We start from the raw sequence: 139,581 nt of genomic DNA, 5'->3' as shown, positions 1-139,581 counted from the left end.
TTGTGCTGATAAAGGTTCTAGAAACTTTGAAGATTTGAGGTTTATCCATCCAAGCATAGTTTGAATGTACTTGAGATCAAACACAAAGTGTCAAAAGCTGGCATAATCAATCTAGTTCTGACTACGGACATGCTGATTGGAGCCTGCATAAAGGGGAGAGAAAAACACAGGCATGATATTTGCAAATGATTGTTGAGAAGGCAGCAGTCAGCCAAAGGACAGGAGTCACAGTTCTCGCAACTCATCAATGACATTGCAAAGGAGACGCCAAAAGATATGGAAACTGTACTGTTGAATGCAGGCAAGTGCTTTCCACACAATCCTAATATCTCCCAGCTTCTTGTCAGATACCACGCAAGCTCATATATATATATATATATATATATTTAAACATACTTCTTATCTCCTTGTTCAAAGGGAGTTTGAGGCACATTTTCTGAAAATCAGAAAAACCCAAGAACTCCGAAAAGTCAGACTTTTTTTTTTGAAGATGAGCAAAACTATTACGTCATTAAGTGTCTATAGACAAACAGCTACTGAAGTTATAAAATATATTGTTTAGACACCTTTGGGGTTGAAGTTCACAAAGCCAATATTCCTTATTACCCCCCAGGGAATCTTGCGTTGGCTATTTAAAAAACAATTAAAATGTTTTTCTTTCATGTTTATAGTCAATGAAAGAAAGCAAACTAAGTAAGACTCATTACACATTAATTACAGGTTTCAAAAGATAAAGGAAACAAAATACATTTACATTTCCTCTCACTCAGAGGGACTGAGCGAGCCACGCAGAGGCAGAGAGCAGCACTTAACAACAACAGATAGGCTAGCAACTGAACAAGTTAGCCTGGAAAAAGTTAAAGATGGCAGACTCACTGTTTTCAATCAGCCCACCGGAAAAAATTAACTTCACAGACTTTGGTATCTGGCCCAATTGGATCCAGAGGTTTGAAAGATATCGTATTGCAGCAAGCTTAAATTAAAGATCTGAAGAATACCAAGTCAACTCAGTAGTGTACACAATGGGGGATAAAGCTGATGTTCTCTCCATTTTAGCCTTAACTAGTGAAGACAAAGAGAGCTACATGAAAGTCAGAGATGCTTTTGAGAAGAATTTTGTGTGCAAACACAATGTCATCTATAGGTAGGTCTTTTCCAACTGGCTACATATTTTCATGTGAATATTCTAAAATCCACAAGGAAAATATGTGCATTTTCCCATCAGTTGTGTTTCCATCAAACTGACGTGATGACGTAGTGCACACAAAATGTCAGTTTGGTGAGAATGACCCGGTCAAAGACGGACTGGTAGTAGGCATTATGGATCACGGGCTGTAAGAGAGACTACAACGAGATTTAGAGTTGACTCTCACAAAAGCCATTACAAAATAAGGAGGAGATCAAGAAACAGCAGACAATACTACGTAGCACTGGTAGCTCAGACATGAAAGAGGCAAACATGGATGCAATGAGATTCCAAAGAATGGGCAAACAGCATCCAGGGAAGATTGCATAGATATGGAATGGAACTGTCAATCAAACCACAGGAGGTGGAAGATGTGGTAAGCCACAGCCACACTCACTGTACAGTTGCCCTGCACGACAGGAAGAGTGTAGAAAACACCACAAGAAAGGACATTTCGCAGCTGAGCTGTGTGTAAGCCATGGATTAGATGAAATCCATCATGTCACCGAGAGAATTGAAGATATTATTTTTGGACAAATAGACTCTATGGATTCAGTTGACGTTTGGTGACAGAATGTGAACGTGAAAGGTCAACAGATGACATTCAAGCTAGACTGGAGCAGCGGTGACAGCAATTCCAGCCAGTCTCTTCTCCAAACAGAGAGATGTAGCCCTCAGCAGAGCGACAAAGAACCTGTGTGGACCAAGAAACTCACCGATACAGGTGTGGACAATTCAATGGCACTTTAGAGCACATGGGCAAAACAGTGAAACACCCAGTGTTTGTCATACCAGGCCTGGTTATCCCACTTCTAGATTTGCCTACTATACAAGACCTGCAGCTACTCAAACCAGTGAATGCCATACACCTAACAACAGAGAACTGTATCCCAGAGTGTTCACAGGAGAAGGGAAACTGCAGGGGGAGTACAAGACAAAGTTGAAAGAGTCAGCCACACCCTTTGCCTTGTCGGTGCCACGCCATGTCCCGCTACCCCTGTTGAAAAAAGTGCAGATATGACACATCTGAATGAGAATGTGTGTAGGGAAAACACATACTACCCGCAGTGGATGAGATGATGGCCAAACTTTCAGGAGCAACAGTTTTCTCCAAGCTAGACGCTAGCAGGGTTCTGGCAGATCTCCCTACACAAAGACCCACACGCTACCTTCATGACACCTTTAGAAAGGCAAAATCAAAGCCATCACTGAGATGCCAGTGACCAAAGACATTGCAGATATTCAACACTTCATGGTGAACTATGTCGGCAAGTTCTCTCCAAACATTGCAGAGCTGACAAAACCCACCAGGGACCTCCTGAAAGCTGACAATGACTGGATATGTGACAGCACACAGCGTTTGAGAAGCCTGAAAACAGAACTACGTTCTCTCACTGTCCTGACAAGCGTCTGCAGATGCATCCTCACATGGACTGGGTGGTCTTTTTCCAAATGCAACAGTCAGGTGAATGGAGGCCCATGGCCTTCATATCACACATCATGACAGAGACAGAGCATAGATACGCTCAGATTGAGGAGGCACTTGCTGCTACATGGGCCTGTGAGCATTTCCAGACTTACCTGCTAGGGTTGGACTTTGTGATCAGAACAGACCACACGCCTTTGATTTCACTCCTGGGCACAAGCGCTGGATGACCTACCGGTACCTCCTCGCATACTGAGATTCAGACTCCTATCGGATCATGTAATTCCCAGGCAAGAATCTGGTGAATGCTGATGCTCTCTCAAGAGCTCAGCTCCCAGGGGAGCCTACAGAGGATGACATTACATGGGGTCCCCGAGACCCTAGTGACAGAAAATGGGCCCCAGTTCTCAGCCTCTGAATTTGTTGTTTTTGCAAAAGAGTACAACTTTGTGCATGTGACAAGTAGTCCATCTCAACTCAAATCCGAGTGGCCAGATCTCAAGTCCTTTGAGGGGAAGAATAGGGAAATGAAGGGCAAACAAGTTGCCTGGTACAACAGACGAGAACATCCTCAGCAACACTTAATGCAACACTTACGCCTTTTAAACCACAACTACAATTATGCATGAAAATAAAATATGCAAACACAATTTTTTATATGTTTTGGTAAATGTTCTGTTTATTTTACATTGAAAAAAAAATGTCTTAAGTGTAATTTATCGCACTGTTGAGGTGGGTGGGGTACTTCCGTAAACAAATGTGTCATGAGAATTATTGTTGCATATGGGATGTAAAACAAAATAAAATTGGTGTGATTGGAGATCATGGTCTCTACGGATGTCAATGTCTGAATAATTATTGTCAGAACAAGCATATCAGAAGGTGCAGTATGTCCAGTCAGTCATGTGGTTCTTTATTCTTTACGCCAGGCAGCGTTACATCTGATGCACACATATATTATCATAAGGTATTGTAGTCAAGTCCCAGTTACACCGCAGCAGCTAGAACCAAACTCAGTCCTCACTATACATCTATCTTCCCTTTTATAAACAACTTTCAAATGGGATGGTGGGAGAAAACAGAGACTTTTTACAAGATTCATAGTACCAGGTAATTTCTTCAGTTAATAGCATATTGATTGCCTTGTAAACAGAATGGACAGATACAACTGAGACTGGGCTTGTTAAGAGGCAGGTTGGTACATATAAATATTTATCCTGGCAAGAAACACATATAGCAGTCTTCTACAAGCTAGTCATTAGAAGCATTTGTAAGACAGTGTTTCCGAAAGATGTATTCTTTGGCGAGGCGCAACGCCCCCCAAAAGCAACATCAGAAGGTTGAAGACACTGAACATTTCAAATCAGCCTTTTTAGATGTGGGGGGCAACAGTGCTGACCAGGCGGGCCACCTTGCCTAAGAAATGGTAGGAGGAAACACTGGAGGAGAACACGGTCCTAAAGAGTAATGGATTTATGTACAGTAGACACAGGAGGGTACAGTTAGATCAATGGAGGTTTATAGTACAATCAAAGCTGGTTTGTGCATGCATGCATCTGGTTGGCTCCCAGACAAACACCTGATCACTTCCTTAACCCATATAGGCTACATGATCAGAAGAGGTGGTCAGAAAGGTATTTCTTACTAAATCAGTGTTCGTTGCTCTTGGCCCTGGAGAGATGAATGCAGTGTGTGCAGGCTTACACTAACACATCTTATTCAGCTGGTCACGGTCTTGGGGTTTAGTTGATTTGTTGAATCAGGTGTGTTAGTGATGGACTGGAAAGAAAGCCTGCACATACTACAACTCTCCAGGAGCAAGATCTAATGAAGTACTTCATAGTTACTAAATAAGTGGTTTTAATTCTTCTTAAAAAAAAAAAAAACGATCATATCTCACATTTTAATCTTATAAAAAGGTGCTTAAAATAAATCCTTCCGTCTTTTCTTTGTTTAAATGAGAAGCGGTCGATAGTCGTTACACCACACAGATACATTACCCATGTACATACAGTCTACAGGGGGATGGAAAGGAGAGGGAATCTGCCCTCGCTTTTACAGATGGATGGATGGATGATATTAACAAGCAGCAATGGGAGGAGCCTGTACATAGAAAATGGTGCAACACCTCATAATCCTTAAATCATAACTTACACCATAGCACTTTGTTCAGGTCTAAACAAGGGTGTAAATCAGTTGCTTGTCAACAGTGGTTTCCAGATGTTTTGTGCTGTGACCCCAATTATCTTAAAGCCGTTCACTATACATTTACATTTAAGTCATTTAGCAGACGCTCTTATCCAGAGCGACTTACAAATTGGTGCATTCACCTTATACCCCTCTGGACAAGTCAAACAATGCCTTAGGCCACCACCCACATTTAGAAATATACGACCATCGATTAGGGACAATTAACTTATGACATCAGTTATCCTTTACGCCAGAGGGTTCCAGTTAAGTGTTAAGATCAGTGTGTGTTTGTGTGTACGCGTGTGTGTGTACATGTGTAGGTGTGTGTGACATGTCTAAAGAGCACGAGGCCTCTTGGGGTTGATCTGTTTGCTCGCCTGCTCCTCTTCCTGGAGTGTAGAACGGAAACCCTTCACTTTGTCTGAGAGAGGGGAGGAGAGAAGGGGTGCTAAGATAAAAATCTGAAAAATATACTTGCTAATTACTTGCAAATAATGTGACTTATTCTGATCTAGAATCAGTTATAGAATACCCCATTACCTCTGAGCTCAGTGAGGATGTCTATCTTTTGATCCAGGATCTGTTCTAGCTGCGTGGCGTAAGAGTCCACATCATAATCCACCTCTTCTGTCATCTCCAACAACACCTTCTCATCCTCCAGCCAACGGATAGACTCCTGCACCGGACACACACAGAGAATAAAAGACACACTCTGACTAATATGTGTGTATGTACTTGTGTGTGTCTGTATGTGTGTGTGTACTTGTGTGTGTCTGTATGTGTGTGTGTACCTGGAACACAGCTCGGTGGTCCTCCAGGACCTGTTCCTCCATCTCCACCAGCTGAGACACAGCTTCATGGAAGGTAAAGAGCTGAGGAGACACCTCCTCTTCCTGGGGAGAGAGAGGGGAGATAGATAGAGGAGAAGGAGAGAGAGAGAGAAAAAGGGATGAGAGGGAGGGGAAGGAGAAAGACAGGAGATAGAGGGAGGGGAGAGAGGAGAGTGAGAGGGCACAGGAGAGGGGAGAGATTAAGAGTCAGAGGGAGTGGAGGGAGGGAGGGAGGTGATATGCTGAATTATAAAATCATTCCTATATTGAAGAACCACACACATTTTATCTGACAGTAAAATAAACTGATATTCTTTCGTGAGTTGAGAGAGGCAGATGAGAGTACTAGTCAGTACATAGAGAGGTGACTGTACGGAAGGAGTGTGCGTATGTTCTTACGTTCTGTTCACAGAGCAGTTTGAGGTCATCCCTCTGAGGTGAGCTGCCGACCCCCCACTGAGCCTCCAGGACCTCCAGCTGGGTGACGCTGTGACCCCCTCCTCCCCCCCGCCCCTCCATCATCACCCCTGGGTCCACCGTTAGCTCCTTCGCCCTATCAACACACACATATTTTTGTAATTTAGCAGACGCTCTTATCCAGAGCGACTTAAAGGAGCAATGAGGATTAAGTGCCTTGCTCTAGGTCACATTGACAGATTTTTCACCTAGCAGGCTAGGGGATTTGAGCACAAACCACACTCATATTAGCAGGATTCAGTTTTCCTTGACCATGTGATCTGACTGATCTGATTGGTTAAAACAGTCATTGAACCAATGGCAATGAATGGACATCTTATTGGCAGACTCAACAGCCTTGGTTTCTCAAATGACTGCCTCGCCTGGTTCACCAACTACTTCTCTGATAGAGTTCAGTGTGTCAAATCGGAGGGCCTGTTGTCCGGACCTCTGGCAGTCTCTATGGGAGTGTCACAGGGTTCAGTTCTCGGACCAACTCTTGTCTCTGTATAAACCAACGACGTCGCTCTTGCTGCTGGTGAGTCTCTGATCCACCTCTACGCAGACGACACCATTCTGTATACTTCTGGCCCTTCTTTGGACACTGTGTTAACAAACCTCCAGATGAGCTGCAATGCCATACAACACTCCTTCCGTGGCTTCCAACTGCTCTTAAATGCAAGTCAAACTAAATGCATGCTCTTCAACCGATTGCTGCACGCACCTGTCCGCCCATCTAGCATCACTACTCTGGACGGTTCTGACTAAGAATATGTGGACAACTACAAATACCTAGGTGTCTGGTTAGACTGTAAACTCTCCTTCCAGACTCACATTACGTATCTTCAATCCAAAATTAAATCTAGAATCGGCTTCTTATTTCGCAACAAGTCGTAAAACTGACCATCCTACCGATCCTTGACTTCGGCGATGCCATTTACAAAATAGCCTCCAACACTCTACTCAGCAAATTGGATGCAGTCTATCACAGTATCATCTGTTTTGTCACCAAAGCCCCATATACTACCCACCACTGCAACCTGTATGCTCTCGTTGGCTGGCCCTCGCTTCATATTCGTCACCAAACCCACTGGCTCCAGGTCATCTATAAATCTTTTCTAGGTAAAGCCCCGCCTTATCTCAGCTCACTGGTCAACATAGCAGCAACCACCCGTAGCACGCGCTCCAGCAGGTATATTTCACTGGTCATCCCCAAAGCCAACTCCTTGTTTGGCCGCCTTTCCTTCCAGTTCTCTGCTGCCAATGACCGGAATGAATTGCAAAAATCACTGAAGCTAGAGTCTTATATCTCCCTTACGAACTTTAAGTGTCAGCTGTCAGAGCAGCTTACAGATCATTGCACCTGTACATAGCCCATCTGTAAATAGCCCAAACAAATACCTTATTCCCATATTGTTATTTATTTTTTACTCGTTTGCACCCCAGTATCCCTACTTGCACATCTATCACTCCAGTGTTTACTTGCTAAATTGTAATTATTTCGCCACTATGGCCTATTTATTGCCATTCCTCCCTAATCTTACTACATTTGCACACTGTATATAGACTTTTCTATTGTGTTATTGAGTGTACGTTTGTTTATCCCATGTGTAACTCTGTGTTGTTTGTGTCGCACTGCTTTGCTTTATCTTGGCCAGGTCACAGTTGTAAATGAGAACTTGTAGCTCAACTGGCCTACCTGGTTCAATAAAGGTGAAATATATTTTTTTAATATTCTCAGGCACAAGAGTGAAGGACAAGCTGGGAATGAAAAACATGAAAAACAAAACACCGCTTCTGAAATGAATGAAAGAAAGAGTTAAACATAGATGAAATGCAATAAATGATGGAAGGGTAAAAGATATAATCATGCCACAACTCAGCGCTGACAAACTGAAACTGAAGGACCAATGCTGGTTAAATAAATGATATAAAACAAGCTGTAAAACGTGAGGCCGTGCAAGTTTGTAGCCATCCCTTACTAATATGGACACTAGACATTAGCAACCCTTAAGATGATGGTTAATAGAAAAGAAAGGGGTTAAAAAGGAAACAAAAGGAGTAGGTAAAAGTTACCCCTGGTCCAGGATCAGATTGATATCATTTTTAATCGCCTGATTGGCCTTATAGTTATTATATGGTTACAGTTAATTTGATCCTAAGTCTGTGTTTAGGGGTAACCTCTCCCTGGAGTGAAATGAGAGGCAGAACAGAGAACAGGTACAGGATGGTAGCTAGTAGAAGTCGTAGAGAGGAGAGACCTGGTGGGAGAGGTGGGAAAGTCATCGTACTCGTAGGTGTTAGTGGGGGAGAGTTCAGCACGACCCCCCCCTCCACCACCCTGCTGCTGGGAGAAGGGGATGTCTGACGGGCTGATCCCAAACTCCTTCACTCTGTTTGGAGAGCGGGACAGAGACACACACAGATAGATGCACACACACACACACACACACACACAGAAGGTAGAGGATCTGGTCAGGATAAGGGTAAATGTTTTGGCTCGTATCAAGAAGGGGGAGTGAGAGGAGGAAGAATATTCTGCAATGACAACTTGAATTAATTAAACTTCTCCCCATTGACTAACAGTCTTAGTAATTCGTAGTAGGTGAGATGTAGACAGTCTGTTAGGTTGAGGTTAGGCAGGTGAATGTCTCACCTGTTGGCGTATCTCAGAGTGTTTAGAGTGTTTTCACAGGAAGCCATTCCAGGAGATATAGTGGCAATCTGTGGGGGGATTAACAGTTGGTACATCATTAGAAAATCATTACCGTAGGTGATTTGTGGATAAACAGCAAACCAGGCCAGTATGTGTTAAAGGAGGTATATATTATGTCACCATGCAGGTCCTGGAGTTCTCCCCGATGAAGGAGTCTCTGAGGACCTGGGTCAGCTTGCTGGCTCTGAACGGGGTGTGGGGCTTGTTCCGACCCAGAGCCCTGATACACTCCTTGAGTGCCAGCAGACTCTTGTTGATCTCAGCCCCCTCCAGGCGTGTCTGGCGGTCAGCGCTGGATGTGTCGGCACCCCTCTCGTTCCCCGCCAAGTCAATCAGCGAGAACTTGCCGTGCATCTTCCCTCGCCGCCGCAGAATGATCTGGAACACGGCGTGGCTACGGGACGAGTGGGCATTGGCCGAGGTCTGACCTGACGTCCTGGGAGAGAGATGTTGGAGAGAGAGATCGAGAGTAAACAGCAGGAAAAGAGACAAAACTAGGAGAAAGACGATTTTTAAACATCTTTTAGAACATAAAATGGCAATCTATTAAACAATCCCTCTCTTCCTCCGTGGTTTTACCTGCAGCTGTTTCCGACCTCTATGAGTTTGAGGACGTCTTCAGTACATTTGACATCTCTCTCCTGCAATCCCACCACCTGCACCTGCTGCTTCCCATCCTCCAGAACCCTCAGCTTGGCTTTCCGGTTCAGCAGGTCAAACACCTAGACAACCACAAGACAACGACAACACAACGCGGCCAGGTTAACACAACCACAACCATCCTCCAGCACACACAGCTTGGCTTTACGTTCATACAAACACTGAAATAACTACAACCACAAGATAACCATACATGGTCATATAAACACGGTCAACACATCCTCCAGGGGGTTTGAAGATATATTGGTCACTTCACTTGCCTTCCCGCTGTAGATCTCAAAGAAGGTGGCGAAGACATTGAGGTCTAACTTCTTGTAGTTTGGCTTCTTCAGCATGAGAAACACGTCTCTCGCTGCACAGAGAGAAAAGGGTTTCACTGAAGAGACAACTTTACACAGAAGGAACACGTTTTAACTCAAGAAAAGCAACTTTATCTGGAGAAAGAGATATGGTGTAGTGTTCGTACCAGCCAGCGCGTAGATCCCTTTAGAACAGTCCTGGTTCTTCCCCGAAAAATCTCCTCCCATTGTCTGAAAGGGAAAGGGGTTGAGTCTCCTCTCAAACAAAGGCAATGTGCCAAAAAAGAAAGACAAGAAAGTGTGTGATAACAAACATACAGTATATGCTTTATCAAGTTAGGCCAGACAAAATTGATATATGTTTAAAACCTTTTACTGCCGTGGGCAAAATCAGGGTCACACAGTGTGTTTCTTGGTAGTCTTAAACACTTTTTAGGCTTGATAAAATGCAATAATGTTTATTAATTATGAAATTATGAAAAATATAAATAATATTCCACCCATTAATTTTTATTATTTTTTATTTCACCTTTATTTAACCAGGTAGGCAATTTGAGAACAAGTTCTCATTTACAATTGCGACCTGGCCAAGATAAAGCAAAGCAGTTCGACATATACAACAACACAGAGTTACACATGGAGTAAAACAAACACACAGTCAATAATACAGTAGAAAAATAAGTCTATATACAATGTGAACAAATGAGGTGAGATAAGGGAGGTAAAGGCAAAAAAAGGCCATGGTGGCGAAGTAAATACAATATAGCAAGTAAAACACTGGAATGGTAGATTTGCAGTGGAAGAATGTACAAAGTAGAGATATAAATAATGGGGTGCAAAGGAGCAAAATAAATAAATAAATACAGTAGGGGGAGAGGTAGTTGTTTGGGCTAAATTATAGATGGGCTATGTACAGGTGCAGTAATCTGTGAGCTGCTCTGACAGCTGGTGCTTAAAGCTAGTGAGGGAGATAAGTGTTTCCAGTTTCAGAGATTTTTGTAGTTCGTTCCAGTCATTGGCAGCAGAGAACTGGAAGGAGAGGCGGCCAAAGGGAGAATTGGTTTTGGGGGTGACCAGTGAGATATACCTGCTGGAGTGTGTGCTACAGGTGGGTGCTGCTATGTTGACCAGCGAGCTGAGATAAGGGGGGACTTTACCTAGCAGGGTCTTGTAGATGACCTGGAGCCAGTGGATTTGGCGACCAGTATGAAGCGAGGGCCAGCCAACGAGAGCGTACAGGTCGCAGTGGTGGGTTGTATATGGGGCTTTGGTGACAAAACGGATGGCACTGTGATAGACTGCATTCAATTTATTGAGTAGGGTATTGGAGGCTATTTTGTAAATGACATCGCCGAAGTCAAGGATCAGTAGGATGGTCAGTTTTTAAAGGGTATGTTTGGCAGCATGAGTGAAGGATGCTTTGTTGCGAAATAGGAAGCCAATTCTAGATTTAATTTTGGATTGAAGATGCGTAATGTGAGTCTGGAAGGAGAGTTTACAGTCTAACCAGACACCTAGGTATTTGTAGTTGTCCACATATTCTAAGTCAGAACCGTCCAGAGTAGTGATGTTGGAAGGGCGGGCAGGTGCGGGCAGCAATCGGTTGAAGAGCATGCATTTAGTTTTACTTGTATTTAAGAGCAATTGGAGGCCACGGAAGGAGAGTTGTATGGCATTGAAGCTCGTCTGGAGGGTTGTTAACACAGTGTCCAAAGAAGGGCCAGAAGTATACAGGATGGTGTCGTCTGCGTAGAGGTGGATCAGAGACTCACCAGCAGCAAGAGCGACATCATTGATGTATACAGAGAAGAGAGTCGGTCCAAGAATTGAACCCTGTGGCACCCCCATAGAGACTGCCAGAGGCCCGGACAACAGGCCCTCCGATTTGACACACTGAACTCTATCAGAGAAGTAGTTGGTGAACCAGGCGAGGCAATCATTTGAGAAACCAAGGCTATCGTGTCTGCCGATGAGGATGTGGTGATTGACAGAGTCGAAAGCCTTGGCCAGGTCAATGAATACGGCTGCACAGTATTGCTGCTTATCGATGGCGGTTAAGATATCGTTTAGGACCTTGAGCGTAGCTGAGGTGCACCCATGACCAGCTCTGAAACCAGATTGCATAGCGGAGAAGGTATGGTGGGATTCGAAATGGTCGGTAATCTGTTTGTTGACTTGGCTTTCGAAGACCGTAGAAAGGCAGGGTAAGATAGATATAGGTCTGTAGCAGTTTGGGTCAAGAGTGTCCCCGCCTTTGAAGAGGGGGATGACCGCAGCTGCTTTCCAATCTCTGTGAATCTCAGATGACACGAAAGAGAGGTTGAACAGGCTAGTAATAGGGGTTGCAACAATTTCGGCAGATAATTTTAGAAAGAAAGGGTCCAGATTGTCTAGCCCGGCTGATTTGTAGGGGTCCAGATTTTGCAGCTGGGAGAAGGAGAAATGGGGAAGGCTTGGGCGAGTTACTGTGGGGGGTGCAGTGCTGTTGACCGGGGTAGGGGTAGCCAGGTGGAAAGCATGGCCAGCCGTAGAAAAATGCTTAGGTGACCAGCCGTAGAAAAATGTATAGGTGGTGACAGTGTTTCCTATCCTCAGTGCAGTGGGCAGCTGGGAGGAGGTGTTCTTATTCTCCATCGACTTTCAGGCCATGAGGCCACTAGACTGCGATTTGGTCATCTGACTGCAGGTAAGCCCAGCTTCACATAAAAACAAAAATGAAGAAGTGTTGAATAAAGACTTCAAGATGAATTGAAGCTGAAGCAGATGCCTTTAGTAGACTGCTATATATTTCAGCTAGCACATCCGTTATAGAAAACTATGTCTCAAGAAAATGTCTAAAACTCAGCCGGGACATATCCAAATCCTGACAGCAATTCTTTACCATTCGGCCATCAGATTTGCCACCAATGCTCCTTATAGGACACATCACTGCACTCTATACTCTTCTGTAAACTGGTCATCTCTGTATACCTGTTGCAAGACCCACTGGTTGATGCTTATTTATAAAACCCTCTTAGGCCTCCCTCCCCCTATCTGAGATATCTAATGCAGCCGTCATCCTCCACATACAACACCCGTTCTGACTGTCACATTCTGTTAAAGGTCCCCAAAGCACACACATCCCTGGGTCGCTCGTCTTTTCAGTTCGCTGCAGCCCCTGGAACAAGCTGCAGCAAACACTCTAACTGGACAGTTTTATCTCAATCTCTTCATTCAAAGACTCAATCATGAACACTCTTACTGACAGTTGTGGCTGATTTGCGTGATGTATTGTTGTCTCTACCTTCTTGCCCTCTGTGCTTTTGTCTGTGCCAAATAATGTTTGTACCCTGTTTAGTGCTGCTACCATATTGTGCTGCTACCATATTGTGCTGCTGCCATGTTGTGTTGTCATGTGTTGCTGCCTTGTTATGTTGTTGTCTTAGGTCTCTCTTTATGTAGCGTTTATTTTTAATCCCAGCCTTTTGGTAGGCCGTCATTGTAAATAAGAATTTGTTCTTAACTGACTTGCCTAGTTAAATAAAGGTTAAATAAAATAAATAAATACATGTACTTAAGGGGTATAAAAGGGGTAACATGACCAGGACCCAAACTTTAGTCCCTGTGACTGTCATTCCAAAACTATTAAACCAAAAGTGGCAAATCTTTTGTTGTACTAAAGGTTGTTTAGTATTTTTGTAAGTGGTTCAAATAGTATTTCATTTTAATTTGTTATTATCTTTTATTAGCTCGCCTCACTTCTCAAAAAATTGAAATCCGTTAAACAGTAAATAAACTTTGTAAGGCCTTAGCATTAAAAAGCTAACACACACTGAAAGTGTTCAACTCACATGTGTTTTCCCACTTCCTGTCTGTCCATAGGCGAAGCAGGTGGCCATGCCCCTCTCAAAGATGGTCTCAACCAGTGGCCGGGCGGTGAACCTTGGGAACGAGGGAAGAAATGCTTTAAATAGGTCAACCAAATCACAGTAAAGATCATTTAAAATTACAATATTATACACTACCAGTCAAAAGTTTTAGAACACCTACTCATTCAACGGTTTTTCTTTATTTTTCCTATTTTCTACATTGTAGAATAATAGTGAAGACATCAAAACTATGAAATAACACATATGGAATCATGAAGTAACCAAAAAAGTGTTAAACAAATCAAAATATATTTTATATTTGAGATTCTTCAAATAGCCACCCTTTGCCTTGATGACACATTTGCACACTCTTGGCATTCTCTCAGCCAGATTCATGAGGTAGTCCCCTGGAAGGCATTTCAATTTGTGGAATTTCTTTCCTTCTTAATGCGTTTGAGCCAATCAGTTGTGTTGTGACAAGGTAGGGGGGGTATACAGAAAATAGCCCTATTTGGTAAAAGACCAAGTCCATATTATGGTAAGAACAGCTCAAATAATCAAAGAGAAACAGCAGTCCATCATTACCTTCTTCAAGTGCAGTTGCAAAAACCATCAAGCACTATGATGAAACTGTCTCTCACAATGTAGAAAATTGTAAAAAAAAATATGAAAAAAAAACCCTTGAATGAGGTGTTGTAAAACTTTTGACCGATAGTGTACTTTGGAATAAAGGATGCGTTTATCTCAATGGAAGATTTGACTCATACACACAAGAATTTGGCCCAGTTCACACGATTCTTTTTGTTCTTGAAACGTACCTGTAGACCATGTCGTTGTCGGTGCTGTCGTCAAAGGCGTAGTCGAAGCGGAAGGTCTGGTTCTCCAGGTACCTGGTCAGGTCAACCTTCTGCTTGGGTTCATGGACCATCACCACGTCCTTACTGGGGATGGTGATCACATCCAGGTCCTTCATAGTCAACTCTGAGGGGTGAGGTGAAAAGGAGTTCTGAATAACCCACTTTTGAAATAGAAAGAATGTTTTCAAGTGAAAGAGAGAGGAGTGTGATGCTTACGATGCTGTTAAATCTCTGCATGTAAAAGACCATCTGATCATGAAACAGTTGGTGTGCCTGTGTTCGATTTATGAAATTCTGATACTCACCTTTTTTATTGAGGGGCCGTGCTCGTACACACACACATATCCTGTGCTCCTCATCGATCTGAAAGGTGAAACAATATCATACGTACAAGATGTGATTCAGTTAGAGGCGAATGAAGATATGTCACCACTCTATCTATGAAAGTAGACCAGGAGACAGATCAGATTGAGATATATACATACCAGATCAGCAGTGGTTAGAGGCCTGTAGTCAAGACTGGCTCTGAAGTCTCTGATCATACACATGATCTCATAGTTTGGTACAGTCACATCTACCTCCTGGGAGAGAATGGCACACGGTTAAAGGTGTATGTGTGTGTGTGTGTGTGTGTGTGTGTGTGTGTGTGTGTGTGTGTGTGTGTGTGTGTGTGTGTGTGTGTGTGTGTGTGTGTGTGTGTGTGTGTGTGTGTGTGACAGTGTGTGTGTGTGTGTGTGTGTGTGTGTGTGTGTGTGTGTGTGTGTGTGTGTGTGTGTGTGTGTTGGTGTGTGTGTGACAGTGTGTGTGTGTGTGTGTGTGTGTGTGTGTGTGTGTGTGTGTGTGTGTGTGTGTGTGTGTGTGTGTGTGTGACAGTGTGTGTGTGTGTGTGTGTGTGTGTGTGTGTGTGTGTGTGTGTGTGTGTGTGTGTGTGTTGGTGTGTGTGTGTGTGACAGTGTGTGTGTGTGTGTGTGTGACCCTGCCTGTGCTTTCTTCTCTCTCAGCTCCTGTTGTTGTAGTCGCCTCCTCTCTCTCTTCTCCTGTAGTTTCTCCACCTCCTTCACACAGTTGGATTTCCGCCGCGCTGAAACAGTTCAGGGAAGACAATAATCAAAAATAATCTAGTACAAATGTATAATAGTGATCCACGGTACGTCTGTCCTTTTTCAATACACTTCAACGCTCTTTAGAGGCAAATGCACAAGACAAGCAAAATATCAAAGCATGAGCGCTAAGCAACACATTCAATAACATTGCAATAAAACTGAAGCCCACCCCTCCAGGATAGTGGATATATAGAGAGAAATTACAATAGCTCAGTGAGAGAGCTATTCTCTGGCTGCCTCTCTGTTCTTTCAGCAGTACAGCTGGGCTAATAGGCCTATCTGTGTCTTTCTGCCTGGGAACATTATATCACTGGTCATGTGTCCCATCGTAACCCACCAGGGGGAACAACACATCTCAACACACAGCAGAGTTTACATTAATAGGAAATGAAAACGACTGGCCGTTAGCATGGCAATGTATTTAGCAATAACCAGGACTATTTAGCAATACCCAGCTGGAGTGTGTGTATGTGTATGTGTGTGTGTGTGTGTGTGTGTGTGTGTATTACCGTTCTGCTGTTGTTGTAGTGTCATCTGCTGTGTCTGTAGGGCTGTGAGTGCTACGGGTGGGGGTGGTTCTGGTTGGCTTTGCTGGTGCTGTATTTGACTGGGTCTGGCTCGCGTAGTCCCCACTGCTGCAGCTGAAGACACATAACATCATTCACAATACAGTTTAGTCATTGTTAGTACATTGTTTAGTAAATGCACATTGAGTACATCCCATATAATCTTTGGACACAACGCTTTCATCTCGTTTAATTGTATTTATTTTAAATTCAGAATATGAGTAATGACTGTCACATATCTGCAGTGTCATCAACAGGTTATTATCTCCATTCCATTACTAAGCTAGCTAACTCTCCCCAGACCCTCTCTCTCCATTCCATTACTAAGCTAGCTATCTCTCCCCAGACCCTCTCTCTCCATTCCATTACTAAGCTAGCTATCTCTCCCCAGACCCTCTCTCTCCATTCCATTACTAAGCTAGCTATATCTCCCCAGACCCTCGCTCTCCATTCCATTACTAAGCTAGCTATTTCTCCCCAGACCCTCTCTCTCATTTCCATTACTAAGCTAGCTATCACTCCCCAGACCCTCTCTCTCTCCTTTCCATTACTAAGCTAGCTATATCTCCCCAGACCCTCTCTCTCATTTCCATTACTAAGCTAGCTATCACTCCCCAGACCCTCTCTCTCTCCTTTCCATTACTAAGCTAGCTATCACTCCCCAGACCCTCTCTCTCCTTTCCATTACCAAGCTAGCTATCTTTCCCCAGACCCTCTCTCTCTCCTTTCCATTACTAAGCTAGCTATCTCTCCCCAGACCCTCTCTCTCATTTCCATTACTAAGCTAGCTATCACTCCCCAGACCCTCTCTCTCCTTTCCATTACTAAGCTAGCTATCTCTCCTCCCGACCATATCTATCCTTTCCATTACTAAGCTAGCTATCTGTCCCCAGACCCTCTCTCTCTCCTTTCCATTACTAAGCTAGCTATCTCTCCCCAGACCCTCTCTCTCATTTCCATTACTAAGCTAGCTATCACTCCCCAGACCCTCTCTCTCTCATTTCCATTACTAAGCTAGCTATCTCTCCCCAGACCCTCTCTCTCATTTCCATTACTAAGCTAGTTATCACTCCCCAGACCCTCTCTCTCCATTCCATTACCAAGCTAGCTATCTCTCCCCAGACCCTCTCTCTCTCCTTTCCATTACTAAGCTAGCTATCTCTCCCCAGACCCTCTCTCTCATTTCCATTACTAAGCTAGCTATCACTCCCCAGACCCTCTCTCTCATTTCCATTACTAAGCTAGCTATCTCTCCCCAGACCCTCTCTCATTTCTCTCATTTCCATTACTAAGCTAGCTATCTCTCCTCCCGACCATATCTCTCCATATCTCTCCTAAGCTAGCTATCTGTCCCCAGACCCTCTCTCTCTCCTTTCCATTACTAAGCTAGCTATCTCTCCCCAGACCCTCTCTCTCCTTTCCATTACTAAGCTAGCTATCACTCCCCAGACCCTCTCTCTCTCCTTTCCATTACCAAGCTAGCTATCACTCCCCAGACCCTCTCTCTCATTTCCATTACCAAGCTAGCTATCTCTCCCCAGACCCTCTCTCTCATTTCCATTACTAAGCTAGCTATCTCTCCTCCAGACCATATCTCTCCTTTCCATTACTAAGATAGCTATCTGTCCCCAGACCCTCTCTCTCTCCTTTCCATTACCAAGCTAGCTATCTCTCCCCAGACCCTCTCTCTCTCCTTTCCATTACCAAGCTAGCTATCTCTCCCCAGACCCTCTCTCTCTCCTTTCCATTACCAAGCTAGCTATCGCTCCCCAGACCCTCTCTCTCTCCTTTCCATTACCAAGCTAGCTATCTCTCCCCAGACTCTCTCCCCTTTCCATTACAAAGCTAGCTATCACTCCCCAGACCCTCTCTCTCCTTTCCCTTACTAAGCTAGCTCTCTCCCCACTCTCTCTCATTTCCATTAGTAAGTTAGCTATCTCTCCCCAGACCCTCTCTCTCTTTTCCATCTGTTTATTTGTATATTTAGACTGTTGCTAAAGATATCATGGTCTTTCTCGCTCTCTGTCTTGCTCTCTACAGATATCATGACCTCTCTCTCCAGATATCACGGTGCCTGAGGGCTATTTTCCCCATGTATTCACAGATGGGCTTTTTATTTCCCCCATGTATTCACAGTTTCAGCTTCTTTTGAAACAGAAACTAAGAGTTTCAGAAATATTTGCAAAGTGATATAACACTTACTCATTCAAGGGTTTTTCTTTATTTTTACTATTTTCTACATTGTAGAACAATAGTGAAGACATCAAAACTATGAAATAACACATTTGGAATCATGTAGTAACCAAAAGAAGTGTTAAACAAATCAAAATATATTCTTCAAATAGCCACCCTTTTCCTTGATAACAGCTTTGCACACTCTTGGCATTCTCTGAACCAGCTTCATGAGGTAGTCACATGGAATGCATTTCAATTAACAGGTGTGCTTTGTTAAAAGTTAATTTGGTGAAATTTCTTTCCTTCTTAATGCGTTTGAGCCAATCAGTTGTGAAGGTAGGGGGGGTATACCGAAGATAGCCCTATTTGATAAAAGACCAAGTCCATATTATGACAAGAACAGCTCAAATAAGCAAAGAAAAACAACAGTCCATCATTACTTAAAGACATGGAGGTCAGTCAATACAGATAATTTCAAGAACTTTGAAAGTTTCTTCAAGTGCAGTCGCGAAAACCATCAAATCAAATTTTATTGGTCACATACACATGGTTAGCAGATGTTGATGTGAGTGTAGCGAAATGATTGTGCTTCTAGTTCCGACCATGCAGTAATATCTAACAAGTAATCTAACAATTTCACAACAACTACCTTATACACACAAGTGTAAAGGAATGAATAAGAATATGTACATAAAGATATATGAATGAACGATGGCCGAACGGCATAGGCAAGATGCAGTGGATGGTATAGAGTACAGTATATACATATGAGATGAGTAATGTAGGGTATGTGAACATTATATAAAGTGGCATTGTTTAAAGTGGCTAGTGATACATTTATTACATACATTTTTCATTGTTAAAGTGGCTAGAGATGAGTCAGTATGTTGGCAGCAGCCACTCAGTTAGTGATGGCTGTTTAACCTCTCTTGGGTAGGGGGCAGTATTTTCACGTCCGGATGAAAAGCGGGCCCAGAGTAAACTGCCTGCTACTCAGGCCCCGATCCTAGGATATGCATATTATTAGTAGATTTGGATAGAAAACACTCTGAAGTTTCTAAAACGGTTTGAATGATGTCTATGAGTATAACAGAACTCATATGACAGGCAAAAACCTGAGAAAAAATCCAACCAGGAAGTGGGAAATCTGAGGTTTGTAGTTTTTCAACTCTTTGCTTATCCAAGATACAGTGGAAATGGGGTCATGTTGCACTTCCTAAGGCTTCCACTAGATGTCAACAGTCTTTAGAACCTTGTTTGAGGCTTCCACTGTGAAGTGGGGGGTGAATGAGAGGGGATTGAGTAAGGTCTCTCCCAGAGTGCCACGAGCTGACCATGCGCGTTCATGTGAGAGAGTTAGTTTGCGTTCCATTGCATTTCTGAAGACAAAGGAATTCTCCGGTTGGAACATTATTGAAGATTTATGTTAAAAACATCCTAAAGATTGATTCTATACATCGTCTGACATGTTTCTACAGACTGTAATGGAACTTTTTGACTTTTCGTCTGCACCTAGTGATTGCGCGTCATGAATTTTGATTACTCGGCTAAACAAGCTAACAAAAATGTGTTATTTGGACATAAATTATGGACTTCATCAAACAAAACAAACATTTATTGTGGAACTGGGAGTCCTGGGAGTGCATTCTGATGAAGATCATCAAAGGTAAGTGAATATTTATAATGCTATTCTGACATCTGTTGACTACACAACACGGCGGATATCTCTTTGGGTTGTGTTGGTCTCTGAGTACGGCTGTGTTGGTCTCTGAGCGCCGTACTCAGATTATTGCATGGTGTGCTTTTTCCGTAAAGTTTTTTTGAAATCTGACACAGCGGTTGCATTAAGGAGAAGTGGATCTAAAATTCCATGCATAACAGTTGTATCTTTTAGCAATGTTTATTATGAGTATTTCTGTAAATTGATGTGGCTCTCTGCAAAATCACCGGATGTTTTGGAACTACTGAACATAACGCACCAATGTAAACTCAGATTTTTGGATATAAATATGAACTTTACCGGAAAAAAACATACATGTATTGTCCTATGAGTGTCATCTGATGAAGATCATCAAAGGTTAGTGATTCATTTTATCTCTATTTCTGCTTTTTGTGACTCCTCACTTTGGCTGGAAAATGGCTGTTTTTCTGTGACTTGGCTCTGACCTAACATAATCGTTTGGTGTGCTTTCGTCGTAAAGCCTTTTTGAAATCGGACACTGTGGCTGGATTTACAAGTGTATCTTTAAAATTGTGTAAAATACTTGTATGTTTGAGGAATTTTAATTATGGGATTTCTGTTGTTTTGAATTTGGTGCCCTGCAGTTTCACTGGCTGTTGACGAGGTGAGACGCTACCGTCCCACATACCCTAGAGAGGTTAACAGTCTGATGACCTTGAGATAGAAGCTGTTTTTCAGTCTCTCGGTCCCTGCTTTTATGCACCTGTACTGACCTCGCCTTCTGGATGATAGCGGGGTGAACAGGCAGTGGCTCAGGTGGTTGATGTCCTTGATGATCGTTTTGGCCTTCCTGTGACATCGGGTGGTGTAGGTGTCCTGGAGGGCAGGTAGTTTGCCCCCGGTGATGCGTTGTGCAGACCTCACTACCCTCTGGAGAGTCTTACGGTTGTGTGCGGAGCAGTTGCCGTACCAGGCGGTGATACAGCCCGACAGGATGCTCTCGATTGTGCATCTGTAAAAGTTTGTGAGTGTCTTTGGTGACAAGCCAAATTTCTTCTGCCTCCTGAGGTTGAAGAGGCGCTGCTGCGCCTTCTTCACCACGCTGTCTGTGTTGGTGGACCAATTCAGTTTGTCCGTGATGTGTACGCCGAGGAACTTAAAACTTTCCACCTTCTCCACTACTGTCCCGTCGATGTGGATAGGGGGCTGCTCCCTCTGCTGTTTCCTGAAGTCCACAATCATCTCCTTTGCTTTGTTTACATTGAGTGTGAATTATTTTCCTGACACCACACTCCAAGGGCCCTCACCTCCTCCCTGTAGGCCGTCTCGTTGTTGTTGGTAATCAAGCCTACCACTGTAGTGTTGTCTGCAAACTTGATGATTGAGTTGGAGGCGTGCATGGCCACGCAGTCATGGGTGAACAGGGAGTACAGGAGAGGGCTGAGAACGTTCCCTTGTGGGGCCCCAATGTTGAGGATCAGCGGGGTGGAGATGTTGTTTCCTACCCTCACCACCTGGGGGCGGCCCGTCAGGAAGTCCAGGACCCAGTTGCACAGGGCGGGGTCGAGACCCAGGGTCTCGAGCTTAATGACGAGTTTGGAGGGTACTATGGTGTTAAATGCTGAGCTGTAGTCGAAGAACAGCATTCTTACATAGGTATTCCTCTTGTCCAGATGGGTTAGGGCAGGGTGCAGTGTGATTGCGATTGCGTCGTCTGTGGACCGATTGGGGCGGTAAGCAAATTGGAGTGGGTCTAGGGTGTCAGGTACGGTGGAGGTGATATGGTCCTTGACTAGTCTCTCAAAGCACTTCATGAATACGGAAGTGAGTGCTACGGGGCGATAGTCATTTAGCTCAGTTACCTTAGCTTTCTTGGGAACAGGAACAATGGTGGCCCTCTTGAAGCATGTGGGAACAGCAGACTGGGATAAGGATTGATTGAATTTGTCCGTAAACACACCAGCCAGCTGGTCTGTGCATGCTCTGAGGACGTGGCTGGGGATGCCGTCTGGGCCGGTAGCCTTGCGAGGTTTAACACGTTTAAATGTTTTACCCACGTTAGCTGCAGTGAAGGAGAACCCGCAGGTTTTGGTAGCGGGCCGTGTCAGTGGCACTGTATTGTCCTCAAAGCGAGCAAAGAAGTTGTTTAGTTTGTCTGGGAGCAAGACACCGTGGTCCGCGACGGGGCTGGGTTTCCTTTTGTAGTCCGTGATTGACTGTAGACTCTGCCACATACCTCTCGTGTCTGAGCTGTTGAATTGCGACTACTTTATCTCTATACTGACGCTTAGCTTGTTTGATTGCCTTGCGGAGGGAATAGCTACACTGTTTATATTCGGTCATGTTTCCGGATACCTTGCCATGATTAAAAGCAGTGGTTCGCCCTTTCAGTTTTGCGCGAATGCTGCCATCAATCCACGGTTTCTGGTTGGGGAAGGTTTTAATTGACGCTGTGGGTACAACATCATCGATGCACTTGCTAATAAACTCGCTCACCGAATCAGTGTATTCATCAATGTTATTGTCCGATGCTATGCGGAACATATCCCAGTCCACGTGATCGAAGCAATCTTGAAGCGTGGAATCCGATTGGTCGGACCAGCGTTGAACAGACCTGAGCACGGGCGCTTCCTGTTTAAGTTTCTGTCTATAGGCTGGAAGCAACAAAATGGAGTCGTGGTCAGATTTTCTGAAAGGAGTGCGGGGAAGGGCTTTGTATGCGTCGCGGAAGTTAGAATAACAATGATCCAGGGTTTTGCTAGCCCGGGATGCGCATTCGATATGCTGATAAAATTTAGGGAGCCTTGTTTTCAGATTAGCCTTGTTAAAATACCCAGCTACAATAAATAAAAACAGCAATATTTTACACACACATGAAGGTACTCATTACCAATCATTACTGTTGAAAAAACACAAATATGAAAAACTGGTGATTATAGCATTTTGGAAATAAAATCTTCAAAAAGAGATCTACTATCATTACTTTCATGGTACAGTTGGTCAGTAGGATGTTATGTAGCAGCCTGGTTGAATCCAGTGTTACATTGTGTACAGACTGTGGAACACAAGGAATCTTGGAGATCAATGTTCTGTTGAAGCTTTCTTACCTCTGTTTGCTGGGGTTTCAGTCTTGGGGGGCGCTATTGTTCGTCGGTTCTACAAGAGACAAATCAATACAATATGAACTTAAAGAACCAGATGTGGCACATGCTATACTTAAAACTATACTATACAGCCACAGGAGGTTGGTGGCACCTTAATTGGGGAGAACGGCCTTGTGGTAATGGCTGGAGCGGAATTAGTGGAATGGTATGAAATACAAACACATGGTTTCCATGTGTTTGATGCCATTCCATTTGCGCCGTACCAGCCATTATTATGAGCCGTCCTCCCCTCAGCAGCCTCCACCGGTACAGACATATGGCTATTGGCCACAGTATAGGACATTATAATTGAATGACCTTGGGTGGCTTGATTTGTTTAGCAGCGGAGGAGATGGAGGAAGCAGGAGGAGGGGTTTCAGGACTCTGTACTACCTCCTCTTCAGGAGCCACATCTGGGTTCAGAGCAAAGATGCTCTCCAGGTCTATCTGCATGGGGAGAGAGTACAACATGTTAAAACTCTGTTTCAGCCTCTCCAACCTAATGCGTGTTTGTATGTATATACAGTGGGGTCTGGACTTATTGGATCCCTTGATAAAGATGAGCAAAAAATACTGTCTAAAATAAAATAATACAAATACTGAGCTTTTTACAATGGATGGTTTGGAATTCCCATTGTTAAAGCCTATCCTGCCCATGACATACTAGGCAACACACATGGCCAGTACATTCATAAAAAGTGCCATTGTTTACATCGTTACCTAGCAACGTACTACTACTACTAATACCAGCAGTAACTCCTCATGGATGATTTAAAAGTAACTTTGGATATTTATTTATTTTTACATTTGAAGAATGTTGCCAACAAGAAGAGGAGGAGGTTATGAAAGAAATGAAACAAGAAGAGCAAGTGGACCAGGAACCGGAGCCAAGAGAAAGAGATTTTGTTTAACAAGTAATTCCCCAAAAATCTGATAGTGGTAAAATTATTGGATTCCCTGTTTTCAATACTCCAGCACCCTCCCCTTGTGAGGATAATGACAATGAGCCTTTTTCTAAAATGTTTTATGAGATTGGAGAACACATTGGGAGGGATCTTAGACCATTCCTCCATACATAATCTTTCCAGATCCTTGATATCCTTTGTCTGCGCTTATGGCAGCTTCATTAAATAGTACCCGCAAAACACCAGTCTCAACGTCAAGAGTGAAGAGACTACTCCGGGATGCTGGCCTTCTAGGCAGAGTTCCTCTGTCCAGTGTCTGTGTTCTTTTTCCATCTTAATCTTTTATTTTGATTGGCCAGTCTGAGAAATGGCTTTTTCTTTGCAACTCTGCCTAGAAGGCCAGCATCCCGGAGTCGTCTCTTCACTGTTGGCGTTGAGACTGGTGTTTTGCGGGTACTATTTAATGAAGCTGACAGTTGAGGACTTGTGAGGCGTCTGTTTCTCAAACTACACCACTGGGCAGAGGCAACCAGGTTTTTGGCTAAAATGTCCTGGTACCTGGTAAAGTTCATGATGTTGTTGACATTAACAAGGGCCCCAGGACCAGTGTAAGCAAAACAGCCCCATAACATCAAAGATCCACCACCTTAACCATATTTAACAGTAGGGATGAGCTATGTTCTGCATATGCATTGTTCTTTCTAAGGCCAAACTCACCATTCGTGTACGTGGCCAAAGACCTATATTTTCATGTCATCTGACAATAGCACTGCCTGGACTAAACGGCATTGGTACTGGGATTGGAACCGGTGCGTGCTATGGTCATATGACACGAAAATAAAGGTCTTTGGCCAAGAACAGCGGTGGGTTTAGCCTTTTAAAGAATAATGCACATGTAGAAAATACCTCCTTATTGTAAAATATGGTGGTGGAACTTTGATGTTATGGGGATGTTTGCTTCCACTGGTCCTAGGGCCCTTATTAAGGTCAACGGCATCATGGGCTTTACCAAGTATCAGGACATTTTACCCAAAAACCTGGTTGCCTCTCCCAGGAGGCTGAAACTTGGCCGCAAGTGGATCTTCCAGCAAGACAATAACCCCAAGCTAGGGTTGCACATTTGGGGAATATTCAGAGGTGGAAACCTTCCATGGGAATTAACAGGAATATATGGGTATTAACGGGAATATATGGGAATTAACGGAAATATGGGATTTATTTATTTATTTTATTTCACCTTTATTTAACCAGGTAGGCATATTGAGAACACGTTCTCATTTACAATTGCGACCTGGCCAAGATAAAGCAAAGCAGTTCGACACATACAACAACACATAGTTACACATGGAGTAAAACAAACATACAGTCAATAATACAGTGAAAAATAAGTCTATATACAATGTGAGCAAGTGAGGTGAGATAAGGGAGGTGAAGGCAAACAAAATATATATATAAATACATAAAAATATAAAAAAGGCCATGGTGGCGAAGTAAATACAATATAGCAAGTAAAAAACACTGGAATGGTTGGTTTGCAGTGGAAGAAAGTGCCAAGTAGAATTAACGGAAATATATGTGAATTAATATTAATACCATTTAAATGTAGATGTTTTTTGTATTGGATATATTTACCATATCATATGGAGACAGAAATATAAACATTTTCCCTTATCATAAGTAGACATAATTGCAAATGATTAATCCTTCCAATAAAAATTTAAAAAACGATTTAGTTACAAATTTAACTTTAATGAAATGAGTTGACTCTTCACATGGGATGATTTCACTGAACAACAAAATAAAGGGAATATTGAATGATCCCCAATGAGCCATCTCATCTTCCAAAAACATTTTCAACATACATCTGTAAAATGATCGTCTAGAAACTAAAGCTTTGGTTGTCTTCCTCTCAGGCTTCCATGTCTTCTCCCTGGACCTCCTCAATGTACACCTCTTGAGCATCAGACTCTGAGGCCTCATCTTCACTGTCACTTTCCAACCTTGTTGAGGATGGCTTGTTGTCAGGCTCAAAAAGCCTCAAATTTGCCCGGATGGCCACCAATTTTTCAACCCATGTATTGGTCAGCCTGTTGCGTACTTTGGTGTGTGTTCCCAAACAAGGGCCAGTTGCACTCTGACACGGCTGACGTTGGTGGGATTTGGAGGAGGGTGGCGGCAACAGGGGAAAGAGCCTCAGATCCACAAAGTCCCTTCCACCAGGTGGCTGATGAGATATGTTGGCACGACTGCCATATTGCATCTCCATCCCAAAGCCCTTGTTTGGAAGTGTACTTCGCCAGACTGCCAAGAACCTTGCCCTCATCCAGGCCAAGGTGGCGAGACACAGTAGTGATGACACCAAAGGCCTGGTTGATCTCTGCACCAGACAGGATGCTCGTCACCATACCTGGGGTCCAACATGTACGCTGCGGCATGTATGGGCTTCAGGCAGACGTCTTTATGCTTTTTGATGTTCAGAACTGCAGTTTTCTCTGCTTGGAGCAACAGTAAAGTGGGAAGGGCAGTACAGATCTCTCTTACATCTGCAAGCAGAGTCTGAACATCAGACAGGATGGCATCGTCTCCCTCAATCCGTGCAATGGCTACTGCTATAGGTTTCAGGAGTTTCAGGCTGCTTACCACTCTCTCCCAAAATACATCATCCAGGAGGATCCTCTTGATGGGGCTGTCCATATCGGCAGACTGTGATATGGCCATTTCTTGGAGAGACTCCTTCCCCTCCAGGAGGCTGTCAAACATGATGACAACACCACCCCAAAGGATGTTGCTGGGCAGCTTCAATGTGGTGCTCTTATTCTTCTCACTTTGCTTGGTGAGGTAGATTGCTGCTACAACTTGATGACCCTTTCATACATAACCATTTCCTTGGCTCTCTTGTAGAGTGTATTTATTGTTTCAGTGCCATGATGTCCTTGAGGAGCAGATTCAATGCATGAGCAGCACAGCCAATGGTTGTGATGTGAGGGTGGGACTCCTCCACTTTAGACCAAGCAGCCTTCATGTTCGCAGCATTGTCTGTCACCAGTTCAAGTACCTTCTGTGGTCCAAGGTCATTGATGACTGCCTTCAGCTCATCTGCAATGTAGAGACCGGTGTGTCTGTTGTGCCTTGTGTCTATGCTCTTGTAGAATACTGGTTGAGGGGTAGAGATGATGTAGTTAATTATTCCTTGCCCACGAACATTCGACCACCCATAGAGATGATTGCAATATAGTCTGCTTTCTCTATGATTTGCTTGACCTTCAGTTGAACTCTGCATCCAGAAAATGAGTATATAAAGCATGTCTGGTTGGAGGGGTGTATGCTGGGCAAAGAACATTCAGAAATCTCTTCCAATACACATTGCCTGTGAGCATCAGAGGTAAACCAGTTGCAAACACAGCTCGAGCAAGACATTCATCAGCATTTCTCTGACACGTTCCTCCATTGAGTCAAAAAAAACTTCTGATTCCAGGAGGACCATGAGCTGTTGCTATCGATAAGGTGTCTGATTCATCATTTTCACCTTGAATAGAAGTAGAGGGACTTTTGTCTGAGATTGCTTTTTGTCAGCGCTGAAGAAACTTTATGCACTTGGCCAAATGATTCTGCATCTTTGTTGCAGTCTTCACATATGATTTGGTACAGTATTTGCAAATGTACACAGCTTTTCCTTCTACATTAGCTGCAGTGAAATGTCTCCACATATCAGATAGTGCCCATGGCATTTTCCTGTAAAGATTAGAAAAAAATGAGTACAATTCCATGTAAAGATAAATAGTTAAGCAGTTCGATTAAACAACTCCTTTGTAAGATAAATGTATTAAAAAGAAACATGTATGGAAACAGGTGAATTAACATTCCTCAGTTAGTAGGCTCAAGCGAGCTAAAACCCACATGGTAGCAAAATCTAACTGGCAGAAATTGTAACAAGTTAGAAATTATTTAAACACCCTTTGCTGTAGGCTACTATTTACTAGTTAACAAAAAATCATGTATGTCATATAACATATATTCACCCCACCCAGTATTGTAATCAAAATTTACCAGAAAGCATGTAGTCCTTGGCTCAGACAGTGTAGTAGTGTGGGCTCAATAGCATCTCATTAGTGTGCAAGATCTTTAGAGTCAGCTGTACATGTGATGGAAGAATGCACTGTGCATGCAGAGGGTTGCAATTCCATTAAATTGGGGATAGTTTAACCAAAATATGCCACAAGACCTAGAATTGCCTTATGTGTATCCCACAAAAAAGGTTCACTGTTATAAGCTAACTTTTTTGATGAATTTAAGCAAAATTCCCCAAATTAACTTCCCATGGAAAATGTCTGGGAAAATTATGGAAATTTACCGAAAAGTTTCCGACCCTTTACAACCCTACCCCAATCACACATTAAAATCCACAAAGAAATAGTTAATTGACCACACAATCAACATTTTGAAATGGCCATCTCAGTCTCTGGACTTGAAAACCTGTGGTTTGAATTCAAGAGGGCAGTTCATAAGCGCAGACAAAGGATATAAAAGATCTGGAAAGATTATGGATGGAGGAATGGTCTAAGATCCCTCCCAATGTGTTCTCCAATCTCATAAAATATTTTAGAAAAAGGCTCATTGTCGTCATCCTCGCAAGGGGAGGGTGCTGGAGTAGTGAAAACAGGGGATCCAGTCATTTTGACCCCTATGTTTTTTTTTGCATACAATATAGGCCTAGCTCAGTACTATTTTATACTGTATTTTTTGCTAATCTTTATCAAGGTATCCAATAATGGTAAGGCAAGTAGTAGAAGTAGTGGTAGTAGTGCGTTGCTAGGTAACGACATAAACAATGCCACTTTTTATGAATGTACTGGCCATGTGTGTTGTCTAGTATGTCATGGGCAGGATAGGCTCTAACAATGGGAATTCCAAACCACCCGTTGTAAAAAGCTCAGTATTTGTATTATTTATTTTATACAGTATTTTTTGCTCATCTTTATCAAGGGATCCAATAATTCCAGACCCCACTGTATTGGTGGTGTTGGGTGAAAAAAAGCTGAAGACAAATGATTGTCTTGTATGAACTAATAAAGTAATCTCGTAACTCAGGAAGACAAGAAAGTCACACTTTTTCATTTCATGTGCAGTGAGGTTGATTAACCAGTGACATTTAAGAAGAGAAATAGGCTACCATGTTTTAAAAAAGACATGTGTGAAGGAGCTCGCTCACGCGCACACACAAGGGCTGCACAATTAATCTAATTCACATCGGAATCTAAATATTGACATGTGCAATGTCCATATCGCAAGACAGCCACACAGCAGCGTGTAATGTCCGTTTTTATAGTTTACTCTGTTTGTTGTCTCTCTCTCTCCCTCTGTCCTCTTGAGGCTGCTTCCCACACAAAAGCCCAGCCCCTGTCAATCAAGCAGCGCAGTTCCTCCTTGCTGTAGGAATCACAGTAAGTATACCAAACATTAGGAACACCTTCCTACTATTGAGTTGCCCTCAGAACAACCTCAATTAGTCGGTGCATGGGCTCTACAAGGTGTCGAAAGAGTTCCACAGGGACGCTGGCCCATGTTGACGTCAATGCTTCCCACAGTTTTGCCAAGTTGGCTGCATGTCCTTTGGATGGTGGTCCATTCTTAATACACACGGGAACTGTTGAGCATGAAAAACCCACATACACAATCCATGTCTCAAGGCTTTAAAAAAACATATTTAACCCATCTTCTCCCCTTCATCTACACTGATTGAAGTGGATTTAATAAGGGACATCACTAACGGATCATAGCTTTCACCTGGATTAATCTGGCCAGTCTATGTCATGGAAAGAGCAGGTATTCTTAATGTTTGTATACTCAGTGTAAGTTTACATGATGTTCTGTCAAATGCAGTCAACAGATTGTTCCAAACAAGACAACGCTGCTTTCCACTTTGCTTCTTAATATAAATCATTTTATTTCTATGATTCCAACAGTTCACCTATCTAAAGTGTTATGATCTGTATGTCTATCGCAAGACACACACACACTAAAACACACTACTTAAAGTGGAACTGACAGCATTTTAACAACATGAAATCTTATTCAAATCTGTTCATATACACCCCTAGGAATAATATGACACGGTCATATTATGGTCATTCTTAAAATGTTTGGGCATTCCGTATACTAAGGCATTTGTGAAAATTCTCTAGCAGTATAGAGTGGGAAAGCGGCCGTGCATTTAGACACTGCAGTAAATAAAACATCTGTCTCGTACAGGACTGGAGTCTACGCAGATGGGTGCACCATAGCCAACCAGAGCTACAGTAGGCCTTTATGCTATGCAAACAAGCTATTTGCCACACAGGCCTGCAAATAATTATGTCAATATCATGGGAGTCCTCTTACATTTGGGAACGTTACAGTCTTATTGATCAAACAATGAAAATGTAGGCTCTCTCGCCTCAGTTATGCACATCAACAAGATCAACAACTAATGCTAGCCAGAGCAAGATGAGCTAAAATCTAACGAAGGAACATAGATAAACCCTTTCAAACATGTTTAGCTTGTTAGCCGTCAAAATTGCACTGACAAACGATGGGGGAATTGTAGCCTACTCATCCTTCTGCAGCTTTCCTGCAACCAAGCACCCAAGCAAACTGGCTACAGTTGGTTAGCTTACTAGCTAGCTACTTCCAGGCACAAATGAAAGAACACCTCACTGACCATTTTACTTGCCCTAGCAGAGCTGTTTATCTAGGCTGTTTACAAGTTCTAGAGCGTTTGTGACTAACTATTTGTTAGTCTAGACCGTTTGTGACTAACTATTTGTTAGTCTAGAGTGTTTGTGACTAACTATTTGTTTTTGTGCCTATATTTACTGACATATTGACTTGCCTAGTATGAACGACGTGCCAGTCATACTGACTTGACTAGCTAAATAAAGGTTAAATAAAAAATTAAAAAATTAACATTCACCCGGTGTTTTGTGCGCATTCGTAAATTCATCAGTTACTCTACGCTCTGGCACACTCGGACGAGAGTGCTCTGAAATCGGAGTAGATAGCCAGAGTTAACTTGTGAATGCAATGTTAATTAACTGAATAAGTCGTTCAAGTTCTTGCTAGTTAACCAAATGACACCTGCATCTCTAGCTGTGTAGCCACCGAAAAACGATACGAGGCGAAAACGTCAGTCACTCACCCACTCCTTCAATGACTTGACATGACATCCTCCTAGCAGCTAGCTACTTAGTAAACGTTAGGCTCCGCATTTTTAGCTTGCTACATAAATAGATACTCTTGAATGTCATTGTATGCTGTAGCATTAATATTTCCCTTCACTGGAACTAAGGAGCCCAAACCATGAAAAACTGCACCAGACCATTATTCGTCATCCACCAAACTTTACAGTTGGCACTATGCATTCGGGCAGGTAGCGTTCTCCTGGCATTCGCCAAAACCAGATTAGTCCGTTGGACTGCCAGACGGTGAAACGTTTCCACTGCTCCACAGTCCAATGGTGGCGAGCTTTACACCCCTCCAACCGACGCTTAGCATTGCGCATGGTAATCTTAGGGTTGTGTGCGGTTGCTCGACCATGGAAACCCACTTCATGAAGCACCCGATGAACAGTTATTGTGCTGACGTTGCTTCCAGAGGCAGTTTGGAACTCTGTAGTGAGTGTTGCAACCGAGGACAGATGATTTTCACTTGGCGGTCCCATTCTGTGAGCTTGTGTGGTCTACCACTTCGCGGCTGAGCCGTTGTTGCTCCTAGACTTTTCCATTTCACAATAACAGCATTTACAGTTGACCTGGAAAGCTCTAGGAGGGCAGAAATTTGACAAACTGACTTGTTGAAAAGGTGGCATCCTATGACGGTGCCATGTCGAAAGTCACTGCGCTCTTCAGTAAAGCCATTCTATTGCCAATGTTTGTCTATAGAGATTGCATGGCTGTGTGCTCAATTTTATACACCTGTCAACAATAGGTGTGGCCGAATCTACTCATTTGAAGAGGTGTCCCCATACTTTCGTATATGTAGTGTATTACGATTGCCTGTTTGTTTCATATCTACAAAGTAGTTAAAACGTTGTCAGTTCCACTTTAAGGGCATCTATAGTAAAGCTGATTTGCAGTAAATCCTCTTTCTGATACAAGCTGATAGGGGGTCAGACATGAATGCGTAACACACACACACACACAGTACCTCTTTCCCTTTCGTGTCGCCATTCTCTATCCACTCCACCGTGACACTCTCGTTGTCTTCATTCAGTGATGTCACCATGGCCTGGTGGATTCGACCTGCAAGATACATGTTATAAACATATAGATAACATCTGTATTGTAGACTACTACAGGCTACAGAACCATAAAATCTTCATTCAGCCATGTGACCATGTCATGATGAATTCGTCCTGGCTGCCATAGACGAGAGAAAACAGTTGCAGACTCTTGACTATTGAAATGCAGCCATGACCAAAATACATTAGATCACACTGACCAAAGAGGATGATGAGACCAGCCAGAATCTGCCAGGATGGGCAAGGGGCCTTCAGTGACCAATGTGTCAATAGCCCTGGATCTGATTGGTTGTCAAAAGCTTTTATGCATGTCTACATTAGATTGTTTGCCTTTCGTTATGTTACTGTACATGCAAAATGGTTTGTTTCCATAATGTCTCATTCTAAACAGGTACAGCTCTTCTCTTTGCGATGAGTCCAAATTACAACAAACATACAAAAATACAGTCACATACAGTTGCTTGATAAGAAATAGTCATACAGTTGCAGATAATAAAACAATCAAGACATACTTATTGCTGCTGAAACACTAACAGAGCATGTATTTGGCTAGTCCTTCCCCAGAGCAAGAACAGGCGGGAATTAAATAAATAGCAACCAAATACTATTCACTTTAGACTAGCAAGCCCTACTTTATAAAGTAGTAGCTAGTAGGCTATAGTCAGTGGCTACTGCCAGCTACAATACTAGGCTACTATGCGCAATGGGCGTGGTCCTGATGTTTGATTACATTTGTCTACTACTAGCACAGATCCGAGCAAAGACAACAGTCACAAGTCATCATCATCATCATTCTGGAAATGCTCTTAGATGTATTCACCATACACCATATCACCCCATAATCTCACACCCAGACAATGAAGTGGATCTGATAGGCCATTGTAATCTAATCACAAAGCAATGAAATCAATATGATCACCCGATATTTGTTCAATGAGAGTCTAAGCTACTATAATGACAAGCGCATGCATGCTAGAGCTGAACAGTCTACTGTGACTATTCCCACTTTGCCTGTTAGCTAAATGCTATAGCGGATGAATGAAGTATCATTGCCAGCCAGCCAGCACGGCCTATAACCGCACAGGTGGATGCATCCTCCCTGCTACTAGCTAGCCGGCTAGCCTCATCCACTAAAGGCTACGTCATTCAGGTAATAACCAATTTGATTGACAGCCGCTATGTCAGACAGGGACGCTATGTCAGACAGGGACATGGTAGTAGCGCCGAGCACAGATCTCCATGCCATTGCTACGCTAGTTATCCAACTCAGCATCCTGCCTGCCTAGGCGCTGCCTGGAAGCAACAAAGATGATGTAGCTAACGCGACAGCGCCTCAATGAAAAATGCATCTTCACCCAGCTAGCTAGCTAGCGGTCGACAAGGGGAAATCTCTGTCTTACCATCACTCCGTTTGATTTCCACGTAAATGCCGATTAGAATCTTTCCGAAGACAGCGACGGCCATCCCTCATGTGTGTAGTATGTGTGTGTATGGCTGTAATATGGGTGTGTAGTTGTTCAATTGGAGGGGGACCAAGTTGCGCCGCAGAGAAGAGAAACCGGGAGGAGGTCAGGAGGATAGAGGGAGAGACAGAAGTGCGCACGCGCCAAGACAACCTACCCTCCGCCAGAACCGAGAAAACGCTAAAGAACCGAAGCATCCAAGAAGCCAGTTGGCTGCTATTTGTGCTTTTGTCTTCTAGCTGCAATTATAATATTTATGCAATGTTCTGTTGATGTGCATTTGAGCGAAAAAGCAGCACGCTTACTATATTGCAAGATAAGAGGCTTATGTGGACTTGCCTAATTCTATAAATGCGTATTATTCACCATTTATAACCAATGATTGAGAGTATAATAGTCTATAAGTATGTAATATTGTTATTTTAAAGGTTTACAATTTAAATAATTATGATATGCACATATATTATTATATGCATATTGTATATATGCTAAAATGGTCAACATGATTGTTAAATGCTCTGTTTAGATTGTGATATTATTATTGTACTAGGCTAAATGTTAATTTCCTCTTAATTTCACATGCACTTTATTATTCTGAAAAACAAATGTGGATGATATTAACTGTGTGTTTGTTAAACCTTTTTTTCTAGATCAAGTTGTTCCCAACCCCACTTATACATTAAGATTTCCACAGAACATTGACTATTGGAATTGATAAGTAAGTCTACTTATTTTCATCAAGTTAAGCCCAACAGAAGAGAAAGTTGATTGGGGCCATTATACACTGACTATACAGTATGTTGTGCAGGTTGACGTTTATTTACGTCTTTACGTCTTGAGTCTTGTCCTGGAGGCAGAACTGCGCAATTTAACCTTAGACCAACTGCAAAGTCAAAATTGGCTAAATTCATGAAAACAAAAATGTGCTTTTTGGTTTTAATTGAAGTTTAGGGTTAGGAATTACGGTTTTCAGTGTGGTTAGGTTTAGGTTTAAAATCAGATTTTATTACTTTGTGGCTGTGCCAGCTATTGACCACGCTGTAGAGCTGCCTCCAGAACAAGATTCATGACAAAAAACGCTAACCTGCGAGAGGTATAGTCCCATCTTGTCATTCCCACCTTGGACCATACCATGGCAGCAGAGGGCCATCTAGTAGGCATCTCTCACATGGGCCCTATTTTAATATATTATAAACGCATCCTAATCTCACCTATTTGATTGGAAGATTCTGGCAAGGAAGTGAGAACGGAGGGATGCATATTGAACTTTTTAAAACAGGTCCTTCATTTGTATTTCTCATGTGGTATTTTACGTTTCACTTTTTGTTGCTGAAGAAAGGTATAGTTTGGTGAGTTGTTGGATAGTTTTGTGATGTTCTAAATCTAATACAACTCATTAATATAGGTCAAACACAAGTTAATCCCAGTCAGACATCCATACAGTCAGTCAGAACAGACACACTGTTAGTCACTCTGTGGATGGTGAGGATGATGATGAGGATGATGACAATGCATTCACAGTGTCTCACATATGCAGAGGTATCTGTCAGGGAAACTAACAGCAGTAACACTGTCCCTCTACCCAGCCCTGAGCTGCAGCTGTCACTCCTACACAGACAGAACCACAATCCATTCCAAAAGATGAATGAAGCTGCCTGCCTCTCTTCTCTCTCACTCTCACTCGCACACACGCACACATGCACGCACACACACACACACACACACACACACACACACCCTGCATCTCTCTTCCTGTCAATCCAGAGGGCCCATCCATTCCCCAAGGTGTCGGCCATCGTTGTCTGGCCTATCTGTTTCCCCAGCAACCACGTCCCTCGCTGTCAGCTGTGAGGGACTACCTTCTGCCTGTCTGCTTTGTCTCCTACTGGATTAAGATGGACATAGTACAGCTTGATGGTGTTTGATGATTGTTCTTTGTTTGTGTGTATAGGGGTGGATGAGTATGGAGAGAGAGACTGTGTGTGTGTGTGTGTGTGTGTGTGTGTGTGTGTGTGTGTGTGTGTGTGTGTGTGTGTGTGTGTGTGTGTGTGTGTGTGTGTGTGTGTGTGTGTGTGTGTGTGTGTGTGTGTGTGTGTGTGTGTGTGTGTGTGTGTTTGTGTGTGTTGGGGGGATGTGGGTGTGTGTGTGGAGACTATGTGGGTGTGGGTGCCGGTGAGTGTGCCGTTGTGTGTGCGTTTTGGGGGAATGTGTGTGTGTATGGAGTGTGTGGGTGTACAATATCCAAAATAGATATGATTTTTCCTACGATCAAAGGAAGTACTTAACAAATAGCCCCATTGGCACCAAGTCATATTTATTACATTATCATCGCCATAGAAATACCTCTTCCCCAAACTCTTTGGTCAGTAGGACACAGTGACTGAACTGTAAGCCCATAAGCCCAGAGCAGCCTGCCATGCATAAGCAATTTGGAGATCATTCGCATTATTTTACATACCAATATCTCATGTACTGCAGGCAGCGATCGCTGGGAGTCTATTTTGCAGTCATGGATAATTCAGGATGCGATCAGACAGTGCAAATGGAGATCCTTTGTAGGGGGCTGAGGAGGATTTGGAGATTGATCAATTCACCCCTCATTCAGCCTCCTCTCCACTCCTCACTCCCAACTGTAATAGCACAGGCCTCGCTCTCAAGCTGTAATAGGGAAATGTCGTATACCGGTACATCCATCCATCCCTCCAGGGCTGCAGTCATGTCTAAGTCTATGCTCACTAACCCTGGCATTTTCAGTATTGCCATTACCACTGTGCAGCCAAGACTGAGTGAGTGTGTACGCTCTCACAAGCTAAAGCAATGCTTTCTACTTCTTTGTCCCCCCCCTCTCTCTCTTACAGAATGCCCATCTAAATGAAAGCATGTCAGCCTTGCTTAGGCCTGCGTAGCTCTAATGGTGAATCCTCATTATTAATTTCCTTAGAGACTCTGCTTTTCAATATGGCTGCAACTGTAGAAAGGCCTGTCATGCCGTTCCACTGTCTGTCCATGGTCTGGCATGCAGATAGCTGGCTCCAAGATAACCCGGGCATGGCTTCCTCACTCCACATTCCATGTGTGTGCGTGCGTGCGTGCATGCTGTGACATGGCAGACATCCCAGTGCTAATTACCATTGTCATGGCAGTAGATCTGAGCTGGACAGAACAGTCAGGAGGGAGGAGCATTACAACCAACTTTCAGTGTTCTGTGTTCTTAGTGGACATTGTGAGCCATAGAAATAGAATGACTACTATGCACATTCCGGCCACAGAACCTTGATTACAATGGGAATGTCCATTCTAATGTAGTTCTATGTTGGGAGCAGAGGCAGGGGAACAGATTCTGTGTCTAATGGTTTTTGGCAGCGATGGGCCCTTAGTCCTGTTCACTGGAGCCGCAACATCCCCCCAGGGATACACCGGCTGTTAGAGCTACCCCTCCTCTATATTCTATCACTCTATTGCTCCTGTCCTCCCTTTGTTACACACGTCATTAAAAATAAGAAAGTTCTGCATATATCTGATGTACTCTTATAGCTAGACTACATATCCTCTGTATCCCCTCATATCCTATACGCATCCATCTTTTTAATAGGAAATGTATTTTCAACCAAGCTCTATGGAGTCCAATTTCAGGGTAGAAGTTCTAAATTGGGATTTATATGTTTTAGTATTTATGTAATCTTGGGAATCACATATGAGTAGTTGAACTGTTTTCTTGTCTTGGGCTAAGGTTTTGCTAGGGTTAGGCTGGGGTGTGGACAAGCTAAGGTAAGGGTAGGGGTTAGGGTTTTGGCTAGTTAGGGTTGAGTAGGGGTGTAGACATGAAGCTAGGGTTAGGGTTATGGTTAGGGTTTTGGGATAGTAGTCTATTAGTATGTTCACCAAGACACAAAGAGGACAGGGAGGAGGAGAGAGGGGAGGAGGAGAGGTGGGGAGGAGGTTAGGTGGGGGGGCGAAAAGGAGGAGGAGCGTGAAAGGGGAAACCGGTGAGGAGACCTCTCGGGACAGGATGCATCACTTTGAAGTGCATTCTGGGATAGCGTGCTGTACCCCCCCCCCCCCCCCCCCCCCCCCCCCACACACACACAGTCTCCCACCACTGTGATGCTTGCTCATTACGTTTTCATAGGCTGTCCCTCCTGAGGCCTGTGTGAATCTAAAGGTCCAGGAGAATTCAATCTAAAGGTGATTCTATAGGAGAGTGGCAGAAATAGATGGTTTTCTTGTCTACGGTATTTTCAGATGGAGGCGCTCATTATCCACTTCACTCATTAATATGGTTTCATATTCTCATTATACTAGTACTCTTTACAGAGTTTACTAGTCATTAAGGACAATAACATGTAGCCTATACACTCTACTAACACCTTACAGCCTGTGATTTCTGTATTCTTCCTCTCCCTGTCCCCCCATAACAAATATCTGTCTCTACATTGAGTTTGACAAACAAACATTTTCCCGTTTCATGAATTATTTTCACGCTCGTCATGTCTCAAACTCTCTGTAATGATACCAAGCAGATGATCCTTGGCTTCCTAACGACCGTATGAGACCTAGTTGTGTCAGTAAGAGGGACTTTCTGCAGTCATGGTGCTCTCCTTTACCTCTACAATGACTCAATACATGACCTCAAACAGAACCGGTTATATCTAAACTAGCCCTATGAGATGCAAGACAGGAGTGGAACTTTAATCCAATGCAGCCAGACTTTTCACATATCCCATATCAGCTACATAGACTATAAACAGTGGTCTCTCTCTCTCTCTCTCCCTCCCTCTCTCTCATATACAATGTTAATTTGACTACTGAGACTTGTCAACTGCTGGAAAATGTGTATCTTGTCAGTTGATCTTCCTTGTGTTACTCAACATGTTTCAATCGATGTTTTGTCCGAGAGGCAGCAAATGTGCTTTATCTTTCAGCCAGAGTGTTCCTGTGTTCTTCATGCCCGGCCTGCCATACTGCTTCTTGTCATTTATTTCAATATGGCCACTTCATGGTTAGATGATGAAGCCATTATCTGAGCTATTCAATATCTGTCACACACCGTCACCATACGGGTAGCAATTAATTGTCTCCCGTGATGATGCAGGAGCCATCTCCTGAACCCAGATTACATTTCTTTGTCAATTTTTATTTGAAAATATATATTTCACCAAATGGGCGTGCCATTCAGATTGTCACGCGGGGCCACGCTCAGAACCAATGTGAATCTCTGTCAATGGAGCACAGAGCTGCCACAATAGGAATCAATGGAATGGTGTGATGGTGACAAACTGCTGGGGATGACAGTAAAAAGAGGGGGGACTGGGAGGAAGAGGTGTGTGCGAGTAGTGTGTTTGTAGTGGGGAATCTGTCATGAACGTTACCATCACCAGATGTTATTATATTGCCACATTAATAAATTAAGCAAGAAGGCACGAGGGGGTGTGGTATATGGCCAATTTACCACAGCTAAGGGCTGTTCTTATGCACAACGCATCACGGAGTGCCTGGATACAGCCCTTAGCCATGGTATATTGGCCATATACCAAAAAAAAACAGGTGCCTTATAGCTATTATAAACTGGTTACCAACATAATTATAACAGTAAAAACAAATGTTTTGTCATACCCATGGTATAAGATCTGATATACCACAGCTTGCAGCCAATCAGCATTCAGGGCTCGAACCACCCAGTTTATAACATTGAATAGATACAGGTACATTGAATAAATTATTTTGTGTTCAGTCAGACTACGAAGGGTTCCAACCAGGTTTCAGAAAATTTGGGGTGGCAGGTAGCCTAGTGGTTAGAGCGTCGGGCCAGTAACTGAAAGATCGAATCCCCGAGCTAGATCGAATCCCCGAGCTGACAGGGTAAAACGCTGTCATTCTGCCCCTGAACAAGGCAGTTAACCCACTGTTCCTAGGCTGTCATTGTAAATAAGAATTTGTTCTTATTTAAATAAAGGTTAAATAATAAAACATTATTTGACATCTCTGGTCAAGTTGTCTTAGACTAAAGAGTACCTCTCATGCAAAACTCCGTCAAATCAAATCAAATTGTATTTGTCACCTGCACCGAATACAACAGGTACCTTACCGTGAAATGCTTACTTACAAGCCCTTAACCAACAATGCAGTTAAGAAAATATTTACAAAATAAACTAAAGTTAAAAATAAAAAATAACACAATAAAATAACAATAACAAGGCTATATACAGGGGGTACCGGTACAGAATCAATGTGCGGGTACGGTTAGTCAAGGTCATTTGTACATGTAGGTAGGGGTAAAGTGACTATGCATAGATAATAAACAGCAGTGTAAAAACAAAGGGGGTGGGTGTCAATGTAAATAGTCCGGGTGGCCATTTGATACATTTTTCAGAAGTCTCATGGCTTGGGGGTAGAAGTTGTTAAGGAGCTTGTAACGGTAGTCCTCCTCCTCTTCAACCGAAAAGGAGGAGTAGTGATTCGACCAAGGCGCAGCGGGTTGTGAATACATAATTTTAATTAACAAGACGGAAAAAACACGAAACGAAATACACTTGAATGATTAACAAAATAACAAAACGGAATAGACAGACCTGGACATGGAACTTACATAAAACACGAAGAACGCACGAACAGGGAAAATAGACTACACAAAATGACGATGTACAAAACCAAACCGAACAGTCCCGTATGGTGCGACAAACACTGACACAGGAGACAACCACCCACAACGAACACTGTGAAACAACCTACCTAAATATGACTCTCAATTAGAGGAACGCCAAACACCTGCCTCTAATTAAGAGCCATACCAGGCAACCCTAAACCAACATAGAAACAGAAAACATAGAATGCCCACCCAAACTCACGTCCTGACCAACTAACACATACAACAAACTAACAGCAATAGGTCAGGAACGTGACATAACCCCCCCCATAAGGTGCGAACTCCGGGCGCACCAGCACAAAGTCTAGGGGAGGGTCTGGGTGGGCATCTGACCACGGTGGTGGCTCAGGCTCAGGGCGAGGTCCCCACCCCACCATAGTCAATCCCAGCTTACATCGCCCCCTACAAATGACCACCCTCATATTACCCCCACTTAATCTTTTGGGTAACATCGACACAAGGGGCAGCACCGGGATAGAGGGATAGCTCAGGACAGAGAGATAGCTCAGGACAGAGGGATAGCTCAGGATAGAGGGGTAGCTCAGGATACAGGGGTAGCTCAGGATAGAGGGGTAGCTCAGGATAGAGGGGCAACTCCGGACTGAAAGGCAGCTCCGGACAGAGAGACAGCTCTGGACTGAGGGGCAGTTCTGGATAAATAGCTGCTCTGGGCTGAGGGACAGCTCATGACTGGCTGACGACTCTGGACGCTCATGGCTGGCTGACGGCTCTGGACGCTCATGGCTGGCAACGGCTCTGGACGCTCATGGCTGGCTGACGGCTCTGGACGCTCATGGCTGGCTGACGGCTCTGGACGCTCATGGCTGGCTGACGGCTCTGGACGCTCATGGCTGGCTGACGGCTCTGGAAGCTCATGGCTCACTGACGGCTCTGGCAGATCCTGTCTGGTTGGCGGCTCTGGCAGATCCTGTCTGGTTGGCGGCTCTGGCAGATCCTGTCTGGTTGGCGGCTCTGGCAGATCCTGTCTGGTTGGCGGCTCTGGCAGATCCTGTCTGGTTGGCGGCTCTGGCAGATCCTGTCTGGTTGGCGGCTCTGGCAGATCCTGTCTGGTTGGCGGCTCTGGCAGATCCTGACTGACGAATGGCTCTAGCGGCTCCTGACTGACTAACGGCTCTGACGGCTCGGGACAGACGGGCGGCTCTAATGGCTCGGGACAGACGGATGGCTCAGACGGCGCTGGGGAGACGGATGGCTCAGATGGCACTGAGGAGACGGATGGCTCAGATGGCGCTGCGGAGACGGATGGCTCAGATGGCGCTGCGGAGACGGATGGCTCAGATGGCGCTGCGGAGGCGGATGGCTCAGATGGCGCTGCGGAGGCGGATGGCTCAGACTGATCCTGTCTGGCGGAAGGCTTTGGCTGCTCCTGTCTGGCGGAAGGCTCTAGCGGCTCCTGTCTGGCGGAAGGCTCTAGCGGCTCCTGTCTGGCGGAAGGCTCTGTAGGCTCATGGCAGACGGGCAGCTTTGCAGGCTCATGGCAGACGGGCAGTTCATGCGGCTCTTGGCAGACGGACAGTTCAGGTGCCGTTGGGCAGACGGCAGACTCTGGCCGGCTGAGACGCACTGTAGGCCTGGTGCGTGGTGCCGGAACTGGAGGCACCGGACTGGAGACACGCACTTCAAGCCTAGTGCGGGGAGCAGGGACAGGGCACACTGACTTCTCAAAGCGCACTATAGGCCTAGTGCGTGGTACCGGCACTGGTGGTACCAGGCTAAGGGCACGCACCTCAGGACGAGTACGGGGAGAAGGAACAGTGTGTACAGGGCTCTGGAGACGCACAGGTGGCTTAGTGCGCGGTGCCGGAACTGGAGGCACTGGGCTGGAGACACGCACCATAGGGAGAGTGCGTGGAGGAGGAACAGGGCTCTGAAAACGCACTGGAAGCCTGGTGCGTGGTGTAGACACTGGTGGTACTGGGCTGGGGCGGGGAGGTAGCTGCAGGCGTATTGGCTCCCTTGAACACTGAGCCTGCCCAACCTTACCTGGCTGAATGCTCCCCGTCGCCTGACCAGTGCGGGGAGGTGGAATAACCTGCACCGGGCTATGTAGGCGAACCGGGGACACCATGCGTAAGGCTGGTGCCATGTATGCCGGCCCAAGGAGACGTACTGGTGGCCAGATATGTAGAGCCGGCTTCATGGCACTTGGCTCAATGCTCAATATAGCCCTACCAGTGCGGGGAGGTGGAATAACCCGCACAGGGCTATGCACACGTACAGGAGACACCGTGCGCTCTACTGCGTAACACGGCGTCTGCCCGTACTCCCGCTCTCCACGCTCTCCAGGTTAGCCTGGGAAGTGGGCGCAAGTCTCCTACCTGCCCTTGGCCCACTACCTCTTAGCCCCCCCCCCCAAGAAATGTTTGGGCAGTACTCACGGGCTTTTCGGGCTTCAGTGCTAGACGTGTCCCCTCATAACACCGGTTCCTCTCTCCGGTTTCCTCTGCTCTCAGAGCTGCCTCCAGCTGTTCCCATGGGCGGTGATTTACTCCAACTTTAGCCCATGGTCCCTTTCCTTCTATGATTTCCTCCCAAGACCAGAAATCCTGTTTCGTGCGCTGTCCGTTTACCCGCTGCTTGATCCGGGTTTGGTGGGTGGTTCTGTAACGGTAGTCCTCCTCCTCTTCAACCGAAAAGGAGGAGTAGTGATTCGACCAAGGCGCAGCGGGTTGTGAATACATAATTTTAATTAACAAGATGGAAAAAACACGAAACGAAATACACTTGAATGATTAACAAAATAACAAAACGGAATAGACAGACCTGGACATGGAACTTACATAAAACACGAAGAACGCAAGAACAGGGAAAATAGACTACACAAAATGACGATGTACAAAAACAAACCGAACAGTCCCATATGGTGCGACAAACACTGACACAGGAGACAACCACCCACAACGAACACTGTGAAACAACCTACCTAAATATGACTCTCAATTAGAGGAACGCCAAACACCTGCCTCTAATTAAGAGCCATACCAGGCAACCCTAAACCAACATAGAAACAGAAAACATAGAATGCCCACCCAAACTCACGTCCTGACCAACTAACACATACAACAAACTAACAGAAATAGGTCAGGAACGTGACAGAGCTGTTAAGGAGCCTTGACTTGGCGCTCTGGTACCGCTTGCCGTGCGGTATTAGAGAGAACAGTCTAACTTGGGTGACTGGAGTCTTTGACAATTTTTTAGGCCTTCCTCTGACACCGCCTGGTACAGTAGACGATACAATACAGTAGGCCTGTATAACAGATGGGCCAATGAAAACTGTACTGTACTGACTCCGCCTGGTACATTAGACGATACAATACAGTAGGCCTGTATACAGATGGGCCAATGAAAACTGTACTGTAGCAAATGGTCCTCTCAGCTGAACAAGATCACATTCTCACATCTTACAGCGGTAGAACACTTCTTGATCGCTCCCAGATCCTCTGCGAACATGCATCCACAAAGCTGCTGGGGAGACAAATGTTTTCTTGATGAGATATGCATGGTGTGTATTCAGCGCAAAATATGTCACCGCCGTCTTACTCCGTACAGCATTCTTGTGATCTGCCTTTCTGAAAAACGTATGTGTTGTTGTGTTAGGAAACTTCAGCACGGCAAACTTCAGACCGATTAAGAAGAAATCAAAGTGCAGATCGTCACTGAGGAATAATTCATTACCTTTTCAAGTGCATTCGGTTGCCACAAACTCACATAACACAGAGAAGCGTCGCTACTGGAGTGTGAAAGAGTCTGTGCTGGCAATGTCACACACATCCCACAGCTCCATGTGCATTATAAGAATCAGGACTCAAACAAAGTTACACTCCTAAGACAAGTCATGATAAATAACACACAGAACCTCAAACTAATGCACCGGGTATGAAAACACATGAATAAAACAATGAAATAGGGAAAAGGGAGACAACGGCATATCCAGCATGAGGTCTATGGGAGGATAGCGATTACACAACAGTGTTACAGAGACCTGTGTTTATGATTAAAAAAGAGGAAGTCTGTAATCCAAGTTAAAAGATGATCTTCAAAGAATGACTGACGATCAGACAGAGGGCCGTCAACCCATGGCCTGTCTGTCTCTCTTTGCATTTATGGCTGATGGGCTTCTCAGGGCCTTGTCCTCGGAGTCAGAGAGTCACCCATGAATTACATATACCCAGATTAAAGATGGCCGCCTACTGTAATTAATAACCAACCAGCTCCCTACCTCTCAGGTGACGAAGAGCACTGAACCATCTGGTGCCACTGGCTTCCTGCAGTTTCAGTGCAGGACCTACAGAGGATGCTCCTAACCACACTGACTGATTTCCCCACACAAATACGCACGCACGCACGCACGCACGCACGCACGCACGCACACCTCCTCAAAGGTTTTCTACACTACAGAGGGGCCTTTATACCAAGTGAAAAAGTGCTGACCACAGATGTAAATGCAGCACCAGCCATATGGTAAGAAAACAGTAGGATTGAATTGTGAGCCATGGCAAAGTTATAAGGGTTTTCAATCTGTTGCCAATGGCTTGGCAGTTGGCACTGAAATGTTCTGTTTCAGACAAAGCTAGACTATAAATAGTCACACAACAGACACCACTCCTCAGGTAGGCTATACAAGCTATTTCAACTCATCAAGTCCCTTCCTTCCTCTCTCTACCTCTCCCTCCTCCTTCCTGCTCTGTCCGCCTACCCCATCTATCTAAATCTCGTCAAGTCCGCTGTGAATATGCACAGCTCATCTTACATGAGATCCATCTGTCTCCTGCTATACAACCGTCCCTCCCATTCATTTCCACAGCACATTAAAGAGAATAGAAATCAATCTAACCTTACGACTGTAATCCTATGAATCCACCTATCCCTCCCCAGGCAGCCCCCAAGGAGGAGCATATAGAATCCAGAGAAATATCATTCTAAGTATATTATAAATATATGATAGAATGTCTGGAATACTCAGGGAATCTCTCCCTTCTGTACTGTAGATCCAAGGCCAATTTGATGCCACTGTGATCAGAGCCCACGGCAGGTGTGCTTGTAGGCATTAGCATGTATGGTTAGCCCTGACAGCACTACCCAAGATGGATATTACAGATAGTGGGAGGAGAGATGGATTTTATTCTACTGAGGATCTCTATTGAGAAAGTATAATGTCCTCTTCATGTGGTGCAGCAGCCATTTTCCAACTCCTCTCTGGCGGAACCAGACACACTCCACAATTGAAATGACAGTTTCTGATTTTAAATGATTTATAGTTTTAAGTGGTAGGAAGAGACCTGTTGAAGTAAAGTTTACATGACACAGGGAGAATGTTATGGGCTTTATTCTAGACTATGGCTTGGCAAGGGAATGTTTTGGGAGGACAGGATTGAGATATTGCAAACTGTCAGTGTTGTTAAATGCTGAAAGGCAACCAGAGCCATCTACCTTTGAGAGTTTTCTGGTGACTCAGTAGGTAATAAAAAGCAACAGTATGTTACCAGGTATATTGTAGTAGACATTCATATACAGATGTAGGATCTTCATTTGACCTATATGTCACAGCAGAATAATCCTACAGCAACAAGATTTGAACATTTTGTCCATAATGTTGCTTGACTGGTGATTAGGTTATTAGCTAGCCAAAAGTAGGCTACATGAAAAGTGAAATACTGTGTGATCAAATTAAGATCCTACATCATGTTGGAGAAATTGCCACAATACGCCACTTCATGCAGAAACCAATGACCTCAGTATATCTCAGTGGAACATCAGCCTTCAGTCTCCCAGGGAACAGCTCCTGTTGATCCAGTCTGCAGGTGAAAAGGTTTCTGACGTGCTGATCTGTTCACTCTGTGTTCATCTATGCTGCTCACGTTTGGGCCCAGGCTCAGCTCAGCTCAGCTAACCCTCCAAAATGTAATCGCTGGCCGGGGCAGGCAGAGAGGTTGTCATGGAAACACAGCCCCCATCCACCATCTTTGATTTGGATTGAAGCCAAGGTTGTGAATGTGATTAGCTTCCTCTCCTCTCCTTTCTTTCCCCCATGTTTTTACCAGTGCTGCTCCTCTCTTCGTTGCTCCTCTCCTCTCCTTTCTGCTCCTCTCCTCGTTGCTCCTCTCCTCTCCTCGTTGCTCCTCTCCTCTCCTCCCCTCATTGCTCCTCTCCTCGTTGCTCCTCTCCTCGATGCTCCTCTCCTCTCCTTGTTGTTCCTCTCCTCTCCTTGTTGCTCCTCTCCTCTCTGCTCCTCTCTTTGTTGCTACTCTCCTCGTTGCTCCTCTCCTCTCCTTGTTTCTCCTCTCCTCGTTGCTCCTCTCCTCTCCGCACCTCTCCTCTCCTCTCTGCTCCTCTCCTCGTTGTTCCTCTCCTCTCTGCTCCTCTCTTTGTTGCTCCTCTCCTCGTTGCTCCTCTCCTCTCCTTGTTTCTCCTCTCCTCGTTGCTCCTCTCCTCTCCGCACCTCTCCTCTCCTCTCTGCTCCTCTCCTCGTTGCTCCTCTCCTAAATTCTGAAATTGTGCTGAATGAGGACAAAGAGTCTTCTCGTCCTGAAATAGGATGCTATGCACCAAACAACACAATTCAATCACAAAAACAGTATAACGAGTGTACACACACGTACACGCACACACACAGAGTACCCAATTGACATACTTGAGTAAAAATAATGATACTTTAATAGAAAAGCAAAAGTGAAAGTCATCCAGTAAGAGTCAAAAGTCAAAAAGTATTTGGTTTTAAATATACTTAAGTGTCAAAAGTAAATGCTATAAATCATTTCAAATTCCTTATATTAAGCAAACCACGTGGCACGATTTTCTTGTTTCTTTTTGATTTACGGAAAGCCAGAGGCACACTCCAGCACTCAAACATAATTTACAAACAAAGCATTTGTGTTTAGTGAGTCCGCCAGATCAGAGGCAGTAGGGATGACCATGTTTTCTCTTGAAGTGCGTGAATTGGACATTTTGCCTGTCCTTCTAAGCATTTGAAATGTACTTTTGGGTGTCAGGGAAAATGTATGGGAGTAGACAGTACATATTTTCTTTAGGAATGTAGTGGAGTAAAAGTGTAATATGCAGAAGTCGCTCCTCCATTTCCTGGTTGCTAAAATTCTAATAGTGTCTAATTTCAATTTATGTGACAAAACAAGCAGCGTAGAGAATCATTGTACCATCTACACTGATATGAAATATATTTTCAATAACCCAAGAATATTGTATTTTCAGCTGTTTGAAGCTGGTGTACAGAACTGAAAGTAAAAGATGAACAAACTTATAAATGGGAAGCATAGAAATAGCGCACATAAAACAGATCAACCACTTCTTAGACTTGCTTGCAATGAGAGTAACAGGTATATAACTGACATTTCTATGTGAATTTGGTCAGGTCGCCCAAAAATTTACATGTTGCAGCTTTAAAGTGAAGTACAGATACCCCAGGCCTAGATTCAATCAGATAAAGCATTAACCTGCGATAGCAGACACCCGTGTAGGCTACAGTATATAGAAATAATTACGCTCAAATTGAAAAATCATTCAACAAAATAATGAGGATATCTATCAGCCTAATCAAGCTGTAGATTACATCTCAAGTGTTGTAACTTGTAAAAAATGGGATTTCTGTTAATGTGACTCCGTGCAGCCAATGGCAATGTGCGCTTTAGGGAAAATGCTGGGAGCCACATGAGCATTTGACAGCTCTAATGCAGTTCCACCTCTATCAAAACAACCTATGCAGATGTCGGCTAAAGCGGATCTGATTGAAAAGAGCACTTAAGTTACTTTACACTGTGACACATGCACACACACACACACTATACTGGCCGTGGCTGCAGTGTGAACCGTGATGTGTCTAGACATCCATTAGCAGCCAGGTCTTAAAACACAGGATCAATACCATCGCAGAGAGTCATAATGACCCAATTACCATCTGGAGGATTGTCAAGGCCACCTCTCGGAGGACGCTGTGCATGTGTGTCTGTCTGTGTGTGTTTCACTGCAAGTCTCTGAGGAAGACTGGGAAATGCCACACATACACACAATAAGCCCAGAAGTAATACATTTTGATCATTGTGTGTGTGAGTTCACCTTCTCCCACTCCCCACCACACTGTGGCATTTCAGAGGACATGGTGGACTGGCAGACCAATACAATCCTGTTTATGTTGTTGTGTCCTTGTATATGGTTCTGACAACGTGGTTCACACTTAGGTCCATGTCAATGTTATGACGTCCTATAGTGATATTTGCTTGTGCTTCTAAAGGTTAGTGTGTGAATCACAACCTACAATGGGGCGGCAGGGTAGCCTAGTGGTTAGAGCGTTGGGCTAGTAACCGAAAGGTTGCAAGTTCAGATCCCCGAGCTGACAAGGTACAAATCTGTCATTCTGCCCCTGAACAAGGCAGTTCCTAGGCCGTCATTGTAAATAAGAATATGTTCTTAACTGACTTGCCTAGTTAAATAAAGATTAAATACATTTAAAAAAAAGGAGTAGGTTACATCACCATGCAGAACCAGGTTACATCACCATGCAGAACCAGGTTACATCACATACAGAACCAGGTTACATCACCATGCAGTCCTTTAGGAAACTAATATCCACTAGACGTACAGGAGCATTGACAGGACTAAAATGGAGACTTATCATTTTGTCAAAATCTGTTTATCTGTGATTGTTCTATTCTCGTGATGGATTTCATCAATTACACTGTGTTCTTATCCCCCGGCGGATATTCGTATGATAAGGAGTTATAGACCAGGTGAATATTCATATGATAAGGAGTTATAGACCAGGCTGATATTCATATGATCAGGAGTTATAGACCAGGTGGATATTCGTATGATAAGGAGTTATAGACCAGGTGGATATTCATATGATCAGGAGTTATAGACCAGGCAGATATTCATATGATCAGGAGTTATAGACCAGGCAGATATTGATATGATCAGGAGTTATAGACCAGGCAGATATTCATATGATAAGGAGTTATAGACCAGGTGGATATTCATATGATCAGGAGTCATAGACCAGGTGGATATTCATATGATAAGGAGTTATAGATCAGGCAGATATTCGTATGATAAGGAGTTATAGACCAGGTGGATATTCATATGATAAGGAGTTATAGATCAGGCAGATATTTGTATGATAAGGAGTTATAGACCAGGTGGATATTCATATGATAAGGAGTTATAGATCAGGCAGATATTCATATGATCAGGAGTTATAGACCAGGCAGATATTCATATGATCAGGAGTTATAGACCAGGTGAATATTCATATGATAAGGAGTTATAGACCAGGCTGATATTCATATGATCAGGAGTTATAGACCAGGTGGATATTCATATGATAAGGAGTTATAGATCAGGCAGATATTCATATGATCAGGAGTTATAGACCAGGCTGATATTCATATGATCAGGAGTTATAGACCAGGTGGATATTCATATGATAAGGAGTTATAGACCAGGCGGATATTCATATGATAAGGAGTTATAGACCAGGCGGATATTCATATGATAAGGAGTTATAGACCAGGTGGATATTCATATGATCAGGAGTTATAGACCAGGCAGATATTGATATGATCAGGAGTTATAGACCAGGCAGATATTCATATGATCAGGAGTTATAGACCAGGTGGATATTCATATGATAAGGAGTTATAGACCAGGTGGATATTCATATGATAAGGAGTTATAGACCAGGTGGATATTCATATGATAAGGAGTTATAGACCAGGTGAATATTCATATGATAAGGAGTTATAGACCAGGCGGATATTCATATGATAAGGAGTTATAGACCAGGCGGATATTCATATGATAAGGAGTTATAGACCAGGTGGATATTCATATGATCAGGAGTTATAGACCAGGTGGATATTCATATGATCAGGAGTTATAGATCAGGCAGATATTCATATGATCAGGAGTTATAGACCAGGCAGATATTCGTATGATAAGGAGTTATAGACCAGGTGGATATTCATATGATCAGGAGTTATTAACCAGGTGAATATTCATATGATAAGGAGTTATAGACCAGGTGGATATTCGTATGATAAGGAGTTATAGACCAGGTGGATATTCATATGATAAGGAGTTATAGACCAGGTGGATATTCGTATGATAAGGAGTTATAGACCAGGCTGATATTCATATGATCAGGAGTTATAGACCAGGTGGATATTCATATGATAAGGAGTTATAGACCAGGTGGATATTCGTATGATAAGGAGTTATAGACCAGGTGGATATTCATATGATAAGGAGTTATAGACCAGGTGGATATTCATATGATAAGGAGTTATAGACCAGGTGAATATTCATATGATCAGGAGTTATAGACCAGGCTGATATTCATATGATCAGGAGTTATAGACCAGGTGGATATTCGTATGATAAGGAGTTATAGACCAGGTGGATATTCATATGATAAGGAGTTATAGACCAGGTGAATATTCATATGATCAGGAGTTATAGACCAGGTGGATATTCATATGATAAGGAGTTATAGACCAGGTGGATATTCATATGATAAGGAGTTATAGACCAGGTGGATATTCATATGATCAGGAGTTATAGACCAGGTGGATATTCGTATGATAAGGAGTTATAGACCAGGTGGATATTCATATGATCAGGAGTTATAGACCAGGCAGATATTCATATGATCAGGAGTTATAGACCAGGCAGATATTGATATGATCAGGAGTTATAGACCAGGCAGATATTCATATGATCAGGAGTTATAGACCAGGTGGATATTCATATGATCAGGAGTTATAGACCAGGTGGATATTCATATGATAAGGAGTTATAGATCAGGCAGATATTCGTATGATAAGGAGTTATAGACCAGGTGGATATTCATATGATAAGGAGTTATAGATCAGGCAGATATTTGTATGATAAGGAGTTATAGACCAGGTGGATATTCATATGATCAGGAGTTATAGACCAGGCAGATATTGATATGATCAGGAGTTATAGACCAGGCAGATATTCATATGATAAGGAGTTATAGACCAGGTGGATATTCATATGATCAGGAGTTATAGACCAGGTGGATATTCATATGATCAGGAGTTATAGATCAGGCAGATATTCGTATGATAAGGAGTTATAGACCAGGTGGATATTCATATGATAAGGAGTTATAGATCAGGCAGATATTTGTATGATAAGGAGTTATAGACCAGGTGGATATTCATATGATAAGGAGTTATAGACCAGGCGGATATTCATATGATAAGGAGTTATAGACCAGGCGGATATTCATATGATAAGGAGTTATAGACCAGGCGGATATTCATATGATAAGGAGTTATAGACCAGGTGGATATTCATATGATCAGGAGTTATAGACCAGGCAGATATTGATATGATCAGGAGTTATAGACCAGGCAGATATTCATATGATCAGGAGTTATAGACCAGGTGGATATTCATATGATAAGGAGTTATAGAGCAGGTGGATATTCATATGTTAAGGAGTTATAGACCAGGTGGATATTCATATGATAAGGAGTTATAGACCAGGTGAATATTCATATGATAAGGAGTTATAGACCAGGCGGATATTCATATGATAAGGAGTTATAGACCAGGCGGATATTCATATGATAAGGAGTTATAGACCAGGTGGATATTCATATGATCAGGAGTTATAGACCAGGTGAATATTCATATGATCAGGAGTTATAGATCAGGCAGATATTCATATGATCAGGAGTTATAGACCAGGCAGATATTCGTATGATAAGGAGTTATAGACCAGGTGGATATTCATATGATCAGGAGTTATAGACCAGGTGAATATTCATATGATAAGGAGTTATAGACCAGGTGGATATTCGTATGATAAGGAGTTATAGACCAGGTGGATATTCATATGATAAGGAGTTATAGACCAGGTGGATATTCGTATGATAAGGAGTTATAGACCAGGCTGATATTCATATGATCAGGAGTTATAGACCAGGTGGATATTCATATGATAAGGAGTTATAGACCAGGTGGATATTCGTATGATAAGGAGTTATAGACCAGGTGGATATTCATATGATAAGGAGTTATAGACCAGGTGGATATTCATATGATAAGGAGTTATAGACCAGGTGAATATTCATATGATCAGGAGTTATAGACCAGGCTGATATTCATATGATCAGGAGTTATAGACCAGGTGGATATTCGTATGATAAGGAGTTATAGACCAGGTGGATATTCATATGATAAGGAGTTATAGACCAGGTGAATATTCATATGATCAGGAGTTATAGACCAGGTGGATATTCATATGATAAGGAGTTATAGACCAGGTGGATATTCATATGATAAGGAGTTATAGACCAGGTGGATATTCATATGATCAGGAGTTATAGACCAGGTGGATATTCGTATGATAAGGAGTTATAGACCAGGTGGATATTCATATGATCAGGAGTTATAGACCAGGCAGATATTCATATGATCAGGAGTTATAGACCAGGCAGATATTGATATGATCAGGAGTTATAGACCAGGCAGATATTCATATGATAAGGAGTTATAGACCAGGTGGATATTCATATGATCAGGAGTTATAGACCAGGTGGATATTCATATGATAAGGAGTTATAGATCAGGCAGATATTCGTATGATAAGGAGTTATAGACCAGGTGGATATTCATATGATAAGGAGTTATAGATCAGGCAGATATTTGTATGATAAGGAGTTATTGACCAGGTGGATATTCATATGATAAGGAGTTATAGATCAGGCAGATATTCATATGATCAGGAGTTTTAGACCAGGCAGATATTCATATGATCAGGAGTTATAGACCAGGTGAATATTCATATGATATGGAGTTATAGACCAGGCTGATATTCATATGATCAGGAGTTATAGACCAGGTGGATATTCATATGATAAGGAGTTATAGACCAGGCGGATATTCATATGATAAGGAGTTATAGACCAGGCGGATATTCATATGATAAGGAGTTATAGACCAGGTGGATATTCATATGATCAGGAGTTATAGACCAGGCAGATATTGATATGATCAGGAGTTATAGACCAGGCAGATATTCATATGATCAGGAGTTATAGACCAGGTGGATATTCATATGATCAGGAGTTATAGACCAGGTGGATATTCATATGATAAGGAGTTATAGACCAGGTGGATATTCATATGATAAGGAGTTATAGACCAGGTGGATATTCATATGATAAGGAGTTATAGACCAGGTGAATATTCATATGATAAGGAGTTATAGACCAGGCGGATATTCATATGATAAGGAGTTATAGACCAGGCGGATATTCATATGATAAGGAGTTATAGACCAGGTGGATATTCATACGATCAGGAGTTATAGACCAGGTGGATATTCATATGATCAGGAGTTATAGATCAGGCAGATATTCATATGATCAGGAGTTATAGACCAGGCAGATATTCGTATGATAAGGAGTTATAGACCAGGTGGATATTCATATGATCAGGAGTTATAGACCAGGTGGATATTCGTATGATAAGGAGTTATAGACCAGGCAGATATTCATATGATAAGGAGTTATAGACCAGGTGGATATTCGTATGATAAGGAGTTATAGACCAGGTGGATATTCATATGATAAGGAGTTATAGACCAGGTGGATATTCGTATGATAAGGAGTTATAGACCAGGCTGATATTCATATGATCAGGAGTTATAGACCAGGTGGATATTCATATGATAAGGAGTTATAGACCAGGTGGATATTCATATGATAAGGAGTTATAGACCAGGTGGATATTCGTATGATAAGGAGTTATAGACCAGGTGGATATTCATATGATAAGGAGTTATAGACCAGGTGGATATTCATATGATAAGGAGTTATAGACCAGGTGAATATTCATATGATCAGGAGTTATAGACCAGGCTGATATTCATATGATCAGGAGTTATAGACCAGGTGGATATTCGTATGATAAGGAGTTATAGACCAGGTGGATATTCATATGATAAGGAGTTATAGACCAGGTGAATATTCATATGATCAGGAGTTATAGACCAGGTGGATATTCATATGATAAGGAGTTATAGACCAGGTGGATATTCATATGATAAGGAGTTATAGACCAGGTGGATATTCATATGATCAGGAGTTATAGACCAGGTGGATATTCATATGATAAGGAGTCTTAGACCAGGCGGATATTCATATGATCAGGAGTTATAGACCAGGTGGGCACCATACTCAAACCCTCTAGTTCTGCATTCCTGCTGGTTTCTGTCTCGCCCTGGTACTCAATGGAGGTTCCTTATTGGCTGGCCAAGCAGGTAGAAATCAGTAACAGCCATGAAGAATGGTCTCATTCAGAATACATCCATCAACACCCAGAGATGTTGGTAGAGAGAAAGAAAGATTTTGAAAATGCAATCCAATCTCTTTTACTGGTCACAATGCTACAGCACCAAATAATCTTTGAGCTGGCGATCTTTTGTCCTCCCTCCCTCCCTCCATCCATGGTACTGCGTAAGAGGTGCACAGGCAGGGACATGTTATAATCAAGCAGATGTAATAAGCAGGCATTAAGATGGTGGTTTTAGGGCCATTAGTCAGAGACTGGGGCACAGTGAGAGGTGGTTTGATTACAACAGTACTGTGGGGTATTTTTCCCTCCAGACCTCACTACTCCTCTTCTTCATTCATATTCTACTCTTTAAACAACCCATTCTCCAGTCACCACTGCTGCAGTCCTACACACACTGACAATATGATTCTCTCACACACACATGCACGCACATACGTGCGCTCGTGCACACACACACTCTTAAGAACATACCCACAGTCGCACACACAAATGTGTACAAAAATATAGACTACAAACAAAATTATTCACATTTGTATTTCTCATACATACATACACTATATATACACAATTATGTGGACACCCCTTCAAATTAGTTGATTCGACTATTTCAGACACACCCGTTGCTGACAGGTGTATAAAATCGAGCACACAGCCATGCAATCTCCACAGGAAACATTGGCAGTAGAATGGCCTTACTGAAGAGCTCAGTGACTTTAAAAGTGTCACCGTCATAGGATGCCACTTTTCCAACAAGTCAGTTTGTCAAATTTCTGCCCTGTTAGAACTGCCCTGGTCAACTGTAAGTGCTGTTATTGTGAAATGGAAACGTCTAGGAGCAACAACGGCTCATCCGAGAAGTGGTAGGCCACACAAGCTCACAGAAGAGGATCACCGAGAGTTCCAAACTGCCTCTGGAAGCAACGTTAGTACAAGAACTGTTCGTCGGGAGCTTCATGAAATGGGTTTCCATGGCCGAGCAGCCGCACAGAAGCCTAAGATCACCATGCTCAATGCCAAGCGTCGGCTGGAGTGGTGCAAAGCTCGCCGCCATTGGACTCTGAAACAGGGGAACCACGTTCTCTGGAGTGATGAATCTCGCTTCACCATCTGGCAGTCCGACGGATGAATCTGGGTTTGGCAGATGCTAGGAAAACCCTAACTGCCCAAAAGCATAGTACCAACTGTAAAGTTTGGTGGAGTAGGAATAATGGTCTGGGGCTGTTTTTTATGGTTCGGGCCCCTTAGTTCCAGTGAAGGGAAATATTAACACTACAGCATACAATGGCATTCTAGATGATTCTGTGCTTCCAACTGTGTGGCAACAGTTTGGGGAAGACCCTTTCCTGTTTCAGCATGACAATGCCCCCATGTACAAAGCGAGGTCCATGCAGAAATGGTTTGTCAAGATCAGTGTGGAAGAACTTGACTGGCCTGCAAAGAGCCCTGACCTCAACCCCATCGAACACCTTTGGGATGAATTGGAACGCCGACTGTGAGTGCCCAACCTTACTGATGCTCTTGTGGCTGAATGGAAGCAAGTCACGGCAGCAATGTTCCAAGATCTAGTGGAAAGCCCAGAAGAGTGGAGGCTGTTATAGCAGCAAAGGGGGGACCAACTCCATATTAATGCCCATGATTTTGGAATGAGATGTTCGACGAGCAGGTGTTCACATTCTTTTGGTCATGTAGTGTACATACATACAAGCACAAAGGGAAACACAAAGCAAGACTCTTTCCTTCTCCCACTCACCCACACATTGCATAAACATAAACACAGACACTTACACAGCTATTGCACAGAGCTTCTCAAATCCTGGCACACACACATACACTCACACACACACAGCCCTACAGTGAAGCTCTCTTTCTATCTGACTCTTGCTCTCTCTCCCATAGGAATTATAGATACTCTTTTTCACACATGCATACATGTACACAATGCAGATAAACACACACACACACACACACACACACACACACACACACACACACACACACACACACACACACACACACACACACACACACACACACACACACACACACACACACACGCTCTCTCTTACTACAGTACTGTACCTCTTTCTTTCTCTGTCTGTCACTACTTCTCTCGCTCCACCCTTTCCTTTTTGTGTTTGTGTGTGCCAGCAACTTGAGTAGATGTGTATGTGTCCAAAAGTGCGAGAAACAGAACATATGATATTCATATTCAAGCTGTGAGAACATACATGCACAAAAAAAGAGTGTTAGCTAGTGTGAGCCACATAGCTAGCTACGTGTGTGGTTCATTCCTGTTGTCTGGTATGCAGGAGACATTAACATATGCATGATATGTACATGAGGGATGGCTGAACCCTGCAGGGCCTTGCCTGGTGCTGTATTAGTATACATTATGTGTCACACCCCTCATTGACTTCACAAATTGGATTCTGTGGGATGGTGTTGTCGAGCTGTGGCCGCTGTACACACACACTCTCTCTCATTCCTATGTCTCGTGGTATATAGCCACATTCCCTGAGATGAAAGCAATGTGTGTTAAACGTGTGTATAATATATTATAGTGACTGGAGGTGGCTCAGTGAATAGAAGAGAAGAAAGTGAGGAGAGGAGGAGAAAGGAGAGGAGAAAGGAGAGGAGAACAGAGGAGAAACGAGAGAGCCGAGTGCTTGTTCTGCAGAATGAAAAAGCAAAAGCTCAGACATGAGAGAGCGACAGAAACAGGGACGAAGAAAGAGACAAGGATTGATCTATTCCAAAGCAAACAGTAAAAGTCACAAGGATTAGAGAAGAGGGAGGAGAGGAGGTGAGAGAAGATGGAAAAGAGGAGGCGAGAGAAGAGGAGAGAGAAGAGACGGGAGAGGAGGAGAGAGAAGAGAGAGAAGAGGAGTAGAGGGAAGAGAGAGGAGGAGGAGAGAGAAGAGGGAAAAGAGGAGGAGAGAGAAGAGGAGAGAGAAGAGGGAGAAGAGAGAAGAGGGAAAAGAGGAGGAGAGAGAAGAGGGAGGAGAGGAGGAGAGAGAAGAGGGAGGAGAGGAGGAGAGAGAAGAGGGAGAAGAGGAGAAAAGAGAAGGGGAGGAGAGGAGGAGAGAGAAGAGGGAGGAGAGGAGGGGAGAGAAGAGGGAGGAGAGAAAAGAGAGAGAAGAGGAGGAGAGAGAAGAGGGAGGAAAGGAGGAAAGAGAAGAGGGAAAAGAGGAGGAGAGAGAAGAGGGAGGACAGGAGGAGAGGGAAGAGAGAGGAGGAGAGAGAAGAGGGAGGAGAGAAGGAGAGAGAAGAGGAAGGAGAGGAGGAGAGAGATGAGGGAAAAGAGGAGGAGAAAGAAGAGGGAGGAGAGGAGGAGAGAGATGAGGGAGGAGAGGAGGAGAGAGAAGAGGGAGGAGAGAAGAAGAGAGAAGAGGGAGGAGAGGAGGAGAGGAGGAAAGAGAAGAGGGAGGAGAGAGAAGAGGGAGGAGAGGAGGAGGGAGAAGAGGAGGAGAGGAGGAGAGAGAAGAGGGAGGAGAGGAGAAGAGGAGGAGAGGAGGAGAGAGAAGAGGAGGAGAGGAGGAGAGAGAAGGGGAGGAGAGAAGGAGAGGAGGAGAGAGAAGAGGGAGGAGAGAGAAGAGGGAGGAGAGGAGGAGAGAGAAGAGAGAGAAGAGAGAGGAGAGGAGGAGAGAGAAGAGGGAAAAGAGGAGGAGAGAGAAGAGGGAGGAGAGAAGGAGAGGGAAGAGGGAAAAGAGGAGGAGAGAGAAGAGGGAGGAGAGGAGGAGAGAGGAGGAGAGAGAAGAGGAGAGAGAAGAGGTAGGAGAGGAGGAGAGAGAAGAAGAAAAAAATCTGACGTCTCACACTTGATCAGGAATTGTGACTATTTGTCTCTATAGCAACTGAATAGTAGATATGGCTTAATTTGCTCCCTGAAGCTATGAGTATTTGTATTTTTTTTTTGTATTTATTATGGATCTCCATTAGTTCCTGCCAAGGCAGCAGCTACTCTTCCTGGGGTCCAGCAAAATGAATGCAGTTTATAAAATTTTAAAAACATTACAATACATTCACAGATTTAAAATACCAACGGGACATTCAAAAGTGTAATATCTTATGCTTCACGGAGACGTGGCTGAACGACGACGCTATCAACATACAGCTGGCTGGTTATATGCTGTTTACACCTCCCCCTCTTTTACACCGCTGCTACTCTCTGTTGTTATCATCTATGCATAGTCACTTTAATAACTCTACCTACATGTACATATTACCTCCACTAACCAGTGCCCCTGCACATTGACTCCGTACCGGTAGGCCCTGTATATAGTCTTGTTATTATTATTTTACTGCTGCTCTTTAATTACTTGTTACTTTTATTTCTTATTCTTATCTGTATTTTTTTAAACTGCATTGTTGGTTAGGGGCTTGTAAGCAAGCATTTCACTGTAAGGTCTACACCTGTTGTACTCCTAAGTCCTTTTTTGTGGCACCTGACCACACAGTGAATGAGTACATGCACGTAAGTGTGCTTGTGATGTTAGAGGTTCTTTTCAATTCCAAGCTCATTTCAGGAGACGATTCAAAGCAGTGTCGGTGCTGCAACTCACTACAAAGAGTGTTAAAAGTCTGTGTCTTCATCATGAAGTTTCTCACCCAGTCCACTTCGGTCAAGTTTCCAACAATGATTACTCACCAGTGATTACTGTGTTCCCGTGTTCAAATCAGACGATTGGCCCGTGGCAGGTGCTGACGCTAACGTTGCCTTCTCAAAGCTTCTTGTCTTCTTGCCCTCCTATGACACCGAATGTTACCATGAGCCGCTCGCTCAGAGCAGATGCTTCCGTGCATCTAGCCAAAATCCCACGTATTTGTCTCTGTGTCTTTGTCGCAAAGGATTTAAAACCCTACCAAACAGGCATGTCAACATGTGTACCATCAGCAGCACCACTTGTTCCATGGAGAGTGTCATGATTTATCTGAGGTAACAAAATACTTTAGGGGGCTGGTCAAGGCGCTGCGCGCACATACGCTTCAAGCCCCCGAGCCATGGCCGAGCCATGCCCGAGCCATGCCCGAGCCATGCCCGAGCCCTCTCTCGGCTCATGACATTCCCATTGCTAATGTGAATAGAAAAGCTTATGTGCATATTATGTTAATTGACATTTTGTCCAGATATTTCCACTCCAAGTCTCTTCAATGAGAACAGCGCCTTTCTATCTCACCAGAGGGGAGCCAGGATAGTTTAGCGGTGGTATAATCTAACCTAGAGACATACAGTTTATTATCCCTCCATTAGACACACTAAAATGGTCCTGGATCCCCTCTGGTAGAAAGGGCTCTGCTTTAACTAAGCTTTGTCAATGAACTTATCAATGTATGAATGTCTTTCTCCCTCCATCTGTCAGCGGAGAGGGGGGGTCTAACGGTGTCTGGTGGGGAGTGGTGGGGGGCCATTTTGAATTTAAATCCACCCCTCCTTTCTTTGTGTGAGATAATGAGTTGTAGAGGCCTGATCTGTTAATCATGGTGGCGAGCTGCCTATAGGCTCCTTAGGTTACTTCATAAATGGATGAATGGGGATCAGAAATCATGGGACTGGAGAGATTTGTAATAAGGCATGCTGCAACCTGGCACTAAAGTTATTAATTAGTATTTAATTATAAACCCTTCACTATAAATAACAATAAAAGTGAGGGATTCAGCAGGCTTTCACTGGAATACACTGGGGATGGGGGAGAGAGAGAGATGGGGGAGAGAGAGAGAGAGATGGGGATGAGAGAGAGATGGGGATGAGAGAGAGATGGGGATGAGAGAGAGGAAGGAGAGTGGAATAGAAAAATAAATCACAGTTTGTTAAGTGGATTGCCTCATTTGTTTGTAGTAGAATTAGGTTTCATGAATTGAAAAGCAAAGAGGGAAAGTGTTCAGATAAAGCTCAGACAGTACAGTCAATTTGAAAGTCCTTTGTGTCTTTGAGGCAATACATCACTAATAAAATATAAATAAAAGGCTGTATCTCACCTAGGCTACTAACCTAGATAGGCCACCGGTCTCCACAATATTGTATCTCACCTAGGCTACTAACCTAGATAGGCCACCGGTCTCCACAATATTGTATCTCACCTAGGCTACTAACCTAGATAAGCCACCATATTGCTTTCACCCATTTGCTCCAGGATTGACCCTGGCCGTGACCCCACTCTCCGAGGGGGCTGGGATATGCAAAAAATACTTTCCCCACGTGAAATAGGACAAATATAAGCACCCACCAAATGATTACTACTGTTGCTTTCACCCATCACGTTCTCTAAGATCAGTGCCTATGAAGGAGGAGGAGGCAAGGAGAGGATATTTACCACTCTTGAGGAGGCAGCAGCAGAAGGTACACCACAATCACCCCCACACCTTGTCAACACCCATCAACACTCTGGGAGGCCCTCTCTGTTGCTAGGTAACAGCAGAGGAGAGTTTCCTGCCTCACCCCCAGTTGGGACTCTGATTGGACTGTCATTAGTGTTCTACTGTGGTACACTGATAGGAAGCTATTTTGGTTGAAGACACTTTTCCACCATGTTCCATTCATGCTATCCGGAATCCTTGGGACGTCCCAACGTTACCCCATTTAATATGAAATGCAAAATAATTAAGGGTTAGGATAGGTGAGGGTTATGGTTAAGGTAAGGGTAGGGTAGGAGTTAAGGTTAGGGTTAGGATTTAGGGTAGGGTTGTCCTAAGGATCCCAGATAGCAATAAGCTTTCTACCATCAAAGATAATTCATATTCATTATCACAAGTGCAATTGAAAGAAAAAGGGGGAAATATTTCAAGAGAAAGAGCTGACTTCCATTACTTAGCAGTGCTACTGAGACAAAGTAGCATCTTTATGAAGGACTTTCATAGTTGGCCTCAATCTATGCATCTAAAAACTCTAAATACTTTTGCTTTTAAAGACCTTTTCAAAAATAAAATATTTGCTGTTGCCTATTTCTTTCAAAGTTCATTTATGAAAACTATTGACAGCACTGTTCCAACTTGTGATATTTTAGATTCCATTTATAAATGTGAAATAGAAGGTTTCTGACTTTAGAGGCCAAGGACCCCCTAATGAACATGACAGTGACACCATCCCTTCGAGCCCTGTTGGTTCAGATGAAAGAGGGATGAGAAAGAAAAAAAAAAAAGAAAGAGAGAGTGATGGGGCGATTCATCTTTAAGAAGAAGGTCACGAACGGCGTGATAGGCCACACTGCGCGAGATACTGGTGGATGTTAAGGATGTGGCAGAGAGATACTCGCCTGCTGGGGTAACAGCATATCTGTGGAAAGGTTCAGGATGGATAGGAAAGATTGACACGTTTTAAATCTTTGAAACTTTTAAGCTTGAAGCTTTTTTGCTTGAAACCTGTTTTTCCCTTTCAAGTCCTATTCAATCAACAGAACTGCTAAAGACTTTTCTTGGCGTAGACGTCTGTCTTTCTCCATCTTTGGGAAGAGGATGCTATCTGAGGGATAAGAGATTTGAGGTCTGCTTTGAAGCCTTTTGAGGAGCTTGGGGGGAGATGACATTTCAGATTGCAGGTCGATGGGTGAGTTACATGGGTTCTTGAGATACATTAAGAACCCATGTCCAAAACGGCACCCTATTCCCTATGTAGGACACTGTGTGTGTGAGAGAGTGTGAGTGTGTGTGTGAGAGAGTGTGAGTGTGTGTGTGAGAGTGTGAGTGTGTGTGTGTGTGTGTGTGTGTGATGGTATGTTAATTCCCCCCAACCCAGAGGAGGAGCAGGGATTAGGTAGGCCTATCTTCCAAGGACACCCTTTCAGGTGTGTGCGCGTGTGTGACTCTCTCTATTCCCCTTTGCGTTCTTTAATCCTGTGAGGAGCGATAGTCTCATCACCCCGAAACCTCCTCAAACAAACACACAATACAGTTTCTCCTTTGTACAACCCTTTGAATTTACCATCAGATGCCCTTCATTTCCCCCAGCCCTGAGTTGTGTCAGCTACCTTAAAGCGTCCTAAACAATGCTGTTTGAAGACTCTGTTCTCTATCTGTGGGTGAGGATCTGCTGCAGGATGGATCTACTGTGATATTATACAATTACCAAAAATACAATATATACATTGAGTACACCAAACATTAGGAACACCTTCCGATTATTGAGTTGCACCCCTTTTGCCCTCAGAACAGCCTCAATTCATCGGGGCATGGACTACAAGGTGTCGAAAGTATTCCACAGGGATGCGGACCCATGTTGACTGCAATGCTTCCCACAGTTGTGTTAAGTTGGCTGATGTCCTTTGGGTGTTGGACCATTCTTGATACACACAGGAAACTGTTGAGCATGAAAAGCCCAGCAGCATTGCAGTTCTTGACCAAACCGGTGCGCCTGGCACCTACTAACATACCCTGGTAGCCATTATTTTGGCTACCATAGCCATGCCTCATAGGATGACATTGTTCCCATCCATAGAGCACGAGTGGTCACTGAATGGTTTGATGAGCATGAAAACGTGGAAACTATATTCCACGGCCGTCTCAGTCTCCAGATCTCAACCCAATTGAACACTTATTGGAGATTCTGGAGCGGCGTCTGAGACAGTGTTTTCAACCACGGTCAAAAAAACACAAAATTATGGAAATTCTTGTGGAAGATTGGTGTTGCATCCCTCTAATTGAGATCCAGGCATTTGTGGAATCTTTTTTTAAAGCTGTTTTGGCTTGTGGTGGCCCAACATGTTGATGTATTTTGGTAGTTTTATTTTCACATACACCAGATAGGTGCAGTGAAATGTGTTGCTTAACAGGGTCAGCCATGTTAGTACGGCACCCCTGGAACAAATTAGGGTAAGTGTCTTGCTCAAAGGCACACCGAAAGATTTTTCACCATCTCGGCAAGGGTATTCGAACCAGTGACCTTTCAGTTACAGGCCAGACGCTCTAACTGATATAATATAATATTATAGAAGTATCACAGAGACAAAAGAAGAAGAAGGGTTGGTCTGTTAAATGCCACAGAAGCTGGACACTACGGGGCGATTTCGCCAACACATATTACGCCTAATCCAAGACTAAATTGCACTTTTAAACTGGACTAACTGAAACTGAAATGGTTGAAAATAGTCTCAGATCTGCCCTAGTCTAGATTGAAAAAGTCTGATTTCCAGAAGGACGATTAGAGTTAATCTAGATCTATTAAAAGGAAACCTGGCCATCTGTTGGGGCGGTATGCGAATTGGAGTGGGTCTAGGGTGTCCGGAGGATACTGTTGATGTGAGCTATGACCAGCCTTCAAAGCACTTCATAGCTACCGACGTGAGTGCCACGGGGCGGTAATCATTTAGGCAGGTTACCTTCGCTTCCTTGGGCACAGGGACTATGGCGGTCTGCTTGAAACATGTAGGCATTACAGACTCGGTCAGGGAGAGGTTGAAAATGTCAGTGAAGACACTTGACAGTTGGTCCGCACATGCTTTGAGTACATGTCCTGGTAATCCTTCTGGCCCAGCGGCTTTGTGAATGTTGACATGTTTAAAGGTTTTGTTCACATCGGCTATGGAGAGCGTTATCACACAGTCATCCAGAACAGCTGGTGCTCTCGTGCATGCTTCAGTATTGCTTGCCTCGAAGCGAGCATAAAAGGCATTTAGCTCATCTGATAGGCTCGGTGTAACTGGGCAGCTCATGTCTGGGTTTCCCTTTGTAGTCTGTAATAGTTTTCAAGCCCTGCCACATCCGACGAGCGTCAATCTTAATCCTGTATTGACGCTTTTCTTGTGTGATGGTTCGTCTAAGGGCAGAGCAGGATTTCTTATAAGCGTCCGGATTGGTCTCCCGCTCCTTGAAAGCGGCAGCTTTAGCCTTTAGCTCGATGCGGATGTTGCCTGTAATCCATGGCTTCTGGTTGTGATATGTACGTATAGTCACTGTGGGGACGACGTCATCGATGCACTTATTTATGAAGCCGATGACTGAGGTGGTATACTCCTCAATGCCATTGGATAAATCCCGGAACATATTCCAGTCTTTGTTAGCAAAACAGTACTGTAGTGTAGCATCCGCGTCATCTGACCACTTCCGTATTGAGGAAGTGATACTTCCTGCTTTAGTTTTTGCTTGTAAGCAGGAATCAGGAGGATAGAATTATGGTCAGATTTGACAAATGGAGGGCGGGGGAGAGCTTTGTATGCCTCTCTGTGTGTGGAGTAAAGGTGGTGTAGGATTCTTTCCCCTAGTTGCACATGTGACATGCTGGTAAAAATGTGGTAAAACTGATTTAAGTTTGCCTGCATTAAAGTCCCCGGCCACTAGGAAAGCCACTTCTGGGTGAGCATTTTCTTCTTTGCTTATGGCCTTATGGAGTTGGTTGAGAGCGGTCTTTGAGCCAGCTTCGTTTTGTGGTGATAAATAGACGGTTACGAATAATACAGATGAGAACTCGCTTGGTAGATAGTGTTTCTACATCTTATTATAAGGTACTCCACCTCAGGCGAGAAATACCTCGAGACTTCTTTAATATTAGACGTTGCGCACCAGCTGTTAGCAAACAAAAAGACACAAACCCCCACTCCTCATCTTACCAGAGGTAGCGTCTCTGTTCTGCCGGTGCATGGAAAATCCAGCTAGCTCTATGTTGTCCATGTCTTCGTTCAGCCACATCTCGTTTAAGCCACATCTTAAACATAAGATGTTACAGTTTTTAATGTCCCGTTGGTAGGATAATCTTAATCGTAGAGCATTTTATTGTCAAAAAATTTCACGTTAGTGAGAAAAATGGAAAGCAGTGGGAGTGGGAGTTTACTCGCTCGCCTCCGGATTTTCAGAAGGATGCCTGAACTTCGACCCCTTTTCCGGCGTCTTTTCTTCACACGAAAGGCGTGGATCTGGGCCTGTTCCAGTGAAAGCAGGATATCCTTCTCGTCGGACTAGCAGGACTCGTTAAAGGAAAAAGTTTCTTCCAGTCCGCAGTGAGTAATCGCTTTTTTGATGTCCAGAAGTTCTTTTTGGTCATAAGAGATGGTAGCAGCAACATTATGGACACAATATGTTTAGAAGTAAGTTACACAAAAAGCAAAAAAATAACAAAATAGCACAATTGGTTGGGAGAATGTAAAACATCAGTCATGTTCTTCGGTGCCATCTTCATGTACGTTAAACCTTTAAACAGGTCAACATTCACAAGGCCGTAGGGCCAGACGGATTACCAGGACGTGTAGTCCAAGCATGCGCTGACCAACTGGCAATTTTCAACCTCTCCCTGTCTGAGTCTGTAATACCAACATGTTTTAAGCAGACCACCATAGTCCCTGTGCCCATGAACACTAAGGTAACTTGCATAAATGACTACCGACCCGTAGCACTCACATCTGTAGCCATGAAATGCTTTTAAAGGCAGGTCATGGTTCACATCAACACCATTATCCCATAAATCCCCAACAGATCCACAGTTGACGCAAACTCTATTGCTCTCCACACTGCCCTTTCCCACCTGGACTAAAGAAACACTTATGTGAGAATTTTTTCACCTTTATTTAACCAGGTAGGCAAATTGAGAACACGTTCTCATTTACAATTGCGACCTGGCCAAGATAAAGCAAGAGAATGCTGTTCATTGGCTACAGCTCAGTGTTCAACACCATAGAGCCCTCAAAGCTCATCACTAAGCTAAGGATCCTGGGACTAAACACCTCCCTCTGCAACTGGATCCTGGACTTCCTGACGGGCCGCCCCCAGGTGGTAAGGGTAGGTAACAACACTTCTGCCACACTGATCCTCAACATTGGGGGCCCCTCAGGTGTGCGTGCTCAATCCCCTCCTGAATTCCCTGTTCACTCTTTGTTTACATACTGTGTCCCACTGTGAGGTGGGTGTGGATGTGGGTGGGTTTGGGTGTGGGTGAGGGCGTGCGTGTGTCTGTTTCGATAAAGAATTAACACAGCATTGTACCACCACATCTAATGACCTAAATTAGTGTGACGGACATAGTGCATTAGGCCAGTGGGATTGTGAATAGAACTGCGTCGCTTCCAGCTCTGACATGGATTATAAGTTGGCTGCTGAAACATTACATCTCTCTCTCTCTATTCAATACATTCACACCAAACAGCAGTATGTACTGTAGACTGCCTCACCATTGCTCCAGGGTCAGCTGTTTATCCATCTACCTAATGGTTAAGGTTAGATGTAGGCGAGAGAATCTGACCCTAGATCTGTGGTTAAGGCCAGTGTCGATCTCGAGCCACAGATAATGATGGTACTGAGGACAGGTGTGGTGTTCCTTTACAGCCAAAATCAGATTATCAGGACATGATGTATTCCAACGACCTGAGCATGATGGATGCAGTCTAATCCCCTCCAGGTAGACAGGGATGGAGGGATAACTGCAATTATGTACTAAAACTAAACCAATTAAAACGTTGTGTAATAAAGACATCAAAGTCAGTGGGAAATGTCTGTGGACATTTGACTTCCAGGACATATATCTCTAGAATTCCACACCTAACCAGCAACTGATTTTGACAGAGTGACCATTCTTCTGTACCATGACAAGAACTCTTAGAAATTAATGAATAGAGCAAGCTCAAATCTGTCCATAGAAGACATGGAGACATTGTGAGATAAGCGACACATTGATTAGAGAGGAGGACGTGTTGTTGTTGTACGAGGAGAACTGTGGAGGTTAAACTACGCCAGGAACAGAGAAGATGCTCCACTGTCCACACAAGCATTCAAATGTAGAGTTCACAAGGTTTGTTGGTGGTAGATGAAATCAAATGCAGATCCTTTATACACGCACAGAGGAATCACAAACAGTAGCCAGTCTCTAAAGCGAGTGCATCGATCAGAGAATTTTGCTTTAGAATATGGAGGTGAGGGGTAAGGGAATAACAGATGTAGAATCAAAACATTGGGGTCAAGCCAGCTGAGAAAAAGTATATACATTTTAAATTACAAAAGAAAGATCACACATTCACACCTTTGAACAATCAATGGTTATGCTGCTTTGTATGTGTATTTTTTGCAGGCAGGTCAAATTGTGCTCAGCTCCTGGTTGTATACGTACGATTAGAACGGCTTCTCTTTCCTACCTGCAGTATCCTTAGATCTGACATGATCAGAGAATGCCTTAGATCTGATATGATCAGAGAATGCCTTAGATCTGACATGATCAGAGAATGCCTTAGATCTGACATGATCAGAGAATGCCTTAGATCTGACATGATCAGAGAATGCCTTAGAACTGTCATGATCAGAGAATGCCTTAGAACTGACATGATCAGAGAATGCCTTAGAACTGACATGATCAGAGAATGCCTTAGAACTGACATGATCAGAGAATGCCTTAGAACTGTCATGATCAGAGAATGCCTTAGAACTGTCATGATCAGAGAATGCCTTAGAACTGTCATGATCAGAGAATGCCTTAGATCTGACATGATCAGAGAATGCCTTAGATCTGACATGATCAGAGAATGCCTTAGAACTGTCATGATCAGAGAATGCCTTAGAACTGTCATGATCAGAGAATGCCTTAGAACTGTCATGATCAGAGAATGCCTTAGAACTGTCATGATCAGAGAATGCCTTAGATCTGACATGATCAGAGAATGCCTTAGAACTGTCATGATCAGAGAATGCCTTAGAACTGTCATGATCAGAGAATGCCTTAGATCTGACATGATCAGAGAATGCCTTAGATCTGTCATGATCAGAGAATGCCTTAGATCTGACATGATCAGAGAATGCCTTAGATCTGTCATGATCAGAGAATGCCTTAGAACTGTCATGATCAGAGAATGCCTTAGAACTGTCATGATCAGAGAATGGCTTAGAACTGTCATGATCAGAGAATGCCTTAGATCTGACATGATCAGAGAATGCCTTAGAACTGTCATGATCAGAGAATGCCTTAGATCTGACATGATCAGAGAATGCCTTAGATCTGTCATGATCAGAGAATGCCTTAGAACTGTCATGATCAGAGAATGCCTTAGAACTGTCATGATCAGAGAATGGCTTAGAACTGTCATGATCAGAGAATGCCTTAGAACTGTCATGATCAGAGAATGCCTTAGAACTGTCATGATCAGAGAATGCCTTAGAACTGTCATGATCAGAGAATGCCTTAGAACTGTCATGATCAGAGAATGCCCTAGAACTGTCATGATCAGAGAATGCCTTAGAACTGTCATGATCAGAGAATGCCTTAGAACTGTCATGATCAGAGAATGGCTTAGAACTGTCATGATCAGAGAATGCCTTAGAACTGTCATGATCAGAGAATGGCTTAGTTGAGAGGGAATGTTAAAAGGAGAAAATATTCCACAGCCACGATGCACAATCGATAGAATCATACTCAAAAGTCTGAACAAGCAGCACAGCTCCAGTAATGGCAGTAGCAGTCTCACAGTAGGGGCTCCATTCCACCTTTGCTAAACGGCTCTCCGCCTCGTTCTAGAATGTTGTGTTTAGGGGCTGGCTGTCTCCTGATAAAGTATCAAAGCACTGCCGTGAAACAAATCACAAAACAAGACGTGTCTATCAACACTAGACTTTTACAATGGGTCATTTCCTGTCCAGAGAGGAAGTGGAATGCAAACATTCACTAGTGCAGTGGTCGTTAGACTGAAATGGATACGGAGTCTCCTTCCTCTGGAGTCTGGACAGTCTCTGTGGTGATGTAAAGGAGTAGGATAAAGTTGACCCTTGACAGACAGATCAAAGCTCCTCTCTCCTTACCTCTCTGACCAGCTGTTTCTGTAGCAGGAAGGAGACGCATAACCATGAGAGACAGGATGGGAAGTGACTGATGGGTGTGACGGCACACACAGGATTTGAACCAATTTAAAGAGAGGAGTTAGTGCTGGATCAGAAATGTGTGCACCCTCAGGATCCCCCAGGGAAAAATGGAAAAACAGTAGATTAGTTGCCAGTGCTGAGTGGTGATATTACCTTAGCTATAAACACAAACTCAAGGCTGTAACAGTTTGTTCTTCCAGAGGTAATGAGAGAACAGAAATCTGGAGAGAGAGAAAGACAGATGCAGAGAAAGAACATTGCCGTCCCAGATGGACTGGGAACCATGTGGCATTCCCGGGAACAGGAATGGGACCATGGTCTGGTTCAGCCAGGATGTGTGTGTGTGTCCCAGCTGATCTCTGGTGCCAGATATGGGGTTACAGAAACTCCCCACTCCCTGGCTATTTATACAGGAGATACACTCACTGACGTGGATACTGTAAATAAAATCAAATGTATTTAAAAGAATGCATAAACCTAGCCTAAAACCCCAAACAATGAAGACCCCCAGTCTCAGTTTCTCTAACACTTTCTGAGAAGGGGGGGGTCTACAAAGCCAAATAGACAGGGAACACTACATCTTGGAGTAAATCTATATAATAGTGCATGTTAGAGTCCTGACAGGGGACAGCGCAGTCCTGACTCTGGTCCTGACTAGTCAGGTGCAGACCTTTCTCCCGGTTTCAGGGACATGTATAAGAGGTCAGTCTTATCTTGCTCTCCCAAATACATAGGAAGGCGGAGATATATAGGCCTAATCTTAACCCCAACCTTTTTAATCTGGTTCCTGTTTAGTAGAGTTCATTGTTAGCTTGGGGATTTACTGTGGCCAGTACTGATACATACAAAACACTTCACAGGTAGTAAATCCAGACAGTGGTGATTGATTTGAATGGAACGACTACTGGGGCGAGGGGGTCAAAACATTGTTAACAATAAGACAAGCCATAAGGCTGCTGAATAACTAATCAAATGGTCACTGGTCTATTACATTGCCTGCCCCCTCCCCCCCATTTGTTTTGTACACAGCTGCTACTCGCTGTTTATTATCTATGCATATTCACTTCACCCCTACCTACATGTACAAATCACCTCTAACCTGTACCCCGGCACACTGACTTGGTACCGGTACCCCCTGTATATTGCCTTGTTATTGTTATGTTACTTTAGTTTATTTGGTAAATATTTTCTTAACTCTTCTTGAACTGCACTGTTGGTTAAGGGCTTGTAAGTAAGCCTTTCATGGTAAGGTCTACACTTGTTGTATTCGGCGCATGTGACAAATAAAGTATGATTTGATATTGTTTGGAGTAATTGGGGCTGTTCCTGTTCCTCCATCCCCCTCCCTTTGTGGTTCCAACTCCAACTTCCTGTACCCTCAACAGCCCCCCTGGATGCTGTTAACGATAAAAGACAGGAAGAGGAAGGAATCTTCCTATCGTCATCTAACCAAGTAAACTAAAGCGTCCAGCCTGTATCACAAAAAATATCTAGGGGAAAGACTACTTTTGAATTCCACAGAATCATCTGGAGTGGAATGTATACATCTCTCTATTAGAAACAGCATGGACTATCAGGAGTGATAAAGAACAGAACACTTGGAATACTCCCCAAATACACCAAACACTTTAAAACACTGTTTCCAGGAAACAAATGAGCAGGAAAAAACCTTGACATCCTTTCTAGTACTACTCTCAGTGGATTCATCATTTCCCAGGAGGTCCAGCGTTTCACTCACTTACATTCTGGCATAAAAGAAAGGAAAACATAGTGTTTCTCCTTTTTCCACTGATGATGCGGTGTGTAAAATAGCAGAACTAGGAACCTTCAGAAATAAATGCAAATAAACACTAAACAAGATCTCCTCTCAAAAAACAAATTTTAATTCAAACAAAAAAGTTCAATTATTAACAAGTTTAAAAAACAGTGATTTAGTTACATAAATAAATTGATATTGGTGTATCAAATCTGAATTTTAACATCATGAGCAATGTTGACACGGTTGAAGAAGTACAATCGTTTACCTATCATAATAAATAAAATGGAACATGAATGATATGTCTCTGGACAAACCTCTAGAGGAGGAGGGGACAAGAGACACTAGACAATGTTTCTGCACCCAAAAACAAAAACAGAGGAGAAGGGCTTTTTAAAGCACAAAACACAGAACCATTCAGCTAAAAATGAAAGACACTAAAAGTTGTAACCAAAGTTGGTTGGCTTTTTCATTTCAATTAACAAAGTTTGGTAGTCAGAACTCCCGTTTGGTTGTTTTAAAGCGTTAAGACAAGGCAAGAAAGAAGGCTGTTCTCGTTGAATAATTCTAGAGAGATAACTAAAAAGTTAAAAAAGGAGAAACATATAAAAAAGCGTAACAAAACAAAATTGAACAGTCAAGACCAACATAGCAACTTTCTGTCCTGCACAAAGTCAAGGAGTCGACAGAAGAGGCCATGTTGTAGGTTTCTTGTAGAGGCATGGACATGTTTTCATTTGTTGTTGTGCATATAATGGAGATGATTTTTTGTGACTTGATGCGTGAACAAACCAAATTTCACCACAGAGTATTACTATGCTAATTATTAGTAAAAAGTCAGGGATTTTGTCGGATCTACATTTCACGGCTTCGTAGGCACTGGGCCGGAGTTCTCCACTTGTAATGCTAAGGCTCACTGATCGGGCTCCTGGGCAGTTTCTCTCTCTTCTCTTTCTCTCCTCTTATACCATGGTGCCCAATACAACTGTGTTCAACTGGAGGATACATATATTTTGCTGGTCCACACAAAATACAACATCCATGTCCTTTTTTGCAAACAGCCGGTTCCTGTCAAGCAGTCCAGTGGATGTCAGTCTGTCTGTCTCTCCGGGGTCGCCCAGCTAACAGTCCTACTGAGATGACCCCTAACCTTTGACCTTTGTCCTGGCCCCTGATGACGCAACGCGACACGTTTTAAAAATCCTTCTGATATGTTTTGGTTATAAAAACCATGGTACTGCAGCTTCAAGTATTTTGCATTACATAGAATATGATTTAATAAATTAGTTAACGTATACATTTGTTTTCAATATTCAGACATATACTATCATATATACAGTACAATAAAATGCTCTCATTCTCTCTTTTTTATTTTCCTTTGCTTTTTTTGTTGAGAAATCCCTGAGAATGTATGTTGACAGTTGCTAAGTTTCCACAAGCGCAAGCACTATGACAGTATAATTGTGTTTTTCTGCAAGTGTGTGTTTATAGGTTGTTTCTGCAACTGCATGAGTTTGAGTGTGTCCGTTACTATGTGTTTCTATGTGTGTGTGTGTGTGTGTGTGTTTCTGCACGTGTCTAAAGCATCAGGGTAAACAACACTGCAAAGCAACAGCAAACAGTCAGCCTGGAGTTGGTGATCTCTATTACTAAAGCCACAGCAGACAGTCAGCCTGGAGTTGGTGATCTCTGTTACTAAAGCCACAGCAGACAGTCAGCCTGGAGTTGATGATCCCTGTTACTAAAGCCACAGCAGACAGTCAGCCTGGAGTTGGTGATCTGTTACTAAAGCCACAGCAGACAGTCAGCCTGGAGTTGGTGATCCCTGTTACTAAAGCCACAGCAGACAGTCAGTCTGGAGTTGGTGATCCCTGTTACTAAAGCCACAGCAGACAGTCAGCCTGGAGTTGGTGATCCCTGTTACTAAAGCCACAGCAGACAGTCAGCCTGGAGTTGGTGATCCCTGTTACTAAAGCCACAGCAGACAGTCAGCCTGGAGTTGGTGATCCCTGTTACTAAAGCCACAGCAGACAGTCAGCCTGGAGTTGGTGATCCCTGTTACTAAAGCCACAGCAGACAGTCAGCCTGGAGTTGATGATCTCTGTTACTAAAGCCACAGCAGACAGTCAGCCTGGAGTTGGTGATCCCTGTTACTAAAGCCACAGCAGACAGTCAGCCTGGAGTTGGTGATCCCTGTTACTAAAGCCACAGCAGACTGTCAGCCTGGAGTTGGTGATCCCTGTTACTAAAGCCACAGCAGACTGTCAGCCTGGAGTTAGTGATCTGTTACTAAAGCCACAGCAGACAGTCAGCCTGGAGTTGATGATCCCTGTTACTAAAGCCACAGCAGACAGTCAGCCTGGAGTTGGTGATCTGTTACTAAAGCCACAGCAGACAGTCAGCCTGGAGTTGATGATCCCTGTTACTAAAGCCACAGTACAGTCAGCCTGGAGTTGGTGATCCCTGTTACTAAAGCCACAGCAGACAGTCAGCCTGGAGTTGGTGATCCCTGTTACTAAAGCCACAGCAGACAGTCAGCCTGGAGTTGATGATCCCTGTTACTAAAGCCACAGCAGACAGTCAGCCTGGAGTTGGTGATCCCTGTTACTAAAGCCACAGCAGACAGTCAGCCTGGAGTTGGTGATCTGTTACTAAAGTCACAGCAGACAGTCAGCCTGGAGTTGGTGATCCCTGTTACTAAACCCACAGCAGACAGTCAGCCTGGAGTTGGTGATCTGTTACTAAAGCCACAGCAGACAGTCAGGCTGGAGTTGATGATCCCTGTTACTAAAGCCACAGCAGACAGTCAGCCTGGAGTTGGTGATCTCTGTTACTAAAGCCACAGCAGACAGTCAGCCTGGAGTTGATGATCTCTGTTACTAAAGCCACAGCAGACAGTCAGCCTGGAGTTGATGATCTCTGTTACTAAAGCCACAGCAGACAGTCAGCCTGGAGTTGGTGATCCCTGTTACTAAAGCCACAGCAGACAGTCAGCCTGGAGTTGGTGATCTCACTTACGAAAGAGAAATAAAACAAGAAATTGTGGACTGAACTGGATAGTGAACTGTTTGTGTTGTTATTTAACTGTTAACACACACTGACTACACTGAGTGGGGGAAGGAGGGGTGAGGAAGGGCTAAGGACAAGGGGGGAATAAAGCTGGGTCCGTATGAGGTACTGGTCACGTCTGATGGAGTTGCTCTGTTTGGTTTTAAGCCTTGTTTGTCTCATTGTCTCTGAGCTGTGAGCATTTAACAGAGGGGGACAGGAGTGCTATGTGGACATCTCGCCACTGGACAACATATACTCAGTGTAAAAAGATTTTATTTTTCTCTTTAGTTCTCTCTCTCTTACACTCTTTCACACTGTCTTTATACATAAAGGGACACACACACACTTCCACAACATGACAATTTTCTTTTTTGTTTGCTTGTTTGTGAACTAAATAGGGTCTATACACATTAATACCGATGTGGCCTTTTGTTGTTTTCAGGTTTTTCTTTCACTTTTTCCGTCACTTTTTAAGTTAAAAGGGATACAAAGGCAGAATCAAGTAAAAGGGGGCGTGATCGCTCTCAATCTTCATCTCAATAGATCCATCGACCAATCACAATAGTTTTTAAGTTTAGTCTTTCGTTAACCGAACCTCTCCCGTACAAGCATCATGAGTTTCTTCTTGCCCTTGTAGATCTGTTTGAGGTTGTCTATGAACTGGGTAAACTGGATGTGTCCGTCCTGGGCCATGAGGAACGTCTCTCTGGCCTTACTAAGGAACTCTATGAACTCGCTGTAGTGGCGCGGGCTGATGTGCGTGAGGCGAGAGTGCGTGGTGTTGATGTAGGCTCCGATGGTGGCGTCCAGCAGTTGCCTGAGTGGAGCCTTGTCCAGCGACATCAGCTTCCCAGAGTTCCTGCGGCTGTGCAGTGCCACCATGCCCGGCGTGGTCAATGTGCACCGTCTCAAAATGTCTGACAGCACAGTGGCGCACTTCACACTTTTCACCACCAGGGGGATGACTGCAGCCAGCTCATTCTTCCCCAGAGAGTGACTCAGAGCACAGGCCCACAGCACGTCGTTGATAGCCGGGTGGGTGTCCTGGTTGTAGCTGAGGTTAAGGTGGGCCATGGCTAGCGTGGCCAGCTTGTATGCCCTCATGGGATATCCTCTGTGCTCCATGTACCTGGCTATCGTAAAGAGCTGTGTGTAGCTCATCCCCGTGACGGCCGCGTCCAGAACGATCTGGTAGGCCGTCTCGAAGGCGATGTGGTCCTTCTCACAGAGGGTGAGTGCGGAGAGGGAACAGTTCTGGGGGTCCTTCATGGCACACTGCAGGGCCAGGGTCCGGGCGGAGGAGGCCAGGTTCTCCTGCTGATGACAGTCCAGGTGCAGGCGGACGATGGTGGTGTTGGACATGACGGTGGTGGCCACAATGCTGGTGGCCTCGGTCGGGGTGAACAGGGTGAACCAACTCTGCATGATGCTGTCCAACGCATACACACCTAGAGCAGTGGAGAGCAGAGGAGAAGCTGGTTAGGTCATGGAAATATGTTCTACACACACACATACAGTGGGGAAGTCAAGGAGTTTCCTCGTTTAAGTGAGTTAACAGTTTTTCAGAATTTAGCGGGATCACCAGCAGACCCTGTCATAGCATCAAGAAAATACCTAGATTTTGCCTTCTTTATTCCTCCGGTCCATTTATTTCTCAATTGCCTAAAAAGCAGCCAATCATCTGTTTCACCAGTTTTCTACAGTTGACACCACAGTTGACATTATGCACAATGGAAATGGGAACCAATTCAACAACAGGATACTTATGTTCTGCAGCCACACACACTGGAAAACAGCATTAGAATAGTAACTCACCAACTTCTGTGGCACAGGTGACCAGCCACCGTACCATCTCTCTCCTCCTCCAGTTCAATGTGGACAGAGTCATTCTCATCACCTTCAGGGGAGAAAGGAACAGGTACAGGTTAGAGAGGTGTGTTTGTTTGCTTGTGAATATATATATATAACAAAAGCACCCCAAAAATTATAAAATGTCCCTTTTCAGGACCCTGTCTTTCAAAGATAATTTGTAAAAATCCAAATAACTTCACAGATCTTCATTGTAAAGGGTTTAACTTCTTATGGCTGGGGGCAGTATTGAGTAGCTTGGATGAATAAGGTGCCCAGAGTAAACCGCCTGCTACTCAGGCCCAGTTGCTAATATATGCATATTATTAGTAGATTTGGATGGAAAACACTCTGAAGTTTCTAAAACTGTTTGAATGATGTCCGTGAGAATAACAGAACTCATATGGCAGGCAAAAACCTGAGAAAAAAATCCAACCAGGAAGTGGGAAATCTGAGGTTTGTACGTTTTCAACTCATCGCCTATCGAATATACAGTGGGATATTGGTTATATTGCACTTCCTAAGGCTTCCACTAGATGTCAACAGTCTTTAGAACCTTGTTTGATGCGTCTACTGTGAAGGAGGGAGGAATGAGGGCTCTTTGAGTCAGTGGTCTGGCATAGTGCCATGAGCTGATCATGCGTGTTCACGTGAGAGAGTTAGCTTGCGTTCCATTGCATTTCTGAAGACAATGTAATTCTCCGGTTGGAACATTATTGAAGATTTATGTTAAAAACATCCTAAAGATTGATTCTATACTTCGTTTGTCATGTTTCTACCAACTGTAATATGAGTTTTCGTCTGAACTTTCGCATGGACTTGCCCGCGCGTCGTGAGCTTGGATTGTGTACTGAACACGAACAAAAAGGAGGTATTTGGACAAAAATGATGGACTTCATGGAACAAATCAAACATTTATTGTGGAACTGGGATTCCTGGGAGTGCATTCTGATGAAGATCATCAAAGGTAAGTGAATATTTATAATGCTATTCTGACATCTGTTGACTCTACAACATGGCAGATATCTTCATGGCTTGTTTGGGCTCTGAGCGCTGTACTTAGATTATAGCATGGTGTGCTTTGTCCGTAAAGTTTTTTTGAAATGTGACACAGCGGTTGCATTAAGGAGAGGTTTATCTAAAGTTCCATGTATAATACTTGTATATTTTATCAATGTTTAATTATGAGTACTTCTGTAAATTGATGTGGCTCTCTGCAAAATCAGAGGCAAAACATTACTGAACATAACGCGCCAATGTAAACTGAGATTTTTGGATATAAATATGAACTTTATCGAACAAAGCATACACGTATTGTGTAACATGAAGTCCTATTAGTGTCTTCTGATGAAGATCATCAAAGGTTAGTGATTAATTTTCTCTATTTCTGCTTTTTCTGACTCCTCTCTTTGGCTGGAAAAATGGCTGTGTTTTTCTGTGAATAGGTGCTGACCTAACAATGATATGTTGTGCTTTCGTCGTAAAGCCTTTTTGAAATCGGACACTGTGGTGGGATTAAAAACAAGTTTATTTTTAAAATGGTGTAAAACACTTATGTCTGAGGAATTTTAATTATGAGATTTCTGTTGTTTTGAATTTGGCGCCCTGCACTTTCACTGGCTGTTGTCATATCGATCCCGTTAACGGGATCCCAGCCGTAAGAAGTTAAACACTGTTTCCCATGCTTGTTCAAAGAACCATAAACAATTAATGAACATGCACCTCTGGAACGGTCGTCAAAACACTAACAACTTACAGATGGTAAGCAATTAAGGTCACAGTTATGAAAACGTAGGACACTAAAGAGGCCTTTCTACTGACTCTGAAAAACACCAAAAGAAAGATGCCCAGGGTCCCTGCTCATCTGCGTGAATGTGCCTTAGACATGCTGCAAGGAGGAATAAGAAATGCAGATGTGGCCAGGGCAATAAATTGCAATATCCATACTGTGAGACGCCTAAGACAGCGCTACAGGGAGACAGGACGGACAGCTGATCGTCCTCACAGTAGCAGACCACGTGTAACAACACCTGCGCAGGATCGGTATATCCGAACATCACACCTCCGGGACAGGTACAGAATGGCAACAACTGCCCGAGTTACACCAGGAACGCACAATCCCTCCATCAGTGCTCAGACTGTCCGCAATAGGCTGAGAGAGGCTGGACTGAGGGCTTGTAGGCCTGTTGTAAGGCAGGTCCTCACCAGACATCACCGGCAACAACGTCGCCTATGGGCACAAACCCACCTTCTCTGGACCAGACAGGACTGGCAAACAGTGCTCTTCACTGACGAGTCGCGGTTTTGTCGAAGTAATGAGCATTACACCGAGGCCTGTACTCTGGAGCGGGATCGATTTGGAGGGTCTGTCATGGTCTGGGGCGGTGTGTTACAGCATCATCGGACTGAGCTTGTTGTCATTGCAGGCAATCTCAACGCTGTGCGTTACAGGGAAGACATCCTCCTCCCTCATGTGGTAGCCTTCCTGTCTAGGACCTGTTGGATCGGAGGGTGAGGGCTAGGGCCATTCCCCCCAGAAATGTCTGAGAACTTGCAGGTGCCCTGGTGGAAGAGCGGTGTAACATCTCACAGCAAGAACTGGCAAATCTGGTGCAGTCCATGAGGAGGAGATGTACTGCAGTCCTTAATGCAGCTGGTGGCCACACCAGATACTGACTGTTACTTTTGATTTTGATCCCCCGTCTGTTCAGGGACACATTATTCCATTTATGTTAGTCACATGTCTGTGGAACTTGTTCAGTTTATGTCTCAATTGTTGAATCTTATGTTCATACAAATATTTACTTATTTTGTTAAGTTTGCTGAAAATAAACACAGTTGACAGTGAGAGGATGTTTCTTTTTTGCTGAGTTTATATGCAGTTGAAGTGGGAAGTTTACATACTCTTTTGGCTGGAGTCATGGTTAGAGTCATTAAAAGTCATTTTTCAACCACTTCACAAATTTCTTGTAAACAAACTATAGTTTTGGCAAGAGGGTTAGGACATGTACTTTGTGCATGACAAGTAATTTCCAACAATTGTTTACAGACAGATTATTTCACTGTATCACAATTCCAGTGGGTCAGAAGTTTACATACACTAAGTTGACTGTGCCTTTAAACAGCTTGGAAAATTCCAGAAAATGATGTCATGGCTTTAGAAGCTTCTGATAGGCTAATTGACAACATTTGAGTCAATTGGAGGCGTACCTGTGGATGTATTTCAAGGCCTACCTTCAAACTCAGTGCCTCTTTGCTTGACATCATAGGAAAATCAAAAGAAATCAGCCAAGACCGCAGAAAAAAAATTGTAGACCTCCACAAGTCTGGTTCGTCCTTGGGAGCAATTTCCAAACGGCTGAAGGTACCACGTTCATCTGTACAAACAATAGTATGCAAGTTTAAACACCATGGGACCACGCAGACGTCATACCGCTCTGGAAGGAAACCCGGTCTGTCTCCTAGATTTGAACGTACCTCGATGCAAAAAGTGCAAATCAATCCCAGAACAGCAGCAAAGGACCTTGTGAAGATGCTGGAGGAAACAGGTACAAAAGTATCTATATCCACAGTAAAATGAGTCCTATATCGACAAACCCTGAAATGCCCCTCAGCAAGGAAGAAGCCACTGCTCCAAAACCTCCATAAAAAACCTAGACTACATTTTGCAACTGCACATCGAAACAAATATCGTACTTTTTGGAGAAATGTCCTTTGGTCTGATGAAACAAAAATAGAACTGTTAGGCCATAATGACCATCGTTATGTTTGGAGGAAAAAGGGGGATGCTTGCAAGCCGAAGAACACCATCCCAACCGTGAAGCACAGGAATGGCAGCATCATGTTGTGGGGGTGCTTTGCTGCAGGAGGGACTGGTGCACTTTACAAAATAGATGGCATCATGAGGCAGGAAAATGATGTGGTTATATTGAAGCAACAGCTCAAGACATCAGTCAGGAAGTTAAAGCTTGGTCGCAAATGGGTCTTCGAAATGGACAATGACCCCAAGCATACTTCCAAAGTTGTGGCAAAATGGCTTAAGGACAACAAAGTCAAGGTATTGGAGTGGCCATCAAAGCCCTGACCTGAATCCTATAGAAAATTTGTGGGCAGAACTGAAAAAGTGTGCGCGAGCGAGGAGGCCTATAAACCTGACTCAGTTACACAAGCTTATTGCACCAACTTATTGTGGGAATCTTGTGGAAAGCTACCCGAAACATTTGACCCAAGTTAAACAATTAAAAAGGCAATGCTACAAAATACTAATTGAGTACATGCAAACTTCTGACCCACTGGGAATGTAATGAAAGAAATAAAAGCTGAAGTAAATCATTCTCTCTATTATTCTGACATTTCACATTCTTAAAATAAAGTGGTGATCCTAACTGACCTAAAACAGGGAATTTGTACTAGGATTAAATGTCAGGAATTGTGAAAAACGGAGTATAAATGTATTTGGCTAAGGTGTACGTAAACGTACAACTTCAACTGTATGTATGTATGTATGTATGTATGTATGTATGTATGTATGTATGTATGTATGTATGTATGTATGTATGTATGTATGTATGTATGTATGTATGTATGTATGTATGTATGCATGCATGCATGCATGCATGCATGCATGCATGTATGCATGTATGTATGCATGTATGTATGCATGCATGCATGCATGCATGCATGCATGTATGCATGTATGCATGTATGTATGCATGTATGTATGTATGTATGTATGTATGCGTGTATGCATGCGTGTATGTATGCGTGTATGTATGCATGTATGCATGTATGTATGTATGTATGTATGTATGCATGTATGTATGTATGTATGTATGTATGCATGTATGTATGTATGCATGTATGTATGTATGTATGTATGTATGTGTGTACACTACCGGTCAAAAGCTTTAAAACACCTACATTTTAAAATAAATTCACACAGTTTAATGTCTAAACGTTCTCAAATTAAAGCATAGAACAAATAAACAAAAAAATTGTAATGTAATCGTTTTGTTTAACAGAACGCAATCTACATTTGACTCAGTAGCCACCTTTTGCAGACATAACAGCCGAACATACTCGTGGCATTCTTTCTACGATGGAAATCAAATATTGTTCGGAAATTCCTTCCCAACACTGTTGCAGAAGTTCCCACAAATGTGTTGCACTTGTAGGTTGGTTTACTTTCATCCTTCTGCCCAGTTCATCCCAAACCAGCTCGATGGGGTTTAAGTCTGGAGATTGTGCTGGCCATTCCAGGATTTGAAGACTACCGTCTTGTTCTTTTCTTCTAAGGTAGTTCTGACATAGCCTGGAGGTATGTTCTGGGTCATAATCTTGCTGTAGGATGAACCCCTGACCAACTAGACGTACACCAGAGGGTATAGCATGGCACTGCAAAATGCTGTGGTAGCCGTTTTGGTTCAGGGTGCCACTCACTCTGTGCAAGTCGCCGACTCTGGAATCAGCAAAAGAGCCCCAAGACCATCACGCTTCCTCCTCCATGTTTGACAGTTGGTGTCACACACTGAGGAACTATCCTTTCGCCTACTCAACAACATACAAAAACCCTGCATGGTGAACCGAAGATGTCTTCAGTCTTCAGTAGTCCACTGGCAGTGCTTCATGGCCCAGGCAAGCCTCTTTTTCATATTTAGCAATGGATTTCTTACCGCCACTCGACCTGTCAAACATTCAGCTCGAAGTCTTCTCTTCACAGTTGAAACTGAGACTTGATTACATCCACCAGTGTTAAGCTGTGCTTGAAGTGAAGATGTTGTCCTGTGAGTCGCCTATCACCCAAGCTGTTGACTCTAAGAAACGTGTCTTCTGATTATGTTGTGGCTTTGGGTCTGCCAGACCTCTTCCTGTCAGAGTTTCCTCCAGTTTCCAAGTGCCTTTTGATGGTGTAGAAAACTATACTCACTGACACCTTGGCTTTCTTTGCAATTTATCGAAAGGAAAGACCTACACTTAAGGGTTATAATGGTCTGTCTTCCTTTGTTAATTGCATTTGTCTTACCATTATGATAGCAATATACTACTTCCTGTAGTACAATACTGTCCAAATAATGCTTAAGAGGGTGTAGTAACAGTCTGTACCAACACCGCTTTAATACAGACACATGTAGGAATTGTTAGCACCAACTTTCAAAGCTTAATTTACTTCCATCGCTGCAGAACAGCTGTGAGTTGTTAACCAATTACTTGTTCCCTGAAAAAGGCCTTTTTAAATAACTGTGAAATGTACATTATTTTTCCGTTTTTGGTAACCTAAACTTTTTTTAAACCTCTGGCAGTTTACCGCTTACCTTTGTACCATTTCAGGTTATTCACTGGACTTGAACTGCTTAAATGTCTATAAAAACGGGGAAAATTTGGGTGGCTAAAACATTTGACCGGTAGTGTATATGTTACCTGAAGGCCCAGCTCCAGTGAGACTTTAAGCAGTGTGAGGTCTGGCAGGCTGTCCATCAGAGTAGCGATCTTGAAGGCATCCTGAGCCAGTTTGAAGATGTGAGACGAGGAGTGGATGTTCTTCTGGATGGACTCTAACACCGTTTCTAACTTACGCCCATCGCCTGAGAGACAAAAACCCAATATAAAACCACCTATTTGCAGAAAAGTTCGTAAACATTATTGTCTGAGCATGTGTGTATTTGTGTTTTTGTACGGTGTGTGTGTTTGTACATACAGTACGTTTGTTTGTGTACGTACCTTTGGCTGCGGTAAGCATGGTGGAGGCCAGTTCACATTGTTGTGACTCTATGTGAGATAGAGTGAACCAGCGAGGGTAGCGGTTAGGGACCATAGATACTATATGGTGAGGTCTGGATAGATCACCTGATGGAGCTGTGGTTTCCAGGACCGGTAACCTAAAGACACACATTTAATACACCGATGTTTAATATAACTGTTTTGCTTCTAATAAGGAAGCATGGGCCTTAAGGGGTCTTCTAAGGCTTATGGGAAATCCCGGTCTCTCTGCAAGATTCAGTGTTTCTGTTAAAGCAGAGTTCAGAAATAGAAAGTCTTAATGCCACTGATGCTGATATCTGATGCTGATTCTAGACTGTGTTGTTGAAAATAAAGATTTAAATATAATACAATTCGGAGGAGTTTAACATGGGCAAAATTAAATAAAGTTGTAAACGTTTCATAAGCCTCTCAATGGTCAGAAAGATACCCAAATGAAAACCCACGTCATAAAATAGTGTACAAAACATTATGGACACCTGCCCTTTCCATGACAGACTGACCAGGTGAATGCTGGATTACTGATGCCACCTGTTAAATCCACAGTGTAGATGAAAGGGAGGAGACAGGTTAAACAAGGATTTTTATGCTTTGAGACATGGATTGTGTGTGTGCCATTCAGAGGGTGAATAGGCAAGACAAAAGATTTATGGGCAAGACTAAAGATTTAAGTGCCTTTGATCAAGGTATGGTAGTAGGTGCCAGGCACACCAGTTTGTGGAAAGAACTGCAACGCTGCTGGGTTTTTCACACTCAACAGTTTCCCGTGTGCATCAAGAATGGTCCACAACCTAAAGGACATCCAGCCAGCTTGACACAACTTTTAGGAAGCACTGGAGTAAACATGGGCCAGAATCCCTGTGGAACCCTTCGACACCTTGTAGAGTCCATGCCCCAATGAACTGAGGCTGTTCTGAGGGCAAAATGAGGGGGTGCAACTCAATACTAGGAATGTGTATTTAATGTTTTCTACACTCAGTGTATACCTCTCTACCAATATATATACACACATACATATACACACACACACATATACACATGCATGCATACATACATACACACACACACTAAACAAAAAAAGAAATGTCCTCTCACTGTCAACTGCGTTTATTTTCAGCAAACTTAACGTGTGTAAATATTTTTATGAACATAACAAGACCTAACTGAGACATAAACTGAACAAGTTCCACAGACATGTGACTAACAGAAATGGAATAACGTGTCACTGAACAAACGGGGGGTCTAAATCAAAAGTAACAGTCAGTATCTGGTGTGGACACCAGCTGCATTAAGTACTGCAGTGCATCTCCTCCTCATGGACTGCACCAGATTTGCCAGTTTTTGCTGTGAGATGTTACCCCACTCTTCCACCAAGGCACCTGCAAGTTCCCGGACATTTCTGTGGGGAATGTCCCTAGCCCTCACCCTCCGATCCAACAGATCCTAGACGTGCTCAATGGGATTGAGATCTGGGCTCTTCGCTGGCCATGGCAGAACACTGACATTCCTGTCTTGCAGGAAATCACACACAGAACGAGCAGTATGGCTGGTGGCATTGTCATGCTGGAGGGTCATGTCAGGATGAGCCTGCAGGAAGGGTACCACATGAGGGAGGGTGTCTTCCCTGTAACGCACAGCGTTGAGATTGCCTGCATGACAACAAGCTCAGTCCGATGATGCTGTGACAACGCCCCAGACCATGACGGACCCTCCACCTCCATCACCCCTGGTGAGACAAAACCGCGACTCGTCAGTGAAGAGCACTTTTTGCCAGTCCTGTCTGGTCCAGCGACGGTGGGTTTGTGCGCATAAGCGACGTTGTTGCCGGTGATGTCTGGTGAGGACCTGCCTTACAACAGGCCTACAAGCCCTCAGTCCAGCCTCTCTCAGCCTATTACGGACAGTCTGAGCACTGATGGAGGGATCATGCGTCCCTGGTGTAACTCGGGCAGTTGTTGTTGCCATCCTGTACCTGTCCCCGCAGGTGTGATGTTCGGATGTACCGATCCTGTGCAGGTGTTGTTACATGTGGTCTGCCACTGAGGACAATCAGCTGTCCGTCCTGTCCCCCTGTAGTGCTGCCTTAGGCATCTCACAGTATGGACATTGCAATGTATTGCCCTTGCCACATCTGCAGTCCTCATGCCTCCTTGCAGCACGCATAAGGCACGTTCACGCAGATGAGCAAGCACCCTGGGCATCTTTCTTTTGGTGTTTTCCAGAGTCAGTAGAAAGGCCTCTTTAGTGTCCTAAGTTTTCATAAGTGTGACCTTAATTGCCCACCGTCTGTAAGCTGTTAGTGTCCTAACGACCGTTCCACAGGTGCATGTTCATTAATTGTTTATGGTTGTTTGAACAAGCATGGGACACAGTGATTAAACCCTTTACAATGAAGCTCTGTGAAGATATTTGGATTTTTACGAATTATCTTTGAAAGACAACGGGACGTTTTTTTTTTTGCTGAGTCGATATATAAATAAAACTGTATTATTCAACCATTCTCCTGAACTCATTTTCAGTGCTGTTTAATTATTTAATAAAGATTCCAGTGAAAAGGGAGCTTTGTGATTAAACAGCACCCAGGATAGCTTCCTGTCTCGTCACAGACACACACACACAGAATTTGAGACTCAAATGAGGCTGAGCTCCTTTTTCAACTGAAGTGTTATTTTCTGATACAGGTTTGTGTGTGCGTTTTGTACTCACCTCATGGCTCTCAGTGCAATTTTGTACGCCAGTTCAGCGTCGTGAGGTAGTAGGGAGGTGAAGAGATACTTGGCGAAAGTATGCATGGGAACACTCTCTCTGTAGAGCAACTCTCCTAGACCACTGTATGGACCAGCTACAGGAGACAGAATACAGGGTTAGGGAGTAGAGGTAGAGAGGTAGAGAGAGAGGGTGTGTGTGTGTGTGTGTGTGTGTGTGTGTGTGTGTGTGTGTGTGTGTGTATCTCCCCCTCACCCTCTAGCAGGAAGACTGCTTGCTTGCGGAAGATCTTGACCAGGGCATCGTTCAGTTCCACTTCCTGGAGCTTGGCCAATAGCTGCTCTTCGTTGCGACACACCTTCTCCTGGGCGTATAGGCCGTCAGGCATCACCCTCTGCTGCCCTAAGCCAATCAGAGCCGTCTCTACAGCCAGTGCTATGAACGATTGGCCATCGTCCAGGAAGTGTTGTGCTGTGAAGAGGTGGGGCTCCAACCTTTTGGCTGAACTCACAGAGCCTGTAGACAGAAAGAAACAAAAGAACAAAAGAAACCACATAAAAAAACAGCACTTCTTTGAAATGTCACCAAATCTAATAGAGAGAAACAGCAAGGTTGTGGATCAACCCATCAGATTCAATACAGCAAGGTTGTGGATCAATCTGTCAGATTCAATACAGCAAGGCTGTGGATCAATCTGTCAGATTCAATACAGCAAGGTTGTGGATCAACCCGTCAGATTCAATACAGCAAGGTTGTGGATCAATCTATCAGATTCAATACAGCAAGGTTGTGGATCAACCCGTCAGATTCAATACAGCAAGGTTGTGGATCAATCTATCAGATTCAATACAGCAAGGTTGTGGATCAACCCGTCAGATTCAATACAGCAAGGTTGTGGATCAATCTATCAGATTCAATACAGCAAGGCTGTGGATCAACCCGTCAGATTCAATACAGCAAGGTTGTGGATCAATCTATCAGATTCAATACAGCAAGGCTGTGGATCAACCCGTCAGATTCAATACAGCAAGGTTGTGGATCAATCCATCAGATTCAATACAGCAAGGCTGTGGATCAACCCGTCAGATTCAATACAGCAAGGTTGTGGATCAACCCGTCAGATTCAATACAGCAAGGTTGTGGATCAATCTATCAGATTCAATACAGCAAGGTTGTGGATCAATCTGTCAGATTCAATACAGCAAGGCTGTGGATCAACCCGTCAGATTCAATACAGCAAGGCTGTGGATCAATCTGTCAGATTCAATACAGCAAGGCTGTGGATCAACCCGTCAGATTCAATACAGCAAGGTTGTGGATCAACCCGTCAGATTCAATACAGCAAGGTTGTGGATCAATCTGTCAGATTCAATACAGTAAGGTTATTATAGTAAATTAAAACTGAAACTCAACTGAAATATAAATAATTAACAAATCTGTAATTTAAAAAAATAAAAAAACACTTATTATCTTTGACTCGAAAACAAAATAAAAACCCTCTTGAATTATGTTCAGTTTTAGTTTGCGAGGCAAAAATCGAATGGGGTTGTCAAGCTTTTTTTCTAATGGGGTTTTCAAGCTTCTGAATCTGGCGGGGCACATTGAGATTGACTTAATCATTTACAGATAGACTCATCGAGATAACGAGCAGCCACGCAGAGATTGGGAACATTTGAGTGGCAAGGCTAAAGAAACCAACTGTAGACAAAAGTCAAGGAGTGGAGTCGGGGGAGGTGACTCTGCAACAGTCGGACACTAATGTGGTTTTCTAACAGCAAGGCTCAGATCAACATGGCAGTGTTGCCACTGTTTATAAAATGTTTTTCTATATGATGTCCCACCCCCATATTACACACTGAAAACATAATATTATTATGCATGTACACCTTGCAGAATCAGTTAGAGAGAGCCTCAAATCATATTTATTTGTATATATCCACTGTACACATAAATTAAGGAAAATTGGTTGCTGTTTCAGTCATGTGTTTGGTCACGTTCGTGTGGGTCAAACAAAAACAGCCTAATGATTAGTTGACAATAGAGCCTCCCACCGTGCAGGCGATGGCTGCAGGATGAAGTCTGTGAGGAGCAACTGCAGAAACTTGCAATCGACTGCAGTCAAAACTTCACCTTTACCTACATAATTTTTGTAAAGTTCATGCAGTCGACATGTCTGACAATTTTTCCCCCCAGAATGCAACACACTTTAAAAATGCACCGACTTGACAAAAGTGATCTGCTCCAATGAGCACGATGCAAGACCGAGTATCTGCGCATATGCACCGGTGGGCTTCACGCTGCTATAACCTGGTAGCTACTGGACCAAAACAGTGAAGAAGTTTAGCTTCGCGCTTCAATGCTCCTGGTTGCTGACCCACTACTAGGGTTTACTTAATGTATCTAGGTTATCTCACTGAGTATACCTTTAAACCTAACCTATGACCTGACCCATCACCTTATACATTACTGCCCCACAGTGGCAAGAAGTGACATCCCCCCACAAACAGTGTATTGGATAGGCTTCTTTCTGTCACTAACATAAAAACTAAACACATTTTTATAAAACTTTAAATAAAGACAAAGAAAGTGGATCTGAAAACAAACTAAAACTAAACTGAATTTCAAATAAAACCTTAAAAACAAATAGAAATAAAAACACAAAACTATAATAACCTACAATACAGTCACCTCCATTATTATGAAATTAGCTCTGCGCTGTCCCAGAACACTACAACATGCCATTTCAGTGATGCAGAGCTACTGGGTGTCCAGGCGCTAGTTTTACCCCCAGCACCAACACACCAGATACGGATATAGTCTACAGTCTGCACCAAAATGACTTATTTCAACCAAGGCCAAAGTCTCTTAGGGCTTCACAATGATCAATGTTTGATGTGCTGGTTCCGTAATTGAGATATATACGCTGATCAAAAATATAAACGCAACATGTAAAGTGGTGGTCCCATGTTTCATGGCTGATATAAAAGATCCCAGAAATGTTCCATACACACAAAAAGCTTATTTCTCTCACATTTTGTGCACAAATTTGTTTACATCCCTGTTAGTGAGTATTTCACCATTGCCAAGATAATCCATCCAACTGACAGGTGTGGCATATCAAGAAGCTAATTAAACAGCACAATCATTACATAGGTGAACCTTGTTCTGGGGGAAATAAAAATAGACTAAAATGTGCCGTTTTGTCACAACAATGCCACAGATGTCTCAAGTTGAGGGAGCGTGCATTTGGCATGCTGACTGCAGGAATGTCCACCAGAGCTGTTGCCAGAGGATTGAATGTTAATTTATTTACCATAAGCCACCTCCAACGTCGTTTTAAAGAATTTGGCAGTACGTCCAACCGGCCTCCCAACCGCAACCGGTTTGCTGATGTCAAAGTTGTGAACAGAGTGGACCATGGTGGCGGTGGGGTTATGGTATGGGCAGGCATAAGCTATGGACAATGAACCCAATTGCATTTTATCAATGGCAATTTGAATGCGCAGAGATACCGTGACGAGATCCTGAGGCCCATTGTCGTTCCATTCATCCACCGCCATCACCTCATGTTAAGGAATGATAATGCACGGCCCCATGTCGCAAGGATCTGTACACAATTCCTGGAAGCTGAAAAAGTCCCAGTTCTTCAATTGCCTGCATACTCACCAGACATGTAACCCATTGAAAATATTTGGGATGCTCTGGATCGACAGCGTGTTCCACTTCCCTCTAATATCCAACAACTTCGCAAAGCCATTGAAGAGGAGTTGGAACACATTCCACAAACAACAGCCTGATCAACTCAATGCGAAGGAGATGTGTTGTACTGCATAAGGTAAATGGTGGTCACACCAGATACGGACTGGTTTTCTGATCAACGCCCCTGCATTTTGTTTCGAGGTATTTGTGACCAACAGATGCATATCTGTATTCCCAGTCATGTGAAGTCCATAGATTAGGGCCTAATTTATTTATTTCTATTGACCGATTTCCTTTAATGAACTGTAACTCAGTAAAATCTTAAATTGTTGAGTTTATATTTTTGTTCAGTATATATACACACACCTCGTGTTGTGAAAAGGTAGGTATACAGAAGATGGTATTTTACCAAATAGGGCTAAGTCCATATTATAGCAAGAACAGTTCAAATAAGCAAAGAGAAACAACAGTCCATCATTACTTTAAGACATGAAGGTCAGCCAATCCGGGAAAATGTCAAGAACTTTGAAAGTTTCTTCAAGTGCAGTTGCAAAAACCATCAAGCGCTATGATGAAACTGGCTCTCATGAGGACCGCCGCTGGAAAGGAAGACCCAGAGTTACCTCTGCTGCAGCGGATAAGTTCATTAGAGTTACCAGCCTCAGATATTGCAGCCCAAATAAATGCTTCACAGAGTTCAAGTAAAAGAAACGAGTACTATCAAATCAAATGCATTTACAAAGCCCTTCTTACATCAGCTGATGTCAAAAAGTGCTGTACAGAAACCCAGCCTAAAACCCCAAACAGCAAGCAATGCAGGTGTAGAAGCACGGACATCAATAATAAGAAGAGACTTGCTTGGGCCAAGAAACACGAGCAATGAACATTAGACCGGTGGAAATGGTCTGATGAGTCCAAATTTGAGATTTTTGGTTCCAACCGCCATGTCTTTGTGAGACGCAGAGTAGGTGAACCGATGAACTCAGCATGTGTGGTTCCCACCGTGAAGCATGGAGGAGGTGGTGTGATGGTTTGGGGTGCTTTACTTTTCCATATGTGTTATTTCATAGTTTTGATGTCTTCTCTATTATTCTACAATGTAGAAAATAGTACAAATAAGGAAAAACCCTGGAATGTGTAGTTATGTCCAAACTTTTGACTGGTACTGTGTGTGTGTATGTGTATATACACTACCGTTCAAACGTTTAGGGTCACTTAGAAGTGTCCTTGTTTGTGAAAGAAAAGCACATTTTTGTCCATTAAAATAACTTAATATTTATCAGAAATACAGTGTAGACATTGTTAATGTTGTGTAGACTTTGTTAATGTTGTAAATGACTATTGTAGCTGGAAACGGCAGATTTTTTTAATGGATTATCTACATAGGAATACAGAGGCCCATTATCAGCAACCATCACTGTGTTCCAATGGCACGTTGTGTTAGCTAATCAAACTTTATCATTTTAAAAAGGCTAATTGATCATTAGAAAACCCTTTCGCAATTATGTTAGCACAGCTGAAAACTGCTGTTCTGATTAACCTCTCTTGGGTGGAGGGGCAGTATTTTCACGTCCGGATGAAAAGCGTGCCTGTTCACGTTCCTGACCTATTTCTGTTAGTTTGTTGTATGTGTTAGTTGGTCAGGACGTTGAGTTTGGGTGGGCATTCTATGTTTTCTGTTTCTATGTTGGTTTAAGGGTTGCCTGGTATGGCTCTCAATTAGAGGCAGGTGTTTGGCGTTTCCTCTAATTGAGAGTAATATTTAGGTAGGTTGTTTCACAGTGTTCGTTGTGGGTGGTTGTCTTCCGTGTCTGTGTATGTTGCGCCACACGGGACTGTTTCGGTATGTTTGTTCGGTTTTTGTGTAGTCTGTTTTCCCTGTCCGTGCGTTCTTCGTGTTACATGTAGTTCTTAAGTTTAAGTCTGTTTAGGTCGGTTTGTTATTTTGTAATCCTTCCAAGTGTTTGTTTTCGTGTTTCGTCTTTGTGTTAATAAATCATTATGTATGCACAACCCGCTGCACGTTGGTCGAATCACTACTCCTCCTCTTTGTATGAAGAGGAGGAGGAACACCGTTACAGTGCCCAGAGTAAACTGCCTGCTACTCAGGCCCTGATCCTAGGATATGCATATTATTAGTAGATTTGGATAGAAAACACTCTGAAGTTTCTAAAACTGTTTGAATGATGTCTGTGAGTATAACAGAGCTCATATGGCAGGCAAAAACCTGGGAAAAAATACAACCAGGAAGTGGGAAATCTGAGGTTTGTAGTTTTTCAACTCTTTGCTTATCCAAGATACAGTGGAAATGGTGTCATGTTGCACTTCCTAAAGCTTCCACTAGATGTCAACAGTCTTTAGAACCTTGTTTAATGCTTCTACTGTGAGGTGGGGGCGAATGAGAGGGGATTTTGTAAGGTCTCTCCCAGAGTGCCACGAGCTGACCATGCGCGTTCATGTGAGAGTTAGCTTGAGTTCCATTGCATTTCTGAAGACAAAGGAATTCTCCGGTTGGAACATTATTGAAGATTTATGTTAAAAACATGCTAAAGAATGATTCTATACTTCGTTTGACATGTTTCTACGGACTGTAATATAACTTTTTGGACCTTTTGTCCGTACTTTCCGCTGGACTTGCACGCGCGTCGTGAGTTTGGATTGTGTACTGAACGCGCGAACAACAAGGAGGAATTTGGACATAAATGATGGACATTATCGAACAAAACAAACATTTATTGTGGAACTATGATTCCTGGGAGTGCATTCTGATGAAGATCATCAAAGTTAAGTGAATATTTATAATGCTATTTCTGACTTCTGTTGACTTCAACATGGCGGATATCTCTTTGGGTTGATTTGTCGTCTTCGCGCCGTACTCAGAATTTTGCATGGTTTGCTTTTTCTGTTTTCTGACACAGCGGTTGCATAAAGGAGAAGTGGATCTAAAATTCCATGTATAACTCTTATATTTTCATCAACATTTATGATGACTATTTCTGTAAATTGATGTGGCTCTCTGCAAAATCACCGGATGTTTTGGAACTACTGAACATAACACGCCAATGTAAACTCAGATTTGTGGATATAAATATGAACTTTACCGAACAAAACATACATGTATTGTGTAACATGAAGTCCTATGAGTGTCATCTGATGAAGATCATCAAAGGTTAGTGATTAATATTATCTATATTCCTGCTTTTTGTGACTCCTCTCTTTGGCTGGAAAAATGGCTGTGTTTTTCTGTGATTTGGCTCTGACCTAACATAATCGTTTGGTTTGCTTTCGTCGCAAAGCTTTTTTGAAATCGGACACTGTGGCTGGATTTACAACAAGTGTATCTTTAAAATGGTGTAAAATACATGTATGTTTGAGGACTTTTCATTATGGGATTCTGTTGTTTTGAATTTGGTTTCACTGGCTGTTGACGAGGTGAGACGCTACCGTCCCACATACCCTAGAGAGGTTAAAGAAGCAATAAAACGTGCCTTTTTTAGATTAGTTGAGTATCTGGAGCATCAGCATTTGTGGGTTCGATTACAGGCTCAAAATGGCCAGAAACAAATAACTTTCTTCTGAAACTCATCGTCTATTATTGTTCTGAGAAATGATGGCTATTCCATGTGAGAAATTGCCAAGAAACTGAAGATGTCGACCAACGCTGTGTACTACTCCCTTCACAGAATAGCGCAAACTGTCTCTAACTAGAATAGAAAGAGGAGTGAGAGGCCCCGGTGCACAACTGAGCAAGAGGACAAGTACATGAAAGTGTCTAGTTTGAGAAACAGACGCCTCACAAGTCCTCAACTGGCAGCTTCATTAAAAAGTACCCGCAAAACACCATTCTCAACGTCAACAGTGAAGAGGCGACCCCGGGATGCTGGCATTCTAGGCAGAGTTCCTCTGTCCAGTGTCTGTTCTTTTTGCCCATCTTAATCTTTTATTTTTATTGGCCAATCTGAGATATGGCTTTTTCTTAGCAACTCTGCCTCGAAGGCCAGCATCCCGGAGTCGCCTCTTCACTGTTGACGTTGAGACTGATGTTTTGCGGGTACTATTTAATGAAGCACACAAACACAGTGTCTGATCTGGAAGAACAGGAACACTAGAACCCGTCTGACAGAACCAATCACACCCAATCATCATTGATGACATCACTAATTTCTTCCTCAGGCATCCTCCAAATCACAGCTCATGAATAAGAGATGGAGCAGAATAAAAGAAACTGTAGAAATACAACGAATTAAATATGCAGGAAAGAGAGTGAGAAAGTGTGTGCCTACGTGTACCTGAGAAGTCTAGGAAGGCGTTGCCCCCCTCCTCGTCTCCTCGTCCCGTGTCCAGTAGGGTGCTGAACAGAGTGCCAATAGGGTCCAGGGGGTGGCCCACCCAGCCCTCCATGTTAGTGACTGAGGTCATGCCTTTATGGAGCAGCTCTGGAGAGGACACCGACCACATACTGTTATTACTCCATTTACACAGTTAATACAGTTATTACTCTAGTTACACAGATAATACACATTTTACTCTATAGTTTCAGTTAATTCACATATTACTCTATAGTTACACAGTTAATACACAGTTATATACTCTAGTTACACAGTTAATACACACATTACTCTACTTACGAAGTTAATACTCTAGTTACACATTTAATACATGTATTACTCCAGTTACAGTTAATACACAGTTAATACTCTGGTTACACAGTTAATACTCTGGTTACACAGTTAATACTCTGGTTACACAGTTAATACTCTGGTTACACAGTTAATACTCTGGTTACACAGTTAATACATGTATTCCTCCAGTTACAGTTAATACTCTGGTTACACGGTTAATACTCTGGTTACACGGTTAATACTCTGGTTACACGGTTAATACTCTGGTTACACGGTTAATACTCTGGTTACACGGTTAATACTCTGGTTACACGGTTAATACTCTGGTTACACGGTTAATACTCTGGTTACACGGTTAATACCCTGGTTACACGGTTAATACCCTGGTTACACAGTTAATACTCTGGTTACACAGTTAATACATGTATTCCTCCAGTTACAGTTAATACACAGTTAATACTCTGGTTACACAGTTAATACTCTGGTTACACAGTTAATACTCTGGTTACACAGTTAATACTCTGGTTGCACAGTTAATACATGTATTCCTCCAGTTACAGTTAATACTCTGGTTACACGGTTAATACTCTGGTTACACGGTTAATACTCTGGTTACACGGTTAATACTCTGGTTACACGGTTAATACTCTGGTTACACGGTTAATACTCTGGTTACACGGTTAATACTCTGGTTACACGGTTAATACTCTGGTTACACGGTTAATACCCTGGTTACACAGTTAATACATGTATTCCTCCAGTTACAGTTAATACACAGTTAATACTCTGGTTACACAGTTAATACTCTGGTTACACAGTTAATACTCTGGTTACACAGTTAATACTCTGGTTACACAGTTAATACATGTATTCCTCCAGTTACAGTTAATACTCTGGTTACACGGTTAATACTCTGGTTACACGGTTAATACTCTGGTTACACAGTTAATACTCTGGTTACACAGTTAGTCCTCTGGTTACACGGTTAATACTCCAGCTATGCAGTTAATACTCCAGTTACAGGCAATACACTCATTACCCTAGTTACACGGTTAATACCCTAGTTACACGGTTAATACCCTAGTTACACGGTTAATACCCTAGTTACACAATTAATACCCGTATTACTCGTTACACAGCCAATACCCTAGTTACACGGCCAATACCCTAGTTACACGGCCAATACCCTAGTTACACGGCCAATACCCTAGTTACACGGCCAATACCCTAGTTACACGGCCAATACCCTAGTTACACGGCCAATACCCTAGTTACACGGCCAATACCCTAGTTACACGGCCAATGCCCTAGTTACACGGCCAATGCCCTAGTTACACGGCCAATACCCTAGTTACACGGCCAATGCCCTAGTTACACGGCCAATGCCCTAGTTACACGGCCAATGCCCAAGTTACACGGCCAATGCCCTAGTTACACGGCCAATGCCCTAGTTACACGGCCAATGCCCTAGTTACACGGCCAATGCCCTAGTTACACGGTCAATGCCCTAGTTACACGGTCAATACCCTAGTTACACGGTCAATACCCTAGTTACACGGTCAATACCCTAGTTACACGGTCAATACCCTAGTTACACGGCCAATGCCCTAGTTACACGGCCAATGCCCTAGTTACACGGTCAATACCCTAGTTACACGGTCAATACCCTAGTTACACGGTCAATACCCCAGTTACAGTTAATACACGTATTACTCCAGTTACAGTTAATACCCGTATTGCTCTAGTTGCACGGCTAATACTCTAGCTACATGGTTAACACTCTAGCTACACGGTTAACACTCTAGTTACACAGCTAATACACGTATTGCCCTAGTTACGCAGTCAATACACGGTCATTGCCCTAGTTACGCAGTCAATACACGGTCATTGCCCTAGTTACGCAGTCAATACACGGTCATTGCCCTAGTTACGCAGTCAATACACGGTCATTACCCTAGTTACGCAGTCAATACACGGTCATTACCCTAGTTACGCAGTCAATACACGGTCATTACCCTAGTTACGCAGTCAATACACGGTCATTACCCTAGTTACGCAGTTAACACACTTATTACACAGTTAATACACTGTCATTACCCTATTTACACAGCTAATACACTGTTATTACTCTAGTTACAGTTAATACACTACTAACTCTATTACCACAGTTAAAAACTCCCTAAAAAGGCAAGAACCTAGGAAGAAGCCTAGAGAGGAACCAGGCTATGAGGGGTGGCCAGTCCTCTTCTGGCTGTGCCGGGTGGAGATTATAACAGAACATGGCCAAGATGATCAAATGTTCATACATGACAAGCAGGGTCAAATAATAATAATCACAGTAGTTGTCGAGGGTGCAACAGGTCAGTACCTCAGGATTAAAATGTCAGTTGTTTATTTTATAGCCAATCATTCAGAGTTAGAGACAGCAGGTGCGGTACACTGTTATTACATGGTTTATACACAGCTAATACACTGTTAGTACATTGATATTACAGTTTATATACTGTCCCTACAGTTAGTACACTGGTATTATATTGTTAACATACAGGTACAGACAAAGACAGGAGTGAGAGTGAGGCCGTCCTTTAGTGAAACAGTATAAATGAAACGATGAAGAACTGACCTTTTTTGTGGTTGCGGAGGAGCTGTAGTTGTTTCTGTTGCTGCCGCTTGAGTGTGTTAACAATAGCAATGGCCAATCGCAAGGCTTCTCTGGGATAACCATGTGACCGCAGCGCGTCAACCCTCGCACACGCTGTTGGGACGTGCTCTGCAAGAGGGATGGGAGGGGGGATTTCAACAGACTACCAAAACCAAAGCTACTTCAACTAAATAAAACAAAAAATCCCCAAAATTGTCTTCTAAATCCCTCCCCTCCTTTCGTCATTGTCAACACAAACACACACTCACCGTGCCAGAGGGGCCAGCCGCGGGCGTCAAACAGTGCCCCTCCACTGCCGTGGTTGTCGTGGGGACAGTGTGTGTGTGTGTGTGTGTGTGTGCAGAGGTCATGTGTGATGACGCGCTGCAGATGTGTGTCCTGCCAGTGCAGGTCGCAGGCCTCAATGGCCCTCGTAAACACTGTCCTATGAGGACGAGACAACAAGTCTGGGAGAGAGAGAGGGGTGAGAGAGGGCGATTAGGGAGAGGGGTGAGGGTGGGTAGAAAAGGGGAGCGAAAGAAGAGGACAATGTGAGAATTTTCATTAGAAAACGTTGCTTTGATCAGCCACCTAAAGCTAAATCATTCCTGGGTGAAAAGCTCATTCACTGCACTGGTCCTACTCAGAAGCCTCATATACATTTTTAAAGGGATTGTATTTTCTCTAATTTAGCTCAGACAGGGACAGGGGCAGCCGTAGCTATAAGACCCCGCTTGGGTTATTGGGTTTATTCCATCAGACAGAGAAACTAATAAGAACAGAACGTAGGGCAGAGACATGGAGAGGGAGAGAGTTGATTAAAAGAGACCGAGCGAGGGGTCGACAGAGAGAACATGATGAAAAGAAGGAGGCTTTTCTCACACACGCTCAGTGTGGTTGTCCCACCTGGGTGGCAGGGACGCCCTGAGGCAGTGTGTTGGTCAGGTGTGTGTGAGATGTGTGCATGTTTTGTCTGTCTACGTGTGCGTTTTCTCACCTGGGTTGCCGTGCGGTAGTGCGTGTGTGAGGTTGGGTAGTTCGTTGCCATGGTTTCCGTCCTCCCATGGACACACATCGACGCTGTTCCACCGTCTAAGCTGTCTCAGCCACACACACTTCTGCTCCGACTTACAGTGGGGGTTCAGCACAATACACATCCACAGGGTACCTACACACACAAAGGATGTTTCTGTCATTATTATTCATCCTTGAACCATGTCATTTGATTCTGTGAAAAAGGGAAAAATAGATGCCATTAAAAGGTTTTGGACCTTGTATTTATCTTTTCAATAAACACATGCCTACATGCCTGCCACACACACACTTTGATTACCTGAAGCATGAACTGAAAGGGAGATGGGTTATGGATGAAGGGAGTGAGGGAAGGATAGAGGCAGAGGAAAGAAGAGAGATTTAGAAAGTAAACCGAAGGTATCAAAAATAAGTATGCAGGAAAAAAACTGGGAAAAACTGACAATTATGAAAAATGAACAGAAAAATATGACAAAATGAGACACGAGGAGAGAGAGGTGAAGCTAAAGAACAGAAGGAGAGGGGGATGAGATAGGAAGGAGGGAAGAAAGGGGGGAGGAGTCACTTTATCCTCTGTCTTTGCACGGCATCAAGGACAACAGAAAGAAGAGAGGGGAGAAAACAGAGAGATGAGATGGGAAGGAAAAGTAGGGAGTGAAGAAAATTAAGAGAAAGAATGAAAAGGAGGCAAGATTGCAGAAAGGGAGAGAAGGAAAGAAGACAAAGGGAAGAGGAGAATGTGCATCCATCAAGCAGGAGGAATCTCCAAAACATTAAAAACATGATGATGCATTCAAATTATCCAGAAATAAGAGGTGAACTACCCTTAGAACAGAAAGAGAGAAAGAAACCAAAACAGACAAAGGGGGGATAAATAATACATTTCCAACAATCAACTACCATGACAACAGGGTTGTGGTTATGGGATGATGCTAGGGCATGTTACTATTGGATGTTGTTGCGAGGCTAGGGCTGAGTTCTACTGGATCTGGTTACTAGACTAGGGTCTATCTAGACTCTCCCCCGGTTAGACACTAACAAGGAATAATTCCTAAAGCCGTCCTGCTGATCGTGAATATGGACAGTGTACAGTTGTGTTCACACACAGCTACTTCAGCTGTGGTTCATTATGACAAGAGGAAAGGAGGAGAGAGGGACTACAGAAACACATCCACCACTGTACATCCAGTGGTCTCCTGAACTGGCTGGCACCCACACACACGTCCACAGTGAGAAATCATGGCTTCTATTTCTCCAACCTAAGCCAGATGAGAACCAGCATCTCAGACTCCGAATGATCCAACACGCACATGCATTAAAACAATATTGGGCTCAGCAAGATGGATTTATCTCCTGACACACACTCACACAGAAATCCACACACACAGACACACAAGCACACAAACACACGCCATCACACTTCACCCCCTCTATCCCATCCCCCTTTATTTCCTTGGATGGGTCTAATTTGAGCATTCAGCCCACATTTCATCTGTTCTGTCAAAAGAGGGAAAGAAAGAAAGAAAGAAAAATAGAGGGAGACAGAAAGAGAGAGAGCGAACGAGAGAGAGCGAAATACCCAGCTCACAATATCAGAACACATTTTAGGTTGTGAAAAGCATATTTCACAAAACACCTAGCTCACACCCTACAAATACATAACAGACTGACAATACAATACACTCCTGCTACATGCAAAACACTACCCATCATGCAATCAGTCGTCATATCACAATGTGCAGGGAGATAGTGCCTTCGGGCGATTTTTTTCTCACCATCTACACACAATAAACCGAAATGACAAAGTGGGAAAATGTTTTTTTTGCACCCAATGAGCACTGACAGAACTAAAAAGTTCATTGGCTGAGATGGGAGAACAACCGTCTCTGCAGCACACCAATCTGGCCTTTATGGGAGAGCGGCCAGACGGAGTGTATAAAAAAGGCACATGACAGCACACCTGTAGTTTATAAAAAAGGCAAATGAAAGACTCAGGCAAAAGATTCTGTGGTCTGGGCCTCCCGGGTGGCGCAGTGGTCTAGGGCACTGCATCGCAGTGCTAACTGCGCCACCAGAGTCTCTGGGTTCGCGCCCAGGCTCTGTCGCAGCCGGCCGCGACCGGGAGGTCCGTGGGGCGACGCACAATTGGCATAGCGTCGTCCGGGGTAGGGAGGGTTTGGCCAGTAGGGATATCCTTGTCTCATCGCGCTCCAGCGACTCCTGTGGCGGGCCGGGCGCAGTGCGCGCCAGCCAAGGGGGCCAGGTACACGGTGTTTCCTCCGACACATTGGTGCGGCTGGCTTCCGGGTTGGAGGCGCGCTGTGTTAAGAAGCAGTACGGCTGGTTGGGTTGTGCTTCGGAGGACGCATGGCTTTCGACCTTCGTCTCTCCCGAGCCCGTACGGGAGTTGTAGCGATGAGACGAGGTAGTAATTACTAGCAATTGGATACCACGAAAATTGGGGAGAAAATGGGATAAAAATTAAAAAATAAAAATAAAATAAATTTTTTGTGGTCTGTTGAGATGAAAATGTAACTCTTTGGCCTGAATGCAAAGTGCTATGTCTGGAGAAAACCAGGCACAGCTCATCACACCATCTTGCTATGGGGATGCTTTTCAGTGGCAGGGACTGGGAGACTGGTAAGGATAGAGGGAACAATGAATGGAGCCAAATACAGGCAAATCCTTGATGAGAACCTGCAAACAACCTTAGACTGGTGCAAAGATTTACATTCCAACAGGACAATGACCCCAAACATACAGCCAAAGCAACACTGGAATGGCTTCAGAACTAGAATGTGAAAGTCATTGAGTGGCCCAGCCAAAGCCCAGACTTGAATCCCATTGAAAAATCTGTGGAAAGACTATGCGTGCTGTTCACCACCACTCCCCATCCAACTTCACCCCCCAGAGTTGATGTCCACGCCTCCGTGGAAATCTAAATAGTATAATAACAACATCCCCATTAAAATCCATCTGTTTAAACTAGAGATGTCATTTATTTTACATGTGCTGCGTCTCAATCCCCCAAGTCTGTCAATGGCGTCGAGGGACGCGTCTGAAGTCGGTACCGCCGACCTGCGTCTGTAGTGTCCGAACAGTTTGGGCGACACACTAATATTGTTTTGCTCTAGGACACCCACAAGCCTCACAAGACTCATCTGAAGGTGGCCCAGTACCAATTTGAAAAATATACAGTACCAGTCAAAGGTTTGGACACACATACAGTGGGGCAAAAAAGTATTTAGTCAGCCACCAATTGTGCAAGTTCTCCCACTTAAAAAGATGAGAGGCCTGTAATTTTCATCATAGGTACACTTCAACTATGACAGACAAAATGAGAAAAAAATGGCTTCGTAAGAAGCATTTCAAGGTCCTGGAGTGGCCTAGCCAGTCTCCAGATCTCAACCCCATAGAAAATCTTTGGAGGGAGTTGAAAGTCCGTGTTGCCCAGCAACAGCCCCAAAACATCACTGCTCTAGAGGAGATCTGCATGGAGGAATGGGCCAAAATACCAGCAACAGTGTGTGAAAAACTTGTGAAGACTTACAGAAAATGTTTGACCTCTGTCATTGCCAACAAAGGGTATATAACAAAGTATTGAGATAAACTTGTGTTATTGACCAAATACTTATTTTCCACCATAATTTGCAAATACATTCATTAAAAATCCTACAATGTGATTTTCTGGATTTTTCCCCCTCATTTTGTCTGTCATAGTTGAAGTGTACCTATGATGAAAATTACAGGCCTCTCTCATCTTTTTAAGTGGGAGAACTTGCACAATTGGTGGCTGACTAAATACTTTTTTGCCCCACTGTACTCAATCAAGTTTTTTGTTGTTGATATCTTTACAATTTTCTACATTGTAGAATAATAGTGAAGACATCAAAACTATGAAATAACACATATGGAATCATGTAGTAACCAAAAAAGTGTTAAATCAAAATATATTTTATATTTGAGATTATTCAAGTAGCCACCCTTTGTCTTGATGACAGCTTTAAACACTCATGGCATTCTCTCAACCAGCTTTATGAGATAGTCACCTGGAATACATTTCAATTAACAGGTGTATCTTGTTAAAAGTACATTTTTGGAAGTTCTTTCCAACTTAATGAGCTTGAGCCAATCAGTTGTGTTGTGAAAAGGTAGGGGTGGTATACAGAAGATAGCCCTATTTGGTAAAAGACCAAGTCCATATTATGGCAAGAACAGCTCAAGCTAAGCAAAGAGAAACGACAGTCCATCACTACTTAAAGACATGAAGGTCAGTCAATCTGGAAAATGTCAAGAACTTTGAACATTTCTTCAAGTGCTGTCGCAAAAACCACCAAGCACTACGATGAAACAGGCTCTCCTGAGGACCGCCACAGGAAAGGAAGACCCAGAGTTGCAGAGGATAAGTTCATTAGAGTTAACTGCACCTCAGATTGCAGCCCAAATAAATACTTCACGGAGTTCAAGTAACAGACACATCTCAACATCAACTGTTCAGAGGAGACCGCGTGAATCAGGTCTTCGTGGTCGAATTGCTGCAAAAGAAACCACTAATAAAGAACACCAATAAGAAGAAGAGACTTGCTAGGGCCAAGAAACACAAGCAATGGACATTTGACCAGTGGAAATCGGTCTTTTGGTCTGATGAGTCCAAATGTGAGATTTTTGGTTCCAACCGCCGTGTCTTTGTGAGATGCAGAGTAGGTGAACGGATGATCTCTGCATGTGTGATTCCCACCGTGAGGCATGGAGGATGAGGTGTGATGGTGTAGGGGTGCTTTGCTCGTGACAGTTTGTGACTTATTTAGAATTAAAGTCACACTTAACTTCTCTAGGGTAGGGGGCAGCATTCGGAATTTTGGATGAAATGCATGCCCAAATTAAACTGCCTGCTTCTCGGGCCCAGAAGATATAATATGCATACAACTGGTAGATTTGGATAGAAAACACTCTAAAAAGTTTCCAAAACTGATAAAATAGGGTCTGTGAGTATAACAGAACTGATTTGGCAGGCAAAAACCTGAGAAAAATCCATTCAGGAAGTAGTTTTTGTTTGTTTTGTAGTTTTCTATTCAATGCCATTACAATATCCATTGACTTAGGACTCAAATGGCAGTTTCTATGCCTTCCGCTAGATGTCAACAGTCTTTAGAAATTGTTTCAGGCTTGTATTCTGAAAAATGAAGAAGTAAGAGCAGTCTGAATGAGTGGACCTAAAAGTGTCACAGAGCTTTTTCATGCGCGAGACCGAGAGAGTGCGTTTCTTGTTAACCTTTTAAATTGAAGACGTTATTGTCCGGTTGAAATATTATCGATTATTTAGGCTAAAAACGACCCGAGGATTGAATATAAACATCGTTTGACATGTTTCTATGAACTTTACGGATACAATTTTGATTTTTTTGTCTTCCTGTTTTGACTGCGTTTGAGCCTGTGGATTACTGAAGAAAATGCAAACAAAACGGAGGTTTTTGGATATAAAGAGATTTATCGAACAAAAGGAACATTTATTGAGTAAATTAATGTCTGCTGAGTGCAACCATATGAAGATCATCAAAGGTAAGTGATTAATTTTATCTCTATTTCTGACTTGTGTAACTGTTCTACTTGGCTGGTTACTGTTTGTAATGATTTGTCTAGTGGGCTATGTTCTCAAATAATCGTAAGGTATGCTTTCGCCGTAAAGCATTTTTAAAATCTGACACCGTGGTTGGATTCACAAGAAATTAGTCTTTAAACCTATGTAAAATATGTTTTGTTTTCTGAATTTTTATAATGAATATTTCTGTATTTGAATTTGGCGCCCAGCAGTTTCACTGGCTGTTGAAGAGGTGGGACGCTAACGTCTCACGTACCCAAGAGAAGTTAACCAGCCTGGCTACCACAGCATTCTGCAGTAATACGCCATCTATCTGGTTTGGCATTAGTGGGACTATCATTTGTTTTTCAACAAGACAATGACCCAACACATCCAGGATGTGTAAGAGCTATTTGACCAACAAGGAGAGTGATGGAGTGCTGTGTCAGATGACCTGGCCTCCACAATCACCCGACCTCAACCCAATTGAGATGGTGTGGGACGAGTTGGACTGCAGAATGAACGAAAAGCAGCCAACAAGTGCTCAGCATATGTGGGAACTCCTTCAATACTGTTGGAAAAGTATCCAGGTAAAGCTGGTTGAGAGAATGCCACTTGGCTACTTTGAAGAATCGAAAATCTATTTTGATTTGTTTAACACTTTCTTTGGTTTCTACATGTTTCCATATGTGTTATTTCATAGTTTTGATGTCTTCACTATTATTCTACAATGTAGAAAATAGTACAGATAAAGAAAAACCCTGGATTGAGTATGTGTGTCCAAGCATTTGACTGGTACTGTATATGGAAGTATGGAATCTGTTATTCAATGAGTTTCTATGGGACAATAGCAGTAAGACCAAATTCAATGTTTCATCAAATAATTGTATGTATATATCTTTTTTTATACCTAAAGGGGTCCTAAAACTCTAAATCAAATAGCTAAATTATCCCTGGTATGACAATCTTAAAACAATTCCATATGTTAGCTTAGTAGAACCCAGCAAAGCTGATACAGACATACCCAAGACGACTCACCTCTGTAATCGCCGCCAAAGGTGCTTCTACAAAGTATTGACTCAGGGGTGTGTATACTTACTTTATGTAAATGAGATATTTCTGCATTTAATTTTCAATAAATGTGCACTAATGTCTAAGAACATGTTTTCACTTTGTCATTATGAGGGTAGTGTGTGTAGATGGGTGCAATTTTTATTTATTTAAATCACTTTTTAACTCAGGCTGTAACATAACTAAATGTGGAGTAAGTCAAGGTGTATGAATACATTTTGAAGGCACTGTAGGTCTAACACCACTGACTAACACACACAATCAAACAGTACCAGGTTCACAGCAACACTCATATGTGTGCATGTGTATTCTCTTCAGCACCTAGTTCTTCCAAGTGATGTCGGTCCTTGTGTGTGTGTGTGCATTGCCTCTTACCTAACTCATCCCACAGCTGTCTGTATTTGTCGGTCATGGTGGTTCCCTGTTGTCTCCACAGTGCCAGACGAGGGTCGCCCATAAACTGTTCTGTGATCAGTGTTAACATCCTGGCACCGTTGGAGTCACGCATCTTCAACATCTCTCTCACCTAGAGGAGAGAGGGAGGGAGAGGGGGAGAGAGCGGGAAGGAGAGAGGTCAGCAAAGAGACAAGGGCTGTGTGTGTGTGTGTGTGTGTGTGTGTTGTATATGTTACCTTGTTGAACAGCAGGTTGAGTTGTTTCCCAGAGCCGTGGTATCCTCCCTGTGAGAGGAAGAGTTTCACCTGCTCCTGGACCTGCTCCTCATCCAGGTGCCAACAGTTCTCATCATCTACACTGGCCCCTGCCGTGGGGTCTGGGGCTCCTACACACACGGAGACAGAGAGAGGTTAGTCTCACACACACACAGCTAATTATTTAGATTGAATGAGTTTCCATGTCTCAGCGAAAGCATTGGGCTCTCAGACACAAACAAAAAAAACAAACAAGATGAAAATAGCCCTCATATGACACCAGCTTAAGCATAGTATCATCACACACACATTAGTGTTGCTCATACGGACAGGGAGGTGATTTGGAGGCCCCAGGCAGAGGCCAGTCTGAGCCCCCCCCCCCCCCCCCCCCTTTAATGTGCCATGAACAAAACCAGTCATGTCTTCATCAGGTTGTCAAACAATTCACTTCAAAAAGTAGGTTACATTTGCACGTTCATCCAAAACAATTCCAGCATCCGAACAGTGCAATGTGCAGCTGCCAACTTTCCATCAAGTGGCTGAAACCATCTCACCAGAGAAAGCATCCAAGCTAGCGAAACTCTGCCCATCTGTCTTACTATGTGTAGGTCATGTATCTGATGGTGTCTGGCCAAAAAGAGTCCATACAGCATCAGATACACGGGCTACACATACACTATATATTTACATTAACATTTGAGTAATTTAGCAGACAAGTGACTTAAAGTAGTGAGTACATACATTTTCATACTTTGGGGAATTCGCCCGTGGGAATCGAACCCACAACTCTGGCGTTGCAAGCGCCATGCTCTACCAACTGAGCCACACAGGACTATAAATACAAAAGTATGTGATGTTAGTGGTGTAGAAGCAAGGTCACAGAACGGGATCACCGAGTGCTGAAGGGGGTAGCGCGTAAAAATCGTCTGTCCTTGGCTGCTACACCCACTACCAAATTCCAAACTACCTCTGGAAACAATGCCAGCGCAAGAACTGTTTGTAGGGAGCTTCATGGAATGAGTTTACATGGCCAAGCAGCCATACACAAGCCTACGATCACCATGCGCAATACAAAGCGTCAGCTGGAGTGGTGTAAAGCTCGCCGCCATTGGATTCTGGAGCAGTGGAAACGCGTTCTCTGGAGTGGTGAATCATGCTTCATCATCTGGCAGTCCGACGGACGAATCTGGGTTTGGCGGGTGCCAGGAGAACGCTACCTGCCCCAATGCATATTGCCAACTGTAAAGTTTGGTGGAGGGGGAATACTGGTCTGGCATTCTAGACAATTCTGTGCTTCCAACTTTGTGGCAACAGTTTGGGGAAGGCCCTTTCCTGAACTTGACTGGCCTGCAGACCCCTGACCTCAACCCCATCAAACACCTTTGGGATGAATTGGATCGCCGACTGCGAGCCAGGCCTAATCAGTGCCCGACCTCACTAATGCTTGTGGCTGAACGGAAGCAAGTCCCTGCAGCAATGTTCCAATATCTAGTAGAAAGCCTTCCCAGATGAGTGCAAGCTATTATAGCAGCAAAGGGGGAACCAACTCCATATTAATGCCCATGATTTGGGAATGAGATGTTTAACGAGCAGTTGTCCACATAGTGTACATGATCTCTGCCTTGACGATTATCAGCAGCACCTGTCTTTTTACTAAAGGAATGTTAACTTAGGTCATTTTTCTGTTACAATTACATCTTTCTTCTTCTCTTCTCTTCCCTGCCCTGTTCTGAAAGCACCACATTGCTGCAGCTTCATTTCAATGAATGTCAAGTTTGCAATCATATCCGGTAAGGATTCACTGGAGCCAGCCAATCATATCAGCCAGGGGGAAATCTATTCCAGAAAAACACACACACACACACACAGACACACACACACACACACACACACACACACACACACACACACACACACACACACCACCCAACCCCACTCACCATGGACCTGGTTGATCTCAGAGTTTGTTGACAGAATCTCATCAGCTAGTTTCTGAGCAGTGGGCAGCACCTCCGTGTGGTGTACTGTTATCAGGTACTGGACAAATTTCTGCAGCTGGTCTCTGTTCATCTGGAACAGTGTCTCTGAGATGGGCAGGTGCAGTTTGACCTGCTCGGGCTTCCGTACGCGGTACAAGGCAAGTGCTACCACGTGCGCGCAGTAGAAGATGTCCTTGTTGCCACAGCTGCACGTGACCGCGGTGATCTTGCAGCGGTCGAAGCTGACACTCACGCTGCAGACGAGCTCGGATTCCGACGGCGTGGCCGGTTCTGTTACCGTTCCGCTGAGGTGGAACCCTGAGAAAGAAAAGAGGAGAACCATTAGATGATCAGTCAGTCACTCAATCAAGTAGTCAATCAAATTGTATTCATGTAGCCTTATAGTTTTACACAGAAGTCCGTAACAAAGTCATGTTCGGAATATTTAAACACCCCAATGGCATTCATGTTGTTGTCATTAACCTGTGGGTGTGTGGCTCAGCATCCTATACGTGCAGAAGACCCACTGTACCAGCTAGCTACTAGTCAGATTATAATGGTAAGGGGGGAAGGAAGAGAAATAGCAGTCCCTGAAGCGAAGAGAGGGGAACATCGCTCTCTTCTTTCTCTCTCTGGGGAAAAGGTCAAACTGCTGATCTCCAGAGTCCCTCAGTGTGACGAGTGATGCCCTCCTAATGCAATAGAGTTCAGCCGTCACTCACGCACTCATAATCCCCACCCACCTATTTTCTATAAACATGAAATTCTCTGTCTAAGAGGTCACTCATTGGTGATACAGCCCGGAATCGAACCCAGGTCTGTAGTGACACCTCTGGCACTGCGATGCAGTGATTGCTGCGCCACTCAGTCCCTGAAATAGCTACCCGACTAACTTTTTAGCAGTCTTTTGGCTTAAGGAGAAAGGGGAAGTCCAAACAAAGGAATCCATTTTATTGTGTGCTTCCTCAAAGTACACACACAGACACCAGGAGGAGTGGTTCTGCTACCCAGTACTGGAGGCTCTGGATCAGGTTATCCCCACTATGATATGCTAATGTCTCACATTGCTACTTTTCCTGACTGTCTACTGAGAATCCTCTGTGAGTCTGATATTGATGGCTGAAATGGTGTATCTACACAACATGACCAAAAGTATATGGACACCTGCTCGTCAAACATTATTATGGGCATTAATATGGAGTTGGTCCCCCCTTTGCTGCTATTACAGCCTCCACTCTTCTGGGAAGGTTTTCCATTAGATGTGGGAACATTGCTGCAGGGACTGATCTTCCGTTCAGCCACAAGCATTAGTGAGGTCGGACACTGATTAGGCCTGGCTTGCAGTCGGCGATCCAATTCATCCCAAAGGTGTTTGATGGGGTTGAGGTCAGGGCTCTGTGCAGGCCAGTCAAGTTCAGGAAAGGGCCTGAAAGGCTTTCCACTAGATGTGGGAACATTGCTGCAGGGACTGATCTTCCGTTCAGCCACAAGAGCATTAGTGAGGTCGGGCACTGATGTTGGGCGATTAGGCCTGGCTCGCAGTCAGCGTTCCAATTAATCCCAAAGGTGATCGATGGGGTTGAGGTCAGGGGTCTGTGCAGGCCAGTCAAGTTCTTCCACACCGATCGCAACAAACCATTCCAGTATGGACATCGCTTTGTGCATGGGGGCATTGCTTTGTTGAAACAGGAAAGGGCCTTCCCCAAAGTTGGGCCAGAAAGTTGGAAGCACAGAATCGTCTAGAATGTCATTGTTTGATGTAGAGTTGAGATTTCCCTTCACTGGCACTAAGTGGCCTAGCCTGAACCATGAAAAATAGCCCCAGACCATTATTCCTCCTCCACCAAACTTTACAGTTGGCACTATGCATTCGTGCGGGTAGTGTTCTCCTGGCATCCGCCAATCCCAGATTCGTCCTTCAGACTGCCAGATGGTGAAGCATGATTCATCACTCCAGAGAACGCGTTTCCACTGCTCCAGAGTCCAATGAAGGCCAGCTTCACACCACTCCAGTCGACACTTGGTATTGCATTTGGTGATCTTATGCTTGTGTGCAGCTGCTTGGCCACGGAAACCCATTTCATGAAGCTCCCAACGAACAGTTCTTGTGCTGATGTTGCTTCCAGAGACAGTCTGGAACTCGGTAATGAGTTGTTTTTTTACATGCTACATGCTTCAGCTGTCCTGTTCTGTGAGCTTATGTGGCCTACCACTTTGCGGCTGAGCTGTTGTTGCACCTAGACAATTCCACTTCACAATAACAGCACTTACAGTGGATCGGAGAAGCTCTAGCAGGGCAGAAATTTGACGAACTGACTTGTTGGAAAGGTGGCATCCTATGACGGTGCCACGTTGAAAGTCACTGAGCTCTTCAGTAAGGCCATTTCGCTGCCAATGTTTGTCTATGGAGATTAATGGCTGTGTACTCGATTTTATACACCTGTCAGAAACGATGTGGATGAAATAGCCAAATCCACTAATTTGAAGCAGCGGCGTCCACACACACACTGTATATACAAACTGATAAGACCGAACATCCATAGCTTAGCCTGAAAGCCTCAGATGTCCTAGAGTGTGGGTCAAAGGTCAACGTTGCCCTAAATCTTTTAAGGGTTGATGTAAGGCCTGGATCTGGCTAAGCTGATCCTAAAATCAGTGCTTATTAAGCAGTGGACAAATAGTCCTTTGGTCTGAGATTGATTTTATAAGAACTCAATAACTGTCACAGGGGAGGTTTGGCAGACAGCACACACACACACACGTTTCGCGACAGGTTTTTGCTCAATCAGAATACAGGAAACTCACACTCAGACGTCACTAAGACGTGACAAACATAAGACGGGGGAGAGAGAGGGTGAGTGACAAAGAGAGCAGCGAGCTAAAAGACAGAGGTATAGACGAGGGGAGAGAAAGAGGGAGAACCCCCTCCCTTTACTCCTCCATTTCCTTCCTAGCAGTCAGCTGACACAATGACACAGGGGATCACCTTTTACACACACACACACGCTTGCGTAAGTACATCCCCCGGTTGGCAGTTGCTTGCTAATGTACTAGTTCGCACACACACTAACACTGAGGGCACTCCCCTGTATTATATGGCCCACAGCTGAACTACTGACGTCAGAGAAGAGGGAGAGGAAGGGAAAGAGAGAGAGGGAGGAGGGAGAAAGAGAAGGGAGAGGCAGAGAGAATTCCAAAACAGGGGAGGAGACCGCTGGGCTGGTGGGAAGCTTGGAAAGCCCTCAGCTGAGTGTGTGAGGAGATATTTGGCTACGTGCCAGAGCCCTGAGCTCAGCATTCTGCAATGCACTTCCCCTCTTCTGCTCTGTAGCTTGCATAATACTGCTTAGCACTGCACGACAACCAGACTTAACCCTTACTTACCAAAACAACCCTTAACTACCACTACCGACCATAATGATGCCTAGAGCTGAGCGGCTACCAGACTTAACCCTTAACCTCTTAGATGTAATAGCAAAATTGAGATTGCTGCCTAAATAGACATACCCAAAAGTAAATGCTATTCATGTGTAATTGCATGATTTTGACATTCCAAAACTTGGTATATTTGGAAAGATGATATCTGGGAGATTGTGAGGAAATGATCAGAAGATAGGAGTTGCATAGTTCAGAAAACATAAGACCAAGCACACACAAAACAACTTTGTTTTTTATTTATTTTGAAAGTAATCTTTGACTGACAAGTTAAAAGGGAATTATTGAAGCCCAGAGCTGGAAACACAGATGGCTTCCACAACATGTGAACAATATCAGAAAATAAAAATGGGATTGATACACCTAACTAAACTCAGCAAAAAAAGAAATGTCCTCTCACTGTCAACTGTGTTAATTTTCATCAAACTTGCCATATGTAAATATTTGTATGAACATAACAAGATTCAACAACTGAGACAAACTGAACAAGTCCCACGAACATGTGACTAACAGAAACGGACTAATGGGTCAAAATCAAAAGTAACAGTCAGTATCTGGTGTGGCCACCAGCTGCATTAAGTACTGCAGTGCATCTCCTCCTCGTGGACAGCACCAGATTTGCCAGTTCTTGCTGTGAAATGTTACCCCACTCTTCCACCAAGGCACCGGGGGGGAATGGCCCTCGCCCTCACCCTCCGATCCAACACGTCCCAGATGTGCTCAATGGGATTGAGATCCGGGCTATTCACTGGCCATGGCAGAACACTGACATTCCTGTCTTGTAAGAAATCACACACACAACGAGCAGTATGGCTGGTGGCATTGTCATGCTGGAGGGTCATGCCAGGATGAGCCTACAGGAAGGGTGCCACGTGAGAGAGGAGGATGTCTTCCCTGTAACGCACAGCGTTGAGATTGCCTGCAATGCAACAGGCTCAGTCCGACGATCCTGTGACACACCGCCTAAGACCATGACGGACCCTTCACCTCCAAATCAATCCCGCTCCAGAGTACAGGTCTCAGTGTAACGTTCATTCCTTCGACGATAAACACAAATCCGACTACCACCCCTGGTGAGACAAAACCGCGACTCATAAGTGAAGAGCTCTTTTTGCAGTCCTGTCCGGTCCAGCGACGGTGGGTTTGTGCCCATAGGCGACGTTGTTGCCCGTGATGTCTGGTGAGGACCTGTCTTACAACAGACCTACAAGCCCTCAGTCCAGCCTCTCTCAGCCTATTGCGGACAGTGAGCACTGATGGAGGGATTGTGCGTTCCTGGTGTAACTCGGGCAGTTGTTGCTATCCTGTACCTGTCCCGCAGGTGTGATGTTCGGATATACCGATCCTGTGCAGATGTTGTTACACGTGGTCTGCCACTGCGAGGACGATCAGCTGTCCGCCCTGTCTCCTTGTAGCGCTGTCTTAGGCGTCTCACAGTACGGACATTGCAATTTATTGCCCTGGCCACATCTGCAGTCCTCATGCCTCCTTGCAGCATGCCTAGGGAACGTTCACACAGATGAGCAGGGACCCTGGGCATCTTTCTTTTGTGTTTTTCAGAGTCAGTAGAAAGGCCTCTTTAGTGTCCTAAGTTTTCATAAGTGTGACCTTAATTGCCCACCGTCTGTAAGCTGTTAGTGTCCTAACGACCGTTCCACAGGTGCATGTTCATTAATTGTTTATGGTTGTTTGAACAAGCATGGGAAACAGTGTTTAAACCCTTTACAATTAAGATCTGTGAAGTTATTTGGATTTTTACGAATTCTCTTTGAAAGACAGGGTCCTGAAAAATTGACATCTCTTTTTTTTGCTGAGTTTAGAAATGGGCAGAGGTTTTAGTAAACGGTGTCTGGTGTGGTCTCGGGATGTTTCCAAGTGTCCCTAAACCTCTCCAAAGTGGCATAATGTTTGCAAATTAGATAATTCCAGTACTATTACAGTTGAAGTCAGAAGTTTACATACACTTTGGTTGGAGTCATAAAAACTTGTTTTTCAACCACTCCACAAATTTCTTCTTAACAAACGATAGTTTTGGCAAGTCGGTTAGGACATCTAATTTGTGCATGACACAAGTAATTTTTCAAACAATTGTTTACAGACAGATTATTTCACTTTTAATTCACCGAATCACAATTCCAGTGGGTCAGAAGTTTACATACACTAAGTTGACTGTGCCTTTCAACAGCTTGGAAAATTCCAGAAAATTATGTCATGGCTTTAGAAGCTTCTGATAGGCTAATTGACATCATTTGAGTCAATTGGAGGTGTACCTGTGGATGTATTTCAAGGTCTACCTTCAAACTCAGTGCCTCTTTGCTTGACATCATGGGAAAATCAAAGAAATCAGCCAAGACCCCAGAAAAAAAATTGTAGACCTCCACAAGTCTGGTTCATCCCTGGGAGCAATTTCAAAACACCTGAAGGTACCGCATTCATCTGTACAAACAATAGTACACAAGTATAAACACCATGGGACCACGCAGCCGTTATACCGCTCAGGAAGGAGACACGTTCTGTTTCCTAGAGATTAACGTACTTTGGTGCGAAAAGTGGAAATCAATCCCAGAACAACAGCAAAGGACCTTGTGAAGATGCTGGAGGAAACAGGTACAAAAGTATCTATATCCACAGTAAAACGAGTCCTATATCGACATAACCTGAAAAGGCCGCTCACTGCTCTAAAACCGCCATAAAAAAGCCAGACTACGGTTTGCAACTGCACATGGGGACAAAGATCATACTTTTTGGAGAAATGTCCTCTGGTCTGATGAAACAAAAATAGAACTGTTTGGCCATAATGACCATCGTTATGTTTGGAGGAAAAAGCGGGATGCTTGCAAGCCGAAGAACACCATCCCAACCATGAAGCACGGGGGTGTCAGCATCATGTTGTGGGGTGGCTTTGCTGCAGGAGGGACTAGTGAACTTCACAAAATAGATGGCATCATGAGGCAGGAAAATTATGTGGATATATTGAAGCAACATCTCAAGACATCAGTCAGGAAGTTAAAGCTTGGTCGCAAATGGGTCTTCCAAATGGACAATGACCCCAAGTTTACTTACAAAGTTGTGGAAAAATGGCTTAAGGACAACAAAGTCAAGGTATTAGAGTGGCCATCACAAAGCCCTGACCTCAATACCATACAAAATATGTAAGCAGAACTGAAAAAGCATGTGCGAGAGCAAGGAGGCCTACAAACCTGACTCGGTTACACTAGCTCTGTCAGGAGGAATGGGACAAAATTCACCCAACTTATTGTTGGAAGCTTATGGAAGGCTCCCCAAAACATTTGACCCAAGTTAAACAATTTCAAGGCAATGTTACCAAATACTAATTGAGTGTATGTAAACTTCTGACCCACAGGGAATGTGATGAAAGAAATCAAAGCTGAAATAAATCACTCTACTATTATTCTGACATTTCACATTCTTAAAATAAAGTGGTGATCTTAACTGACCTAAGACAGGGAACTTTTACAAGAATTAAAGGTCAGGAATTGTGAAAAACTGAGTTTAAATGTATTTGGCTAAGGTGTATGTAAACTTCAGACCTAAACTGTACATATTTGCAATCCCTAAATGCTATTTGTTCAGTATAAAAACACAATTTCTACATATCAACCACACTCAAACATTGTGGTGGTGTTATGGGGTATCCAGTGTACATTCCAGTGTTCTTTCAACCTATCGAATGTATCTGAATGTAGTAATTGCACTGTTCTTGCACACTGGATATGCCTAAAAGTTATAGTTCACTATAAAAAAAATATTTCAACAATACCAACCTCTCTCAAACAATTTGGTGGTGTTGGGTGACATACAGGGGACATCCAAGTGTTTTCATCATATTTTTCATGTGCAAAGATATGGTCTCTTGGTGGACATTCAATGTTGCCATTAAGTGATACATCATCAGATAACACGCAACAGTCTAGATGTGTTCCTACCAACCTAAGGATTCATTTGATACCCCCCCATGTAGCTAATGTAAACTCACCCCATTGCGTACAAATGTGTGTAACCGCGACTATCAAACGAGGCTACAAAGAAAACTAATGGGACTGTAGCGACTGTGTTGACTTCAAAATCTGAGGTGTGAACTAGGTTTCTATTCAAGAGTTGATCGACATGGTAATGCTCTATAGTATTGGAGAAAAGTTGAAAAAACCTGACCCTCCATTATATCTTGAAGTGTCATGTCGTAAGGCACAGCACGCATAAAGCAACTATTTATGTCTTACAATCTCTCCACCTGGTGTAGCACTTCTCTCATCGTTTAAAAACAAGAAATGGACAGTGACGGGGGTAAGGGGAGATACCTAGTAATTTTTTTCGTCATCATTGCATGCGATCATCATTCTCAAAGCCGCTGTTTACTTCTAAGATCACTTTAGCACCGCCCTAAAAACCCGATTCAAATTCGACACAAACCTTCAAATAGGTATGTAATGACACATTATATAAACTCTTTATAGTGTTTTATTTACATTTTAGAGGCGATAAGGTGATAAGTTGGACAGATCGAGTGAAAAAAGCAATTTTCCCACACGACATCTGTCCTTCTCACTCTCACGCATTAGTTTCGCTTCTTTCCGGGCTCACCCTGCTTTTGCAGATAGGTACTACCGTTCTCATACCAAACTGAATTGAAAATAGAAAATCAAATAGGGTCCCCAAATATGGGGACTTTACATTTATATTTACTTACCAAATCAACCAGACAACCCTTAAGGAAAGTTCTTAGTAGCAAGCTAACTTTTTAGTTTGGATCCAGCGACGCAGTTGGCATCAGTTTGCTGGGACTGCTAGTCTCTATCCAGTGATCCTGCCGACCAAGGACAGGTCTGAGGAACTATTTGGCGTTGCGGCTAGCCTAGCTGCATATCAAACTAGCAGGGCTTGAACGCAGCCCGCGACACGGTTAGCCTTTGTGGCTGGGACCGCGGATTGCCCCAGGTTTGTGGCTGTCTAGATCCCTGCTGTTTGTTGTTTTCAATCTTCCCTGTGACCTACCCTGTCTAGAACTGTGAGGAGTAACAGTGAAACATACGTTGCTAGCTGCAATGACAAAGACCAAAGCCAGCGGGAGTACCGTTGAGGACAGTGGTGTGTCTCTATCACACGTGAAGGGACTTTTAAAAGAGCAAAAGAGTTCTACAAGCAGTTGTTACAACAACAAGAAAATAGCTTCAAGTGTTTTGTCCAAATACTGGTGGAGTCAGTTAATAAAAGAATGGACGACCTGACCAGAGAGGTCCAGCACCTGAAGAACAGTATGCAGTTCTCCCAGGGTCAGCTCGATGAATTGAAACAGGAGAACGGCGAGAGGACAACAATCTGTAAGTCATTGAGAGGACATCAGTTCTGTGTGTGAATCCATGAAGTCTGATTTATCCGTCATTGTTATCTCAAGGGACAATCAAGGCGGAACAACATGTTGTGAACGGAATTGCAGAATCTCAACGTGAGACCTGGACGGAGTCTGAGGACAACTTGAGGGAAATTATCTCTGAAAAATTGAAGATGGACCACAGGGTGATTGAGGACTATCCTGAAGCTGTGCGCCAGAAGAGGAAAGAACTGATCCCAGCCATGAAAGTTGCCAGAGCGCGTGGGGACATTACTTACATCCGTTATGACAGGCTCGGTGTCCACCCTCCCTCCCAGAAGCCTGGAAGGGATGAGAAAGCCAAGCCTATGGGTTTGTAGCTTCTACCCCGCAGCACACACACACACCAATTGATTAATGGACTGCTGAATGTATATTTTTTTCTCTTGCTTGGTTTGCTCTTTTCAGTATAATGCCCATCTCTGGTAAGCTACCCAGGAAAGGGCTGAAAATAGCCCATATTAATATATGTAGCCTTAGAAATAAGGTTCATGAAATCAATCACTTGCTACTGCATTTGATGATACAGCAGTAGCAATACAAGAATATTACATCCATAAAGGAGACAGAAATGCATATGGGGAGGTGCTGCTGTGTGTATATATATATATATATATTCAGAACCATATCCCTGTAATGCTTAGAGAAGATCTTATGTCAAGTGTAATTGAAGTGTTGTGGTTGCAGGTTCACTTGGCACATCTAAAGCCTTTTCTTTTGGGGTGTTGCTATAGGCCACCAAATGTGAACAGTCAGTATCTAAATAATGTGTGTGAAATACTTGATAGTGCATGTGATGTAAACAGAGGTCTACTTTCTTGGGGACCTGAATATTGACTATTTTTCATCAAGCTGTCCGCTCAAGAGGAAGCTTCTTACTGTAACCAGTGCATGTAATCTGGTTCAGGTTATTAATCAACCTACCAGGGTGTTTACAAACACTACAGGAACAAGATCATCCACATGTATAATCACATTTTTACTAATACTGTAAAACTTTGTTCTAAAGCCGTACCCATTGGATGCAGTGATCACAATATTGTGGCTATACCCAGGAAGGACAAAAAGTTCAGACAGTTGGGCTTGAAATAGTGTATAAGATATCATACAAAATATTTAGCTGTGACTCATGTGGATGTTAAAAATATTTATTGGTCTGATGTGATTAATAAGGAGCATCCAGATGCTGCACTTGGTGAATTTATGAAATTGCTTCTTCCAATTACTGATAAACATGCACCTGTTAAGAGTTCTAACAGTCAGTTTATTAAGGCTCCATGGATTGACGAGGAATTGAAAAACTGTATAGTTGAAAGAGATGGGGCAAGAGGAGTGGCTAATAAGTCTGGCTGCACATCTGACTGTCTAACTTGCTGCAAATTGAGAGATTAGATGAATAAACTAAACAAGAAAAAATAAGAAACTGTATTATGAAGCCAAGTTCAATGATATAAAGAACGATGGGGAAAAAACGTGATTACTTTAAATTATAGGCAGAAAGACTAATTCAACTGATCTTTGATCGAATCAGATGGCTTATTCATCACAATCATTTGATGTTGCCAATTATTTGGAAAACCTTAGGCAGGAAATGCCAATGAGCAGTGAGCCATCGTATTCATGCATAAAAATATATAATAATGAAGAAGAAAAGCATTGCAAGTTTGAATTTTGGAAAGTTTGTGTGGGAGAGGTGGACATTATTGTTATCAATCAATAATGATAAACCCCCTGGCATTGACAACTTAGATGGAAAACTACTGAGGATGACTATGGCCACTCCTATCTGTCATATATTTAATCTGAGCCTAGAGGAAAGTCTTGTCCTCGGGCCTGGAGGGAAGCCAAAGTAATTCCGCTACCTAAAAGTGGTAAAGCGGCCTTTACTGGTTCTAACAGCAGACCTATAAACTTGCTGCCAGCTCTTAGCAAACTGTTGGAAAAAATTGTGTTTGACCAAATACAATGCTATTTCTCTGTAAACAAATTAACAACAGACTTTCAGCATGCTTATAGAGAAGGACACTCAGCATGTACTGCACTGACACAAATTACTGATGATTGGTTGAAAGAAATTTAGAATAAGAAGATTATGGGAGCTGTACTGTTAGATTTTAGTGCAGCCTTTGATATTATTGACCATAACCTGTTGGTGAAAAAAAACTTGTTATGGCTTTTCAACCCCTGACATATCATGGATTCAGAGCCATCTATCTAATAGAACTCAAAGGGTTATTTTTAATGGAAGCTTCTCTAATGTCAAACATGTAAAGTGTGGTGTACCGCAGGGCAGCTCTCTAGACTCTCTACTCTTTTCTATTTTTACCAATGACCTGCCACTGAACAAAGCATGTGTGTCCCATGTATGCTGATGATTCAACCATATACGCATCAGCAACCACAGCTAATGAAGTCACTGAAACCCTTAACAAAGAGTTGCAGTCTGTTTTGGAATTGGTGGCCAGTAATAAACTAAAACTAAGAGCATTGTATTTGGTACAAATCATTCCCTAAGTTCTAGACCTCAGCTAAATCTGGTAATGAATGGTGTGGCTGTTGAACAAGTTGAGGAGACTAAATTACTTGGTGTTACCTTAGATCGTAAACTGTCATGGTCTAAACATATAGATTCAATGGTTTTAAAGATGGGGAGAGGTCTGTCCGTAATAAAGAGATTCTCTGCTTTTTTTTACACCACACTCCAAAAAGCAAGTTCTGCAGGCTCTAGTTTAGTCTAATATTGATTATTGTCCAGTTGTGTGGTCCAGTGCTGCAAGGAAAGATCTAGTTAAGCTGCAGCTGGCCCAGAACAGAGTGGCACAACTTGCTCCTCATTGTATGCGCAATGCGCAGACCAGCTGGCTGGTGTGTTCACAGATATATTCAATCTCTCCCTATCCCAGTCTGTTGTCTCCACATGCTTCAAGATGGCACCATTGCCTTCTTGGGTACAGGGACAAAGGTAACTGAACTAAATGACTATCACCCTGTAGCACTCACCTGTCATCATGAAGTGCTTTGAGAGACTAGTCGAGGTTAATTTCACTTACATTTACATACATTTAAGTCATTTAGCAGACGCTCTTATCCAGAGCGACTTACAAGTACATACATTAATACTTTTTTGTACTGGCCCCCCGTGGGAATCGAACCCACAACCCTGGCGTTGCAAGCGCCATGCTCTACCAACTGAGCCACACGGGACTACTTCCACCTTACCTGCCACCCTAGGCCATCTTCAATTTGCATACCGCCCCAATAGATCCACAAACAATGCAATCACCACCACACTGCCCTGTCCCATCTGGACAAGAGGCATACCTATGTAAGAATGCTGTTCATTGACTACAGCTCAGAATTCAACACCATAGTACCCTCCAAGCTCATCATCAAGCTCGAGGCCCTGGGTCTGAACCCCGCCCTTTGCAACTGGATCCTGGACTTCCTTGCGGGTCGTCCCCAGGTGGTGAAACAACACCTCGTTGCTGATCCTCAACACTGGGGCCCCACAAGGGTGCGTGCTCAGCCCCCGCCTGTACTCGCCGTTCACCCATGACTGCGTGGCCAAGCATGCCTCCAACTCAATCATCAAGTTTGCAGACGACACAACAGTAGTAGGCTTGATTACCAACAACGATGAGGCAGCCTTCAGGGAGGAGCTGAGGGCTCTGGGAGTGTGGTGCCAGGAAAATAACCTCTCACTCAATGTAAACAAAACAAAGGAGATGATCATGGACTTCAGGAAACAGCAGAGGGAGCACCCCCCTATCCACATTGGTGGGACCGCAGAGGAGAAGGTGGAAAGCTTCAAGTTCCTTGGCGTACACATCACTGACAAACTGAAATGGTCCACAGACAGTGCGGTGAAGAAGGCGCAACAGCACCTCTTCAACCTCAGGAGGCTAAAGAAATGTGGCTTAAAACCTAAAACCCACAAACTTTTACAGATGCACAATTGAGAGCATTCTGTCGGGCTGTATCACCGCCGGGTACAGCAACTGCACCGTCCACAACCGCAAAGCTCTCTAGAGTGTGGTGCGATCTGCCCAACGCATTACCGGGGACAAACTTCCCGCCCTCCTGGACACCTACAGCACTAAGCCATAGGAATGCCAAAATATCATCAAGGACGTCAACCACCCGAGCCACTGGCTGTTCACCCCACTATCATCCAGAAGGCGAGGTCTGTACAGGTGCACCAAAGCTGGGGCCGAGAGACTGAAAAACAGCTTCTATCTCAAGGCCATCAGACTGCTAAACAGCCATCACTAGCACATCAGGGGCGGCTGCTTATAAACCGATAGGAGTCACTGGCCACTTTTAGAAATGGATCACTAGCCAGTTTAATAATGTTCCGTATCTAGCATTACTCATCTCATATGAATAAACTGCACTCCACACTATCTTAGTAACTTTTAAATTGTGTTTCTATATTGGATCACCCATTTCATATGTATATACTGTAGTGCACTCTATACTACACCACTGACTGTTAAACAGTAATCTCCAGCACATCAGAGGCTGCTGCCTATAGAGATAGATTAGGAATCACTGGCCACTTTAATGTCTCCGTATCATCATTTTTTTTCGCTAAAACGCTAAACACATGTATGTGACCAATAAAATGTGATTTGATTTGTAATCAGAGGGCTGACATTAATACTATGCATGCCAGTCTCTCTTTGCTAAGAGTTGAGGAGAGACTGACTGCATCACTTCTTTTCATAAGAAACATTGATGTGTTGAAAATCCCAAATTGTTTGCATAGTCAACTTACACACAGCTCTGACACACACACACACTCACCAGACATGCCACCAGGGGACTTTTCACAGTCCCCAAATCTAGAACAAATTCAAGAAAGTGTACAGTATTATATAGAGCCATTATTGCATGGAACTCTGTTCCATCTCATATTGCTCAAGTGAACAGCAAACCTGGTTTAAAAAACACAGATGATAAAGCAACACCTCACGGCACAACGCCTCTCCTATTTGACCTAGATAGTTTGTGTGTATGCATTGATATGTAGGCTACATGTGCCTTTACATTTTTTTTTGTGTGTAGTTCTGTCCTTGAGCTCGTCTATTAATGTTCTGTATTATGTCATGTTTCATGTGGACCCCAGGGGTCGGATTCACAAAACATTACTTATGAAAAAAACAGAAGAAGTTTCTTAAGGAACAAAATAGGAAGTTCTTAAGAGTTCGTAAATGCAATTCCTCAAAATGTTCTTAGGAATTTGTAAATATCTTTAAGATCTTCGTAAATATCTTCTTATGTGGCATTGACATTAGTGACGTGCTTGAAACCAATAAATAAACCTGTGACAGGGAAGGTAAAAACATTTTTGAGGTTATTTCGTTATTTTTCACATATTATAGCCATCTGACTAGCTATATCAAAATCAAAAATGCATAAAAGGAGATTGGTGGAGGAAATAGCAGCCAGGAAAAGGTTGATGTTGGGGAGACTTTATAACTGCGGGGTCAGTGCAGAGACCAAAAAGAAAGGCTGGGCGAGAGTGGCCGAGTCGGTCTCTGCTGTCGTGGGTATGGCAAGGGACAGTGACGCCATAAAAAAAGAAGTGGTTCGACATCAAGTCGGCTGCTAAGAAGGGAGCTGAGAGACCATTCATGTGGACCAGCTGGAGGAGAAGGTGTCGTCCATCATAGAGATGGTGGTAGAGGGACTGCGCGGCCAGTAAGTTAGTTGGCTACGTTAACTAGCTAACATGTAAAGACCTTATAGCCAACATTAGCTAACGTTAATGTCGTTAGCTAAGTCAGCCAAGTTCTTCTTTGCAAATTGACGAGATAGCACTAGCTGTTTAACACTTCTAGAATATTGTAATATATTGTTAATTACTAGCTAGCTAGATAATGTGTGTATAATTTGTATTCTTGCTGTATTTAAATATCCGGTAGCCAACTGTGTCAGTAGCGCAAGACAATGTTCATGGTTACAAAAGTATCCATTTATCTCGAGACGAGTTTAGCTGTCCTAACGTTAAAGCATTATTTTCAAGAATCCCATTTATTCTTAACTTTTTTCTTAGGAAGAAACTTAGGAAAACCCTTAAGAACATTTCCAATAACTTTATTGAGGAATAGCAACTTTGCTTAACTTTTTTCTTAAGTCTATAGTTAAGGAAAAAAAATGTCAGTTAAGAAGAAATTTCTTCTTAAAACTTCTTCGGGGTCGGTGTCCCTTCCACGGGACGGTTGAGCTAATGTAGGTTAATAAGATTAGCATGAGGTTGTAAGTAACAAGAACATTTCCCAGGACATAGACATATCTGATATTGTCAGAAAGCTTAAATTCTTGTTAATCTAACTGCACTGTCCAATTTACAGTAGCTATTACATTGAAAGAATACCATGATATTGTTTGAGGAAAGTGTACAATTTTGAACATAGAAAGTTATTAATAAACAAATTAGGCATATTTGGCCAGTCTCGACTCAAAATTTTGAACAGAAATGCAATAGTTCATTTGATCAGTCTAAAACTTTTCACATACACTGGTGCCATCTAGTGGCCAGAATGTATATTGCACTTGGGTTGGAATAGTACATTATGGCCTCTCTTGCATTTCAAAGATGGTACAAAATAAAATACAAAAGAACAGTTGTTTTTTTCTTTGCATTATCTTTTACCAGATTTGTGTTACATTCCTTACACATTTCCACAAACTTCAAAATGTTTGCTTTCAAATGGTACCAAGAATATGCATATCCCTGGTTCGGTGCCTGAGTTACAGGCAGTTAGATTTGGGTATGTCATTTCAGGCGAAAATTTAAAAAAAGGGGCGGATCCTTAAGAGGTTGTTAAGAAGGTTTTGTGAATCCGACCCCAGGAGAGTAGCAGCTGCTATTGCAACAGCTAATGGAGATCCTAATAAAACACAAAAAAATACCAACTACCATTACAGAACATAATACTGCCTAGCAGTGCACGGCAACCAGACTTAACCCTCAACTACCACTACAGACTATATACACACTACCTAGAGCTGCATTAACCCTTAACTGCCTACCACGGCAACTAGGCTTAACTACCATTTTAAAGGGTAGACTGTGATATGACGTAGATTCAGAAAGTAATCAGCATAGTGGGCCAATTTCCGCAACAACTAAGAGCAATGAAGCGCAAGGCTCAACCTCTCTGTTTTGGTCCCGTGACTACCACCCTGGAAGAGCGTAAAGCGAACCCGTGCACATGCGCAGATGCTGTGTGAGACTGTGTAAGAGCAAAGTCTTGCATCTCGCTTGATCTCAATATCTGCGGCGCTGCTCTGAATTAGAAGAATCAATGTTATCACTCCACATACAATGGAGTCAACGGATGATTAACTATAGGTCCAGTAAATGGAAAACTGAGAAGGGCTTTTAGTGGGGCATGATAAGGGTCAGCCCATCATGGCCTGTGAGAGAGCAGTGGCACCCTATGGGGCGGTCTGTAAGGACCCTGTCATGCCAGAGGCTGTCCAGTTGGTTGCCCGTCGAGACGGCTGGCTAGAGGGGCTATTCTGGTTCTCACCGCACTGTGACAAAGACGGCCTTTAACTGTGTAGTTATTAGACAATGGCTAGCTACCCTCCCATTCCTTACCTCTGCCACACAGCCAATAGGAACAGAGCATGCTCTGTAGACAACAACAAGAGGTGTGGGGAGGGTGTGATGGGGAGTGCATGAGGGGGGAACAGGGTGTAGGGTGGAGAGGCGTGTGTCTGTGTGGAGGAGGATGCTCCACAAAGCTCTGAATTGGGTCAGTGAGGATTTGAGTAAAGCAGGCCAATCTGTGTCCCTCTGAAGACGTCTCCTCGTACAGAGCGTCTCCTCACTGTACCAACACACACTCACCAATTAACAGAAGGTTATATCTGACAATGCTGCTGTCGCTACGTGTGGTGCCGTAAAACCAAGGTGCATGAACTGACAAGTTAAACCTTTCAACTCAGAGCTGCCGTCATCCCGTATACGCAATGAAAATGTCAGATTTTGTAATTGATGAGTGCCTAATGCAGTGGCTGTACAGTAACATGCTATACGTTACGTCAGAGCTCAGGTTCTGCGCTATACAGTGCTGTATTGGTTTTGACTGACAGTCGTTCTGAACTTGAGGACCGCGCGCCACAAGAAGATGCCCCCATTCCTCCAGCTAAATTGGGCTACTTTTGCACATTTGTTGTTCTCGAAGTGAGGACAATGCTTTAAATCATGAGGAGTTGATGTGTTCTGAAAGATGAGATTTGTATTTATTATGAATCCCCATTAGTTTCTGCCAAGGCAGCAGCTACTCTTCCTGGGGTCCAGCAAAATGAAGGCAGTTTATATAATTTTAAAACATTACAATACATTCACAGATTTCACAACACACTGTGTGCCCTCAGGCCCCTAATCCACCACATATATACAGTACTAAATCCATGTGTATGTATAGTGTGTATGTTATCCTGTGTGTGTGCGTGCATGTGTCTGTGCCAATGTTTGTGTTGCTTCACAGTCCCCACTGTTCCATAAAGTGTTTTTTTAATCTGTTTTTTAAATCTAATTTTACTGATTGCGTCAGTTACTTGATGTGGAATGGAGTTCCATGTAGTCATGGCTCTATGTAGTACTGTCCGCCTCCCATAGTCTGTTCTGGACTTGGGGACTGTGAAGAGACCTCGTGCCATGTCTTGTAGGGTATACATGGGTGTCTGAGCTGTGTGCCAGTAGTTCAAACACACAGATCTGATGTTGAGGAGTATAATAAATATCACTTTGAGGTCATACAAGCAAACCACACACCCATGAGTCTAAACGTGCACTTCACATTTCCATTTCCAGTGTCAACGTTTATTATCTCCACATTGGCAGTAGAATAAAGCTTTCAAATGATGCCCACCTGACACAAATTGTGATTTATAATGGAACTTTTTTGGATTGCGTAAACAGCAACAGTAATTGTGTGATTCTGGGGACGCAAGGCTGTGTTCCAAACAAAAAACTACAAGTGTGTTTGTTTCAGTTCCTCAATGGCAAAGCTAAGAGAGCTCAAAAAAAGCACCTTATCATTGAAGGCTCTTTCCTTGAGTCATAAAGGTGCATTAACATGACGTAGGAACTGTACACAGTTGGAAAAAGTGTGTGACCACTTGGAGACACCAGTTAGATCTCACACTCAATCCCTTCTAATAGTTTCTCCTCATCTTGCACCTTCTCCAAATATTAGTATCATGTCACTGAACGTATCCAGAGTATTCTCACTTTTCATTATCAATAAATGCTGTGTAAAGTAAATGTAAAACGCACATCAAATCAACAGTGTAATGTTTGGATTCAGCCTTGTGTCAGGTGACCTGTTGTGTCCTCACTGTTTGGTCTGATAATTTCCCCATAATGTCCAAAGTGTAATCTTTTAATTGCTATCATGGTCATGCATATGATTTGTATAGTTCTTCTGTTAGAAACATTTCAATTTGGCCATTTCCACAATGTAAGAGGTTCCCATGTGGCTCAGTTGGTAGAGCATGGCACTTGCAACGCCAGGGTTGTGGGTTCGATTCCCCCAGAGACCAGTACAAACATATATGCACTCACTACTATAAGTTGCTCTGGATAGGAGTGTCTGCTAAATGACTCAAATGTAAATGTAAGGGGTTACTGACTACAATTCATTGGCCTATTCAATAACTATAAGGATCATTTCTTCTTGAATTTCAATGTATATGTTTTCCTTTACACCACTAAAGCCAGTAGCAGACTGCATACCTCAGAAGAAGAGATTTTTTCCAAACAGACCCTGCAGCTCTGTCTGAAAACAACATGAATTGACCTCAGGAAAAATGAGGAGACACCCTATACAACAAGAGACTTCAAACCCACACATCAATGGTTTATAACTACCTCAGAAAAGGAGAGACCTTGGAAAAAGGAGAGAAAGAAAGGTCCTTAACAGTGGAGGAGGTTTAAAGAGTCTGGCAGCTCAGACTGGACACTATTGTAGCTGTGTATTTTATGGCGTCCATTTCACTGGCCACAAAAGGGGCCGTGTGTGTGTGCTGTCACACGTTAAGTTAGCTGGTGTAGGCCACTCTCTTTTTCTCTGTTTATGGCCTCCAACAGTGACACATAGTCACACACGCACACGGGTCCACCAATCCACAAAAATGTACTATGCATTGGAGCACGTCTACTTATTTAGTTTCTTTCTTGTTTTGGCTGTATTTTTCTCCATCTTGTATTTCAGTTGAAGTATTCAGAGCAGTCACTGCATTGCAAACAGCACTCATCCCTTTCCTATGCTCACTGACTTAAGACTTAAACAGAAAAGGGGATGGCGTTTAAAAAGACACTTTAGGGAGGGAGAGAGGGACAGACGGAAAGGGATGAACAGATTTTACAGACAGTACAGAAAGAGCGAATCTGGCTGCTTTTAAGTGAGAGGGGACACACAGACAATCATAGTACACTATAGTTATCTCAGAGGGGTAAGTTGCTGTTCTATTTTTATTGATCATTGGTAGCAGTTAAGTAGCAATTAGTTGTACTTCTATAACAAACAATTGTATTTATTTCTCATAAGTGTGTGGAAAAATCAAGGAAAAGTGAAAAGGACAGAGAGGGCAAGGGGGAGAGATGAAGAGTTGATTATGATCCACAGCTAACTAACACTTTCCCTCTCCTAAGAACAGCACAACACTGTAACCCAGATCTGTCACACACATACACACTGACTACACTGATTACCAGTCCAACTCCTGGAAACAAAGACCAGCTGAGAAATTAAACTGTCAGAGTATCAGGTGGAGGAGGGAAAATAAAAATGGCTGGCATTACATTTGTTCTCGTTTTAATTTCAGTAGCGTTCCCTGACGTATACTGTCCCAAATCATTTATTTAGCCTCACACACACACACACACACTGCTGGGAGCACAAATAGTTATCTTTCCCAAAGGTCTCTCGTTCCCACCACTCAGATAAACAACTCCAGACAACAGATCCATTCTGCTGGTGTTGGCAGAGGGAGCATGTTAAAGAAACTAAACTATGTACACAGTTTCAAACTATAACAGATGAATGGCACCTCAGAACAACAGTGTGACCAAACTGTGCTACACAGCCAGGAGGTTTCAATGAGGCTGGGAAACATTTACTCAACAAGGATAGATACCATTCATTACTGAAAATGATGGAATTACATAAAGGTGTGAGAGAGAGAGAGACAGAGACACAGAGAGATGGGGAAAGGATCCAGCTCTGGGTTCTATTACAGAGATGTGTTTGCTAAACCCCTCCAGTGTTGAGCTGTGGAACATGATGGAGCTCCCACAGCCTCTCACAGCAGAGCAGCCTTCCAGTGTTGAGCTGTGGAACATGATGGAGCTCCCACAGCCTCTCACAGCAGAGCAGCCTTCCAGTGTTGAGCTGTGGAACATGATGGAGCTCCCACAGCCTCTCACAGCAGAGCAGCCTTCCAGTGTTGAGCTGTGGAACATGATGGAGCTCCCACAGCCTCTCACAGCAGAGCAGCCTTCCAGTGTTGAGCTGTGGAACATGATGGAGCTCCCACAGCCTCTCACAGCAGAGCAGCCTTCCAGTGTTGAGCTGTGGAACATGATGGAGCTCCCACAGCCTCTCACAGCAGAGCAGCCTTCCAGTGTTGAGCTGTGGAACATGATGGAGCTCCCACAGCCTCTCACAGCAGAGCAGCCTTCCAGTGTTGAGCTGTGGAACATGATGGAGCTCCCACAGCCTCTCACAGCAGAGCAGCCTTCCAGTGTTGAGCTGTGGAACATGATGGAGCTCCCACAGCCTCTCACAGCAGAGCAGCCCTCCAGTGTTGAGCTGTGGAACATGATGGAGCTCCCACAGCCTCTCACAGCAGAGCAGCCCTCCAGTGTTGAGCTGTGGAACATGATGGAGCTCCCACAGCCTCTCACAGCAGAGCAGCCTTCCAGTGTTGAGCTGTGGAACATGATGGAGCTCCCACAGCCTCTCACAGCAGAGCAGCCTTCCAGTGAGCCAAGTTTGGACAGCTGTTATAATGGCCAGCTGCAGAGCGGTGTGTGTTACCGTCCATAACCTCTGGTTCCGTCCTAATGTTTAAAAAGAGAGTAACACACAAACACACACACACCTGCTGCACTGCATTTGGAGGAGGGGGGCACCCACATGACCGTTAATGTTTCAACTCCAACAGTTGCACATAAACAGCCTGGAGAATCCATCCCAGTGTATGTGACAAGGGCAGCACGTGGTCTTCTACCACCTGTCAGTTGAAACAGCACCTTTCCCTTGCCCCGTCACGTACTTCTACCATGCAAGCTCACACATGCTTACTTCAGTGTTAGGGTCTAGCCTCTTCCTCCTCTTTGTGCAACATTACACCAACATCCTGCTTCTGACTAGTAGGGTCCTGTTGTAGCAGAAACCCCCAACCCTAACTAACCCAGCAGGAAATTAATGAGTAACTGATTAATGGCAATGACACACTCTTACCCACAAACATCACACACCGTATGCCATGGTACACGACAGAGAGCGGTAGTAACACTCCTTCTGACTCAGACTGCTGGTGTGTGTAAGTTAGTGTGTGAAATTGTAAGAGTCTTAGTGTGGGGGTGGGCGTTACTGATAACTGAGGGAGTTGATGTACAGTAATGTTCAGTGGAACAATAACTGCCAGTCAGTTAGATGACATTATAACAGACAGCAGACGTGGAAATCCTTTATGGCTTTTGAGTGTGACTAAGAATAACCGCTTCAACTGTGTGTGTTTGTCAGGGCCATAGGCTACAGCCCTGCTTGTCTGTTCTGTAAATCAGCAGACCAGCTCAGCACTCCCTCTCCTCGCTGCTTCACTCAGCACACGCACCTACTGATACGCTTGCCCCTCTGCTTGCACCTCCCTGACTCTCTGAACTTTCCCCTACTCTCCATTTCCCTCCCCCTCACCCTGTACCAGTGAACCAGTTTCCCTTCAGGCTGGTCTGGTTTTCTCTGCTTCATTCGTTCCGTTGTATTTGGCCATCACACACACACACACACACACACACACACACACACACACACACACACACACACACACACACACACACACACACAGACACACACAGAGTACGCGTTCACACAAAACACACAGGAAAGCCAGGTAGGGCATGTGTGAGCCTGTGTAGGACCCAGAGGGGGTGTGTGTGTTAGTAGTCTGGCTGCTATGGTAACCAGAGGGGCCCACTAAAGCTCCTAATCTCTAATTTGTCCGTCATTAGTCAGACACAGAGAGGGAGGAGAGAAAGAGAGAGAACAGGAGAGAGAGCAGGATAGGGGAGAGGGAGAGAGAGCAGGATAGGGGAGCGGGAGAGAGAGAGAGAGAAGAGGAGAGAGAGCAGGATAGGGGAGAGGTAGAGAGAGCAGGATAGGGGAGAGGGAGAGAGAGCAGGATAGGGGAGCGGGAGAGAGAGAGAGAGAAGAGGAGAGAGAGCAGGATAGGGGAGAGGTAGAGAGCAGGATAGGGGAAAAGAGAGAGAGAGTAGGATAGGGGAGAGAGAGAGGAGAGAGAGCGGGAGAGAGAACAGGATAGGGGAGAGAGAGAGGAGAGAGAACAGGAGAGAGAGCGGGATAGGGGAGAGGGGTAATGTAACCCAACCCAGAAAGTCCCTGAAGGAAGTGGTGCATTAAAGCAGGAAGCAGCAAATGCCTGATAATAGGTGACTGGGGGTTCAGGAGGTCAGTGAGCACACACAGCCCATTACGTCTCTCTACAGGTTCAGTAGAAGTGTTCTATAAAACAGAGAGCAGGCCAAGGTCCAAACACAGGGTATTATCCTGGGTGCCTACCTAGTACCTACCATCCTGTCTGGCCATCCCTGTCCCTTCCCCAGGATGCTGGCTAAACACACCGGGCATACGGCTGACACCCTGACGTGTGTGACGCACAACCAGTGTCCCACAGATACACACAGTGGGGTAGAGCTCTGGCACCTCAACATACCAACACTATTTCTATTCAGAGATGGGATAGGCAAGGAGAAGAGGGGGGAAATGTGTTGGTCTGTCTGACATGTCATTAAGAAAGGTACGTACAGCACATAGAAGCTCTCATCTGTAGACGAGGTATTTTCCGTCTTCTAAAGACTCTTGGACCAGCTAGGCCTCTCCTCTGCCTTTATCTGACCCACTGAAGAAAAGAAGATTTAGGAAACATGGCAAGTAGCAAAGCAGTGTGTTTTGGGTGTTAGAATGTTCTAGAAGTATCAAGCATGGTGTGTTTGGAATGTTACAGGCAGGCAGGTAGTTGTTGGCTCGGGGGACTGGTTCCATAGCCTAATAGTTCCATGCTGCCAGAGTTTTGTTGGGTGTTGCGCTGAGCAACAGTAATCCCATGATGCTTTGGGAGCAGCAGGCTTTGACTTGATCAGAGCTCTATGGGTACAAATAATTCTTTACAGACACATCCCCTCTAAGGGATGCCACTGGGTGTGTGTGTGTGATAGATGTGGTCTGTACGGCTGATAAGAAGAAAGATACAGCCAAATTGTGGTATGTGGCCGTTTGTGTTTCAAGTTTCATTAGTCGTATGTACGGGATATGCATGGTATACATCGTCCAACAAAATGCTTCTTGCAGGTTACTTCTCGACAATGTAACAACAACAATAAATGTGAGTGAGTGACAGAGACAGAGAGATAGACTACTTTTGCTCATGTCTGTATTTCTCCTCCTGAATCCAGAGGTAAATTATGTCGTTTGGGAATTTCAGGCAGAACTCCAGGACTTAGAACAACAGGAAAACTAGACAGGATTTACACACGGGACATGAGAAACGACACCAGAGGAAACATTTCACCTCTACCACGGCTACTTCTCTTCCCACCCTTCACCATACCTCTTTAGTTTTCAACCTCCCTCTCCAACTACCACTACTGCAGAACCACTACAATACATTGTACAATCTTATGAAATATTTACCAATCTGTACATCATACTAAGAAAAGCCTAAATAGGCCTACATCCCCACCTCTGCCTATTGATAAAGTATGTCAGACTAACTCTGATATCTCGAAAACGCTTCATATTCATGTGGGCTGTACAGATCTGGACTTCTGCTATAATGTGTGTGATGGCCTTTGTGTGGTGCAGTTCTGCCTTGGTTCACTGCAGCTCCAATAAAAATGGATAATGTGAGGCAGAAAAAGTCGCCATTTGCTCTCACTTTTATACTGATAAACAACATCGAGCCCAGTAGAGAGAGAGTGTGAGTGAGTGCACGCGATCGTTCAGGAGAATGCCGGAACATTGATTGGATTGAGGATAGCAGATGAGATAGCCAGCATTAAAATACGTGCCTAAATCTGGTAGGGCCTTGGGGTTTCACGTGCACTGCAGTGAGTGAGTGTTACAATAGTGTCAGTAAACAAACATTCTATTTGCATTCTGTTCGGTACAATTCTATTGTGCGTGTTCAACACCATCACTTCAGAACCAAACTCCCCCCTCTACCACAGTGGAATTCACCAACAGACTGGGCCACATCTCTCACATAACAGACATGAGTCTATAAAGCCTAGCCAACCACCCCATAAGGCATTGTCTGGTGTGTAAACCATAACCGGCTGTACAGAACTCTACCATATGTACAGACCCTATATTTTATGGAGAATCCATATGAACCTTCACCATCTGACACTTCAAAGCACACGGGTCATGGTGTGTGTGAATATATATATATATATATATATATATATATAGAATGTGTGTGTGTCTAACTGAGATGATGAGAGGGGAAAGGTCAACATTGGTCTTACTGAACGACAATGGAGGTTATGAATGTGTTATTATTACACAACGTGTCATTATCCTACCATTATTACCCTGAACACTCGTCTGGTAGCTGGAGATCATGTTGGGCCTGTTCTGCCGTCCTTCGCACAACCTTTACACTTGCTTTGTCTGGAATAAAACCCCGGCCTTCTGGTACACGAGTGAACGTAGCCAGAAGTAGTGTCCTGTGCTGTAGTCTGGTTGTAAATGGTTGTAGCAGAGGGAGGGACATCAAAGCCCTGTGTGAGAGTCTGGTCTGAGGCAGGGTGAGATTTGACTATGTGGTGACACTGCCATTCCCACGCCAGGACCAGACCACAGCCCTCAGCTCCAACCACTGACCAGCAGGATGCACCTGTAATGAGGAAGAAGATTTGCTCTATCACTCTCCTGCGCTCCTCCTCCTTCATGTCTCTGAAACATGAGTAGACAACCAGCTATAAGAGCTCAAGCTTTGATACTGACTTACCCTTAAGTATACCGTCTTCCTTCCCTCCCCTCAGCCCAGTGCCCCTAGAGCCTCTACAACAGGCCCATGCCAAGTATTCAATTCTGCACTCTGCATTCTGATGGTGAAAACCTCAGTAACACTAATCTCAGTGATGTTGTAATGAAGTTAGCCTAGGTTAAACAGAAATAGCTTAAAAAGAGGTAAACGGCTATAAATGGAGGTAAATGGCTATAGAGGTAAACGGCTGTAAAATCCAGAATAATAGTGACAGAAGCTCTAAATACAGAAGTAGCCTCCAGAACCACTTTGACACAAAAACCCTTTGCATCGTGTCCTCTACTTAATCTGTAATGATCTGAAACGAGTTGGAAGAAATAGTGAAAGTAACATGGCGGAAGCACGTCATGGCTGTCTTTCACCTGCTCAACTCTCTCATATCAGCACAGAATGAGGAGTGGAGACAGAGGAATTAAGTCACTTCCGAGGACCAGAGAAACAGTTAGGGAGTTAGGCAGTGAAGCCTAGGTTCTGTAGACCTTGGCCCTGATATGCATATTCTGTCATTTCTGGGCCTAAAATGGAAGTGTGCTATTCTATCCTGCATGACTAGCAGTGTGTATGGCCTGCATGGTTATAATGAACTCAGCACACTAAACACTGCTAGGGCTTACACAAAGAAAATAAACATGCCCAGCTCCCTGTCTGATGATAGACTGGGTCTACGTCGCTCACATATCTTATGGCAGACAGTCTTAATGCCAATCATTTCTGGATTAAGTTGCAACCACAACATTCTCCTTCCTGGCCCAGTGTCATATGGTCAGAGGCAACATTGTTGTACAAACATGACATCAGGTTATACTGAGGTGCTTGTATCTTTATCTAGCAGCATATTCATCTGTAATGGCCTATTCAAATGGCCAAACTGTCCTGTCAACACTAGATACTGGTCAGTGAATGACTGAGAGCAAGACAGTTCACACCAGCCTACATTCTGGTCGACACAAATACACTCCGACTTCCCTCAGTTGCGAGAGTAAAACCTTTGATGTCTTCTGGTTATGATTATCAAAGATATCATCTCTCCCATCCCCCAAAACAACACGTACAAGCAGACACGCATGCATGGATCCACAAGCACACACACCATAACGTCTCACTCAAATCATCCAAAGTCCTGTCTCAGCAATAAGACACTCAAAGCTAATAGGATCAGTGTCGACGAACTCTGACCTCATAGAACAGAGACAGATGGAAACAGACAGACAGGGGGGAGGAGAGGGTGAGATGGGGTCACCGAGGTAAAGGAGAGGGGGAGGGGTTGAACTTGACCCCGTTGGGGTGCCGTGTGGGGGGTTTAGGAGCTGCTTTACAAGCTGGATCAATGTTGACACGACACGCGCTGCTAGAGGACAGGATAATGCATTTATAAAGAGGATAATGAACACTAACTTCTAATAATGAGGTTATGAATGCATGATACATAATACACAACATGAATAATGTCTGTGAATAGAAAGACATGGTTATAAACGTGTAATAGGCCTACACCATTTATAACCAGTTATTGGAGGATGACAACACATTGCATAATAATAACAACCTTGTAGGCATGTATGAAGACATTGGTTATAAAAAAATATCATATTTATTTCCCTTCACTTTCCTACGTCTGCCTTATCACGGTTCTGTATTCCACATGCCCATATGGAAAAGGACTCTGCCTTGCCTGCACCTGCTTGCACAGTGAAACGTGTATTTATCCACACAGAAAGACACACACACTGCAACGTGTCAGTGTTTATAGACCGCTAACAGCAGTGTTAGATCCCTGTGAGGGAGAGGAGCGCTAGCCATAGCCCGTCCTGTGTGTGTTTCTCTCTCGTCCAGGCAGTCATGTCCATGACATGTTTACTATGGGCTGGCTATCAGATAAGTAGCTTTCCAAATCAGCAGGACCTGAGCAGGCTACATAGGTAGGGCCTCTAATTTGGCCTTGGGATAAAACAGACTGACTGGGATACCTGCCAGTGACAGACAGTTCAGCAGAGACATCAACAACAGTATGTTTTTCATCCAAAACAACATTGAGGAATATGATAAGTAACACTTTACTTAATACCCAGTGTCGTAACACATTCATAACCATGTCATAATAGCTAACACAACATGGGCATAACACTGCAATGACCCATATTTTTACACCTGCTGTGACATATATTGCGTTATTTTATGACATGTTATGACACCTAAAGTAAAAAATGACATTTATTCTACATTATAGAATAATAGTGAAGACATCAAAACTATGAAATAACACATATGGAAACAAGTTACCTTTGCTGCAGATGAAAAGTTAATTCGAGTTAACGCAAATAAATGCTTCAGAATTCAAGGAAAAGACACATCTCAACATAAACTGTTCAGAGGAGACTTCATGAGTCAGGCTTGTGTGTGTGAATTGCTGCAAAGAAACTAATACTAAAGTACACCAATAATAAGAAGAGACTTGCTTGGGGCAAGAAACACAAGCAATGGACATTAGACCGGTGGAAATCTGTCCTTTGGTCTGATGAGTCCAAATTTTAGATGTTTGGTCCCAACCGCTGTGTCTTTGTGAGACGCAGAGTAGGTGAACGGATAATCTCAGCATGTGTGGTTCCCACCGTGAAGCTTGGAGGAGGTGTGATGGTGCTTTGCTGGTGAGACTGTCTGATTTATTTAGAATTCAAGGCACACTTAACCAGCATGGCTACCACAGCATTCTGCAGCGATATGCCTTCCCATTTGGTTTGCACTTAGTGGGACTATCATTTGTTTTTCAACAGGACAATGACCCAACACACACCCAGGCTGTGTAAGGGCTATTTGACCAAGAAGGAGAGTGATGGAGTGCTGCATCAGATGACCTGGGCTCCACAATCACCCGACCTCAACCCATTTGAGATGGTTTGGGATGAGTTGGACCGCAGAGTGAAGAAAAAGCAGCCAACAAATTCTCAGCATATGTGGGAACTACTTCAAGACTGCTGGAAAAGCATTCCGTATGAAGCTGGTTGAGAGAATGCCAAGAGGGTCTACTTTGAAGAATCTCAAATATAAAATATATTTTGATTTGTTTAACACTTTTTTGGTTACTACATGACTCCATGAGTTATTTCATAGTTTCAATGTCTTCACTATTATTCTACAATGTATAAAATTAAATATTAAAAAATGTAATGAGTAGGTGTGACCAAACTTTTGACTGGTTCTGTGTATAGAAATATATCAGAAACATACTGTTGACACGTGGGCTATGGTGTAATGGAATGTTTTGTCTTATGTGGTAGGTTGACACCTATGTAGATGTCATAACCAGCCATAAAATAAAACAATATATATCACAACAGGTCTAACTATATGTCAGTGTTATGACCATATTATAAAAACAGGTTATGTCAGCTGTTATGACATGTTATGACCGTGTCATAACGTGTTATGGGTGTCAAATTGTTATCATATGATTTTGACCGTCAATAAGGTAATAATGATTTGGTTGTTAAGCAGGCAGTTAACCTACATGTCACATATACTGTGTGTGTGTGTGTGTATGTGTACTTCCTGTGTAGAGAGGGTGTGTACTGTATACCACACTGTACATATGCATGTGTGCCAAACAGATCTGTAACGGATCCTCTCCCCTAGGTCTGTTCACAACGAACCCCCCTCTCCTATTCTTCCCCCTCTTGCTGAAGCACGTGTGGGAAGATTGCATGTTTTATTTATCAATTCTTGGCTCCATTCTTCCAGTAAATTCCAGGCTGTGGTGCAAGAAGCCAAGAAATCCTCCCTGGGCTTTTTCTGCTGTCATTCCCCACTGCTAGCATGCAGATTGAGCCCTACGCACACGCTTATACACACACAAAGGAGAGAGGCATGCTCATCTCTGCCAGGAACCCCCCCCCCCCCAACTCTTTTAGAAAAAGGGTCAGTGCCATTATCCTCTCAAGGTGTGTATTGAAAATGTATTGAAAACAGGAGAGTCAATAAAAATATTACAAAAAATATTTCTCTGAGCAATTGTATTAGTAAAAAATATAATTTCCAAATTATTTTGAGCATACAATAGAGCTCAATATTTTAATTATACAGTAATTTGCTCATCTTTATCAAGGGTGACAATTTCAGACCCGCTGTAGCCGTGCTCTGCCTATAGGCTAGATAAAGACAGGGGCCTGGGTCTATAGTATAATGTGTTAGATAGTCAGCAGCCTGGAGCTCTGTTGTGGCTAGGGCACAAAGCCCAGCCGATCCACTGCGTTCAGAGGGAGGAGGGGACAGGGAGGGATGGATTGCCATGCAGAAAATTACTTTTGCATATTGTATTACAATTCAGATTAACCACGCAGAGTAATGGGATTAGAACGCTTTCCAAAGGCGGGGGATGGAGAGCTCTAATGAACTCACAACAAAGGTGGCATATGAGTTGGAATATAGAGGGAGCCCCCCAGGTATCTCAGCGTCGGCAGGGGGGTAAATTACGTGACAATGCGTTCATTAGAGTATGTAAGGCTACATTTTGGTAGGTCTGATAATGATTATTACAATGACGTGTCTCAGTTATTTCCATCCTGGCGTCAGAACATTTGCTAAAATAACAAGGAAATAAGCACACTTGACCCAATTAGCAGCAAATTGGTGCATATCAAGGTCCATTTAAAAAAAATAGTCTATGTGGCTTTAAATCGCGATTACTTCCACTCCTTTCCAACATGCAGTGAAAATAAATAAAAATACGCCTTTTTTTTACCTTCCTTTTGGAGGGTGACAAAACTGAAAAGACAAATGAACATGAAAATGGGAACAAAGTACCAAGGCTTTCAATGGGAATGCCTCACGGCTGTTCGATATGCGCACTGGGTAGGCTAAAATACGATCCTCGGTCAAAGCTGTGTTACCAAAACTGCTATTTCTCAGTTACTCAAATATAACATGATTTGATTGCATAACATACTCGTCTGTAATCGTTTTAGTCTACATATTTCAAGTGAAGAAACAGGATGGCACGTATGTAGAAAGAACTGTCAATTCAGCTGAGAGCTATGTTCTAGCTGGTTAAACCAGAAAACCTCCCCCATGCCTTTCACTTCGGAAAATAAACACAGTCGACAAGGTTCAGCCCTGAACCTTATTACGCGACACTAACTGCCCAGAAAAGCATCGCCTTTTTCAGTTCAAAGTATGAAATTAGGTTATTAGCCTATTAGTGGCAGGCTAAATGGAAATATGAAACAAATGTTCGAATGCGAGTCAAGTATATCACATTTATTAAATCCCCCATCTACTTCCGTAATGGTTACGCTATTTTCCAACCAAGCAAACAAAAAAAATGACTTCAAGCATAGCACATGTATTATGGTACATAGACATAGCCAGCTGTATATTATAATAGCCGTTATATTGTTAGAAAAATATCATTCGGATTTTTGTAAAAAGGACCATCGTATAGCCAACACACATAGCGCAAACGCAGCTCGGCGATATAACCCTCCCCCCTTTTGTCGCCTCATTCCCCTTTGTTCAAACCTAATTCAACACTCTTCCTTTTTCGTTTCTCGCTGCTATAGTAATATATTTCAACCTATGTTGTTTCGTGTTCTAGGTATGACCATAACTCAAATAAAATATGTTATTTTTCATCCGCTTGGGTTCTTCTACTCACCGACTTGCAATACGTTGTCCACACAGCCGCTCTCCAATAGAGCGATGCCTCGTCTGAAAGGCAGCCGCGTCTCATCACTATTTTCCCCACTAGTTCCACTCTCCTCTCCCCCTGTACTGAACGAAGAATACATGCAGATCTCCCGTTCACTCCTTGGGAAAGACCAGTAAACGATCCGTCTCTGTACAGGCTCCGGGATCCGTTCGAAGCGCTCCTCTACCCGTTGAAACGGCCACTTCTCAGCCACTTTCCGGGCCGAGATGTCCAACAGAGACTCTGGGGTCTGGGTTTTGCTCGACCCGCCTTGTGCCGCACCCGAACCGCCACATAACGTACCCCCGGCCCGTTGTCCCTGTCTACAATTCGTGTTATAACCCGGTCTACAGCAGAGCCGTTTTGCTGGGGGCTGCTGAACGCGCTCCGCCATGATAGCACTGCTTTAACATCGACGGCGGAAGTCAACGTACCATATAAACGGGATAAGGAAGGGAAAAGGTTATGCTTGAATCAATTGTGTGCCGTGTATGGGCAAATGGACCTTATTTGGGCATGGTGGGCGGTCCGTTTACGATGTTGTCAAATCCCTTTGTGTTGACAAATTAAGAAAGGGGCGGGGCTTATCCGGTTCTAAAAAGGGAATGAAGGGGCGGAATTCCCGAACGTCGGCAAATCCTTTGTGAGGCCGCTCGTTCAAACAGGATGATTTGGGAAGGGGCCGGGGAACTTGTATATATGTTTTTTAGAATGTACAGGGCTGGTAATGAAAATGATGGGCGACCATTGACATTTCTCTCGCGATTGACGGACTGAGAAGGCAGTCGTGGCCGCAAAACACGACAAAGGGGGGGTTGGATCCGTTGGGTGGTGATTGTAACTGTCAGTTGGCCTGGCCTCGTGGCTCCGGGAGAGGGGGACGGGCGTGCTGGAATACAGAGACGCCCTATGTGACGTACAGTTCCAAAGGAATGTGGTGGGAATGAAAAGAGGGAAAGGTGGAGTGAGAAGGGAAAAAGAGGGGAGAGAGAGAGTCATGAAAATGGGGTAAAGGTAGAGAGAGAGAGAAAGAAAGAGAAGGGTAGAGAGAAATATGCAGAGTGGAGGTTAATTTAATCTGATGTGTGAGTCTCAGTGGTGTTCAGTAAAACCCTGCAGCCTGGAGGCAGGCTTAATTAATTAGAAAATGTGATGTATTATTGCATCTAAAATGGAGAGTGTTGTAATCTTTGGACAATCAATGCAATGTCATTCATTGCAACAGATTCAGACAAGTCAGCTCTATCTTAGATTTTATTCTCTTTGATTTATTTTCATAATTTTAGTTATTTTAAGAGTATTATTCCTATCCACAACATTGTTATTACACTAGGACAGATCCCCAATGTCACATTTTCTCCCCTTATTGAGAGGAGTAATTACACAGGAACAAGACAGACCAAGTCCCCCCAGCCCAGCTGCTGTCAATGGGCCTTAACGGACTGCCCTGCCTCAATGCTCCCCTGAAGGCAGGCAGGAATCCACTGTGCCAAAGAGGTCATTTCTCAGTGTGATTCATGTCTCGATAGAGTGGCGAGAGAGCCCAGGGGATCCCAGAAGTGTCCTGTTTTTTTCCCAGGGGATAAATAAAGTTGTGTTGAATTGTTTAGGTGTTGGTGATACGGGTCAGCCAAATGAAAGCCATACAGCAAAAAACATTTTAAAAAGGGGGAAAGTGATTTTGATATTTCAAAAAGTGTGTGAGCATAAGTGTTTTTGGGTCCAACTCGGCCTCTGAAACAACACCACGGGTTACTGCTGGTTGCTCTGAAACACCACCACAGGTTACTGCTGGATGCTCTGAAACACCACCACGGGTTACTACTGGTTG

At 43.5% G+C, this 139,581-nt stretch overlaps 2 protein-coding genes across 2 annotated transcripts; both read right to left on the bottom strand.

Annotated features, from left to right (window-relative positions):
* Positions 1-3,504: 3,504 nt before the first annotated feature.
* Positions 3,505-33,924, bottom strand: LOC129811952 (kinesin-like protein KIF2A). The gene is made up of 20 exons (XM_055863757.1): positions 33,717-33,924; positions 32,223-32,317; positions 23,455-23,583; positions 23,101-23,149; positions 16,081-16,212; positions 15,449-15,549; positions 14,954-15,049; positions 14,774-14,831; positions 14,430-14,592; positions 13,594-13,684; positions 9,931-9,994; positions 9,725-9,816; positions 9,384-9,526; positions 8,925-9,240; positions 8,745-8,812; positions 8,350-8,481; positions 6,032-6,185; positions 5,594-5,695; positions 5,343-5,478; positions 3,505-5,223 (listed from the first exon to the last, which is right to left on the bottom strand). Exons 1-20 carry the CDS (start codon positions 33,778-33,780, stop codon positions 5,138-5,140), a joined length of 2,271 nt encoding a protein of 756 aa, XP_055719732.1. The 5' UTR covers positions 33,781-33,924; the 3' UTR covers positions 3,505-5,137.
* Positions 33,925-71,402: 37,478 nt separating this feature from the next.
* LOC129811948 (zinc finger SWIM domain-containing protein 6-like) lies at positions 71,403-138,217 on the bottom strand. The gene is made up of 14 exons (XM_055863743.1): positions 137,718-138,217; positions 106,891-107,247; positions 104,933-105,081; positions 104,676-104,826; positions 97,617-97,787; positions 96,889-97,086; positions 96,602-96,748; positions 93,646-93,792; positions 85,913-86,173; positions 85,658-85,793; positions 82,913-83,070; positions 82,613-82,776; positions 76,163-76,244; positions 71,403-75,795 (listed from the first exon to the last, which is right to left on the bottom strand). Exons 1-14 carry the CDS (start codon positions 138,142-138,144, stop codon positions 74,933-74,935), a joined length of 3,411 nt encoding a protein of 1,136 aa, XP_055719718.1. The 5' UTR covers positions 138,145-138,217; the 3' UTR covers positions 71,403-74,932.
* Between the last annotated feature and the right edge of the window lie 1,364 nt (positions 138,218-139,581).

The sequence above is a fragment of the Salvelinus fontinalis genome, chromosome 2, assembly GCF_029448725.1.
Source record: "Salvelinus fontinalis isolate EN_2023a chromosome 2, ASM2944872v1, whole genome shotgun sequence".
Lineage (NCBI taxonomy): Eukaryota > Metazoa > Chordata > Actinopteri > Salmoniformes > Salmonidae > Salvelinus > Salvelinus fontinalis.
Note: the sequence above shows the minus strand (reverse complement) of the source record. Positions and strands in the feature narration are given on the sequence as shown.

Excerpts from the sequence above, each read along its gene's own strand:
- LOC129811952 (XM_055863757.1), bottom strand. The coding sequence starts at position 33,780 with ATGGCCGTCGCTGTCTTCGGAAAGATTCTAATCGGCATTTACGTGGAA. Across the intron at positions 14,832-14,953 it reads CTCTAACCACTGCTGATCTG|ATCGATGAGGAGCACAGGAT; the intron begins GTATGTATATAT and ends TTCACCTTTCAG. Across the intron at positions 5,224-5,342 it reads CATCCTCACTGAGCTCAGAG|ACAAAGTGAAGGGTTTCCGT; the intron begins GTAATGGGGTAT and ends CCCCTCTCTCAG.
- LOC129811948 (XM_055863743.1), bottom strand. The coding sequence starts at position 138,144 with ATGGCGGAGCGCGTTCAGCAGCCCCCAGCAAAACGGCTCTGCTGTAGA. Across the intron at positions 105,082-106,890 it reads TGAGATCAACCAGGTCCATG|GAGCCCCAGACCCCACGGCA; the intron begins GTGAGTGGGGTT and ends CCGTGTGTGTAG. Across the intron at positions 97,087-97,616 it reads ACTACCGCACGGCAACCCAG|ACTTGTTGTCTCGTCCTCAT; the intron begins GTGAGAAAACGC and ends TCTCTCTCCCAG.